A 144,179-nucleotide genomic window follows, 5' to 3' on the forward strand; every position below is an offset into this window, starting at 1 on the left:
GGATTGCCACACACACAGCAGGGGAACAGCTGACGTTACTGAACCCCAATAACAGAGGAGGGACTGTTGACTGTGCGTACAGCACTTCTGGACGGCAACTAGCGGTGTTGGAGCCCAGGAACAGGTGGAGGAGGAGGAGGTGGAGGAGGTAGGAGGGATTGCCACACACACAGCAGGGGAACAGCTGACGTTACTGAACCCCAATAACAGAGGAGGGACTGTTGACTGTGCGTACAGCACTACTGGACGGCAACTAGCGGTGTTGGAGCCCAGGGACAGGTGGAGGAGGAGGAGGTGGAGGAGGTAGGAGGGATTGCCACACACACAGCAGGGGAACAGCTGACGTTACTGAACCCCAATAACAGAGGAGGGACTGTTGACTGTGCGTACAGCACTTCTGGATGGCAACTAGCGGTGTTGGAGCCCAGGGACGGGTGGAGGAGGAGGAGGTGGAGGAGGTAGGAGGGATTGCCACACACACAGCTGGGGAACAGCTGACGTTACTGAACCCCAATAACAGAGGAGCGACTGTTGGGACTGTGCGGACAGCACTTCTGGACGGCAACTAGCGGTGTTGGAGCCCAGGGACAGGTGGAAAAGCAGAGGAACACAATGTAGGCCGAAGCCTGAGAAAGTCGAAAGGGAACCTTTAACCCCCCCCAAGGCGTTTGTAGCTGAAAGAGCCAGCTTGTGCAGCACAAAAGATGCAAAAGGAAAAGGTGGCTCTTTTCATCATGCTCCTTGCAAACACAGAACTAGACACTTATAAAATGTGTCCCCTGAAACCGTGAAACCGTCCCGGAGGTGGGACTTTCCTTCGTAATATGACGCAGCACAGCCGTCATTCCTACCCCCCCGGCGCCGTGCCCCGGCTCCTCAGCGTTGTTTGATTCCGTCCCGGAGCCTGCGCTGTTATGTTATCCCGTGGCCAGGCACGCTTAGCGCTGCCCATCTTCTGACATCATTTGGTGTCAGGCTGGCTGCGCCTGTGCGGCCGCGCTGGCCGAGAGCCCGCCTCGCAGTGTCTTCTGATTTAATCCCACTGGGGGCCTGGGATCCATGGCCATGCGCAGTGCATATCCTCGCCTCTCACTCCCCTCCCTACGGCTTCTTAAGACTGTGCGGTGTCACGGCCGTGGCATGCTATTAGGGACCAGCTGACACCGAACAGTCTGAAGAAGCCATAGGGAGATGAGTGAGAGGTGGAGGTTCAGATATGCACTGCGCATGTCCATGGATCCCAGGCCCCCGGTGGGATTAAATCAGAAGACACTGCGAGGCGGGCTCTCGGCCAGCGCGGCCGCACAGGCGCAGCCAGCCTGACACCATAGGATGCCAGAAGACGGGCAGCGCTAAGTGTGCCTGACCACGGAATAACATAACAGCGCAGGCTCCGGGACGGAATCAAACAACGCTGAGGAGCCGGGGCACGGCGCCGGGGGGGTAGGAATGACGGCTGTGCTGCGTCATATTACGAAGGAAAGTACCACCTCCGGGACGGTTTTACGTTATCAGTGGACACATTTTATAAGTGTTAAGTTCTGCGTCTGCAAGGAGCTAAACAAAAATAGCTACCTTTTCCTTGTGCAGCATTACTGCTGCACAAGGTGGCTCTTTCAGTAACAAACGCCTTGGGGGGGGACAGATTCCCTTACATTTCAGTTGTTGTGTCAGCGTGGCGGTCGCAGGACACATTGCCGGCTACACAGCTGGGGATCAGCTGACGTTACTGAAACCCAATAACACTGGGTCGTATGTTTTGACTGTGCAGACGGCACTTCTGAGCCTCAACTGGCGGTGTTGGAGCCCAGGAATTTAAGTTCAGGTGGTAGAAAGATGAACACAACAGGAGACCTGGATAACGTATACAGTGACCTAATTATTTAATCAGGAAGAGGAGTGGCAAATTCCTGCGAGATCCAGGCCTTGTTCATTTTCAGGAAAGTAAGCCGGTCAACGTTATCGGAGGATAGTCGCATGCGACGGTCAGTTAGTACACCACCTGCAGCACTAAAGACGCGTTCCGATAATACACTGGCCGCAGGGCAAGACAGCACCTCCAATGCATACTGGCTTAGCTCTGGCCATGTATCCAGCTTTGAGACCCAAAACTTGAAAGGGGAAGAGCCGTCTGGGAGTACAGCAAGAGGGCAAGACATGTAGTCTGTCACCATCTGACGGAACCGTTGCCTCCTGCTGACTGGAGCCGTCTGTGATGGTGTAGACTTTTGTGGGGGGCACAGAAAACTGTGCCACAGTTGGGCCATACTGGTCTTGCCTTGGGCAGAGGCACTGCTTCTGCTCCCTCTTTGTGCAGAGCCTCCACCACTGCCTGGACGCACTGAGCTGCTTTGGAATGCACTAGCAGCACTTCTCTCAGTTGGAATGGAGAAGATGATGGAATTGACCAGTGTGTCTTGGTACTCCCGCATTTTTCGCTCCCGGTTCAACGGTGTGATGAGGCTTTCTACGTTGTCCCGGTAGCAAGGATCGAGGAGGGTGAACACCCAATAATCAGACATGTTGAGAATGTGGGCGATGCGGCGGTCGTTTCTCAGGCACTGCAGCATGTAATCCACCATGTGCTGCAGACTGCCAACTGCCCAAGAAACTCTGTCCCCTGCTGGAGGCGTGATCTCTGCCCGCTCGTCATCACCCCACCCTCGCTGTACACACTGAGTACTGGACAATTGTGTAACTCCCTCCTCTGGACGGATGTCTTCCTCCTCCATTGACTCCTCCTCATCCTCCTCACAAACTGTCCCCTGCCTACGCGTTTGTGAGGAACCACGTGGCGCTGACTGTCCAGAAGATGATGGAAATGGTGAATCCTCATCCTCCACCTCTTCCACAACATCATCCCTTAGCGCTTGCAGTGATTTTTCAAGCAGGCAGATAAGGGGGACAGTCATGCTGACTAGTGCATCATCTGCACTCGCCATCCGCGTGGAATAATCAAAGGGATGCAAAACCTGGCAGATGTCATTCATAGTGGCCCACTCTGTGGTTGTGAAGTCTGTACGGCACTGACTGCGACTTCTTTGCGCCTGAAGCAGCTGGTACTCCATTACAGCTTGCTGCTGCTCACACAACCGCTCCAACATATGTAACGTGGAATTCCACCTGGTAGGTAGGTCACATATGATGCGATGTTCCGGCAGGCGGTGTCGGCGCTGCAGAGCCGCAATGCGCGCTTTTGCCATGCTGGAACGCCGCAAGTGAGCACACTCTAGGCGGACCTTGTGCAGCAGTGCATCAAGATCCGGATAGTCCCTCAAAAAGCTCTGCACGACCAAATTGAGCACATGTGCCAGACATGGGATGTGAGTGAGGTTGCCGAGGCCCAGAGCTGCCACCAGATTTCGGCCATTATCACACACTACCATGCCTGGCTGGAGATTCGCTGGCACAAACCACACATCACTCTCCTGCTTGATGGCATTCCAGAGCTCCTGCGCTGTGTGGCTACGATTCCCCAAAAAAATTAATTTCAAGACGGCCTGTTGACATTTGGCCACGGCTGTGCTCATGTCGGTCGTAATAGGTACACGTTCATCACGGGTCCATGTGGAGGTGGACTGTGACGGCTCCTGCAGCGATGATTCTGAGGAACTGGTGTAAGAGGAGGAGTCAATGCATACAGAATGGATTCCTGCAATCCTTGGAGTGGGCAGGACACGTCCTGCGCCACTCGCACGGTCTGTACCCAGCTCAACGACATTAACCCAATGGGCAGTGAGGGAAAGGTATCGCCCCTGTCCATGTTGACTGGTCCACGCATCGGTGGTGAGGTGAACCTTGCTACTGATGGCGTTCAGTAGCACGTGTTTTATGTGTCCCTCCACATGCTTGTGCAGGGCAGGGACGGCTTGCCTGCTGAAGTAAAAGCGGCTGGGCACATTGTACTGTGGGACTGCCAATGACATCAAGACATGGAAGCTGTCAGTCTCCACCAGCCTGAATGACAGCATTTCCAGTGACAGAAGTTTGGCAATGCCTGCAGTCAGAGCCTGTGCTCGTGGGTGGTTTGACGAGAAAGGCCGCCTTTTCTCCCATGCCTGTACTACCGATGGCTGTAGACTGGGCTGGGAGTGTGTGGATGACTGGGAAAGTGGTGCTGCGGGTGGAATTACAGCGGGTCTCTGGACAACAGGGCCAGAGGTTCTTCCACGGCGATCCTGGGAGGAAGCCGAACCAGCTGCGTGTGAGCTGGAGGAAGAGGCAACATGAGCTGAAGAGGTGGTAGCTGCCGCTGTTGGTTGGCCTAGCTCTTCAGTGTGTTTTTCTAACTCCGCCTGGTGCCTGGTGCGCACATGTTTCCACATGTTGGAGGTATTGAGGTTGCTGAGATTTTTCCCTCTTTTGACTTTTTGATGACACACCTTGCATCTGACATAGCAAATGTCATCTGCAACTGTGTCAAAAAAGGACCAGGCACTGCAAGTCTTGGGAGCGCCCTTTTTGGCTTTTGGAAGAGACATGCTCCTAACGGGTGCCAAAGCGGAGGCTGCAGGATCCGCAGTCTTCCCCCTCCCTCTCCCTCTTTGGGCCGTACGGGGAATCTCTTCCTCAGGGCTGCTCCCACCACCTTCCTGTCCCTCACGCCAAGATGGGTCAAGGACCTCATCATCTACACTACCCTCTGCCCCCAACTGCTCCTCCTGGGTAGTCTCAGCAGCAGAGCACGCACCAGTAAGTGGCACCTGAGTGTCATCATCAGCTGATGCGGCCTGCGATGTGGTGACCGGAGCCACTGGCCCACCCGCCTCTTCAGAGGAAGAGAGAAAAAGCTGTTGGGCATCACTGCACCCTGCCTCTTCTTCCATTTCTCCAATGCTGCTTGGCTGGCCCCCTGTTTCCAAGCCAAGAGATTCAGAGAACAGAAGTAGAGACGGCTCCTGTCCTGGGCTCTCTGTCTGCCTGGGCAATTTGGCAGGTGGTGAAGAGACAGATGGCTGCTCTCCAGTGCTCTGTGTCTGAGAGGATGTGGCACTAATTGAAGTTGATGCATTAGCTGCCATCCATCCGACAACGGCTTCAATTTGTTCTTCACGCAGCAGCGGTGTACGGCGCTCTGACACAAAGCTGCGCATGAATGACTGTTGCCTGGTGAAAGTGGGTGCTGATGATTCACCGGTGCCCGCAGCAGGCACAGATCCCCACGTCCCCTCCCTGCTCCGCACCCACGCCCACGCCCACGTGCCTTACTCACTGCCTTCTTCATCTTGGTTGACTGATAAAGATAAGCAGAAAAGTACTAACGGCTTTGTGTGCTTATTCCTGAACAACTCCTCCTAACAGGTATAAGAAACACTAATTTTCTAAAGTGTGGACTAGACTTTAATATGAGCTAATGTGGGCTACACAAATGTAAAGTGGTGTAACTGGTGTGTTTGGTGAACTTTATTATTTATTTATTTTTTGGGGGCTGAGCTGACAACAGATAGAGCTGCAGTCACACGGAGACCGTGCAGACAGCCGTAAACGGCGCTGCAAGGCCCAAAAACCCTCCTCTACGTTATCCTATGTAGTGTTTTTCCACAAGTTAGCTGGAGACGGGTGGAAAGACACTAATAGGAATTTTTTGAAAAAATGTGCAGCAGCCTGCACTACTTAAAACAAAATGAAAATTGATTTGGCGGTATGACGCAGTGAAGAACCCTGAGCTGGAGACAACCAGGCTATGGCTGCTCACAGACTACAGGGCGAGCTGCAGTCACACGGAGACCGTGCAGACAGCCGTAAACGGCGCTGCAAGGCCCAAAAACCCTCCTCTACGTTATCCTATGTAGTGTTTTTCCACAAATTAGCTGGAGACGGGTGGAAAGACACTAATAGGATTTTTTTGAATAAATTAGCAGCAGACTACACTACTTGGAAAAAAAAAAAAAAAAAGAACAGTATGAGGCAATGAACCACCCTCCCTGAACTGAATACAACCAGCTATGGATGGCCTATGTGGCTGCACTCAGACTAGAGAGTGGGCTGCACTCATACACACACACACACAGACCTTGCAGATCGCTGTGAAAACAGCGCTACAAGGCAAAAGCAAGGTGAATAGTAGGTGAACACAGCGGTTGCTAAATTAGCCTTTGGAAAGCACAAAGAAGCAAATCTCTATCTCTAAACTGGCCCTCAGTCAGCAAACAGCGTCCTGTCACTAACTGAATTCACAGCAGAGTGATCGCAAAATGGCGCCAGCGACTTTTAAACTGCATCATGACATCATTTCAGCAGCCAATCACAGCCTTGCCAGTAGTTTCATGCCCTCCATGCTAAACAGGATGTGCCCACACTTGGAATCATTCTCATTGGCTGAATTTGTGCATTTTGAATCTGGGAACTTCCGATTCCGGTATCCGATACGCGGCAAGTATCGGAATCCCGGTATCGGAATTCCGATACCGCAAGTATCGGCCGATACCCGATACTTGCGGTATCGGAATGCTCAACACTATTGGTGACTGAACTGCTGCAGGTGCAGCCTCAGTGACTAGTGGTGACGTCACTGAGGCTGTGTTCCCAGCCGGGCTGAACTGTCGTTACCTCAGTGAGATCCCCGCTACCACCTTGAGAAATTCGCTCTTGCTCTCACTGTTATTAGTGGCAGCAAGTGGCATCTGATGGGACCTGTAGTCCCATCAGCTGACACCAGTGACCGGAGGTAAGCTTTTTACATCAGATCACAGCTGCGTGCTCACGCTGTCTTCTGACAGCGTGGGAACCACGGCTCTCTAACCGGCGGGGATGAATTCATCGCTGATCAGAAGCGCTACACCTGTGTTCCCCACGCTGTCACACAGCTTGGGAAACACCGGCTTTTGTTATGTATATGTTGAGCTATATTCTGTGATTTAATCAACGATTAAATTGAATATTACAAATTCGGCGATCGTGAGCTGAACTGAACATTGAAATATTCACTCATCTCTGCTCCCAGACCGTCAGGCCTGCATTTACTTTCAGCCAACTACCTGTTCTACTATCCTTAAATCTTTCTAACACTAGTGGTCTACCAAGCTGATATTTGTGCCACCTGAGTGTGACTGAGCGAAAAAACAGTTTAAGCTATTGCATGAGGCATTAGGGCTCTCAACACAGCATGCTTTCACTGGTCCCTACATCCACCTTACCTTAATTTAAACTTAAATTCAAAGCTCTAAATGCTGGCTCAGACCCTGATACATGATGCATGGCCGAAGAGGTCATGACATTAGCCGAACTGAAACAATCTAATCCTTGAAAATTTTGCTCTTATCTAATTATAACAGCATGCGTTTGCAGGACAAGAATTCAGGTGACGAACTGGCCTCCTGCACTCCAGTCCTTAAAACAATAAAAAAACATTTAGCGCATTATGGAAATAAAAATCTGTCAATGATAATCCTGGATGGTTGAGCAGCTAGAATCTTACATTTAGAATGGGACAAAATTTCTCTTCCAAATCTCCAGCAATTGTTCTCCTCACTTACCAGACATGTTCAAACTGTTAAAACAAAAGGAGGGGATGCTATACATTGTTATTTATGGCGGTTTGCCAACTTCTTTGAGATGTGTTGCTGACATCAATTTCTAAATTAGTTAAATTTTTCAAATGAAATGTAAAAATTTCTAACTTTCAGCCTCTGATCTCTACTCTGTGTTCTGTTTTGTATCAAATATTGCTATGAGAAATTTCCAAATTAATGCATTATTGTTTTCTTTACATTTTTGACAGCATCCCAACATTTTTGGAATTGGTGTTGTAGATTTAGATAACTTTTCTGCATGATACATTTTCAGCTTAATGAAGACTTTTTAGGTGAGGAGTAGTGATGAGCGAGTATGCTCACTACTCGAGTTTTCCGAGCATGTTTGAGTGTTCTCCAAGTATTTTGAGCATGCTCGGAGATTTAGTTTGTGTCGCCGCAGCTGCATGATTTGCGGCTGCTAGGCAGCCTGAATACATGTGGGGATTTCCTAACAAACAGGCATTGTTTGGTCTTGTTTTATCAAGACCAAAGTCAGTGCAGCTGTCTATCAGGATATTTTAGAGCACTTTATGCTTCCCTCTGCTGACAAGCTTTTTGGAGGTGGATATTTCATTCTCCAGCAGGACTTGGCACCTGTCCACACTGCCAAAAGTACCAATTCTTGGTTTAAAAACAACAGTATCACTGTGCTTGATTGGCCAGCAAACTCGTCTGACCTTAACCCCATAGAGAATCTATATGGTATTGGCAAGAGGAAGATGAGTGACTCCAGACCCAACAATGCAGATGAGCTGAAGGCTGCTATCAAAGCAACCTGGGCTTCCATAACACCTCAGAAGTGCCACAGACTGATCGCCTCCATGCCACGCCGCATTGATGCAGTAATTGATGCAAAAGGAGCCCCGACCAAGTATTGAGTGCATTTACTGAACATACATTTCAGTACGCCAATATTTTGGATTTTAAAATCATTTTTTCAAGCTGATGTTATAAGTATTATAATTTACTGAGATAATGACTATTGGGTTTTTATTGGCTGTAAGCCATAATCATCAACATTAACAGAAATAACCACTTGAAATACATCACTCTGTTTGCAATGACTCTATCTAATATACGAGTTTCACATTTTGTATTGAAGAACTGAAATAAATTAACTTTTTGATGATATTCTAATTTTGTGAGATGCACCTGTATTTGCTTTCTATTTTTACTCTATTACACAGTGATGGGTACTGTTTGATTCTTATCTCAAAAAAATTTGAATGTTATGTTTTATTTTACTCGGTAGTGAACATACCATTGGTGAAACCACAGAGAGGCCCAATGAGGTATGGGGTCCCACAGCACAAATCTGGCCTTTATGGAAGAGTGGCAAGAAGAAAGCCATTTCTCAAAGATATCCATAAAAAGTGTGGTTTAAAGTTTGCAACAAGCCACCTGGGAGACACACCAAACATTTGGAAGAAGTTGCTCTGGTCAGATGAAACCAAAATCAAAATTTTTAGCAACAATTCCCAACGATATGTTTGCCGTAAAGGCAACACAGCTTATCAACCTGAACACACCATCCCCACTGTCAAACATGGTGGTGGCAGCATCATGGTTTGGGTGTCATGTCGGACGCTGTTCAGACCAGGTCGTTCGACAGACAGCGGTAATTCCGCTTTTGACCACTATGTGCTCATTGGCGTCGGCTAGATTTTATCTGGCTGGTCCGGTGTTAATTTACCTGATGCTCGGATTGGAAGCTGGGCCATGCCCATTGCCTTTAAATAGTTCTCCTGAACATTGGGCGTCACCGATTATAGCTTCTGTCTTGTGAGTTGTTATCTCGGTCTGGAGTGGTGAGCTAGTAGTTGGAGTATCGTTGCTGGTGGTGTATTTCCCTTTATCTTATTTACTCCTTCCTATATTTATATTTATTTTGCCCTGCGCATTTATAGTGTATTCCTGAGTGACTGCGGTGTGGTGTATATTTTCCGTTATCCTTGTCTGTGCTAACTGTGTGTATTGGTGTATGATCTTTTCACTGGGTGGTGGGCGGTGGTTTCAGCCTAGGGTTGAAACAGGAGACAGGGCGAGGGTCGAGGCCTAGACATGCACACCATCAGTGTAAACTCTAGGTATAGGGTCAATCAGGATTTCCCTAGTCTGAGGGAAATTGCGGGGGCCCGGGTTATTAGCTCTTGCCCACCTAGTCTCCCCGTGACATTATAATCGGCCTTTAAAACAAGAAAAAAAAGGGGGTTCCTTTTTTTGTTTTGTCATGGATCCCATGACTTCCATAACCCGCCAGTTGGAGGCGCTGTCCTTACAGGTCACTGAGTTGAGGGGGGCAGTGCAGCAACAGGGACTAGCAGTATCTAATGTGCAAGCTGGAGCGACAGGTAGAGTTGCTGAGCCTAAGTTTCCTTTGCCTGAAAATTTGCTGGGGAACGCAGTAAATTTGTTTCTTTTCGTGAAGCTTGCAAACTATATTTCCGTATGCGCCCGATCTCCTCAGGTAATGAGGCTCAGCGTGTGGGCCTGGTGTTGTCATTGTTAAGCGGGGATCCCCAAGCATGGGCATTTTCTTTGCCATCTGATTCTGCTGCATTTGACTCTGTGGAGAGTTTTTTTCCTTTCTTGGAAATATTTACGATGAGCCAGACAGAATGGCTCTAGCAGAATCTAAGATACGCACTATTCGCCAGGGGGAGCGAGTTGCAGAGGATTACTTTTCTGAATTTCATCGCTGGGCAATCGATACACAGTGGAATGATCCAGCGCTGCGGAGTCAGCTTATTCATGGGGTTTCTGGAAGGGTTAAAAAGCCCTTCTGATGTACGAGACTCCTACTTCTCTAGATTCCACTATGAGTCTGGTTGTCCACATTGATCGCCGTTTGCGTCAGGGGGAGCATGAGACACCACCTATGGGAGAGGGTTTAGGTTCATGTGTGGTTGCTGCAGGTGAGCCCACGGAGCCTATGCAAATCGCAGGGGTATCACATGTGAAGCGTCGAGCCCCTGAGCTCAGGAAGCAGAGAGCCTGTTTTTACTGCGGTAAGACTGGTCATTTTATTAACATCTGTCCTCTACTGTCTAAGAAAAATGCAACGGCGGAAAACTTCTAAGCTCAGAGGATGTGGAGGAGACCAATCTGAGCTTATGTATATCCTCCATGGTGGTTTCTCAATGCATGCTCCCTGCTAAGGTTATAATCGCTGGCAGTGAGCTGCCAATTACTGTTTTTGTGGATAGTGGTTCAGCCACAAATCTCATTGATGAGGAGTTTGCGCGCACAGCGGGTTTTAGGATTGAAAAACTGCCTCATCCTATCCGCGTGGTCACCATCAATGCTGCTCCTCTCTCACAGGGGGAGATTACTGAATTTGTGGCTGAGGTGAAACTCCACATTGGGGTTCTACATTCTGAGCAGGTTACATGTAAGGTGCTCAGGAATCTTCCTGCTCAGGTGGTTTGGGGTTCTCCATGGTTGTCTATACACAACCCGGTAATTGACTGGAAAACTCAGGACATAATTCAGTGGAGCGAATTCTGCCAGGAGAATTGCCTGGCCACATGTGTGTCTGCTGTGACTTCAAGCGTTCCGGAGTCACTTCTGGATTTTGTGGATGTGTTCTCTGAGAAGGGTTGTTCAGAATTTACGCCACATCGCCCCTATGACTGTACTATCAGGTTTAAACCAGGGGCCAAATTGCCTAAAGCAAGAATGTTTAACATCTCCGGTCCGGAGAGACAAGCATTAAAGGATTACATTGCTGAAAGTTTGAGCAAAGGGCACATCAGGCCTTCAACCTCGCCTGTGGCAGCAGGGTTCTTCTTCGTGAAGAAGAAAGATGGCGGATTACACCCGTGTTTGGATTTCAGGGAATTCAACCAGATTATGGTTCGTGATTAGTGTTGAGCATTCCGATACTGCAAGTATCGGGTATCAGCCGATATTTGCTGTATCGGAATTCCGATACCGAGATACTTTTGTGATATCGGGAATCGGTATCGGGATCGATATTAATGTGTAAAATAAAGAATAAAAAAAAAAATATTGATATACTCACCTCTCCGACGCAGCCTGGACCTTACCGATGTAACCGGCAGCTTCCGTTCCTAAGAATGAGCGCTTGAAAGACCTTAGATGACGTCGCGGCCTGTGATTGGTCGCGTGAGCGGTCACGTGACCGCCACGTGACCAATCACAAGCCGCGACGTCATCTAAGGTCTTTCAAGCGCTTGAAAGTCCTTAGATGACGTCGCGGCTTGTGATTGGTTGCTTGGCGGTCACGTGACCGCTCACGCGACCAATCACAGGCCGCGACGTCATCTAAGGTCTTTCAAGCGCTCATTCTTAGGAACGGAAGCTGCCAGTTACATCGGTAAGGTCCAGGCTGTGTCGGAGAGGTGAGTATATCAATATTTTTTATTTTTATTCTTTATTTTACACATTAATATGGATCCCAAAAACACTAAAGCGGATGCTCTGTCCAGGTGTTTCCCGGGGGGAGAACCTCGGGAAGATCCAGTACCCATCCTCCAAAAGGGTGTTGTGGTTTCGGCTCTCACTACCGAGGTTGAGGCTGAGATTGCCGAGGCTCAGGAGGAGGTACCATCTGAGCTTCCCATCAAGAAATCTTTTGTACCGCTTCATCTCCGCTTAAAGGTTTTGGCGGAGCATCATGATGCTGTCCTGGCTGGCCACCCAGGGGATAGAGGTACCTTGGAGTTGGTGTCACGTCGGTTTTGGTGGCCCAAGATCTGACAGGACGTGGTCTCATACGTGTCAGCTTGTACCACGTGCGCTAGGGCTAAGACGCCCTGCTCCTGTCCTGTTGGCACACTACTTCCTCTTGAGGTACCTAGTAAGCCATGGACAGAAATCTCCATGGATTTCATCACTGATTTGCCCTCCTCAGCTGGGAACACGGTCATCTTGGTGATTGTTGATCGGTTTTCAAAAATGTCGCACTTTGTGTCTTTGCCTTCGTTGCCTAACGCTAAGACTCTGGCTCAGGTATTTGTGCAGGAGGTGGTCAGACTTCATGGGGTTCTGCCTGACATCGTGTCTGATAGGGGTACTCAGTTTGTGGCAAAATTTTGGAAAGCATTTTGCTCACGGCTGGGGATCAAGTTGTCTCATTCTTCGGCGTTTCATCCTCAGTCAAATGGTCAGACTGAGCGTATGAACCAAAATTTGGAACAGTACTTACACTGCTTTGTCTCTGATAACCAGGAGGAGTGGTCTACCTTTCTTCCTTTGGCTGAGTTTGCCATCAATAATCACCGCCAGGAGTCGTCTGGGGATCTGGGGAGTCTCCTTTTTTTGTGTTTACGGGCTACATCCTCAATTTTGTACTTTGAGTCAGAGGGGCTCTTCCGGCGTTCCGGAGGAAGACCAGTTAGGAGCACAATTGTCATCAGTCTGGAGGAGAGCTAAACAGCGCCTGTTGAGTGTGGGTGCTAGGTACAAACATGTGGCTGACAGTAGGCGTGTGCCAGGTCCGGACCTGAGTGTGGATGACTGGGTGTGGTTATCCACAAAAAACATAAGACTCAAAATACCATCCCTTAAATTGGGTCCACGGTTTATTGGTCCATTTAGGGTCGCCGCTGTCATTAACCCAGTAGCGTACCGATTGGAGCTTCCTACGGTGTATAAGATACACAACGTGTTCCACAGGTCTCTTCTAAAGAAGGTGGTGGGTTCTGTGGACGCGGCGCCTATGCCATCTCCAGTCTTGGTAATGGTCTTGGATGGTAATTTGGAATTTGAAGTCTCCAAGGTGGTTGACTCTCGTGTAGTGCGCCGCACTTTACAGTACTTGGTACACTGGCGTGGTTATGGGCCTGATGAGAGGTCCTGGGTACCAGCCTCGGACATTCATGCGGATCGGCTGGTCAGGTTTTTTCACCGCCGCCATCTGGACAAGCCGAGTCCTATAAGCCGTGAGGGCCCTGGGGTCCCTCGTAGAAGGCGGGGTACTGTCATGTCGGATGCTGTTCCGACCAGGTCGTTCGACAGACAGCGGTAATTCCGCTTTTGACCACTATGTGCTCATTGGCGTCGGCTAGATTTTATCTAGCTGGTCTGGGGTTAATTTACCTGATGCTCGGATTGGAAGCTGGGCCATGCCCATTGCCTTTAAATAGTTCTCCTGAACATTGGGCATCACCGATTATAGCTTCTGTCTTGTGCGTTGTTATCTCGGTCTGGAGTGGTGAGCTAGTAGTTGGAGTATCGTTGCTGGTGGTGTATTTCCCTTTGTCTTATTTACTCCTTCCTATATTTGTATTTATTTTGCCCTGCGCATTTATAGTGTATTCCTGAGTGACTGCGGCGTGGTGTATATTTTCCGTTATCCTTGTCTGTGCTAACTGTGGGTATTGGTGTATGATCTTTTCACTGGGTGGTGGGCGGTGGTTTCAGCCTAGGGTTGAAACAGGAGACAGGGCGAGGGTCGAGGCCTAGACATCCACACCATCAGTGTAAACTCTAGGTAGAGGGTCAGTTAGGATTTCCCTTGTCTGAGGGAAATTGCAGGGGCCCGGGTTATTAGCTCTTGCCCACCTAGTCTCCCCATTACATTGGGCCTGCTTTTCTTCAGCAGGGACAGGGAAGATGGTTAAAATTGATGGGAAGATGGATGGAGCCAAATACAGGACCATTCTTGAAGAAAACCTGTTTGAGTCTGCAAAATACCTGAGACTGAGACGGAGATTTGTCTTCCAACAAGACAATGATCCCAAACATAAAGCAAAATCTGCAATAGAATGGCTCACAAATATAAATGTATCCAGATTTTAGAATGGCCAAGTCAAAGTTCAGACCTCAATCCAATCGACAATCTGTGGAAAGAGCTGAAAACTGCTCTTCACAAATGATCTCCATCAAACCTCACTGAGCTCGAGCTGTTGCCAAGGAAGAATAGGCAAGAATTTCAGTCTCTTGATGTACAAAACTGATAGACATAGCCCAAGCGACTTGCAGCTGTAATCGCAGCAAAAGGTGGCTCAACAAAGTATTAAGTTAAAGGGGCCGAATAATATTGCACTCCCCATTTTTCAGTTTTCGAATTTCCAAAAAAATTTAAAATAACCAATAAATTTTGTTCAAACGTTCAACTTCACAATTGTGTTCCACTTATTGTTGATTCTTCACCAAAAATTTACATTGGGTATCTTTACGTTTGAAGCATGATATGTGGGAAAAGGCTGTAAAGTTCCAGGGAGCTGAATACTTTCGCAGGGCACTGTATCTGACATGACACTTTATGAAGTAATTAGTGATGAACGAGTGTACTCATTGCTCGGGTTTTCCCGAGCATACTCTGGTGACCTCCAAGTATATGTTAGTGTTCGGAGATTTAGTTTTCATCGCGGCAGCTGAATGATTTACAGCTACAAGCCAGCTTGATTACATGTGGTAATTCCCTAGCAACCAGGCAACACCCACATATACTTAGCCTGGCTAATAGCTGTAAATCATTGTAAAGATTCAAAGAGGGAAAACAGAAAGTGGACCCTCTAGACCACGACGACGAACTCCCCACGGACGAGCTGACCAGAGAGACCGCCCCCCTATACAGGGAGAGTTAGGGGCAGGCCCGTGAGGGACTATAGCCACAGAAGCTGGAGGACCAGGACGGGAGAAGGCCAAGCCAAGAAGAGGCGGAGATAGTAGGACCACAGGATAGGAGAGTACTGCGGAGACACAGAACTGGCAGCTATAACGGGAACACTGCTGAAATGCAGACCATGCAGAAGCAATGCAGAGACACAGGGACTGATGGAGGTAAAGCAGCGGTATGGGGACTGATGGAGGTATAGCAGTGACACAGGGACTGACAAAGGTATAGCAGTGACACAGGGACTGACGGAGGTATAGCAGTGACACAAGGCCTGACGGAGGTATAGCAGTGACACAGGCACTGACGGGTAAACTACAGCAGTGCAGGGACTGGCAGAGGTACTGAGGGAACGCAGAGGCTGGCAGGGTACTGGAAAGACAGGATTAACTCTAAGTCAGAGGGAGATGAACTCACAGAAACCAAGGGCGGTCAGGAGCACCTGAAGGAACAAATGATAACCAGGAACAGAGGGCCAGCAGGAAGCAGTTTAAATACCTTAAGGCAGCGCAGCACTTCCGGGTACCAGTCCTCCAGAACCATAGAGGAGACGAAGAGGAGCGCCGACAGTAGATCAGAAGTGCGCGCGTGCAGCACTGAACCTGGTATGCGCGCGCACACGAGAAGCAGAGGCCGGGAGCGACCACGGAGGAAAGGACGCAGCAGAAGGAGAGGCACGCCGGGACGCCGAAGACAGGTAAGTATGACAGGGCATGGAAGGCGGCAGCAGCGGTATGATAATCATTCAGCTGAGGCGATCTAAACTTAATCTCCAAACACTAACAAATACTCGGAGGTCACCCGAGCGTGCTCGGGAAAACCCAAGCAACGAGTATATTCGCTCATCATTAGTATTAATACATTTGAAATGCTTCAACATATCCCATTGATTTTGAGATTGCTTTTCATGACACATTATACTTTATGAACATGATAAATTTAGGTTGATATGTTTTGCTTCAATTTTAAAAATAGCATTTTTTCAAATTTTAAATTTATTAATGATTATCCCTGTACTCCAGATAGTTATATCACACAAAAACATTAGTAAATAACATTTCCCTCATGTCTGCCTTACATAAGCACCATTTATAAAATGTTGCTTTATTTCTTTAGCATTTTAAAAGGTTTAAAAATGGAGCAGTAATTTTTAATTTTTCAAGGAAAATTACAAAAGGTATTTTTATAGTGAACTGTTCAGTTTTGAAGTGACTTTGGGGTCCTACATATTGGAAACCCCCAATTGTGATGCCATTTTAAAAACCACACCCAAAAAGGTATAAAAAAATTGCTTTAATGTAGTAAATTAACCTGTCAGATGCTTTTCAGGAATTTATGCGAGTGGCATGACAGGAATAAAAACATTTATGTTTACCTCCTAAATTTTGATAACTTCTGAACAGGCTTCTATAGCCAACAGATTCTAAGGACGTTATTTGGTCATGAACTGCCATGGCAAACATCAAGACCACAGGATCAAGATTTCAGGGTACCAATGGGAGAAAAGAAGATGCCCCTGCACTCTCTTAAACATTTATATGCCGTAGTCACTATTGATAGCAGCATTTAAGGGGTTAAACAGCCTTGTGGTCTATGCCCACACTGATCATTGCTGATTCAGCAAGTTGTCAGCTATAGTGTACACAGCTGTCAACTGCTGGATTGTCATGTGTATGGGGATGCTATTCTCTTAAATCCCAGGTCAGTATTGGTGGTCACTAAGGGGCTAGAGCATGTGTAACTGTGCATTATTATGATCTATTTGGCTGCAGAGGAACCATATATTGTTCTTGCATAGAGGCTGTAACAAATGGAAACGGAGGCGCAGGTGATGAAGTGCACATTTGTTTATTGAACTTATTTTGGAACCATGGGACCATTACCCGGGGGCGTGACTAAGCAAGCCCGGACTCTCATAGTAAGACCCCTCAAATAGGGCCAGAAAGGAAAGTTCGGGAAACACAAGGTGCTACCAGTTAGACCCCAGGCACGTGCAAGCTGAATCAGCTGGATTGGCGGGTAGGCAGGAACTGCAAGTAGCGGAGAACCAGACAGGAGACAGGCAGCTCAAACGGGTAGCAGGCAACAGCTGGCACAGAGAGAAGCAGGTAGTGCAGGCGTAGCTCCAGAAGGCAAGAGTAGCACAGAGGTTAAACTGAGGAGACAAACCAGAATTAGCATGATTCAAGCTGAGCATTACACACAAGAGCCAAGAACCTGAGAACTAGCAACAGGAAACACTTGTTGCTCAGACACCTCCCTAAGGGCAGAGGTGACTGAAATAGTACAAGACACTCAGCCATTGGCTGAGACCTATTTTAGAAAATGGCACGCTGTCTCTTTAGGAGACCGGGATTGTTTGAGCACCCTTAGACTACTTTCACACTAGTCCGTCGGTACGGGCCGTCGCAAACCGTCGGCCCGACGTACCAACAGACAGTGTTAATGTAGCTCAAAGTGGGCAGTTTTACAATGCATCCGCTGCCCATTGTGAGTTCCGGGTAGGAGGGGGCGGAGTTTCGGCCGCGCATGCGCGGTCGAAAATGGCGGACTTAAGACACAAAAAAAGTTACAGGGAACTTTTTTTGTGCCGACGGTCTGCCAAAACACGACGCATCCGTCGCACGATGGATGCGACGTGTGGCAATCCATCGCAATGCGTAGCTAATGAAAGTCTATGGAGAAAAAATGCATCCTGCGGGCAACTTTGCAGGATGTGTTTTTCCTCCAAAATGACGCATTGCGACGTGCGTGGAATGACGCTAGTGTGAAAGTAGCCTTAGTGGCATGCCAGCAGACCTGCGGGACGCACACAGCATCCAGGAAGCAGCAGCAGGAGCAGGCAGCACGGGATGTGGAACAGAAGCCCCAGGTGACCGACGTCGCCACCAGGCACAGCGCTGAAGCTGCAGCCCAAGGACACAGGGAGCAGAATGGGACAGCGGCGCTACAGAGGCCCTCTTCTGTCTATGTCTGCTCCTAATTTTACTTAATTAAACTTGCAATAATCTGTCTAATAAATTATAATTTCCTTTAAATGCAAAGTTCATGTGGATCGCTTATACAGTATTTTATACAATTACAGTGTAATAGACTTGGTTATCGCTATCTTTTTACATTCACTGACAATTTCTTTCATACAAGTGTGTAAATCTACACATGAGGATGAATTAGGATTTATATTTCAATTACTCCAGATGTCCAGTTAAATTAAAGCGTATGTCAGTGGTCATAGCCATGGATACCTAAGGTCCTGAAATGCCTGCACATGAGAAAAAATACAAAGAGGTTTCATAAAAGGAATGGTGGTTTATTCAACGTGTTTCAAAGTCTCAGTGACTTCTTCATCAGGAATTACCACACAAGTATAGAATCACAAAAGAGTCCTATCTCTTGTGATTCTATGCTTGTGTGGTAATTCCTGATGAAAAAGTCACTGAGACATTGAAGCGCATTGAATACACCACCATTCCTGTTGTAAATAGTGTTGAGCGATACCTTCCGATACTTGAAAGTATCGGTATCGGATAGTATCGGCCGATACCCGAAAAATATCGGATATCGCCGATACCGATACCCAATACCAATACAAGTCAATGGGACTCAAGTATCGGAAGGTATCCTGGATGGTTCCCAGGGTCTGAAGGAGAGGAAACTCTCCTTCAGGCCCTGGGATCCATATTCATGTAAAAAATAAAGAATTAAAATAAAAAATATGGATATACTCACCCGTCCGGGGGCCCCTGGACCTTACCGATTGTAAGCGGCAGCCTCCGTTCCTAAGAATGAGCAGTTTAAGACCTTCGATGACGTCGCGGCTTCTGATTGGTTGCGTGCCGCTCATGTGACCGCTCACGCGACCAATCACAGGCCGTGACATCATCGCAGGTCCTAAACTCCTCAATGAGGAGTTTAGGACCTGCGATGACGTTGCGGCCTGTGATTGGTCACGTGAGCGGTCACATGAGTGGCACGCGACCAATCAGAAGTCACAACGTCATCGAAGGCCCTTCACGCGCTCATTCTTAGGAATGGAGGCTGCCGGTTACAGCGGTAAGGTCCAGGGGCCGCCGGAGAGGTGAGTATATCCATATTTTTTATTTTAATTCTTTATTTTTTACATGAATATGGATCCGATTCCGATTTCCGATATCACAAAAGTATCGGAACTCGGTATCGGAATTCCGATACCGCAAGTATCGGCCGATACCCGATACTTGCAGTATCGGAATGCTCAACACTAGTTATGAAGCATCTTTGGATTTATCATCTATCTGCAGCATGGACCATATCCACATTAACCCTTTCATTCGTCTATAGCATGGTAATCAGCTGACCCATGGATCTGCTGCAGTGGATATTTGGACACGCTATAACAATAGCTTCAACTGGTGAGTACAATCCACTCATTTTGTCTCACTGTGAATTGGATAAGATCCCTATTTGCGCTGATCTCTCCAAGCAGTTTCTTCAGTGCACATCAGGAAAGAGACATAACGAATCAGAAAAACTATACTAAATTTCTAATTGGAGATATTTCCTATTATTATTATTACACGTACTATATATTGGGATAGAATCTTTGAGATGGGAATACCCCTTAAGAAGGAAGAAAGTTGTACAATACGTGAAAGTTGTTTTTAAGTGTCTCTAGAGCACATGTGTCAAACTCTGGCCCATGGGCCAAATCTGTCCAGTAAGGTGAGTTTATTTGGCCCACAATGCATGGCAGGTCCCCCAAGTATTTGGCCCACGATGCCAGTGGGTCCCCTGCCTGGAATCAGACTTTCACCCGTCATCGCACTTTCAACTACATCAGCATCCTGGATACCAAGCAATATATGAATAAGGTTCTACAGTTCAAGGGTGTATGTATGACCCTGCTTATAATATTTAGCAGGCTTTGCACTTAGTTAATAGCCTTTATGAGTCTAGGAGTACCATTACATGACAATTGAAACAGAATGTGTATAATGCACTAATTGCTTCCTTCATAAATTACATGGAAATTTCAATTTTTTTAAATTATTTCAATTTTGGCTTACTTTACTATTTTTTTTAAACTTTTTTTACATTTTGGCTTATATACAAGTCATTATGCAGGAAAAAAATGTTAACTTTTATGTTAACTTTTATTTCCTGTAAACTTCAATTTCTCTTTGATTTATTGTCACTGCTTAAAGTGGCATAGAAGTGTGACACCATTGATCTCAGTAGCAATCTGGGAGACAGAGATTATTACAGGGGTCTTCCCGATGCTGTTCTCCTTCCATTCACCACTTTTTCCATCCATTTCAACATTTTCACTGCCCCCAAACCTCCTTATAGCGTCTGCCAGAAAAATGCTCGGATTTCCCATTGACTCCCATTATACTCGATACTAAAAAAGAGTACCTGAGCATTAGTCATTGCTCTGTTCGAGTAGCGGTCATCCGAGCATTTGAGTGCTTTTTCATCACTACTTGTTAGTTTTGCGTTCAAAATGTGAGCACCTGTAACAGACTGCTGAATTCCACTGGCATGTAAGGGCCTGATATTGAACTACTGCAAGAAAGAAGTGTGAAGTAGACCATTGATTTTATATTTTAGATTCTGGAGATTCGTTATTTGTATTTAAAAAATAAATTATAATTATATTTTCCCTGCCTTTGATACACACTCTTAGGTTTCAGGATTCTTCTTTAGTAGCAAAATTGGGATGCAGGGTATTAAACTGACCTGGTTCAGATGAATGGATTCACACACAGTAACTATGCAGGTACGGCACTTCCCTTTCTAACTTCATTCTTTAGATTATTGTTTACAGAATGACATTCACTCCCATTTTCAATGTGCTTCAACACTAGTGCAGTAGTATGTTGAACCAAGGAGGAGAACAGCCGCACTCAACGAGACTTGTAGAATTGCAACAAAGAGTTTGTGTTTATTACATGTATAGGTAATGATCACCACAGTAAAAAAAAAAAAAGTGAAAACAAGGTAACATTTCGACCCTGTCCGGATCTTTGTCAAACCTCACTTAAGAGTTTGGGGAATCAAACACAATTTAGTCCAAGTAGAATGAAAACAGATCTTCCCTCTGGGACTCCTCCATGGTTTATGTGAAGTATGGGTGCCCTGTTGCCGTCTGTGGTATGTTAAACAACACAATCCAATTTTGGACTTTTTATGTCCCTTTTTGGAAAGAGCTGTGCACTCTGACCTGTATTCTTATACTGTAAAAGGAAAAATGGTGCTCTCTGGATGGCCATCATCTTTTTTTAGTTGCAGTGTTAATACCTCCACACCCTCTTCTGTTTAGCTGTGCTAAACTCTGTTATGTCATAGCTGCAAGAATAATATGAGGAAGCTCGTCTGGCCTGAAGTCATAACCCCAGTCTGTGAATCTTCAGGAGTGAGTGAAATGCAGCCTTGTACTTTTTTTTTCTTTTTCTTTCGCCTATCCACGCAAATCGAATTGCAAATTGTGGAGACCTGCGAATTTCAGTAAGTTCAAATTACTATAATTTTGTTTGGTTGCTTAACAGCTGTCAGTACTATGATACAAAGTGTGCAAAAACACAAATTAAATATGGCTAATATTTAGATCTATAACATAAATAATATAATTATTGAATACATCACACATTTTCTAATTTCATTTATTTTTACATAAAAAATCTAAGCCAAACGTTTGGATGGATCCATCATTTTATTCTAAACTTATAGATGCATTAGAATGTGTATTAAAGCATGAATACAATAAGAACACTCATTGCTATGATAAAACTCCCTCAGTTCATTCAATTTATGTCTTCTCATTGCATATGCTTAAAATCCTTAAACGGAAATTAAGTGCTAATGTCATTAGTGTAATCAAAAGCTTTCATTTTAATTTACAAACCCATAGCAAGAAGAAAAGTTCCCATGATGATTTTCAACATAATCCTTTTGTAAAAAAAATAGTCACCACTTATGAATAACATTGTGATAATGTTACCATTATAAATTCTGACAATGTTTGTATAACTATATGTTCAATGATTTATTTCAAATCTTGTGAGCAGAAGTAAATCAAAGAATACATAACATCTCTGTAGTGTTCTAATACTAAACCATAATTACATAATCAGAGCTTGAAAACAGAAGCACAACTTTTGTACATTTCTGTTTTTTATTTTACATAAGCAGATATTTCCATTACACAATAGTATTGAAGTCATGTCCAATATTTAATGAGGCTGATTTTATTACACCTTAGTAGAGAACACATATACCAATATGTATCGTAATAGGGACTATTTTCAAAACATATAGGCAGTCTTTGGACAGTTAATTATCATTTTTTATTACCTGTGGTCTTTTAGTAGAAAATATTTTTCAAATTAACTCATGTTTTGTTTAAAAAATAGAAAAAACAAAGATATCAAATTGAAAATAAAAATAAACCAACCAAAGGTGTAGCCTTAACAAAAAAATAAAATCAAAAGAATGGTGGCACTACAGAACAATGGTACAATAAAGAGATGGGCCCCAATAACTAGAGATGAGTGAATATTTCAATGTTCAGTTTGGACTACGATCGCCGAATTTGCAATATTCACCGATTTATTCGTAGAATACTCGCTGAACATAACTGAACACTAGTGTTGAGCGATACCTTCCGATATGCAAAGGTATCAGTATCGGATTGGATCGGCCGATACCCAAAAAGTATCGGATATCGCCGATACCCGATACCAATGCATATCAATGGGACACAAAATATCGGAATGGTTCCCAGGGTCTGAAGGAGAGGAAACTCTCCTTCAGGCCCTGGGATCCATATTCATGTATAAAATAAAGAATAAGAATAAAAAATATTGATATACTCACCCCTCTGACGGCCCCGGCTCTCACCGGTCCAAGCGTCTGCCTCAGTTCCCTAAGAATGCAGAGTGAAGGACCTTCGATGACGTCGCGGCTTGTGATTGGTCGCATGACCGCTCATGTGACTGCTCACTTGACCAATCACAAGCTGCGACGTCATCGCAGGCCCTACACTCACTCATTCTTAGGAACGGAGGCTGCCGGTTACATCGCTAAGGTCCAGGGTCCGCCGGAGGGGTGAGTATATCAATATTTTTTATTTTTATTATTTATTTTTTACATGAATATGGATCCCAGGGCCTGAAGGAGAGTCTCCTCTCCTCCAGACCCTGGGAACCATACGCACCGCACACTTCCGATTCCGATTTCCGATATCACAAAAATATGGGAACTCGGTATCGGAATTCCGATACAGCAAATATCGGCCGATACCCGATACTTGCAGTATCGGAATGCTCAACACTACTGAACACCATTCAAGTCAATAAGAGGTAAAAACAAACGCATGCACAACACTTTCACCCCAAAAGTTGTCAAAGCACATCAAATTGAGGGGAGACACCAGGGAAGTGGTCTCAATTTACCCACAGTATAAATTGTAGCATGGCACGGCAGCAATCAGTCATGCATGAGGTATCGGGGTCTGGCCCAGCATTTACAGCTTTCAATTGAACGTCAACGTAAGATGAAGTGGGTGAAGAATTGGTATAGGCCTGCTGTACTGAGAGCCCTGATACCACATGAAACAGATCAACCTGCTTTCATGCTCAGCAGCAATCAGGTGGCACAAATATCTGTTTTGAAGACTACTATTGTCACAAAAATATAAGGATAATAACACAGGTATTTGACTTCAAGGAAGTGGAAGCTTGACAGTATTGGAGGCCTACTGCTACAGGCAACCCGCATGAAACAGACCCAACCAGGAGTCTATTTATTTATATATGCATCAATTGCAATAGAGTAGAACTAGTATAGCGGGGACCGACACCTTTTCCACTACAGCCAACCCAGCAAATGTACACTATAACTTGCAAGGTGGTGGAACCACTATGCCATATATATCTGAAAGCCTGGAGGGGCGTAATACCGGGGCCTACCAAATCCCTACTCGGAGTGACAGCAGGCAAAAACTGCGACCCAGGAAAGGACAAGGAGGTGGCACCGGGTGCTACTCCATGGCTGTCCTACAGAAGGTGGCAGCTGACCACCTACAGTGGGTACGCTGCTGCAGCCCAAAGGAGGGATGAAGAATGCAGGCAGGCACTGTAGGGACTCTGGAACCATGGGTGCAAATGGGACCAGCTGAGAAACAGAAAAGCAGTGGCAGATGTGGGCTAGATAGGGTGTTAGATGGGCCCTGGCAGGTGCTATCTGGACTGGCTGATGGACAGAAGAGTACAGACAGGTAAGAGCAGATAGGTAAAAGGTAGACTAGCAGACGGGAAGACCTTGGAAATCTGACAACTTGCAAGCACGCAAAGCAAACTAACAATGCAGCTCAGGGACCTCTACACTGGAGGAGAAGCCATAAATAGAAGGTGTTGCCCAGCTATAGGCTGGGAATACCTAAGGTTGATGCGGTTGGTCCCTTTAAGAGAGAGGGAGCATGCGCATGCCCTAAGCATAATGCCCAGTCCTACAACTGAACCTTGGGAGACACCAACACATAGGGGGCTAGATGAGGAGGTGGTGTGTGAGTGGAAACACTGAATATTCTGTCTGTTAGGTACAAGGAGATCCAACAAAGGGCCAAGTCTGTAATATCCCCAGATCAGAAAGTCTGTAGTAAGATGGAATGGTCCACTGTGTCAAAGGCAGATGCCAGGTCCAGGAGAAGGAGGAGGACAAACTTGCATAGCTTTCATTTGGCAGTTAGTAGGTCATTGGTGACTTTAGTCAGGGCTGTTTCAGTAGAATGGTGCGGTCTGAAGCCAGGATGCAAGCGGTCAAAGAGGGAGCAAGAGGAGGGGTGGGAGGACAGTTCAAAATCGACGTGTTGTTTCAGTACTTACTTTGGAGTTATAGGGAGAAATTAAATGGGGTGATAGCTAAACGCAGAGGATGGGTCAAGGGTGGGCTTTTTGAAGCTGGGTGTAATAGAGTTATGTTTCAATCAGTAGAGAATACACCAGTTGTTATTGACAGGTTGAATAGGTGGGTTAATGGGATGAAGACAGTGGAAAGGTTTGGAATGAGGGAGGGCATTACTGTGTCAAGTTCACAGGTGTTGAGGCTAAGTCTTCAGCTCAGATGAAAGGAGAAGGAGAGGGAGCTAGTGGACGCAGGAGAGAATTGAAAGTACTGAATAGCTGTTTAGGGTTATGAGACAGGTATAATATGAGTAATGAGAAGTTGGTTTGTTTTGCTTCAGTGTGTAATTGTGCAGTATTTTTACAACTTCTGTTACTGGATGGGCTACTCCACTCCCATTCTTAGGCAGCCACAAAGTAGTATGCTTTGCAGATGAGGGCCAGAAAGAACATGTGCTCCAGTAGATGGCAAGCGCTGCATCAATTGTCCTCTGCTCCTTTTCCTCTACTTTATCATCACACAGAGTACAGTCCTCAGTGATGCCACCCCAATTACCGTTTTTTCCCCCCACATCACAACTTTCCATCCGCCCAACTGACTGGTGGGAACCACAGATGGCTGAGTCTGCAGATCTGTTCACACTTCGTATGCCATGGGCATTGGACAAGTACTCCAAAGATTCGCAGACTCAAGAGGAGGAAATCATCTGCGCTGATGGACAAAATTTTTTTCTCAGTTTGATCCATGGCCGGATGAAGATGGGCCTGAACATAATCCAAACCATTGCCAACAGACGTTAATCCCCTTGGGTGAAGGTTATGGTTAATTCGTGATGAGATTCAGATACTTGAGGCGCCCACAGACTGTACGTGCTGTCAGGGCAGGAAGAGGAGGAGGGTGACTCTCAGGGCAAAGAGTGGGAGAACAGAGAGAATGATGATGAGGTAGTAGATCACACAGATGGCGGTGGACTGCAGCATTCATGGTTCTGCAGTTGCCTAGCTTGTGTCTTTCTTTCAGACCACCAAAAATCTAAAAAAATCATTTTATCTGTCCACTTTTTTAAAAGAGACATAGTACAGTAAAAATGAAATAATTTCAGCACTACATGCATGAACTGGCACATGCGTGATCAACATGTGATAATCTGGGAATGTTACTGTGCTAAAATGCACCCCATTAAATACATCTTCTGATTCTTCCTCCTTCCTCTCTGTGGCAAGTGTTGTCACACAGATCCCCGGCCACAGAACCTCCACTTGTTTACCCCCTACAGTTGGGGTGACTGAGAGCCTATCAGCTGATATGCAAGTGGACAAGCCTGCTGATTTTGACTGATCATACATAACAAGCACACTCCACCTTCTCAATCCACCACAACATCTCCGCCTGCACCTCTCTAACAGTACAGCACCTTGTCGTGTTCACCCTACTCCACTCTGTGACAGCACAGCAGCGTGCCCTCATTTGGGCAGTTGTGCTCAAGTAATAGAATCTTTCACATGGCAAAGCTAACAGCTTGAACTTCACCATCTTCAATCTACTAATAATAATATACTTTATTTATAATTCACAAACATGTTCCGGCATAGCTTTACAAGTCAGCAGTTCATATAAAACAGTCAAAAGTTACCAAGTTTAAGATTAGCAACTAAAGCAAAAAAAGAAGACACTGTTCTTCAAAGCTTACAATCTATAATGAGGTGGGGGTGTAATAATTATAGGGGATAACTCAGGAGACTCTTTGCATGGAACAAGACAACTACAGAACACAGTTTTATAAGTGGTAAAGTCTATATTATCACACAGTGATTCAAACAGGTGCAGAGAGACACTCAAGTCCACAACACTTGGTGCAAATAATAAACGCAGCTTAGCAGTCTATAGGAAACTTCAGAGGAAAATGCAATCAAGCAGAAAGTCTATGAAGCACAGTTATTCTTGAGGATACTTAACACGAATAAATCCTTGTCTTAGTCCAGGCACAGATAGATATGCTTATTAGGCAGTTCAAATCATATCTTAGCTCAACCAGGGAGGCCTGGTTAATAGTCTCAGGTTATTGCAAAGCAGAAACAGCTTACATGTCCAGCAAGTGCAGATGAAAGTAAACACAAACAGCAGATGAAGGAGGATTACTGGAAACTTGTGTATGCAGCAGGAACTCAGAGCTGAGTAGCAGGATCACCACACAGGTTCACAGGAGCAGGTGTATAGCCAGGGAGTAATCAGAGGTCAGGAGCTGGATTCAAGGCAGAATACTCTAGCACAGACTGAAGGCTGGGGTGGAGTTTTATAGCAGGAAGACAAAGTGCACATGAGACCAAAGACACCATCTTGGAAAAGGGCAGTAATGCACAAAAGGTAAAAAATGTTCAGAGTCCTGACAACGGGTGACTTATGTACAATAATGGTACAACCATCTTGATGAAATGGGGTATTTCAAAATAGAGAGGGAAGGGACGGAAGCAACTGTCATCTAATATCAAACTTTATTGAATGTAATAAAAGACAAAACAGAATCAATTATGAATATTTAAAAACCATATATATAGAAAAATACATAAAATACATATACATTCCCCCGGACGAAGCTAGACGCGAAACGCGCGTTGGGGCTCAGGACCGCACAATCAGGTTATGTAGCACAGTCACTTTATATTTATTTGTGTTTACATTTGTCTAAATCTCTGCATATGCACGTATAATATATGGGGCCTAAGGACTGCTGACTAGGTGGATGCTCCATCAACTGCAGTTGCACCTTTAATAACTTGGATGCTATATGGTGGCAAATAGCTTGATGTATTGCACTATGCACTTTATTTCTTTATACTCAACCTTTATGCCTCCTAAGTAGTGGTGCATTACTACTAAAAATGCTGGGTTAGCTTTATTAAATTGATACTATACACCTCGAACAGTTATAGAGAAGCTAATCAGTGTAATAGGCACCCTGTGCACATATAGACAAACCTATGTATATTTAACTAGCTGCATGACTGGTTTTGTGCGGTCTTTTTTGCATATGGTCTCCATTTTTTATGTATTTTTCTATATATATGGTTTTTAAATATTCATAATTGATTCTGTTTTGTCTTTTATTACATTCAATAAAGTTTGATATTAGATGACAGTTGCTTCCGTCCCTTCCCTCTCTATTTTGAAATATGTTAATTTAATGGAAGTGTCATATACACAGGCCATCAGCTCTATTTTGTGATTTTGATGAAATGGGGGTAGATAAAGGCTGCATGAGCCTTTTGCGTGCGGTTGAGTTTGATGTTCAGAGAAGTAGAGAATTGGCCATATATATAAAAAGGACTTTAATTAAGAAACGTGATAGGCCGCCCTAAACAGATGTGTTTTTAGGGAGCGCCTAAAAATGTCTAAGTTGTGGTTATACTCCTAATTTCATGGGGGAAAGAGGGTAATAGCTGAGTTATCTAGGTAAGATATTGAACTCAGCCAGACAAAATCCAGATCAGGGGTGTTACTGTCTTTGTGTGCCTCAGAGTTTTAAAGTTGTAAGAGGCCACGAGAAGTGGCTAGATATAGAAGCTGGGTTGCAGTTGGGGAGGTGGGGCTGTTGAAGTCTCCCAGGATAATGATTGGCAATTCTGAGGACGTGAAGTATGGCAGCAACGCATAAAAGGTGTCAAGGAAGTGGGTGAGTGAGCCTGGGGCCCGATATATGACTTATAATCTGAGGGAGAGGGAATTTAACACCCTGATGGTGTGAACCTCTAAAGAAAAATGATGTCCAATCTGCCTGCATTTATTTGTTGTTTAAAAACAGGATTGTTGTTGGCATCGAGGAGTGTAGAGTTATCATGGAGTTACCAGTGATCGTATGGCAGGATATACACATATTCCATGTGTTGTAATCTGGAGGTGGATAAGCCGTGCAGTCACTAGAGTTGAGCGACTTGTACTTTTTTTGGATCGAGTCGGGTTTTGCGAAACCCGACTTTGTCAAAAGTTGGGTCGGGTGAAATCGGCCTATTATTGCGAAAAGTCGGGGGCCGACTGAAACACGAAACCCAATGCAAGTCAATGGGGAATCAAAATCGGCAGTGAGTGGAGGACAGGAAAACACCTACAGTGCCCATTTTATTGTCAAAACATCAATTCTTATTACTTAAGCTTGTCAATCTTAACTTACTTTATAATAATAGTTAGGCATTGAAAACTGGGGCTCATTTGGTTAAAGTTGTGGGGGGGGTAGGGCTGGCTCAAGATTTTCGTGGGCCCAGGAAATGCGGAATACGTCATGGCGGTGAAGCAGGGAGGCGTAAGTATTTCAATTTTGAAAGTGCTGTGATCATGAGCAAGCAGGGGGGGCCCACTCGTTTGCACTGGCACAGGGCCCCTCATAGCACAGCGGTGTGTTTGATTGCGGGTGGCACCTCCCACTGGCAGAGACACTTTTGCATACTATGAGGGGCCCTGTGCCAGTGACATCGCCAACGAGTATGCCCCCCCACCTGATGAGGGAACCTGCACTTTTATCTGCACCTTCCTCTTTGTCCCCATGTAAGGTGGTACAGTATGCGGGAAGGGGAACCTGACTTTCAGCAGGGTCAGATTTTGGCTGTGTAGAGTGCAAGGGGAATGTAGTGGTCTGGGTCAATGTACCAGCAGACTCATCTAGCAGTGGCTGGGCAATGGGCAGGATGAGGAGGAAACACAGATATAGGCCCAAAAAATAAAGTAGGCTAAATGCAGTTCAAATGTGGTAACAGGACTAAACAGGCGGCATTGCTTTGTTCAGTGGAGGAAAACTGTAATGAGTGGCAGACACAGTTAGTAGACCCAAATAATAAAGTAGGCTAAATGCAGTTCAAATGTGGTAACTGGACTAAACAGGCGGCATTGCTTTGTTCAGTGGAGGAAAACTGTAATGAGTGGCAGACACAGTTAGTTGGCCCAAATAATTAAGTGGGCTAAATGTCTGCCAAAAAATTGTTCATAAATAAACAGGCAACATTGCTTTGCTCAATGTCGGAAAATTATAATGATTAGTAGACTAAGTTAGTAGGCCCAAATAATAAAGTGGGCTAAATGTCTGCCAAAAAATTGTTCATAAAAAAACAGGTGGCATAGCTAGGTACAGGGGTGGGCTCCTCTGCTGAGTAGCAGACAGTGGTAGTAGGCGCCAAGTATTAACTGGTCTAAATGGAGGCCAGGGCCCCTGTATATTTTAACTATCATCTATCATTTCAACAAATTTGTATTGGCCGTGCCATTGAAGGATTTAACAGAACAGACTACACCGTGGTGGAGCAGGGAGAGGTAAGTATTGCAAGTGGTAGAGCACTGTTCGAGCTGGGGGGGAACACTCTCTCGTGGGTGGCGGTACTGGCACAGGGCCCCTCATATTACGACAGTGTGTCTGATGTTGGTTGTGCACCACCACCGTCAGAGACACTTCATTGTACTATGTGCCAGTGCCAGTGCCGTCGCCCAAGAGTGGGCCCACCCACCTGTCCAGGCAAACGGCACTCGCACGTGTGCTTGCGCCAGGTGGTGACCACGGCCCTGTCGGGGGAGTCAGCCCATTTAGGGAGGTATAAAAATGGCATATGGTGGACATTCAGCAGCTGCAAATGGAGGAATTGGAGAAGTCAGTAAGAGGAGGCCAAAAGCAAGACAATTTTCAGGCAAGCTACGTGTCAGCAGGGGAAGGTGGGACAAAATAATTTGAAATCCATGATTGGTTCATTTTAATGAAGGTTAGATCATCAACATTTTGGGTAGTCAGACGTGTCCTTTTTTCGGTCAGTATTGAACCAGCAGCACTGAAGACTCTTTCTGATGCACCACCATCACCATCAGTACCAGCTGGCAACCACCGCCCACGGGCTCTTCCACCAGACTTCCTCATTTTTTGGAAAATGTAACCACAATAACAACCGTTATATGGTACTGTAAAACAAGGTAGAAGGTGTATATAAACTTGTTGAGATTTTAAATCTCCCTTTTTTGGGGGGGAGACTGAACCAAAACTCAGGCCCTGTGCATAAAACAACACAGTGTAAGTGGCAGAAAGTGGCTGGCTGATATATGACAAACTAACAGGACTGAAGTATATCCACTTTGTGAGAATTTGAATCTCACTTTTTTGGGGGGAGACTGAACCAAAACTCAGGCCCAGTGTATATAACAATGCAATCTAAGTGGCAGAAAGTGGCTGGCTGTCATACGACAAACTAACAGGACTGAAGTATATCCACTTTGTGAGAATTTGAATCTCACTTTTTTTTTTGGAGACTGAACCAAAACTCAGGCCCAGTGTATAAAACAACACAATGTAAGTGGCAGAAAGTGGCTGGTAGATATATGAAAAAATACAAGGACTGTAGTATAATTTCAAGGAGAGGTGGTGATAGGACACTAATGTTGAAAACAAAAGAGATGAGGTGGATTTATGTGTTGGGGTCCCTGCAACCTAAGGGTTTAAACCTAGATTTTAACCTACACTCTTGTACCTGATGTGCTTTTGATTATGTGGTGCAGTTGTGTTTTATCAGTGTATGTTGCTTTTATACATGTGGGTTTATGTACATTGTATTTATGGTTTTAATTATTTTTATTTTTCAGGTTACTCTGTGACAGTCGGTGGCTGGATGGATGGGGTTAAGTTTGGAGTACTTATATTCCATGGTGACAATAAATGGATTTTTATATTTGATCTTTTTTCTCTCACGCCGGCCGACTGTCTCACGGTACTGTGGAAATATGTGTGTTTTTCCTATGATGTTGGGTAGTTATTTCATGCCTGATAGTATGTTTTCTGTATTTTAGCCCCCGGTTTGCCACATTAGATTAGGATAGTTACTCTGGATAGATGGATATAACCCCCATCCTGTGCTGTGTTGTGCCTGCGTGATTTGGCTCCCTTGATTGGCCCGGTTATTCGGGTCTGTCTTGGAGCCTTGGTGCGCGTGCGCTCCAGAGCAGTAGTTCCCTCTGCACCTTTGATGATGGTCTAGGCGCCTGCGCGGGTGGTGGGGGCGGGCCGGCATTGCGGTCATGTGGTGCGGCTCGGGCCGTGCGCTGTGCGCGTGCGCTCTCCTCCGGCGCCCTATTGGTGGGTGTCCGATGGTTGGCACTTGCGCTCGGTGACATGGTAACGGGCGGCCGCTCCGGTCATGTGATGTGGGCTCACTGCTTCCTCCTGCGCCGACGCGGCCTGATGATGTGGGTGGTGAGTCCCGGGTGACCCGGTGGTGGAACACAGGGATGGGGGCTCTCAATTGTGTTAGAATCCCTCTGATTGGTGTCTCTGTTTGGGGTGGGTTATATTGGACACATGTATTGGTTGCTGATTGTTTTGGCGCAATGAACCAGGATTGGACGATGTGATACACCATGAGACTATTGAGGGTTGGTCTGTCCCCATGGCAATGGTGTAAATAAATAATGACAGCTGACCGATCGGGTGTAAATACGTGAAGATCAACCTACGATCTTGATGAGGCATGATAAGTTGTATACACTGTATTGGTAATTTTTGCTATTATGTGTATGTATATACCACTGTTGTTTGTTGTTTTTACGATATTTGTTAATTGTATTAGATGGGCGGTACTGAGTGGTGATTGGTGCACAGTGTGGCATCCACACTACTTAAGACAGCCCTTTGTGATTTATTGTATGCTTGATAAAGACCATGTTGTGGTCGAAACGTCGCATTGAACCATGGCTTAAATAAAGTTCATCTTGAAGATTTTACACCTGGATTGAGCGCTGTTCATTATATATTTCTTGGTCTGCTGGAATCCAGGATGGTTCCCTGGATGTGGAACGAGCGCTCTATTGAACAGTGAGTGCTGTCAGTCTTTTTTGCTTTTTTGTGTAGTATAATTTCAATCTCCCTTCAATGATCTCAGGACAAGTATGGCAGCAATAAAAAGGACTGCTGCACACAAAAGTGTGGACAAATAAACAAGATAACTGTGCAGAAAGGAGCAACAGGATTTTTGCTTTTAAAAAAGCAGTGGTTTGCACAGCAGCGTGCAAACAGTGATGCAGCTATCAGGGAGCCTTATAAAGCAACCTAATAAGCTACAGAGCTGATGCACAAAAATATAGCCTCCACTGTCCCTGCAAAAAAAAGGTGGTGTTGGACAGTGGAAATCGCTACAGCACAAGCAGTTTGGGGGTTAATCTTCCCTCCCTAACTATTTTCCTTCTTCTGATGAAGCTGCAGCAACCTCTCCCTATGCTAAGATCGGCAGAAGTAAGATGGCGGTCGGCGTGCACGCCCCTTTATAGCCCCTGTGACGCCGCAGAAAGCAAGCCAATCACTGTCATGCCCTTCTCTAAGATGGTGGGGACCGAGACCTATGTCATCACAATGCCCACAGTCTGCATCCTCCTTCATTGGCTGAAAAATGGTGCTGAAAGCGTCATATGAAACGCGACTTTTGCGCGCAGATCGGCAACCTCATGGCCGATCCCACACTAGGATCGGGTCGGGTTTCATGAAACCCAACTTTGCCGAAAGTCGGCGATTTTTGAATTTGTCCAATCCGTTTCGCTCAACCCTAACAGTCACTATTACTTTTCTGAGAACAAATTATTGTGAACAGCCTGGGGCCTCCTTGGATGATCGTTGCCCAATCATCTCATTGGCTGGATGATGAGCCAACGGAGAGCTATTCACTACAAAGATCACAGCGCTTGTTTCTGCATGACTCCCGGCCTGTGATCTCTGTGATAATTGCATGGCAACTCCAATCTGATGGCTATGGAAATGCTGCCTTTCCAGCTTGTGGATACAGACAGTTACCATAATCTGGTGGCCATCACAGTCCCCCAGTACCAGTTGCCCAGTCACCAGTACTTTTCTAAGAAAGATGTGCCTCCACTACAGCAGCAAGTCGCAGACAACATCACCCATTCCTTGAAAAATTCTATGTCTGCCAGGGTGCATTTCAACACTGACACCTGGACAAGCAAGCATAGACAGGGGCATTACATGTCGATGACTGGGCACTGGATGACTCTGTTGGCTGTTGCGGCAGTCAGGTAAGTGGCTGCTCCACAAGTCTTGCAATTCTCAAGGCTTGCAGGGTGCTTGGGGATGGAGAGCTAAACCAGTACACACCATAAGATGGATAGCTAAACTGATAGACAACAGGGGTTGGAGAATTAAACTTCTAAACAGCTATGATTGCAGAAGAAAAAAACACCAAAAGAAAAAAACCTTCACTCTCAAGCCATAAAATAATATGAATATAATCTTTATTAAATACAATACACATACATGTTAAAATCAAATAATGGCGGGTGAAGCACTTAAGACACAGGACAGAAAAGTGGGTAACCCAGAGCAAAAAATTCCATAAGTAGTTTAAATAGTAAAGGAAAAATAAGCCAGCTGAATGCCACTGTGCAATTACTCATGTATGACACACATCACAGAAATAGGTAGTAGCATAAACAATATTACTACTATTAAAGGCAAGGTAAGCCGATAAAGTGCCAATGTGCAAAAACCTCATATATATCACATATCATGAAGGCAAACAGCAGCATATATATTTACCAGTAGGAGCGCTCCTGGGGACCCACCACACCCGACGCGCGTTTCGCACCGAAATGCTTCGTCTGGGGGTGGTTAGGTGTCTGCCAGCAATCTCTTTTATATCTAGATGGTCCAATAGGATTGGTACTGTCATTAGAGCTCAACATGGAACCGCTGCGTGCGCATGCGCAGTATAGCACCACATATATCCATGAAAAAACGGCGCAATCTAGCGCCAGAATATCAGCCAATGGAAGACGCGGATAAAAAACAGCAGACCGGATATAGACGTAACATCCGGCTCAGCGCTAGCGTAGCCAGCAACCGAGCCGAATACCTAGCAACCGGCGCCTAAGATGACGTATGTGAAGGGGCGTGGTATACCATGGCATTGCGAGATGCTTAGACGCAACATCCGGTTACACGCTATCCTAGACAACAACCAAGTCAGGTGACTGCCAAGCCGCGCTCGAGGTGACGTCTGCAAAGGGGCGTAACAGCCCGGCACGCCATGCAACGCCTCCGGAATCCAGCCTCTGTCACTATGGGAACAAGGTATCCCATCGCGTAAGTGATGATGATCGCCGTCGTATACTGTACATGAAAAGAATACTATGTAAAAAACATAGCATAATTGATCATATAAAATGCCCTGGATCATAAAAAAACCGTACCAGGCTAAATTCATAAGTTACTGCCTCTTATAGGCAGAACACAAAACGGCCAAAAAAAAGTGAAACAGTGCATAGTGAGAAAAAGTGCGCAGTGAAACTAATACCTGTTAGGAATAAAATCAATATTATGGGGTATTACATTATCTGCAAATACATATATAAATATATAAATACATATATGTGCATATAAATGTGATAACTGAGTGAAATAAAATATACACGCGGTAGGTATCAAAACGAATAAAATACATGAGTAAATGCACAGAATAGCACAAACAGCGTAGAGATGTAAAAAGTCCAATCCATATGTAAACGAGACATCCAAAGTCCAAATTCTTACAAGGATAGGCAGCAATCCTACAGAACCAAAAAGATAAATTGAAAAATAAAAATTAAAACAGAATACTACAAAAGACACCAATAAAACCAAAAAACAAAACAAAAACAAGGAAAGAACTGCACTAAGTATGAATGTATGTCATAAAATAGCCGCCGCATAAAACATATGACTAGACAAGATAACCCAATAAGCGTAAAAGCCCTGGATCTCCGGACATGGCGATATCATTTCGGTAGGAAGGGGGAGAAGCTATTATATTCATTGAGACCCAGAGGTGCAAGGGTGCTCAGCTTGTAAATCCACCGTACCTCCTTCTGGGCTAACATCTTTTTCCAATTGCCCCCCCTAAGTCCAATAAAGACCCTATCAATGCCTTTGACTTGTAACCCAGTTGGATCACACCCATGAAGGGCTTTAAAGTGACGCGGAATCGGTTTCAATTTAAGGGTGTCTGTCTCAGTGGCGGCGCCTTCAATATCCAACACGTGTTCACGTGCTCTCCTACGGAGTTCACGTGTGGTCATACCTATATAAATCAAGCCACATGGGCATGTGGCATGATAAATGACCGCCTTAGTGGTACAGGTGATGGTATGTGTAATACGGTACAACCTATCTCCTTTAGAGTTTACAAAATCCCGAGCTGTCACAATGTTGCAGCAAGCAACACATTTGCCACAACTGGAGCAGCCCCATGCAGGGCCCTTAGCTCCAAAGATGTATTTAGGGCCAGGTACTCCATGGTAACTATGTACCAGTTGATCCCTCAGATTCGGCGAGCGTCTATAGGTAATTGATGGATAAGGTCCAATACAGCCAGCAATTGTCTTATCCATCAAAAGTACTGGCCAATGTTTGATGATTGCCCTTCTGATCTCCTCACTCCTAGAATTAAAATCCAGGATGCAACGTACCTGATCCTGATCATTCACAATCCTTTGTTTTTGCAAAAGACTACTTCTTTGATTATGATACGCCCTCTGATACGACCGGCATATAGTCTTTTTGCCATACCCCCGATCTCTGAAACGTGTCCATAGATCTTGGGCCTGTTGTTCAAAAGATTCATCCTGAGAGCAAATCCTCCTGGCACGCAGGAATTGTCCTGTAGGAATGTTTCTGATCAGATGTCGTGGATGCTGTGAGGAGGAATGCAAGAGAGAATTAACGGAGGTGATTTTTCGGAACAAATCTGTGTGGATAGTCCCATCACCCCCAACTTTTATGGAGATATCCAAAAAATCAATCTGTTGAGTATCACATTTATATGTCAGTTTAATATTTCTAGTATTGGAATTCAATACATTGATATACTCATCTAGATCCTTTTTGGTCCCCTGCCACACCATCAGAATGTCATCGATGTATCTCCACCATGACACTACACCTTGACTCAAGGGGTGGGGATTCGTTTGAAAGATATCACGCTCCCATAATCCCAAAAATAGATTAGCATATGGGGGCGCACAAGACGCCCCCATTGCTGTACCCTGCATCTGAAGGAAAAACGAATCCCGGAATATGAAAAAATTGTGTGTTAATACAAAATCCAAGGCCTTGATCAAAAAAGAAGCCAAATCCTGGTCCAAACCACTACTGGATAGAAAAAAGGAAACTGCTTCAATGCCATCCTGGTGTCGAATCGAGGTAAATAATGAATCGACATCACAGGTGACCAGAGCCATATTTTCCTCGAGTTGTAACCCATCCAGTTTAAGCAGTTGTCTAGGATAGCGTGTAACCGGATGTTGCGTCTAAGCATCTCGCAATGCCATGGTATACCACGCCCCTTCACATACGTCATCTTAGGCGCCGGTTGCTAGGTATTCGGCTCGGTTGCTGGCTACGCTAGCGCTGAGCCGGATGTTACGTCTATATCCGGTCTGCTGTTTTTTATCCGCGTCTTCCATTGGCTGATATTCTGGCGCTAGATTGCGCCGTTTTTTCATGGATATATGTGGTGCTATACTGCGCATGCGCACGCAGCGGTTCCATGTTGAGCTCTAATGACAGTACCAATCCTATTGGACCATCTAGATATAAAAGAGATTGCTGGCAGACACCTAACCACCCCCAGACGAAGCATTTCGGTGCGAAACGCGCGTCGGGTGTGGTGGGTCCCCAGGAGCGCTCCTACTGGTAAATATATATGCTGCTGTTTGCCTTCATGATATGTGATATATATGAGGTTTTTGCACATTGGCACTTTATCGGCTTACCTTGCCTTTAATAGTAGTAATATTGTTTATGCTACTACCTATTTCTGTGATGTGTGTCATACATGAGTAATTGCACAGTGGCATTCAGCTGGCTTATTTTTCCTTTACTATTTAAACTACTTATGGAATTTTTTGCTCTGGGTTACCCACTTTTCTGTCCTGTGTCTTAAGTGCTTCACCCGCCATTATTTGATTTTAACATGTATGTGTATTGTATTTAATAAAGATTATATTCATATTATTTTATGGCTTGAGAGTGAAGGTTTTTTTCTTTTGGTGTTTTTGTATGCCTCCCTTCATGGCAATATACTGGGGATATTTATAGGAGTTGGTTTTGTCTTATGTCTTGATTTAGGACAACAATAGATCCCGATCTAATATGGATTTTAGAAGCAGAGATGCTTCTAGAACAATACAAGCGTCTAAAGTTTTTGGTGAGGGAAGTTCTCAGGCACAGGAACCGGTACAAAAGACTGCATTAAAAAGAATTTTTAAGAATTTATTAAACCGCCGCACCCGGATATGGTGGAACAAGATGTCTTTGGATAATTACATAGTCAGAAATATTATCCCGAGGGGTCTGAGAGTGCAAATATTTCCTTCTTTTCCTGTGAATGATGTGACCTTCAGAACACGGTGGGAAGAAGCATGTCACATATGTTCTGTGACATTTATGTCTATCCTGATAGACATTAATACGAAGTCTATCAATGAGCTGGGCCTGGAAATAGACGAGATCCATAAGAAACTCCAGAAGGAATGTACACAGGAGGAGTTGGATATTTTTAAAAAGGATATAGATACATCGTGTGAGGAATGGGAAAAGGTCATCGCGGCCAATAAGAACAAAAAATTCCTGAGGGATCTTCAGGATAAGAATGACAATAAAGTCTATAAATGGAGCCATATGACTGCTCAGGAGAAAAGTGGACCCACATCGGAAGGAGCTAGCACTTCCAGCACTGATGCATCAGCTTCATCTTCCAATGTGGGGGAACAAAGTCATATGAGGTTTAGCCAGAGGAGGAAGGATGACCGCTCCCGTAGATACAATACAAGAAGGAGACTCCAGGCTAATTCTGACGAAGGAGAGGGTGAAATACAAAGGAATCAGATGAAGGTGATTAATTTATCTGATGTTATGTTGACTGATGCTCAGATAAGGGTTCTGAGTAAGGGTACCATCACACATTGAAATTTTCATCGCTGCGACGGCACGATCCGTGACGTCGCAGCGATCGTATGATCATCGCTCCAGCGTCGTAGACTGCGGTCACACGTTGCAATCACGGCGCTGGAGCGATGCCGAAGTCCCCGGGTAACCAGGGTAAACATCGGGTAACTAAGCGCAGGGCCGCGCTTAGTAACCCGATGTTTACCCTGGTTACCAGCGTAAACGTAAAAAAACAAACAGTACATACTCACCCGTCAGTGTCCTTCAGGTCCCTTGCCGTCTGCTTCCTGCTCTGAGTGCAGCCGTACAGTGAGCAGAGCGCAGCACCGCTGTGATCTGCTCTCACTTTCCGGCCGGCACTCAGAGCAGGAAGCAGACTGCAAAGGGACCTGAAGGACACCGACGGGTGAGTATGTACGGTTTGTTTTTTTACGTTTACGCTGGTAACCACGGTAAACATCGGGTTACTAAGCGCGGCCCTGCGCTTAGTTACCCGATGTTTACCCTGGTTACAAGCGAAGACATCGCTGGATCGGTGTCACACACAACGATCCAGCGATGTCAGCGGGTGATCAAGCGACGAAAGAAAGTTCCAAACGATCTGCTACGACGTACGATTCTCAGCAGGATCCCTGATCGCTGCTGCGTGTCAGACACTGCGATATCGTAACGATATCGCTAGAACGTCACGAATCGTAACGTCGTAGCGATGGAAATTTCAATGTGTGACGGTACCCTAAGGGGCTTACTTTTGCCCCGTCCTCAGCACCAGATCACTTTTCAATACTTAAGGATCTACAACTCTTTATACGTAAGCTATACTTTAAGAGACTATATAACCAACCACCACATGTTGGATTTTCTCCTACAGAGACAGAAAAAGAAGTACTTCAGATCTTAGAAGATCTAGCTTTGGAGGCGGATAGTACTAAACAATACCCTAAATATCTTCTTCCAAAATCGAAGAAATTCCCACAGATTGGCACCATACCATCCATGGACCTCTTTATACAGCTGGTGATGAAGGAAGTTGAATTGATTCCTGAGACCATTAAGAGAGATAATCTCAGCTTTGAAGAAAGACGAGCTCTCAAGGATTTGAGAGATCTTAAAGAGGTAATCATTAAACCATCAGATAAAGGTGGGAATGTGGTGGTTTGGTCTAAGGTGGCTTACGAGAAAGAAATGATGAGACAATTAAAGGATCCATTGTGTTATAAAAGACTTACGTTTAATCCCCTATCCAAATTCAGGCATGAATTATCCGTTCTTCTGGATGAAGCAGTTGTGGCCGGTGTTCTATCACCTAAACAAAGGGATGGTCTCTGGAATGACGATCCAACGGTGGCGTGTATCTATCTTTTGCCCAAGATCCACAAAGATCCGGTTTCACCTCCAGGTAGGCCCATAGTGTCTGGATATACACCAATTAGAGAAAGATGGAAGCAAACGCCATATAAAATCTAAATTCTTTATTTATTACCATTTTATCATCAATACAAAAAATAAATTAAAATATGGAGATACTAGTGCACAATATATCAGCCCTACTGGGTAATACACCCCTAAAAAATCCTACATATCCCCGTTAGTTAACGCCCACTTGGCTAGATACCATATATTTATTTTAGAGGCAAAAAAAGGGGGAGGAAACTATTGTCCCTATATAAGGTGGCTTATACAAGCCTACATAGCCTTAAGGGAACACAAATTGGTCTCAGTACAAAGTCAAATAAATATGTAAATATTGCTGATGCTTCCTTATAAAGTGCTCAGTGCAACTGCATAGATTAATCAAATATTATATAAAAGAGGGTACACAACTACCTCAACAGAGCTTAAAGTGCAGTAATCTCAATATAATAAGCACATTTGTGAGGAGCATGGCTTCACTTCAAGGAGGTAGATGAAAACAATGAATAGTCAAAAGCAACAGCAAGAGTGGACGATAGGAGATTAGCCAAAATAGATAAAGGAAAAGAGGGTATACGACCTAGTTGAGCTGTATGAGTCCCCGACGCGCGTTTCGCGTTCCTGCTTCTTCCTGGGGTTTTTTTTCTTTATATGTGGGCTAGTTTCACGTGCTTTTATACACCCATGATTCATTGGTAGCAGTAGTTTTAGCGGCGCTTCCGCCCACATGTCGGGCATGACGTAAACCCCGTTCGGCGCCGCATGCCGCCGGCGCACACACCCCCATCTGACGCGTCAAGACAGAGGGGCGGAGCCAACGGCAATGCAGACGCGTCTCCAGGGCAACCCACACCCGGAAGTGAACAAGAGCGCTCGCCACTGCTAAAATGCTGCATCCTCGTGTAAGTGTTCTCTATCCTACAATCCGCAGCGAAATGTTCCTGTCTCTAACTCCTAGTTAAAACGTCAGTGATTAAAGAATACTGATATATGATTGCTCATATATCTTCTTATATTTAAACAGCCCCATAAAATCTACGATCCCTACGGTACCATAAAGTGCAAGATACAAATTAGAAATAAAAAAATAATAAAAATATATTAAAATGGAAAAGATTAACAATGCAACAATTAATAATTGTGTGCATTGGTATAAAAGGATTAGTTGCTATACTAACTTTATATATGAAAAGGCCACATCCATGTGACGAGTAAGTGACATAAGGTGACTAAACTAATTGTCAACCTAATATTATCCAATACGGAATGCATCCATTATGGTGCCACACAGTGTATTACATTACGAATTGTTATTTTATTTTGACGAATCTCCAAACGTGCATACCTTAGTGCTACATAATAAAAGAAAAAAGAAGAATGAAAAAAGAAAGACCACAGTGAATGAAGTAAATATATATATATATATAAGTATTATCTGTGTGAGTACATGTGAAAGAATTATTTAAAATATTGGACCTAAATTAGACATAAATATTTGGTCCAATATTTTATCACATTAATATTAGGTCCATAGTGTAACAAAAGGGATCAGCAGATTGTATAGGGACTTTGATTAAAAGAACATAGAGGCAATTCAATGTTATGCCAAAGCTTCAAATGGAGTACCAACCGGATAGTCGCTTGTTAGACAAAGTTACTCCCAGCTTGGTAAAAAGACGACATAGTAGCAATTCCATATTGATCCAATGTTTTACCTGGAATTTCATCCAGGCGAATACTTATAGGACAGATCAATCCCAGCCAGAACAAACACTTGACTTAAGCTACTCGTTGCAAAATATTCATCAGGGTGTATGAAAAAGTGCTGGCATCATCATGGGTTGGAGGCAAACGTACCCTGAATGAGAAGTACATTCTTTCAGCTTGGGTGTCCATCTGGACTGTAGCTTGTTTTAACAGGTCCTTTCCAGCTTGATGAAGAGGATATAGTAACTGCTCCATACTAGTCCTGTGTTTCGCGTAGGGTGTCACGTAAGATGTCATCTGGACAGTGGCTTACAAAACAAATTAAACCCAGCCAAAGCAAAACATACGCTTGAATGAATCATCCCGGTTGCTAGATGTTTCTCAGGACATATAGGAACACTGACGTCATCATGGGTTGAAGAAAAGCACAGCATAAGATGTAACTTGGATGAATGATCCCGGTTGCTAGATGTTTCTCAGGACAAATAGGAACACTGACGTCATCATGGGTTGAAGAAAAGCACAGCATAAGATGTACTAGAAAAGATTAAAACAATGTTACTTACTTAAAAAACATTAAAACACCAATTAAAACGGCACTATATCACAGAAGATACCACGTCATAGGAAAGGGGCAAAACTTAGGACTTCATTTAGACCCTTAGGTTGTACGGATTCAATTTTTGAAATCCATTTTGCCTCCAATTGGGCTAGATCTTTCCTCCAATTTCCACCTCTCTGGTCTATACGCACCTTATCAATCCCTATTATCTTTAGGAGTCTGCCGTCACAATTATGAGACTGTCTAAAATGTCTGGGTATTGGTTTCAGACTCGAGGTCAACCCAACATAGATTTTTTTGCAAGGGCAGACTGCATAGTAGACCACCCCTACACTGTTGCACGTAATATGTTGGGTAATTGTGAATGTCCTAGTTCCTTTGCTGGATTCAAACGTAAACGCTTTTACCATATTGGGGCATGCTATGCAATTATTGCATGGAAAAAATCCCCATTTCTGCCCCTTGGAACAGAACGATTTTTCTGGCGTTACTCCAACGTAATAACTATGGACCAATTGGTCCTTTAGATTGCTTGATCTCCTATAAGTGATTGAAGGTCGCTCATTAATGTATTTACCCAGAGTCCTATCAGTGGATAATAACGGCCAATACTTTTCAAGGGCCATTTTTACCTCAGACCATTTTTCATTATAGGTTGAGATAAATCTTACTTGGGATCCAGTTGATTCTTTGCCCTTTGATGTCAATAAGTCCTTTCGTTCCACTCTATGGGCTCTTTTTAGGCCCCTCTTGATACTCCGTCGTGAGTATCCCCTCTCCCTAAATCTAGATGTTAAAATTTCAGCCTGTTCGGAAAAGGCACCATCATTAGAGCATATTCTCCTGGCCCTAAGGAACTGACCTGTGGGGATTCCATTAATCAGCGGCTGTGGATGCGAGGAGGATCCATAGTGTCTGGAGTTGACAGCTTATGTGATTCTTTATCTAAACTTATAGATTTCCATTTGAAACCTATAGTGGAAACTTTACCTTCGTTCCTTAAGGACACTACGGATGTCCTGCTTAAACTGGATGGGTTACAACTTGAGGAAAATATGGCTCTGGTCACCTGTGATGTCGAATCATTATATACCTCGATTCGACACCAGGATGGCATTGAAGCAGTTTCCTTTTTTCTATCCAGTAGTGGTTTGGACCAGGATTTGGCTTCTTTTTTGATCAAGGCCTTGGATTTTGTATTAACACACAATTTTTTCATATTCCGGGATTCGTTTTTCCTTCAGATGCAGGGTACAGCAATGGGGGCGTCTTGTGCGCCCCCATATGCTAATCTATTTTTGGGATTATGGGAGCGTGATATCTTTCAAACGAATCCCCACCCCTTGAGTCAAGGTGTAGTGTCATGGTGGAGATACATCGATGACATTCTGATGGTGTGGCAGGGGACCAAAAAGGATCTAGATGAGTATATCAATGTATTGAATTCCAATACTAGAAATATTAAACTGACATATAAATGTGATACTCAACAGATTGATTTTTTGGATATCTCCATAAAAGTTGGGGGTGATGGGACTATCCACACAGATTTGTTCCGAAAAATCACCTCCGTTAATTCTCTCTTGCATTCCTCCTCACAGCATCCACGACATCTGATCAGAAACATTCCTACAGGACAATTCCTGCGTGCCAGGAGGATTTGCTCTCAGGATGAATCTTTTGAACAACAGGCCCAAGATCTATGGACACGTTTCAGAGATCGGGGGTATGGCAAAAAGACTATATGCCAGTCGTATCAGAGGGCGTATCATAATCAAAGAAGTAGTCTTTTGCAAAAACAAAGGATTGTGAATGATCAGGATCAGGTACGTTGCATCCTGGATTTTAATTCTAGGAGTGAGGAGATCAGAAGGGCAATCATCAAACATTGGCCAGTACTTTTGATGGATAAGACAATTGCTGGCTGTATTGGACCTTATCCATCAATTACCTATAGACGCTCGCCGAATCTGAGGGATCAACTGGTACATAGTTACCATGGAGTACCTGGCCCTAAATACATCTTTGGAGCTAAGGGCCCTGCATGGGGCTGCTCCAGTTGTGGCAAATGTGTTGCTTGCTGCAACATTGTGACAGCTCGGGATTTTGTAAACTCTAAAGGAGATAGGTTGTACCGTATTACACATACCATCACCTGTACCACTAAGGCGGTCATTTATCATGCCACATGCCCATGTGGCTTGATTTATATAGGTATGACCACACGTGAACTCCGTAGGAGAGTACGTGAACACGTGTTGGATATTGAAGGCGCCGCCACTGAGACAGACACCCTTAAATTGAAACCGATTCCGCGTCACTTTCAAGCCCTTCATGGGTGTGATCCAACTGGGTTACAAGTCAAAGGCATTGATAGGGTCTTTATTGGACTTAGGGGGGGGCAATTGGAAAAAGATGTTAGCCCAGAAGGAGGTACGGTGGATTTACAAGCTGAGCACCCTTGCACCTCTGGGTCTCAATGAATATAATAGCTTCTCCCCCTTCCTACCGAAATGATATCGCCATGTCCAGAGATCCAGGGCTTTTACGCTTATTGGGTTATCTTGTCTAGTCATATGTTTTATGCGGCGGCTATTTTATGACATACATTCATACTTAGTGCAGTTCTTTCCTTGTTTTTATTTTGTTTTTTGGTTTTATTGGTGTCTTTTGTAGTATTCTGTTTTAATTTTTATTTTTCAATTTATCTTTTTGGTTCTGTAGGATTGCTGCCTATCCTTGTAAGAATTTGGACTTTGGATGTCTCGTTTACATATGGATTGGACTTTTTACATCTCTACGCTGTTTGTGCTATTCTGTGCATTTACTCATGTATTTTATTCGTTTTGATACCTACCGCGTGTATATTTTATTTCACTCAGTTATCACATTTATATGCACATATATGTATTTATATATTTACTAGCTGTACTACCCGGCTTCGCCCGGGTTAATGACTGCTGTTAGCAAAATAGAATGTGTTAACAAAAATGTATTCTGCACACAAAAACCACAAAACAAATAGATAGAAATGTAATTATTAAAAGGCAAAAACTAAGCAAATAGAAGCATTTCACAACATATATTAGCTTTGTTATACTGAGAATGTCTTTGTTGCCTATATTAACCAATCAGAGCTCAGGTTAATTAACTGTAGCAAAATAGAAGCTGAGCTGTGATTGGTTGCTATTGGCAGCCTGATAAATCCCCAGCCAACAGGAAGCCCTCCCCCCTGGCAGTATATATTAGCTCACACATACACATAATAGACAGGTCATGTGACTGACAGCTGCCGTATTTCCTATATGGTACATTTGTTGCTCTTGTAGTTTGCTTATTAATCAGATTTTTATTTTTGAAGGACAATACCAGACTTGTGTGTGTTTTAGGGCGAGTTTTATGTGTCAAGTTGTGTGTGTTGAGTTGCGTGTGGCGACATGCATGTAGCGACTTTTGTGAGATGAGTTTTGTGTGGCGACATGCGTGTAGCAACATTTTGTGTGTTGAGTTGCATGTGACAGGTTAGTGTAGCAAGTTGTGTGCAGCAAGATTTGTGCATGGCGAGTTTTGCGCGTGGCGAGTTTTATGTGTGGTGCATTTTGAGTATGTGCAAGTTTTGTGTGAGGCAACTTTTGCATGTGGTGCAACTTTTGTACATGTGGCAATTTTTCTGTGTGTGCAAGTTTTGCATGAGGTGAGTTTTCCATGAGGTGAGTTTTGCACGTGTGGCGAGTTTTGCGTGAGCCTAGTTTTGCATATGGCGAGTTTTGCATGTAGCGAGTTTTGAGTGGTGACTTTTGTGTTTCGACTTTTATGTGGCGAGGTTGGTGTGTGTGTGTGGTGAAATGTGTGCTGAGGGTGGTATATGTGTTCAAGCACGTGGTAGTGTGTGGCGCATTTTGTGTTTGTGTTCATATCCCCGTGTGTGGTGAGTATCCCATGTCGGGGCCCCACCTTAGCAACTGTACGGTATATACTCTTTGTCGCCATCGCTCTCATTCTTTAAGTCCTCATTGTTCACATCTGGCAGCTGTCAATTTTCCTCCAACACTTTTCCCTTCACTTTTTCCCCATTATGTAGATAGGAGCAAAATTGTTTGGTGAATTGGAACGCGCGGGGTTAAAATTTCACCTCACAACATAGCCTATGACGCTCTCGGGGTCCAGACGTGTGACTGTGCAAAATTTTGTGGCTGTAGCTGCGACGGTACAGATGCCAATCCCGGACATACACACATACATACATACACACATTCAGCTTTATATATTAGATATACCTGTATGTAATCTCCTGTATATAGTATATACCTGTGTGTCATCTCACCTATATATAGTATATATCTGTGTGTCATCTCCTGTATATAGTATATACCTGTATGTCATCTCCTCCTATACATAGCATATACCTGTGTCATCTCCTCCTGTATATACTATATACCTGTAGGTAATCTGCTCCTGTATATAGTATATACCTGTGTGTCATCTCCTCCTGTATATAGTATATACCTGTATGTCATCTCCTCCTGTATGTAGTATGTACCTGTATGTCATCTCCTCCTCTATATAGTATATACCTGTGTGTCATCTCTCCTGTATATAGTATATATCTGTGTGTCATCTCCTCCTGTATATAGTATATACCTGTGTGTCATCTCCCCTGTAAATAGTATATACCTGTGTGTCATCTCCTGTATATAGTATATAGCTGTATGCCATCTCCTCCTGTATTAGCCCTCGTTCACACGTTATTTGGTCAGTATTTTTACCTCAGTATTTGTAAGCTAAAATGGCAGCCTGATAAATCCCCAGCCAACAGTAAGCCCACCCCCTGGCAGTATATATTAGCTCACACATACACATAATAGACTGGTCATGTGACTGACAGCTGCCGGATTCCTATATGGTACATTTGTTGCTCTTGTAGTTTGTCTGCTTATTAATCAGATTTTTATTTTTGAAGGATACCAGACTTGTGTGTGTTTTAGGGCGAGTTTCGTGTGTCAAGTTGTGTGTGTTGAGTTGCGTGTGGCGACATGCATGTAGGGACTTTTGTGAGATGAGTTTTGTGTGGCGACATGCGTGTAGCAACTTTTTGTGTGTCGAGTTGCATGTGACAGGTTAGTGTAGCAAGTTGTGTGCAGCAAGTTTTGCGCATGGCGAGTTTTGCGCGTGGCGAGTTTTATGTGTGGTGCCTTTTGAGTATGTGCAAGTTTTGTGTGAGGCAACTTTTGCATGTGTTGCAACTTTTGTGCATGTGGCAATTTTTCTGCGTGTGGCAATTTTTCTGCGTGTGCAAGTTTTGCGTGTGGCGAGTTTTGCACGTGTGGCGAGTTTTGCATGTGGAGAGTTTTGCGCGTGGCGAGTTTTGAGCGGCGACTTTTGTGTTTCTACTTTTATGTGGCGAGGTTGGTGTATGTGTGGTGAAATGTGCACTGAGGGTGGTATATGTGTTCGAGCACGTGGTAGTGTGTGGCGCATTTTGTGTGTGTGTTCATATCCCCGTGGTGGTGTGATTATCCCATGTTGGGGCCCCACCTTAGCAACTGTACAGTATATACTCTTTGGTGCCATCGCTGTCATTCTTTAAGTCCCCCTTGTTCACATCTGGCAGCTGTTAATTTGCCTCCAACACTTTTCCTTTCATTTTTTCCCCATTATGTAGATAGGGGCAAAATTGTTTGGTGACTTGGAAAGCGCGGGGTTAAAATTTCACCTCACAATATAGCTTTGACGCTCTCAGGGTCCAGACGTGTGACTGTGCAAAATTTTGTGCCTGTAGCTGCGACGCCTCCAACACTTTTCCTTTCACTTTTTCCCCATTATGTAGATAGGGGCAAAATTGTTTGGTGAATTGGAAAGCGCGGGGTTAAAATTTCACCTCACAACATAGCCTATGACGCTCTCGGGGTCCAGACGTGTGACTGTGCAAAATTTTGTGGCTGTAGCTGCTACGGTTCAGATGCCAATCCCGGACATACATACATACATACATACATACACACACACACACATTCAGCTTTATATATTAGATATATGTATTTGCAGATAATGTAATACCCCATAATATTGATTTTATTCCTAACAGGTATTAGTTTCACTGCGCACTTTTTCTCACTATGCACTGTTTCACTTTTTTTTGGCCGTTTTGTGTTCTGCCTATAAGAGGCAGTAACTTATGAATTTAGCCTGGTACGGTTTTTTTATGATCCAGGGCATTTTATATGATCAATTATGCTATGTTTTTTACATAGTATTCTTTTCATGTACGGTATACGACGGCGATCATCATCACTTACGCGATGGGATACCTTGTTCCCATAGTGACAGAGGCTGGATTCCGGAGGCGTTGCATGGCGTGCCGGGCTGTTACGCCCCTTTGCAGACGTCACCTCGAGCGCGGCTTGGCAGTCACCTGACTTGGTTGTGGTCTAGGATAGCGTGTAACCGGATGTTGCGTCTAAGCATCTCGCAATGCCATGGTATACCACGCCCCTTCACATACGTCATCTTAGGCGCCGGTTGCTAGGTATTCGGCTCGGTTGCTGGCTACGCTAGCGCTGAGCCGGATGTTACGTCTATATCCGGTCTGCTGTTTTTTATCCGCGTCTTCCATTGGCTGATATTCTGGCGCTAGATTGCGCCGTTTTTTCATGGATATATGTGGTGCTATACTGCGCATGCGCACGCAGCGGTTCCATGTTGAGCTCTAATGACAGTACCAATCCTATTGGACCATCTAGATATAAAAGAGATTGCTGGCAGACACCTAACCACCCCCAGACGAAGCATTTCGGTGCGAAACGCGCGTCGGGTGTGGTGGGTCCCCAGGAGCGCTCCTACTGGTAAATATATATGCTGCTGTTTGCCTTCATGATATGTGATATATATGAGGTTTTTGCACATTGGCACTTTATCGGCTTACCTTGCCTTTAATAGTAGTAATATTGTTTATGCTACTACCTATTTCTGTGATGTGTGTCATACATGAGTAATTGCACAGTGGCATTCAGCTGGCTTATTTTTCCTTTACTATTTAAACTACTTATGGAATTTTTTGCTCTGGGTTACCCACTTTTCTGTCCTGTGTCTTAAGTGCTTCACCCGCCATTATTTGATTTTAACATGTATGTGTATTGTATTTAATAAAGATTATATTCATATTATTTTATGGCTTGAGAGTGATGGTTTTTTTCTTTTGGTGTTTTTGTATGCCTCCCTTCATGGCAATATACTGGGGATATTTATAGGAGTTGGTTATGATTGCAGAAGGAAAGAAATACACACTAAAACTTGGAAAACGAAATTAATAGACAACAGGGGTTTCTGAACTAAACTACTAAATAACTTGTGTTGGAAAACTAAACTAGTACACTCTAGGGGATGGAGAACTAAAGCAGTAGACACCAAGGTATCACTAGACACCAAGTTTTTGATTCCCCAGGGTTTGCGGAACAAATCTCTGTTTGTAACAGTTCTTCCAGTGCTTCTGTCTCCTCCATATACTCTAGGGCCTCCACCTGCGCCCTCAACCTCTGCCTTAAAGAAACACACATTCCAACACTGCAGATAGAATCCCCCCACCTACGTACTGCACAGTCAGGCAGTGTTTACATTAATATGCCTTGTAGATCACAGTCATACAGATCAACAGTTGTGGACAGATAATCATGCTAAGTTTGAGCAATGACTGACTACACTCAACCTGGAGCCAGGGAATGCCTTGCGCGATAACGGTGCAAACCTAGTGGTGGCCCTACGCCGGGCCAACCTTACACTTGTACAATGCATGGCTCGCATCCTGAACCTGATGGCACAGCAATTCTTCTGTCACTGTCCCAGCCTGGATGCGCTGCTGAAGAAACCACTTGTCATGCTGTAATACTGAGGGTTAATGAAGAGTAACACAAACTCCAATAGATGGCAACAGAGTGGAGAGTGAGCTGAATATTTTGTTAAGAAGCAGACCTACAGTAATACAGCGTAGCTACCGCTAGGTGGCAGGGAAATAGTCAGAGAGTGCTAGTCGATACCAGAGGGTAGCGCAATACAGAAGGGGAAACCACGGTGCAGAGTCAGATGAGAGTAAAAGGTCAGTACCAGTCAGTAGCAGAAATACCAGAAGGGAGGGACAAAATCAGGTCAGAGCCAAGCCAAAGTCAAATTCCGGGGAATCCAAACACACAGGGAACTAAGGAGCAAGGGCAGGTAGATGAAAGGTCCATAGACACGGGTCGGGTAAGATGAACACAGCAGGACAGATCAGGAACTCACCAGAGCCAGCTAGCATGCCGAAAGCAAGCAATACAACTGGCACTGCACACAGGATGCAGCACAGAGATATAGCAGACCGGACACAGGAACAAGGCAGAAAAGGTTAACCCCTGACATGACCAGACTGGGAAAGGAGAGACAAGACCAAAACCCAGCCTGGATCATGACACCACTGTGATTGTGTGCTCACTTCCACCATTCCACTTCAGTTGGTATCAGGGCCGGACTGGACATTGGGCAATTCTGGCAAATGCCACAAGGGCTGGTGGCAGTAGTGGGCTGCTAACCAGCTCCAACTCCCCCCTCAGCGCTGACTCACCCTCTATGATGCCAGTACAGTTGAATGCAATGATGGAGGAGAGAGCATCATTCCCCGCTCTGCCTCTGACACTGCGGGTGTGTGATGACGTCATATCATCGCGTACCTGCTGTGTGTCGGGCGGGCAGACTGCAGCTGCTGATACCGGAGCTGGGAGCAGTGCGGGTGTAATAATTATAGGGGATAATTCAGGAGACTCTTTGCGTGGAACAAGACAACAGGACACAGTTTTATAGGTGGTAAAGTCTACATTATCGCACGGTGACTTAGTCCAGATACAGGTAGATATGCTATAAGGAGTTCAAATCATATCTTAGCTCAACCAGGGAGGCCTGGTTAATAGTCTCAGGTTTTGCAGAGCAGCAAACAGCTTACATGTCCAACAAATGCAGATGGAAGTAACACGAGCAGCAGATGAAGGAGGATTACTGAACACTGGTGTATGCAGCAGGAACTCAGAGCAGAGTGGCAGGGTCTCCAACACAGGTTCACAGGAGCAGGTGCAGGTGCAAGGCCAAGGAGTAATCAAGAGCTGGAGGCAAAGCAGAATAATCTAGCACAGACTGAAGGCTGGGGTGGAGTTTTATAGCAGGAAGACAAGTGCACATGAGACCAAAGACGCCATGTTGGAAAAGGGCAGTAATGCACAAAAGGTGAAAAATGTTCAGAGTCCTGACATTACTCCCTCTTTAGAAGCAACCTCAGGACGATCCTGGACCTGGTTTCTCAGGGAATCTCTGATGAAAACGAGAAATCTTCTGTTGGGCATTGATGTTTTCCACAGGTTCCCAAGAGTCTTCCTCAGGGGGATATCCCTGCCATCTTATCAGATATTGGAGCCGATTCTTGCGAATCCTGGAATCAATAATTTCCTCCACCACAAATTGTTCTTGAACATCAATCAACACAGGCTGCGGAGATGGCACAACACATCCCTGGAAGGTATTAGGTCCTAGGTAGCTTCAGCCGGCAGGCCACAGAGCTCACAATAACGTTGATCTTGAAAGGGCCAATGAATTTCTGTCCAAGTTTTTGTGAAGGAACGTTTAACTTCAGATTCTTAGTTGCTAACCACACGGAGTCTCCTACCTTGAACATGGGTGCAGGTTTACGGAATCTGTCAGCCGATCTCTTATAATGTTCTTGAGCCGTGGTCAGGGATTCCTTCAGAACCTCCAGATTTTGTCTCATCGCAGTCAGCCTTTCCTCCACTGAGAATTAATTGGAGACCTAGGTAAAATACACGGATGATAACCCAGATTGGCAAAGAAAGGTGTAAATTTAGTGGAGGCGCTCTGAGAATTATTATATGAAAAATTCGGCTAACGGCAACAACTCCAACCAATCATCCTGGAGATGGCTGACATAGCATCTTAGATATTGTTCCAGCGTCTGGTTGGTACGCTCAGTCTGACCATTTGTCTGGGGATGATAAGCAGAAGAGAGACAGACATTAATATTGAGTGCAGAGCAAAACCCCTTCCAGAATCTTGAAGTGAACTGTACTCCACGGTCAGAGATGATCTCATCCGGCACCCCATGCAACCGAAAGACATTCTGTATAACCAAGTTCACTGTATCTTTACACAAGTGGTGCCACCAAAAGAATTGGCTCAGGAACACTTGTGTCTTCTGTACCCCCCTGTGACCAGCCGACTTGGAGTCATGTACCTTAAGACAAAAACCACGGCACTCAAGGATCCTGTGTGGTGCACAAGTCAGGTTTCCAGCCCGTCACATCAATAATAATAAATCACTTGGCACTCAGAGGGTTTTTTTCAAGATGAAAGGTGAACATCCCATTTATTTGTGCATCCAGTTCAAAGATTTAAACGTTTTCGGTCAAATCACAAGACCTTCATCAGAAATATCCTTTACAAAACTGAAATACAGGCAAAAGACATCAAATACAGATTTAGAGACAATCCTTCATATGATGCACAAGGGAAAGAATGGTATTTGTAGTGACTTTATAAAAAAAAAATTCATCCATCATGTGATACAGACAAAGTGAACAACCGTGACGGTCAGAATTAATCCAGGATGGTGTTCCGTGAGTCGTGATGATCTCTGAATCAAAAGCTGACGCTGTGAATATTGGTAAGGAAAAAACGGCTAGCAAGAGACAAAACATAGTAACATGGAGTTTGAGCCCTGTAGAAGGACTCCAAATGTGAACGAGGTCGATAAGGCCTGAAGGATACTGGGTGCAATAATGATCCGGGTGCTGGAATACAGTGCAGTATACAGAGGTGCCTAATAGTGACCTAAAATGAAGATGTGATATGTAGGTTATTATATCCGTAGGTAACAGATTATGGAAAACATGTGTAAGCCCAGAGCGATGCAAAGAGCCATTGAGACAGAACACAGTTGCCTACACCCGATAATATTTATCATAAGTACTGCAGGATATACAAGTAAAAAAACAAGACAGGAGACAGGTGAAAATAGGGACTGGAGAGTAAACGGACTCAACCTGTTATAAGCTAAAAGAAAGCCGTATAGTAACCCCTCTAAATTCCTGATGTGATGCTACGGACTACACTGCTACAGCTGTAACCACAATAAGAGTAAAAACGAGAACCAAATGGAAAAATGAAAACTACAATAAAATGTTAAAATAACTACCTGGAAGCAATATAACAAGGGAGTATGTGAGCCTAGGTAGCCCGGGATGGAGAGTGCACCTGGAGCGTCTAAGAGGAGATATAAGTGTATTAAAACTAATAAGGCCCATAAGCTGGTGAGGCACTGGGTTCAGGCCAAACTATACCTCAGAGATCCTGGATCAATCAACTTGAGGGGAAGCGCTGAAGAAAAGGCGTATGTACGCCGATATGGATGGCGCTGAGGAGAGAAGCACACAAATAAAAGCTTCCATAAGTATCCTGTGTATGATTTACAGGCCAGGGTCAGGGCTGTGTGGTCCTCCCAATACCTTGAAATACCAGGTCCGTGGCGCCGTGTTGGGTGCTCCCAGGGGCTGCTGTATTGTGCCGGTGCTTCCGGGTATAAAAGTGTTATGATAGGGTCTCGTGACCCGTCGCGTCACCGTGGTCATGTGATCGCGGCGTCCTAAAGCCGCGCATGCGCACCAGAGCCCAGAAGAGCTCACTTGACTAAATCAAAAGGGGGAGATGTGTACAAGGAGCGCTCTATGTGCATAGCGCATACGGGGATGAACTGCTCATCCAGAGCGCAATGAGCTGAATTCATGGTCCAGCTGACCTTGGCTGAGGCTAATGTTAGAATTACAAACTATTAACCCCTGGATAGAAAATGGTATATCAGGGGAAAAGTGGATAAGCCCCGGAGGAAAGAAAGATTAAAAGAGAAAAAGTAAAATGATAACAAGGATGTAAGTGGAGAGACCAACCATACTAAAAGTCCTATAGCGGTGCCTATATACTGTACCATGAAAAAGTGCCATATAACGACCCCAGTGTCACATGCGTGCCGTGAAGCTAACGGTTCTATGAGAAAACAAAACACAATTAAAATTTGCGAGCATAACATATTCATACATGTAAACATAGCCTGTCTAACAATGCATATTAATAGAACATTTTACAAAAAAGCTGCTACGTCAAAATCCCTATTAAGTCCCTTAGGCTCAAGGGTCTGTAAGGTAAAAATCCAGAATGCTTCCCTTCTTTTAAGTGTTTTTATGCGATTCTGGCCTCTTCTTAGGGGGTCTATCTGCTCGAGTACCTGGAACCGAAGTTGGGAAATATTATGATTTTTTTCAATGAAGTGGTGGGGGAGAGGAAGATGAGTTTTTTTGCACCGAATGGTGGACTTATGTTGGGACACCCTGTCTCGAACAGCCTGCGTGGTTTCTCCCACATAGGCGAGGCCATATGGGCACTTACTGATATAAATCACAAACGTGGATTCGCAAGTGTAAAAGCCTTTAATTGGTAGAGCTTTGCCTGTTTGTGGGTGAAACACTGCAGAATCCTTTTGAACATTGTTGCACTGTAGGCAGTTTAAGCATGGGAAGGTACCCTGTCTCTGAGTTTGGAGGAAAGTTTGACGTGCGAGGGTTGTTTCTGGGCCTATATCCGCTTTTACCAGCCTGTCCTTCAGATTTTTGGCCCGTCTGAAGCATGCAAGAAATGGTGATTTGAATTCTGGAATGAGGGGATAGCTTTTTGTCAATAAGTTCCAATGTCTCCTGATGGTAGATTGTACCATACCAGAAAAGGGATGGAAGGTAGTAACAAAAGGAATTCTCTTACTACCTTTATTGGATTTACCCTGGGATATATTGAGTTTGGCTTTAGTAAGTACCCCCTGTGGGTAACCCCTATTAGAAAATTTACCCTCCATCTCTGATAATCCTATTTTCTTGAGGTTATCATTGGAGACAATCCGGTCCACCCTTTGAAATTGGGATTTAGGGATGGAATTTTTTGTTGAAGGGGGGTGACAACTGCTGAAATGAAGTAGACCATTACGGTCCGTGGGTTTAGTGAACAAATCTAAGGCAAGTGAACCCCCCTCCTGCTTATAGATCAGGGTGTCCAGAAAGCTAATGCGATTCGTGTCGTGCTGTATGGTGAATTTCAACTCAGGCCAGATGTTATTTATGTGACTATCAAATGTCAAAAGTGACTCGATGGGTCCATCCCAGATGCAAAAAATGTCATCAATGTATCTCCGCCAGATTTTGCAATGTTCCATGAACAGTGGATGGGAATAGACATAATCCTTTTCAAAGGCTGCCATGTAGGCCACCGCGAACGGGGGCGCTACATTCGAGCCCATAGCTGTGCCCTGCTGCTGGACATAGTAGGAATCCTGGAACATGAAGTAATTCTCTTTCAGTACCATATTAAGAAGGTCAGCACAAAAATGACGGATTTTAATATCAACCCCTGCTTCACTCAGAAGCCTATCCGTAGCCTGTAACCCCTTCTCATGCGTTATGGACGTATATAAACTGTTAACGTCCCAAGTGATCAACGTTAACAGTTTATATACGTCTATAACGCATGAGAAGGGGTTACAGGCTACGGATAGGCTTCTGAGTGAAGCAGGGGTTGATATCAAAATCCGTCATTTTTGTGCTGACCTTCCTAATATGGTACTGAAAGAGAATTACTTCATGTTCCAGGATTCCTACTATGTCCAGCAGCAGGGCACAGCTATGGGCTCGAATGTAGCGCCCCCCTTCGCGGTGGCCTACATGGCAGCCTTTGAAAAGGATTATGTCTATTCCCATCCACTGTTCATGGAACATTGCAAAATCTGGCGGAGATACATTGATGACATTTTTTGCATCTGGGATGGACCCATCGAGTCACTTTTGACATTTGATAGTCACATAAATAACATCTGGCCTGAGTTGAAATTCACCATACAGCACGACACGAATCGCATTAGCTTTCTGGACACCCTGATCTATAAGCAGGAGGGGGGTTCACTTGCCTTAGATTTGTTCACTAAACCCACGGACCGTAATGGTCTACTTCATTTCAGCAGTTGTCACCCCCCTTCAACAAAAAATTCCATCCCTAAATCCCAATTTCAAAGGGTGGACCGGATTGTCTCCAATGATAACCTCAAGAAAATAGGATTATCAGAGATGGAGGGTAAATTTTCTAATAGGGGTTACCCACAGGGGGTACTTACTAAAGCCAAACTCAATATATCCCAGGGTAAATCCAATAAAGGTAGTAAGAGAATTCCTTTTGTTACTACCTTCCATCCCTTTTCTGGTATGGTACAATCTACCATCAGGAGACATTGGAACTTATTGACAAAAAGCTATCCCCTCATTCCAGAATTCAAATCACCATTTCTTGCATGCTTCAGACGGGCCAAAAATCTGAAGGACAGGCTGGTAAAAGCGGATATAGGCCCAGAAACAACCCTCGCACGTCAAACTTTCCTCCAAACTCAGAGACAGGGTACCTTCCCATGCTTAAACTGCCTACAGTGCAACAATGTTCAAAAGGGTTCTGCAGTGTTTCACCCACAAACAGGCAAAGCTCTACCAATTAAAGGCTTTTACACTTGCGAATCCACGTTTGTGATTTATGTCAGTAAGTGCCCATATGGCCTCGCCTATGTGGGAGAAACCACGCAGGCTGTTCGAGACAGGGTGTCCCAACATAAGTCCACCATTCGGTGCAAAAAAACTCATCTTCCTCTCCCCCACCACTTCATTGAAAAAAATCATAATATTTCCCAACTTCGGTTCCAGGTACTCGAGCAGATAGACCCCCTAAGAAGAGGCCAGAATCGCATAAAAACACTTAAAAGAAGGGAAGCATTCTGGATTTTTACCTTACAGACCCTTGAGCCTAAGGGACTTAATAGGGATTTTGACGTAGCAGCTTTTTTGTAAAATGTTCTATTAATATGCATTGTTAGACAGGCTATGTTTACATGTATGAATATGTTATGCTCGCAAATTTTAATTGTGTTTTGTTTTCTCATAGAACCGTTAGCTTCACGGCACGCATGTGACACTGGGGTCGTTATATGGCACTTTTTCATGGTACAGTATATAGGCACCGCTATAGGACTTTTAGTATGGTTGGTCTCTCCACTTACATCCTTGTTATCATTTTACTTTTTCTCTTTTAATCTTTCTTTCCTCCGGGGCTTATCCACTTTTCCCCTGATATACCATTTTCTATCCAGGGGTTAATAGTTTGTAATTCTAACATTAGCCTCAGCCAAGGTCAGCTGGACCATGAATTCAGCTCATTGCGCTCTGGATGAGCAGTTCATCCCCGTATGCGCTATGCACATAGAGCGCTCCTTGTACACATCTCCCCCTTTTGATTTAGTCAAGTGAGCTCTTCTGGGCTCTGGTGCGCATGCGCGGCTTTAGGACGCCGCGATCACATGACCACGGTGACGCGACGGGTCACGAGACCCTATCATAACACTTTTATACCCGGAAGCACCGGCACAATTCAGCAGCCCCTGGGAGCACCCTACACGGCGCCACGGACCTGGTATTTCAAGGTATTGGGAGGACCACACAGCCCCGACCCTGGCCTTTAAATCATACACAGGATACTTATGGGAGCTTTTATTTGTGTGCTTCTCTCCTCAGCGCCATCCATATCGGCGTACATACGCCTCTTCTTCAGCGCTTCCCCTCAAGTTGATTGATCCAGGATCTCTGAGGTATAGTTTGGCCTGAACCCAGTGCCTCACCAGCTTATGGGCCTTATTAGTTTTAACACACTTATATCTCCTCTTAGACGCTCCAGGTGCACTCTCCATCCCGGGCTACCTAGGCTCACATACTCCCTTGTTATATTGCTTCCAGGTAGTTATTTTAACATTTTATTGTAGTTTTCATTTTTCCATTTGGTTCTCGTTTTTACTCTTATTGTGGTTACAGCTGTAGCAGTGTAGTCCGTAGCATCACATCAGGAATTTAGAGGGGTTAGTATATGGCTTTCTTTTGGCTTATAACAGGTTGAGTCCGTTTACTCTCCAGTCCCTATTTTCACCTGTCTCCTGTCTTGTTTTTTTACTTGTATATCCTGCAGTACTTATGATAAATATTATCGGGTGTAGGCAACTGTGTTCTGTCTCAATGGCTCTTTGCATCGCTCTGGGCTTACACATGTTTTCCATAATCTGTTACCTACGGATATAATAACCTACATATCACATCTTCATTTTAGGTCACTATTAGGCACCTCTGTATACTGCACTGTATTCCAGCACCCGGATCATTATTGCACCCAGTATCCTTCAGGCCTTATCGACCTCGTTCACATTTGGAGTCCTTCTACAGGGCTCAAACTCCATGTTACTATGTTTTGTCTCTTGCTAGCCGTTTTTTCCTTACCAATATTCACAGCGTCAGCTTTTGATTCAGATATCATCACGACTCACGGAACACCATCCTGGATTAATTCTGACTGTCACGGTTGTTCACTTTGTCTGTATCACATGATGGATGAATTTTTTTTTTATAAAGTCACTACAAATACCATTCTTTCCCTTGTGCATCATATGAAGGATTGTCTCTAAATCTGTATTTGATGTCTTTTGCCTGTATTTCAGTTTTGTAAAGGATATTTCTGATGAAGGTCTTGTGATTTGACCGAAAACGTTTAAATCTTTGAACTGGATGCACAAATAAATGGGATGTTCACCTTTCATCTTTAAAAAAAACCCTCTGAGTGCCAAGTGATTTATTACACTGGTCAACAGCATTTTTGGTGCCAAAGATATTTCATCGAATTTAGGGTATTTTTGGGGTGCTGATTCTGAATATGTCATCAGTTTTGCCAGATTGGCTCAAGTTTTTGAGATTTTTGGTATCTTATTTATAGCACTTGTTGGTAAATGCGACGCATCATCTCATTAATTTCTTTGGATTAGTACTTGAACTGAGCAGTTCTCAATATAGTTTTGTGTTAATTAGTGTTCTAAAAGTTTGTTCATAGCTTGATTTTTGCACTAACTTTATGTTGTTGTCTGTTTTCCAGTGAAAAGCATGAACTCATCAAGAAGAAGTTGTCTTAACGATCCAGACTCATTCTGTTACATTTGTGGTGAATACACACTGCCAAAACATAGAAGAAACATAACAGACTTCGTAAAAAAAAAGTGTATTTTGCCTATTTTGGGGTTATGCTTGGGGACCAAGACAAGTTTTGGGCACCACACATAGTGTGCAAAGCATGTATCGAATTATTACGAAAATGGAGCAAAGGACAAAGAAAAAGCTTCAAATTTGGTGTTCCAATGGTGTGGAGAGAGCCAAAAAATCATCATGATGACTGTTATTTATGGTAAACACAGGTACAGGCACATCTTCACAATGAGGGACAGGCCTTCTTGCAGATTCCATGTTACTCCCATTTTCGTTTCTTATGCTTATTGAATCCTTGCACTTGCACTGCACAGAAATAACAGTCATCATGATGATTTTTTGGCTCTCTCCACACCATTGGAACACCAAATTTGAAGCTTTTTCTTTGTCCTTTGCTCCATTTTCGTAATAATTCGATACATGCTTTGCACACTATGTGTGGTGCCCAAAACTTGTCTTGGTCCCCAAGCATAACCCCAAAATAGGCAAAATACACTTTTTTTACGAAGTCTGTTATGTTTCTTCTATGTTTTGGCAGTGTGTATTCACCACAAATGTAACAGAATGAGTCTGGATCGTTAAGACAACTTCTTTTTGATGAGTTCATGCTTTTCACTGGAAAACAGACAACAACATAAAGTTAGTGCAAAAATCAAGCTATGAACAAACTTTTAGAACACTAATTAACACAAAACTATATTGAGAACTGCTCAGTTCAAGTACTAATCCAAAGAAATTAATGAGATGATGCGTCGCATTTACCAACAAGTGCTATAAATAAGATACCAAAAATGTCAAAAACTTGAGCCAATCTGGCAAAACTGATAGCATATTCAGAATCAGCACCCCAAAAATACCCCAAATTCATTAAAATATTTTGGACACCAGAAAAAATTTTTTTTTTTGTTGACCTGTGTTATTATTGGAGTCATGTACCAACTTGAGGATCTGCAGACGGACGACTTCCGGGACGTAGATACGTCGATCTCTGAACCACATGCCACCCTTAAAGACAAGATTAATATCCACAGGTGGGTTGGCCAGAAATACATCACCTTCATAGGCCTCCCTGCACTCCTTCCACAAGTCCTGATCGTGGATAACTCTGATGGAATTGGCATCAGATAGAATGGTCTTGGACGGGGCTCCAGGTACGGAATCCGCAGCATGGATTCGGGATAAAGCATCAGCCTTCCCATTATGAGAACCTGGACGGTACGAGATAACAAAGTTAAATTGATTTAAGAATAAGTACCGAGCCTGACGAGGAGAAAGACATCTAGCGGATCTAAGGAACTCTAGATTGCGATGGTCAGTTAGCACTATGATCTGTTGTACAGCTCCTTGCAGATGATGCCTCCATTCTTTAAAAGCCGCAATAATAGCCAGCAATTCCTTGTCTCCCACATCATAATTCTTCTCTGCTTTGGTTAGTCTACCGGAAAAGAAAGCACAAGGATGTAGCAGACCCTTCTCTCCAGTTCTTTGGGAGAGAATAGCCCCCAAAGCATTATCAGAAGCATCCACCTCCACAATGAAAGGATGTGTTGGATCTGGGTGTATCAACAGCGGTGCTGATGTGAAACAGATCTTCAGCCGATCAAAAGCTTCTTGAGCCTGTGATGAGCACTTAAAGGGCTTTTCCTTCTTTGTCAAGGAAGTAATGGGATGGACAATATCAGAAAAATTTCGAATGAAGCGTCTGTAGAAATTTGCAAAACCAATAAAACGTTGGACCTCCTTAACGTTCTTGGGTGCCGGCCAGTCAAGGATAGCCTGAATCTTACCAGATTCCATGTTCAGCCCCTGGGAAGAGATGATATAACCCAAGAACTGTATCTCAGAACGATGGAACTCGCATTTCTCCGGCTTGATATACAGTTGGTTCTCTTTCAGACGTCTTAAAACAGTTTTGACATGTTCTTCATGTTCCTGTAGAGAGTCAGAAAAGATTAGTATATCGTCCAAATAGATCACCACAAACTGGTCCAACAAATCTCTGAAGATGTCATTAACTAGGTGTTGAAATGCTGCAGGGGCGTTACAAAGCCCGAAGGGCATCACAAGAGATTCAAAGTGTCCATACCAGCATCTGAATGCTGTCTTCCACTCATCCCCTGGACGAATATGCACCAAATTATAAGCCCCACAAAGATCCAGCTAGAGAAGACCTTAGCATGGCGGACTCTTTCCAGTAATTCGGGAATCAGAGGCAAAGGGTAACGGTTTCGTACGGTTACCTTATTGAGTTCCCGATAGTCAACAAAGGGTCTCAGGGTCCCATCCTTCTTCTTTACAAAAAAATGGGTGCCCCTGCTGGTGAGGAAGAAGGACGTATGAAGCCTTTGGCCAGATTTTCATCAATATACTCCTTTAGGGCTTGAAGCTCAGGTGCCGCCAAAGGGTATACGTGACCAAAAGGAATATCTTCCCCAGGAAGCAACTCAATGGATCAGTCATAATGCCTGTGTGGAGGAAGCTGATCTGCATTCTTCTTGTCACAGAGGTCAGAGAACTCTTTATATGCTGGAGGTAAAGAAAATACCTGTACATGTGGTTCCGTAGCCGTGGACTCAGGGACAGCTTCTGTTAACGCTGAGTTGCTCCTTGTTGGAAAGATAATCTCCTTTGTCTCCCAGTTGATAATTGGGTTCTGAGAACCCAGCCAAGGAATGCCTAAAATCACAGGAAAATGAGGAGAAGAAATTAGCAAGAAAGAAAGTTGCTCCTGTGTTATGATCCTAGTGGCAAGGATCGCAGGTCGGACTAGCTAAGTAACTGAACAGACTACTAGCTCTGGGGAAGTGGTAACTAGATTGACCGCAACCTGATCCTATCCGCAAACAACTATAGGCAGCCGTGGAACGTTACCTAAAAAATCCTAGACGTCTCGTCACGGCCTGAGAAACTGACTATTCCTGGAGGGAAAGTAAGTTCTCACTTGCCTCAGTGGAATGACCCCAAAGATATAGAATAGCCCCCCACAAATATTAACGGTGAGTTAAGGGGAAATCACAAACGCAGAGTTGAAATCAGATTTAGCAAATGAGGCCCGCTAATACTAGATAGCAGAAAATAGGAAGGGAACTGTGCGGTCAATAAAAAAACCCTATTCAAAATATCCACGCAGAGATTGCTCGAGCCCCCGCACCAACTAACGGTGCGGGGGAAGCAACTCCGTACCCCAGAGCTTACCAGCAAAAAGAAATCACATATTAGCAAGCTGGACTAGACTCATCATACACAGAAATCATATTGCAGGCAGATGAGCAAAAAATATTCAAACAGAACTTAGCTTATCCTGAAGAGGCAGAAAACGAGATAATCAGGAGTAATCAGAATAGCACTGAATACATTGACAGCCGGCAACAAGTGGAAGTGAAGCAGAGCTAAATAGGAGCCTCCCTGGTGAATAACGAGGCAGCTGATCCCGCAGACCCGCAGGATAATAAACCAAACCACCAGGGGGAGCCAAAAAACCAAAGTTACACAATACCATCTGTGACCACAAGAGGGAGCCTGAAAACGGAGTTCACAACACTCCTGATGATTAGGCTCCAACAAAATTTCAAGGGGTACGGTCTCCTGATCCATAGGCCCAGAGATTAAAGGTGACACATCCACTGTTTCCATGGTAATTGGAGAGGCTCTTTGCTGAATTTTAATACCATGTTCCTTGGCAAATGCGATATTCATCAAAATTGCCACCTGCACCAGAGTCAATCATAGCTGAACTGGTAATCCACTGTCCTGAACACAGGATCTTAATAGGGAGAGAACAGTGAGAGTTCTTTTCCTTCAGCTCCTTGGGGGGTGAAGTCATAGAAAGTGAATGGAATACAGCGTTTAAAGGCCAGCTACATTCAGATATGTCCGATTCATCATCACAGTTGTCATACTCCCCTATTGCTGCTAGCACCTTGTAAGGCCGTCTAGGACACTTAGGACAATTGATCAAGAAGTGGTCAGACTGGCCACAGTAGAAACATAGACTTTCACGAAGGCGATGCTCCCGGCGCTCATTGATCTCGCATCTCTGAACGGAATTGCAGCGCCCCAGAGTCCTGGTCGTTGCAGTACTGGAGCTCCGCCGCTAAGGGGGGCTATGTTACGTCTGATGGCACTGATGGAGTTAAGGAGTTCATCTGACCAGGTATCACAGACACCAATACATTTCACAGTCTGGCCTCCAGGGGGAGCTAAGGGCACTATGCATTAGGCCACTCCTCACAGTCTGGTAAAACTGGGGGTTAGATAGGAAGTTAGATCAGAAAGCTGACTGGGTTGGAACCAGGCAACACCTTGTGGCAGAGGGTGTTGTAGGGGGAAGATTCAGAGGGGTCCCTGTCAGGGGTGGGATCCTGACAGAGGCCTAGCAACCAGAGAGAACATTACGGGACCGCGCCTGCACTTGGTCGCGGCGGTACCCTAAGAAAGGACAAGAAGCGAGGTATATTGTGCTGAGTGAGAAATGAGATCAACGCAACAAGGAGAAATACCAGTAGGAGTCGTGCTGTAAGAACGAGGTAACATTCTACTGAGGCGCGTAGCCGGTGGCCGGAACGCCGAGGAAGTATCAGGCTCTAAGCAATACTTCAAACCTACGGCAGGACAGTCAGCTATAGGCGGGCTGTCTCACACCAATCACCTATGAAGACATGGGGGGCATACTAGGAGAAGGGCGACACTAGGGTCCAGGAAGAGCTCTGAGCCTACCCGTCATACGGGTGCGTCCTAGCCATATCATCTGGGGGACAAAGAAGAACATCAAAATACAGTTGTGAGGGAACATGAGAAACAGACACAACAGTTGTGGGGACTATCCCGTAAGCACAGCAGTGGAGGACCGCAACACACAAGCGCTAGAAGGTAGGCACAGATTTCCACCTGCAAAGGGAACGCTGGAGGTGCCATCGGACCGGCCGGACTTGCGCAGCCTGGTTAACCGTATTCCGGACTGAGGACCCTGAAGCCTTCAGTAAAGAGGTAAAGAGACTGCAACCTGGTGTCCTCGTTATTTACGGCGACCGGCACTGCACCGCACTACCACCACCATCCACACCTATTGTTTGGGCGCCCCTCAGCAGGGTCACGGACCGGGTCTAGCCACCGTGACAACCCCAGAACAGAGACTCAGAGGCCCGGTACCGGGTACCCCTCGGCCCTGCGACAGTGGGGGCGCTGCAAACTTGGCGTCACGAACAGGATCTACTTAAGCCTGAAGAATCAGGTCATGTGTGCCTTGGAACTGTGATTTATTGTACTTGGACTGTGACTTATTGCAAAGACTGTGCATTGCCATTTACCGCCAAAAACCGCCGCCATTACAGCGCTGAGGAGAGCGCAGGAGGAGAAGAGGGGCGTGGAAGTGGGCGTAAACCAGCTGAAGAGCGCGAAAGACGATGGCCGCCCAGTCTAGACATTTTTGCATCCTGAGGACGTGTCCGTCAACAGCCGAGGTCCGCCTTCTCATCCTCTTTGGAGGGTGGAGACCATGGAGACGGGGCCGCCCACGAAAGAGACCGCGGGAAGAAGACACTGGAGAGGAAGTAAAGATGGCGACGCCGGGAGCACCGCGTGGGGACGACCCGACCCAGCATGAGGCTGCACCACCCGACACAGCCCCAGATGCACCATCGTTGCAGGGACTGGCCCTTACAGAGCTACCAATGGGCAGACCCAACTGGCCGCCGTCTGATGAGTGTGTGGCCGCAGCCGAGGCCCGGCAGATAGCACGTCGCCTTGAGGCCGACGCACACGTGATCGCTCGACTGGGTCAGCCCACGGAGGTCTGCCTAACTCCGGTGTCCCCTGCTTCCTCCATCCCGGCCGCAGCAGAGTGTGAGCTGCAGGCACAGGGCCTGAGGATCCTGCCGGAGGTAGAACACCTGCGGTGCCTGATGACAGCCTGGAAGGACAGACCCCAGCCTGCGGCCCAGGTCGATCTGACGAGCGTCGAAGAGACCCCTCCGTCACACTGGGGTGTTGTGGTGTCCTTCAACTCCCGGAAAGGAAGGGGAGTTATCCAAGAGATCGGGGAGCCACTACAGGTCCGTGTTGATCGAGAAGAAGTGGAGCCCTGCGGGGGAAGGTACGATTGCGACCTGGAGCCTGGTGACGCAGTGACCTATACCCGGTGGAGGAGGGAAACTGGCGAAACTGGCTGGATAGCTCAAGGCGTCCAACGGTGCGTCGCACTCCAGGCTGCTGCCGGAACGTCGGAGGACGAGCCTCCTGCAGGGAAGGTGCCGGAGCCCGTCCCCACGGAACCCCAGGGAATCCAGGCCCACCATGTAGCTACGGGTCGTGCCCACCCACGAGCGAGGAGGGTGTCCCGACGAGGAATCCTGTCGTTGCTGAATCCAGGACCGGTCCTTGTCACGCCACCGCGACCCGTCGGCCTGGTGAGGCCCGGAAGGAGGCCGCCTCCTGCGCAGCCAGAAAACTGAGTAAGCAAGAATGCTTCATAATGTAAATAGTTAACTGTTTGTTTCCCTGCTCTTGCTGCTACAACCCGACCAGGGTTAACTCTTAAAGGGATCCCTTTGTTTACCCGGGATCCCTATTGCTTTTTACTTTTTTGTTTTCTACCTGTTTGCACAAGTTATAAAGAACTGCTGAATCATGAACAATGCATGATTACAAACTTTTTGTACATAGTTTGCACCTTCTTAAAGGTGCTCTCTACTGGTTTTACACAAGGAAAGGACTCTTTGCGAAGACACTGGTCTTAGAACCAGCACCGGAGTCCTTACTGCGACCAGACTTGCAGCTTGAGAAGTTGCACTACCTCTTAGAGACTTAGTCCCTTCTTAAAGGGGATGTTCCTCAAAAGCACTTAAAGAATGATGATGTTTTGAAAGAAAGTAATAACAATGCTGATATGTAAAAGTTAAATGTAACTAACTAGTTGATGGTGAGAAATGTTTAATGATGTTGATAAAAGAATGAGGACAGGAAGTGAACCCGTACGGGGTTAGTCAGTGAGTCCTCCTAGGAGCCATACAGAGATGGCTCAGTAATCCTGAACTGAAAGATGGATGATAAGTTCTATACCGTGTATAGTAGCAGAAAGGCAGTAGGCCCGGGCAGAAAGGGGCGGTCCTGTAACAGAAAGGAGAGGCAGTAGGCCTGGAGCAGGTAGGACAGGCGGTCCTGCAGATGTAAAGAAGGAGAATGTAGAAAAGTTGATTAGCCTTATAAAGTTTTATAAGAAGGTCTTTAGTGGATTCAGCGAGTACGTCCTTAAAAGCAAAGTTAAATTATTGTTCAAAAATTTTGCACTTAGTAGAATACCCGGTTGGGTAAGAAAAGTTATTTATAGTATGTTATTTAAAGTATTTAACCATGTTTGTAACGTTCAAGTGTCCTCACCTCCCATAAAGGGAAGCTCTGTTAAAAAGTTTACTTGTACTTGCATTTTCAAAATTGTATGTCTTTTTGCTGACATGTATTGTTGTTTTCTTCCCAGTCCAGGAGTACTGGATTTAACCGGGGGGGAGTGCAGCGCCCCAGAATCCTGGTCGTTGCAGTACTGGAGCTCCGCCGCTAAGGGGGGCTATGTTACATCTGATGGCACTGAAGGAGTTCATCTGACCAGGTATCACAGACACCAATACATTTCACAGTCTGGCCTCCAGGGGGAGCTAAGGGCACTATGCATTAGGCCACTCCTCACAGTCTGGTAAAACTGGGGGTTAGATAGGAAGTTAGATCAGAAAGCTGACTGGGTTGGAACCAGGCAACACCTTGTGGCAGAGGGTGTTGTAGGGGGAAGATTCAGAGGGGTCCCTGTCAGGGGTGGGATCCTGACAGAGGACTAGCAACCAGAGAGAACGTTACGGGACCGCGCCTGCACTTGGTCGCGGCGGTACCCTAAGAAAGGACAAGAAGCGAGGTATATTGTGCTGAGTGAGAAACGAGATCAACGCAACAAGGAGAAATACCAGTAGGAGTCGTGCTGTAAGAACGAGGCAACATTCTACTGAGGCGCATAGCCGGTGGCCGGAACGCCGAGGAAGTATCAGGCTCCAAGCAATACTTCAAACCTACGGCAGGAGAGTCAGCTATAGGCGGGCTGTCTCACACCAATCACCTATGAAGACATGGGGGGCATACTAGGAGAAGGGCGATACTAGGGTCCAGGAAGAGCTCCGAGCCTACCCGTCATACGGGTGCGTCCTAGCCATATCATCTGGGGGACGAAGAAGAACATCAAAATACAGTTGTGACGGAACACGAGAAACAGACACAACAGTTGTGGGGACTATCCCGTAAGCACAGCAGGGGAGGACCGCAACACACAAGCGCTAGAAGGTAGGCACAGATTTTCACCTGCAAAGGGAACGCTGGAGGTGCCATCGGACCGGCCGGACTTGCGCAGCCTGGTTAACCGTATTCCGGACTGAGGACCCTGAAGCCTTCAGTAAAGAGGTAAAGAGACTGCAACCTGGTGTCCTCGTTATTTACGGCGACCGGCACTGCACCGCACTACCACCACCATCCACACCTATTGTTTGGGCGCCCCTCAGCAGGGTCACGGACCGGGTCTAGCCACCGTGACAACCCCAGAACAGAGACTCAGAGGCCTGGTACCGGGTACCCCTCGGCCCTGCGACAGTGGGGGCGCTGCAGAATCAATTTGCATGGGCACCTCCTCCACTTCCCGAGATGTTTTACCTGCAGGCTCTCTGGAAGGAAGGGAAAAGTTAGAAATACGGTTATTTGCAGCAAATTTCTCCTGCCTACGCTCAGTAAGGCGAATGTCTATGCGGACACAATGCTGTATAAATGTCTCTAGTTCTGTTGTGAATTTACCTTTTTGGCTCCCTCTAGTGGTTACTAGTGATTTGACTCTGGGAATGTCTGCCATCCCTTGTATGCTCACCTGGGTCGTTAGGTCAGGGGTGTTGCTATATAAGCTCCCTGGACCTTCAGTTCTATGCCTGGCAACGTTGTAATCAGAGCTAATCTGTTGTGCTCTGGTCTACTGATCCTGGTTCCTGATAGATTAAGCTAAGTCTGTTTTCTTGCTTTTTGCTATTTGTTTTTGTTTGCATTTTTGTCCAGCTTGTACATAATCTGTATCCTAACCTTGCTGGAAGCTCTAGGGAGGCTGGAGTTCTCCCCCCGGGCCGTTAGACGGTTCGGGGGTTCTTGAATTTCCAGTGTGGATTTTTGATAGGGTTTTTGTTGACCATATAAGTTATCTTACTACATTCTGCTATTAGTAAGTGGGCCTCTCTTTGCTAAACCTAGTTCATCTCTGTGTTTGTCATTTCCTCTTACCTCACCGTTATTATTTGTGGGGGGCTTGTATCCAACTTTTGGGGTCTATTCTCTGGAGGCAAGAGAGGTCTTTGTTTTCCTCTTCTAGGGGTAGTTAGTCCTCCGGCTGGGCGAGACATCTAGCGACCAACGTAGGCATGTTCCCCGGCTACTTCTAGTGTTGGCGTTAGGAGTAGATATATGGTCAACCCAGTTACCACTGCCCTATGAGCTGGATTTTTGTACTTCGCAGACTTACTTGTTCCTCTGAGACCCTCGCCATTGGGGTCATAACAGTTTGCCAGGCCTACCAGCCTGAAATCTCTGCAACACACGTCGCAGATCTGGAGAAATAGCTGACAAGGTAAATTCACAACAGTACCCCCCCCTTAGTGAGGGGTCACCGAACCCTCACCAAGACCACCAGGGCGATCAGGATGAGCGGTGTGAAAGGCACGAACCAAATCGGCCGCATGCACATCAGAGGCGACCACCCAGGAATTATCCTCCTGACCATAGCCCTTCCACTTGACCAGGTACTGAAGCCTCCGCCTGGAGAGACGAGAATCTAAGATCTTCTCCACCACGTACTCCAACTCGCCCTCAACCAACACCGGAGCAGGAGGCTCAGCAGAAGGAACTTGTGGGTAAAGTCACTTGTGCAGCTTGTTTCTTTCTTTGAAATTTCGCTCCTCTGGAGACCCTGCTCAGCAGGTCAAGATTGTAATATCTTTCCTGCGGGGCGACCCTCAGAATTGGGCATTTGCATTGGCACCAGGGGATCCTGCATTGCTCAGTGTGGATGCGTTTTTTCTGGCACTGGGATTGCTCTATGAGGAACCTAACCTGGAGATTCAGGCTGAAAAGGCTTTATTAGCCCTCTCTCAGGGGCATGATGAAGCGGAAGTATATTGTCAAAAATTTCGGAAATGGTCGGTACTTACTCAGTGGAATGAGTGCGCACTGGCTGCAAACTTCAGAGATGGTCTTTCTGAGGCCATTAAGGATATTATGGTGGGGTTCCCTGCGCCTACAGGTCTGAATGAGTCTATGACTATGGCCATTCAGATTGATCGGCGTTTGCGGGAGCGCAAACCTGTGCACCAGTTGGCGGTGTCTTCTGAACAGGCACCTGAGACTATGCAATGTGATAGAATTCAGTCCAGAACTGAACGGCAAAATTATAGGCGGAAAAATGGATTGTGTTTTTATTGTGGTGATTCAGCTCATGTTATATCAGCATGCTCTAAACGCACAAAAAAGGTTGATAAATCTTTTGCCATTAGTACTCTGCAGTCTAAGTTCATTTTGTCTGTAACTCTGATTTGTTCACTGTCATCCATTTCCGTCGATACCTATGTGGATTCGGGCGCTGCCCTGAGTCTTATGGATTGGTCATTTGCCAAACGCTGCGGTTTTAGTCTGGAGCCTCTGGAAGTTCCTATTCCTTTGAAGGGAATTGACTCTACACCATTGGCTATGAATAAACCGCAGTACTGGACACATAAGTGACCATGCGCATGACTCCCGTTCATCAGGAGGTGATTCGCTTCCTTGTACTGTATAATTTACATGATGTACTAGTGCTTGGTCTGCCATGGTTACAAACTCATAATCCAGTCCTGGATTGGAAAACAATGTCTGTGTTAAGCTGGGGATGTCAGGGGGTTCATGATGATGCACCTCTGATTTCAATCGCTTCATCTACTCCTTCTGAGGTCCCTGCGTTTTTGTCTGACTATCGGGATGTTTTTGAGGAGCCTAAGCTCAATTCGCTCCCTCCTCATAGGGATTGTGACTGTGCTATAGAATTAATTCCTGGCAGTAAGTTCCCTAAGGGTCGTTTATTTAATCTGTCAGTGCCAGAGCATACTGCTATGCGGAATTATATTAAGGAGTCCTTGGAAAAGGGACATATTCGTCCATCTTTGTCCCCTCTGGGAGCAGGTTTTTTTTTCGTGGCTAAAAAAGATGGTTCCCTGAGGCCTTGTATAGATTATCGCCTTCTGAATAAGATTACAGTCAAATATCAGTATCCATTGCCATTATTGACTGATTTGTTTGCTCGCATTAAGGGGGCTAGGTGGTTCACTAAGATAGATCTTCGCGGTGCGTATAATCTTGTGCGGATAAAGCAGGGTGATGAGTGGAAAACCGCATTTAATACGCCTGAGGGCCATTTTGAGTATTTGGTAATGCCTTTTGGACTTTCTAATGCTCCTTCAGTCTTTCAGTCCTTTATGCACAATATTTTCCGTGAATATCTGGATAAGTTTATGATTGTGTATTTGGATGATATTTTGGTGTTTTCTGATGACTGGGAGTCTCATGTTCTACAGGTCAGGAAGGTGTTTCAAGTCCTGCGGGCCAATTCTCTGTTTGTGAAGGGCTCGAAATGTCTCTTCGGAGTCCAGAAGATTTCTTTTTTGGGGTACATTTTTTCTCCTTCTACTATTGAGATGGATCCCGTCAAGGTTCAGGCGATTTGTGACTGGACACAACCTACATCTGTTAAGAGTCTTCAGAGGTTCTTGGGTTTTGCTAATTTTTATTGTCGGTTCATTGCTAATTTTTCCAGTGTTGTTAAACCTTTGACTGATTTGACTAAAAAGGGTGCTGATGTTGCTAATTGGTCTCCTATGGCTGTGGAGGCCTTTCAGGAACTTAAGCGCCGGTTTTCTTCTGCTCCTGTGTTATGTCAACCAGATGTTTCACTTCCTTTTCAGGTTGAGGTTGATGCTTCTGAGATTGGAGCGGGGCGGTTTTGTCACAGAGAAGTTCCGATGGCTCGGTGATGAAGCCATGTGCGTTCTTGTCTAGAAAATTCTCGCCCGCTGAGCGCAATTATGATGTGGGTAATCGGGAGCTTTTGGCCATGAAGTGGGCATTTGAGGAGTGGCGTCATTGGCTTGAGGGTGCTGGACATCGTGTGGTGGTCTTGACTGATCACAAAAATCTGATTTACCTTGAGTCTGCCAGGCGTCTGAATCCTAGACAGGCTCGTTGGTCGTTGTTTTTTTCTCATTTCAATTTTGTGGTTTCATACCTGCCAGGTTCAAAGAATGTGAAGGCAGATGCTCTTTCCAGGAGTTTTGTGCCTGACTCTCCTGGAGACTCTGGGCCTACTGGTATCCTTAGGGATGGGGTAATATTGTCCGCTGTCTCCCCAGACTTGCGACGTGCATTGCAGGAGTTTCAGGCGGATAAACCTGATCGTTGTCCACCAGAAAGACTGTTTGTTCCGGATGATTGGACCAGTAGAGTCATCTCCGAGGTCCATTCTTCTGTGTTGGCTGGTCATCCGGGAATATTTGGTACTAGAGACTTGGTGGCCAGGTCTTTTTGGTGGCCTTCCTTGTCAAGGGATGTGTGTACCTTTGTGCAGTCTTGTGAAGTGTGTGCTCGGGCTAAGCCTTGCTGTTCTCGGGCCAGTGGGTTGTTGTTATCCTTGCCTATCCCGAAGAGGCCTTGGACGCACATTTCCATGGATTTTATTTCAGATCTCCCTGTCTCACAGAAAATGTCCGTTATCTGGGTTGTGTGTGACCGCTTTTCTAAGATGGTTCATTTGGTACCCTTGCCTAAGTTGCCTTCCTCCTCTGAGTTGGTCCCTTTATTTTTTCAGAACGTGGTTCGTTTGCATGGGATTCCAGAGAATATCGTTTCTGACAGGGGATCCCAGTTTGTGTCTAGATTTTGGCGGACGTTTTGTGCTAAGATGGGCATTAATTTGTCTTTCTCGTCTGCATTCCATCCTCAGACGAATGGCCAGATGGAGCGAACTAATCAGACCTTGGAAACTTATTTAAGGTGTTTTGTTTCTGCTGATCAAGATGACTGGGTTGCCTTTTTGCCACTGGCCAAATTTGCCCTTAATAATCGGGCTAGTTCTGCTACTTTGGTTTCTCCTTTCTTTTGTAATTCGGGGTTTCATCCTCGTTTTTCCTCTGGTCAGGTGGAGCCTTCGGATTGTCCTGGAGTGGACGTGGTGGTGGACAGGCTACATCAGATTTGGAATCAGGTGGTGGACAATTTGAAGTTGTCTCAGGAGAAGGCTCAGCAGTTTGCTAATCGCCGTCGCCGCGTGGGTCCCCGACTTCGTGTTGGGGACTTGGTGTGGTTGTCTTCTCGTTTTGTCCCTATGAAGGTCTCTTCTCCCAAGTTCAAGCCTCGGTTCATCGGTCCTTATAAGATCTTGGAGATTCTTAACCCTGTATCTTTTCGTTTGGATCTCCCAGCATCGTTTGCTATTCATAACGTGTTCCATCGGTCGTTATTGCGGAGGTATGAGGTGCCCGTTGTTCCTTCGGTTGAGCCTCCTGCTCCGGTGCTGGTGGAGGGAGAATTGGAGTATGTTGTTGAGAAGATCTTGGATTCTCGTGTTTCCAGACGTAAACTCCAGTATTTGGTTAAGTGGAAGGGTTATGGTCAGGAGGATAATTCCTGGGTGGTCGCCTCTGATGTTCATGCGACTGATTTGGTCCGCGCCTTCCATAGAGCTCATCCTGATCGCCCTGGGGGTTCTCGTGAGGGTTCGGTGACCCCTCCTTAAGGGGGGGGTACTGTTGTGGATTCTGTTTTTGGGCTCCCTCTGGTGGTTACAACTGGTACTGGGTGACTTTGGTGGGTTGTGGTTTCTGGTTTCCACCTGTCCATCAGAGGCTGGGTGTTTCCTATTTAACCTGGCTTCCCTGTCATTCCCTTGCCGGCTATCAATGTTCTCAGATGTTCTCAGTTTGGTTCTGACTACCTGCTTCCAGATCTCTCAGGATAAGCTAAGTTATGCTTTTCAGTTGTTTTGTTTTTTGTCCAGCTTGCTAAATATTACTCTATGCTAGTTGGAAGCTCTAGTGGGCTGAGGTGCTCCCCATGTGCCATGAGTTGGCACATGGGTGCTTGTAATCTCAGGATGGTTTTTGATTAGGGTTTTTTGCTGACCGCTCAGACCCCTTTTGTATCCTTCTGCTTTCTAGTTATAGCGGGCCTCGTTTTGCTAACTCTATTTTCATATCTATGTGCGTGCCTTCCTCTCATTTTCACCGTCAATACATGTGGGGGGCAACTATACCTTTGGGGTTTATTTCTCTGGAGGCAAGTTAGGTCTTTATTTTCTCTGCAGTGCTAGTTAGCTCTTAGGCTGGCGCGAGGCGTCTAAAATCAACGTAGGCACGCTCCCTGGCTATTTCTAGTTGTGTTTGTCAGGAGTAGGGCAGCGGTCAGCCCAGGTTCCATCACCCTAGAGCTCGTCCGTTATTTTAGTTATTTTTGCTTGTCCAGTGCGATCCCCTAGCCATTGGGATCCATAACATCCATATAGTATAATACACTACTCAGTCCTCCAAATAGTATACTATATTCCTCATAGTTCTCCATATAGTATAATGCCCGACATTGTCATCCATGTAGTACAATTCACTTCCCATAGTATAATGCACCCCATAGTTTTTCATATAGTATAATGTATTCCCCATAGTCCTAGATACAGTATAATGCAGCCCACATATAGTATAATGATGCCACCCCAGGGTATAATGCAGCCACCCCACAGAATATATTGTAGCCCCCTGAGTATAATGTAACCCCCCAGAGAATATAATGCAGCCCCCTGATATACTATAATGCAGCCCCTGCATATGTAATATATGGTAGCCCCCTCATAGAGCATAATGCAGCCCCCCATAGAATATAATGTAGCCCCTCTATAGAATATAATACAGCACCCCATAGAATGTAATGCAGCCAGCCCCAATAGAATGTAATGCAGCCAGCCCCCATAGAATGTAATGCAGCCAGCCCCCATAGAATGTAATGCAGCCAGCCCCCATAGAATGTAATACAGCACTTCCCCCATAGAATGTAATGCAGCCAGCCCCATAGAATGTAATACAGCCGGCCCCCATAGAATGTAATGCAGACTGCCCCCATAGAATGTAACACAGCACATCCACCATAGAATGTAGCACAGCACAGCCCCCCTAGAATGTAACACAGCACAGCCCCATAGATTGTAATGCAGCACAGCCCCATAGAATGTAAAGCAGCCAGCCCCCATAGAATATAATGCAGCCAGCCCCATAGAATGTAATGATGCCAGCCCCCATATAATGTAATGCGGCCAGCTCCCATAGAATGTAATGCAGCCAGCCCCCATAGAATATAATACAGCACAGCCCCCATAGAATGTAATGCAGCCAGCCCCCATAAAATGTAATGCAGCCAGCCCCCATAGAATGTAATGCAGCCAGCCCCCATAGAATGTAATGCAGCCAGCCCCCATAGAATGTAATAAATCCCCCCATAGAATGTAATACATCACAGCCCCATAAAATGTAATAATAGCCCCACAATCCAGTTATCATTCATTGATATATTTTTTTAAAAAAAAATCACTCTCCTCACCTCTCCTTGTACCCCGCGCTGCTCCCGGCTCTGGTCTCAGCAGCTGCAGTCTGCCCGCCCGACACACAGCAGGTACGCGATTATATGACGTCATCGCGCACCCGCAGTGTCAGAGGCAGAGCGGGGAATGACGCCAGTATAGTTGAATGCAGCGGCGCTGGCGAGGGGGTGAGTCGGCACTGAGGGGGGAGTTCGTGCCGGCTAGCGGCCCACTACTGCCACCGACCCTTCTGGCATTTGCCAGAATTGCCCGATGGCCAGTCCGGCCCTGCACACCTGACACTACCTAAGTAAACTATCTGAGTAAGAAGCAACCGCCTATCTGACTACCTAAAATCTAGCTGCTAACACTGGCAGCATCAGGAGCAGCCTTTCTGCACTGTTACACTGTCAAAATGGCTCTAAAACAAGATGTCTACTCTTTATATTGAGAGTGACATGTGATTTCAGCAGCCAATGACACAAGCTGCTGTGTCAGTGGAGCGCCCCCATGGGTCCGTGTGGTACTCGGTACCGGGTCTTTCGGTTCACGGGGGGATGTCACGGTGGCTGACCCTCTCCGTGGCCCTGGGACGTTTATGTAAAAGGGAAAGGTCTTTGAATGTTCGTGACACCACCTGTGGTATTCGGTCAGGGTGTCCGACGCTCCTTTAAGGGGTCCACTGGAGTGATGTTATGGCAGCTAGATGGTATACCTTCCCACAGGTGAAGTGTATCCCCAGGGCTTCCCAGTTTGTAGATGGTGGATGGTGAGAGGCGCAGTGAAGAACAAGGACACAAGGTTGCTGTCTCTTTACCTTTACTGAAGATTCCAGCATCCACAGTCCAGAGCACCAGATCACAGGCCAGACAGAGTCCAGCCGGTTTGGAGGCAAGTCCAGAGTTCCCTTGTCCAGGTAGAAATCAGTAACCTTCCTCTAGCGCTGTGGTGTTGTATTCCCTTACTGTTAAGATTCTCAGAAGGTCCTCACAGATGTTGTAGATGTTATGTCTCTCTCTCTCTCTCTGTCCCCCAGATGGATAGGACAAACCCGTATGACCGGTGGCTTGAGGCATTTTACAGGGACTCTATCATGCCCTATCCTCTGAGGGGGTGCCACCTTGCATCCTGGGTGTAGGGCGGACAGGTAACGTGAAATTAGCTGTCCTGCCGATCTCTGGAGCAAGGCATAAAGGATCATTGCTCCCTCGGTATTCCCGCTACCGGGATCCTGCGCCTCAGAAGGAGGAAGACTGTGTAAGGCTGATCCCCTCCTGGTATCCACTCCTTTGCTATGACTTCTTTCACCCTCTCTGCAATACAGTTCTCCTTCAGTGTCTCTTTCTAGAAGCTGCAGCTCTCAGGGCATGCACAGCTCCGTGTCCTTCTTCCTCGATCTCTGACAGGATCACACCCCTGCCAGGGACCAACTACCTGAGCGAAGCTCAGCCAGCAACTAACTAACTTTTCCTACAGGCAACCAGTTTTACCAATGTGAGGAGTGACCTAATAAATAGGAGCAGAGCTCCCCCTGGTGGCCTGGAGTGTGAAATGTGTTGCTTGTTTGTAATACCTGGATGCAGTTGTCCTTCTTTGCCGCTAAACGTAATATCACTCTCCCCTAGAGGAAAATGACATTACTGCAACGACCAGGACCCTGGGGCGCTGCATCAGGACATTGTGGATTTTAGTAGCTAGAAGCAATGTGCACACATAAAGTTAGGGGAAAAAAAGACTCTTTACAAGCACTCCGCGCTTCTGAGCTCTGCAAATCCCCTCTGCATGTGAGATGCAGGCCAGACCATGCAACCTGGTTAGTATATATAGTTGAAAATAGAAGATTACATACACTATATAAAAAAGACACATATGCATGTTTTTCTCAATATCTAACATGAATTCAGAATAAAGCTTTCCCGTTTTAGGTCAATTAGGATTACCATAATTATTAATATTTGCTAAATGCCAGAATAATGAGAGAGAGAGCATGTGTTAAGGCATTTTTATTACATACTGCAAATGCAAAAGTTTACATACACTAAGATTACTATGCCTTTAAACAATTCTGGGCTGCCCATATGATGATTTCATGTGTTTGGAAGCTTCTGATTTTTGGCAACATCTGAGTTAATTAGAGACATACCTGTAGATGTTTTGAATGCACACCTGAAGCGCACTGCTTCTTTGTATAGTATCATGGGAAAGTCTAAAGAAATCAGCCAAGATATCAGGAAGAGAATTCTGCACTTGCACAAGTCTGGCTCATCCTTTGGTAAAATTTCAAGAATCCTGAGGGTGTCTTGTTGATCTGTACAAACAATTATGCACAAGTACAAACAAGATGGGAATGTCCAGCCATCATACGCTCAGGAAGGAGATGGTTTCTGTGTCCCAGAGATGAACATGCTTTGGTCCATCATGTGCATATCAACCCAAAGACAAAAGCAAAAGACCTTGTGAAGACGATGGCATAAACTGGTAAGATTGTGTCAATATTCACAGTGAAATGACTACTGTATCAACATGGGCTTTCTAAAAGGTCACTCTGCCATGAAGAAGTCATTACTAGTGTTGAGCATTCCGATACCGCAAGTATCGGGTATCGGCCGATACTTGCGGTATCGGAATTCCGATACCGGTATTCCGATACTTGCCGCGTATCGGATACCGGAATCGGAAGTTCCAAGATTCAAAATTCAGAAATTCAGCCAATGAGAATGATTCCAAGTGTGGGCACATCCTGTTTAGCATGGAGGGCATGAAACTACTGGCAAGGCTGTGATTGGCTGCTGAAATGATGTCATGATGCAGTTTAAAAGTCGCTGGCGCCATTTTGCGATCACTCTGCTGTGAATTCAGTTAGTGACAGGACGCTGTTTGCTGACTGAGGGACAGTTTAGAGATAGCGATTTGCTTCTTTGTGCTTTCCAAAGGCTAATTTAGCAACCGCTGTGTTCACCTACTAGTCACCTTGCTTTTGCCTTGTAGCGCTGTTTTCACAGCGATCTGCAAGGTCTGTGTGTGTGTGTGTGTGAGTGCAGCCCACTCTCTAGTCTGAGTGCAGCCACATAGGCCATCCATAGCTGGTTGTATTCAGTTCAGGGAGGGTGGTTCATTGCCTCATACTGTTTTTTTTTTTTTTTTTTTTTTTCAAGTAGTGTAGTCTGCTGCTAATTTATTTAAAAAAATCCTATTAGTGTCTTTCCACCCATCTCCAGCTAATTTGTGGAAAAACACTACATAGGATAAAGTAGAGGAGGGTTTTTGGGCCTTGCAGCGCCGTTTACGGCTGTCTGCACGGTCTCCGTGTGACTGCAGCTCGCCCTGTAGTCTGTGAGCAGCCGTAGCCTGGTTGTCTGCAGCTCAGGGTTGTTCACTGCGTCATACCGCCAAATCAATTTTAATTTTTTTTCAAGTAGTGTAGTCTGCTGCTAATTAATTTAAAAAAATCCTATTAGTGTCCTTCCACCCGTCTCCAGCTAATTTGTGGAAAAACACTACATAGGATAAAGTAGAGGAGGGTTTTTGGGCCTTGCAGCGCCGTTTACGGCTGTCTGCACGGTCTCCGTGTGACTGCAGCTCGCCCTGTAGTCTGTGAGCAGCCGTAGCCTGGTTGTCTGCAGCTCAGGGTTGTTCACTGCGTCATACCGCCAAATCAATTTTAATTTTTTTTCAAGTAGTGTAGTCTGCTGCTAATTAATTTAAAAAAATCCTATTAGTGTCTTTCCACCCGTCTCCAGCTAATTTGTGGAAAAACACTACATAGGATAAAGTAGAGGAGGGTTTTTGGGCCTTGCAGCGCCGTTTACGGCTGTCTGCACGGTCTCCGTGTGACTGCAGCTCGCCCTGTAGTCTGTGAGCAGCCGTAGCCTGGTTGTCTGCAGCTCAGGGTTGTTCACTGCGTCATACCGCCAAATCAATTTTAATTTTTTTTCAAGTAGTGTAGTCTGCTGCTAATTAATTTAAAAAAATCCTATTAGTGTCTTTCCACCCGTCTCCAGCTAATTTGTGGAAAAACACTACATAGGATAAAGTAGAGGAGGGTTTTTGGGCCTTGCAGCGCCGTTTACGGCTGTCTGCACGGTCTCTGTGTGACTGCAGCTCTATCTGTTGTCAGTTCAGCCCCCAAAAAAGAAATAAATAATAAAGTTCACCAAACACACCAGTTACACCACTTTACATTTGTGTAGGCCACATTAGCTCATATTAAAGTCTAGTCCACACTTTAGAAAATTAGTGTTTCTTATACCTGTTAGGAGGAGTTGCTCAGGAATAAGCACACAAATCCGTTAGTACTTTTCTGCTTATCTTTATCAGTCAACCAAGATGAAGAAGGCAGTGAGTAAGGCACGTGGGCGTGGGCGCGGAGCAGGGAGGGGACGTGGGGATTCTGTGCCTGCTGCGGGCACCGGTGACTCATCAGCACCCACTTTCACCAGGCAACAGTCGTTCATGCGCAGCTTTGTGTCAGAGCGCCGTACACCGCTGCTGCGTGAAGACCAAATTGAAGCCGTTGTCGGATGGATGGCAGCTAATGCATCAACTTCCATTAGTGCCACATCCTCTCAGACACAGAGCACTGGAGAGCAGCCATCTGTCTCTTCACCACCTGCCAAATTGCCCAGGCAGACAGAGAGCCCAGGACAGGAGCCGTCTCTACTTCTGTTCTCTGAATCTCTTGGCTTGGAAACAGGGGGCCAGCCAAGCAGCATTGGAGAAATGGAAGAAGAGGCAGGGTGCAGTGATGCCCAACAGCTTTTTCTGTCTTCCTCTGAAGAGGCGGGTGGGCCAGTGGCTCCGGTCACCACATCGCAGGCCGCATCAGCTGATGATGACACTCAGGTGCCACTTACTGGTGCGTGCTCTGCTGCTGAGACTACCCAGGAGGAGCAGTTGGGGGCAGAGGGTAGTGTAGATGATGAGGTCCTCGACCCATCTTGGCGTGAGGGACAGGAAGGTGGTGGGAGCAGCTCTGAGGAAGAGATTCCCCATACGGCCCAAAGAGGGAGAGGGAGGGGGAAGACTGCGGATCCTGCAGCCTCCGCTTTGGCACCCGTTAGGAGCATGTCTCTTCCAAAAGCCAAAAAGGGCGCTCCCAAGACTTGCAGTGCCTGGTCCTTTTTTGACACAGTTGCAGATGACATTTGCTATGTCAGATGCAACGTGTGTCATCACAAAGTCAAAAGAGGTCGAAATGTCAGCAGCCTCAATACCTCCAACATGTGGAAACATGTGCGCACCAGGCACCCGGCGTTGTTAGAAAAACACACTGAAGAGGTAGGCCAACCAACAGCGGCAGCTACCACCTCTTCAGCTCGTGTTGCCTCTTCCTCTAGCTCACACGCAGCTGGTTCGGCTTCCTCCCAGGATCGCCGTGGAAGAACCTCTGGCCCTGTTGTCCAGAGACCCGCTGTAATTCCACCCGCAGCACCACTTTCCCAGTCATCCACACACTCCCAGCCCAGTCTACAGCCATCGGTAGTACAGGCATGGGAGAAAAGGCGGCCTTTCTCGTCAAACCACCCACGAGCACAGGCTCTGACTGCAGGCATTGCCAAACTTCTGTCACTGGAAATGCTGTCATTCAGGCTGGTGGAGACTGACAGCTTCCGTGACTTGATGTCATTGGCAGTCCCACAGTACAATGTGCCCAGCCGCTTTTACTTCAGCAGGCAAGCCGTCCCTGCCCTGCACAAGCATGTGGAGGGACACATAAAACACGCGCTACTGAACGCCGTCAGTAGCAAGGTCCACCTCACCACCGATGCGTGGACCAGTCAACATGGACAGGGGCGATACCTTTCCCTCACTGCCCATTGGGTTAATGTCATTGAGCCGGGTACAGACCGTGCGAGTGGCGCAGGACGTGTCCTGCCCACTCCAAGGATTGCAGGAATCCATTCTGTACGCATTGACTCCTCCTCTTACACCAGTTCCTCAGAATCATCGCTGCAGGAGCCGTCACAGTCCACCTCCACATGGACCCGTGATGAACGTGTACCTGTTACGACCGACATGAGCACAGCCGTGGCCAAACGTCAACAGGCCGTGTTGAAATTAATTTTTTTGGGGAATCGTAGCCACACAGCGCAGGAGCTCTGGAATGCCATCAAGCAGGAGAGCGATGTGTGGTTTGTGCCAGCGAATCTCCAGCCAGGCATGGTAGTGTGTGATAATGGCCGAAATCTGGTGGCAGCTCTGGGCCTCGGCAACCTCACTCACATCCCATGTCTGGCACATGTGCTCAATTTGGTCGTGCAGAGCTTTTTGAGGGACTATCCGGATCTTGATGCACTGCTGCACAAGGTCCGCCTAGAGTGTGCTCACTTGCGGCGTTCCAGCACGGCAAAAGCGCGCATTGCGGCTCTGCAGCGCCGACACCGCCTGCCGGAACATCGCATCATATGTGACCTACCTACCAGGTGGAATTCCACGTTACATATGTTGGAGCGGTTGTGTGAGCAGCAGCAAGCTGTAATGGAGTACCAGCTGCTTCAGGCGCAAAGAAGTCGCACTCAGCGCCGTACAGACTTCACAACCACAGAGTGGGCCACTATGAATGACGTCTGCCAGGTTTTGCGTCCCTTTGATTATTCCACGCGGATGGCGAGTGCAGATGATGCACTAGTCAGCATGACTGTCCCCCTTATCTGCCTGCTTGAAAAATCACTGCAAGCGCTAAGGGATGATGTTGTGGAAGAGGTGGAGGATGAGGATTCACCATTTCCATCATCTTCTGGACAGTCAGCGCCACGTGGTTCCTCACAAACGCGTAGGCAGGGGACAGTTTGTGAGGAGGATGAGGAGGAGTCAATGGAGGAGGAAGACATCCGTCCAGAGGAGGGAGTTACCGAATTGTCCAGTACTCAGTGTGTACAGCGAGGGTGGGGTGATGACGAGCGGGCAGATATCACGCCTCCAGCAGGGGACAGCGTTTCTTGGGCAGTTGGCAGTCTGCAGCACATGGTGGATTACATGCTGCAGTGCCTGAGAAACGACCGCCGCATCGCCCACATTCTCAACATGTCTGATTATTGGGTGTTCACCCTCCTCGATCCTCGCTACCGGGACAACGTAGAAAGCCTCATCACACCGTTGAACCATGAGCGAAAAATGCGGGAGTACCAAGACACACTGGTCAATTCCATCATCTTCTCCATTCCAACTGAGAGAAGTGCTGCTAGTGCATTCCAAAGCAGCTCAGTGCGTCCAGGCAGTGGTGGAGGCTCTGCACAAAGAGGGAGCAGAAGCAGTGCCTCTGCCCAAGGCAAGACCAGTATGGCCCAACTGTGGCACAGTTTTCTGTGCCCCCCACAAAAGTCTACACCATCACAGACAGCTCCAGTCAGCAGGAGGCAACGGTTCCGTCAGATGGTGACAGACTACATGTCTTGCCCTCTTGCTGTACTCCCAGACGGCTCTTCCCCTTTCAAGTTTTGGGTCTCAAAGCTGGATACATGGCCAGAGCTAAGCCAGTATGCATTGGAGGTGCTGTCTTGCCCTGCGGCCAGTGTATTATCGGAACGTGTCTTTAGTGCTGCAGGTGGTGTACTAACTGACCGTCGCATGCGACTATCCTCCGATAACGTTGACCGGCTTACTTTCCTGAAAATGAACAAGGCCTGGATCTCGCAGGAATTTGCCACTCCTCCTCCTGATTAAATAATTAGGTCACTGTATACGTTATCCAGGTCTCCTGTTGTGTTCATCTTTCTACCACCTGAACTTAAATTCCTGTGCTCCAACACCGCCAGTTGAGGCTCAGAAGTGCCGTCTGCACAGTCAAAACATACGACCCAGTGTTATTGGGTTTCAGTAACGTCAGCTGATCCCCAGCTGTGTAGCCGGCAATGTGTCATGCGACCGCCACGCTGACACAACAACTGAAATGTAAGGGAATCTGTCCCCCCCCCCCCAAGGCGTTTGTTACTGAAAGAGCCACCTTGTGCAGCAGTAATGCTGCACAAGGAAAAGGTAGCTATTTTTGTTTAGCTCCTTGCACACGCAGAACTTAACACTTATAAAATGTGTCCCCTGCAACCGTAAAACCGTCCCGGAGGTGGGACTTTCCTTCGTAATGTGACGCAGCACAGCCGTCATTCCTACCCCCCCGGCGCCGTGCACCGGCTCCTCAGCGTTGTTTTATTCCGTCCCGGAGCCTGCGCTGTTATGTTATCCCGTGGCCAGGCACACTTAGCGCTGCCCGTCTTCTGGCATCATTTGGTGTCAGGATGGCTGCGCCTGTGCGGCCGCGCTGGCTGAGAGCCCGCCTCACAGTGTCTTCTGATTTAATCCCACTGGGGGCCTGGGATCCATGTACATGCGCAGTGCATATCTGAACCTCCACCTCTCACTCATTTCCCTATGGCTTCTTCAGACTGTTCGGTGTCAGCTGGTCCCTAATAGCATGCCACGGCCGTGACACCGCACAGTCTTAAGAAGCCGTAGGGAGGGGAGTGAGAGGCGAGGATATGCACTGCGCATGTCCATGGATCCCAGGCCCCCAGTGGGATTAAATCAGAAGACACTGCGAGGCGGGCTCTCTGCCAGCGCGGCCGCACAGGCGCAGCCAGCCTGACACCAAATGATGTCAGAAGATGGGCAGCGCTAAGTGTGCCTGGCCATGGGATAACATAACAGCGCAGGCTCCGGGACGGAATAAAACAACGCTGAGGAGCCAGTGCGCGGCGCCGGGGGGGTAGGAATGACGGCTGTGCTGCGTCACATTACGAAGGAAAGTCCCACCTCCGGGACGGTTTTACGGTTGCAGGGGACACATTTTATAAGTGTTTAGTTCTGCGTGTGCAAGGAGCATGATGAAAAGAGCCACCTTTTCCTTTTGCATCTTTTGTGCTGCACAAGCTGGCTCTTTCAGCTACAAACGCCTTGGGGGGGGTTAAAGGTTCCCTTTCGACTTTCTCAGGCTTCGGCCTACATTGTGTTCCTCTGCTTTTCCACCTGTCCCTGGGCTCCAACACCGCCAGTTGCCGTCCAGAAGTGCTGTACGCACAGTCAACAGTCCCTCCTCTGTTATTGGGGTTCAGTAACGTCAGCTGTTCCCCTGCTGTGTGTGTGGCAATCCCTCCTACCTCCTCCAACCTCCTCCTCCTCCTCCACCTGTCCCTGGGCTCCAACACCGCCAGTTGCCGTCCAGAAGTGCTGTACGCACAGTCAACAGTCCCTCCTCTGTTATTGGGGTTCAGTAACGTCAGCTGTTCCCCTGCTGTGTGTGTGGCAATCCCTCCTACCTCCTCCAACCTCCTCCTCCTCCTCCACCTGTCCCTGGGCTCCAACACCGCCAGTTGCCGTCCAGAAGTGCTGTACGCACAGTCAACAGTCCCTCCTCTGTTATTGGGGTTCAGTAACGTCAGCTGTTCCCCTGCTGTGTGTGTGGCAATCCCTCCTACCTCCTCCAACCTCCTCCTCCTCCTCCACTTGTCCCTGGGCTCCAACACCGCCAGTTGCCGTCCAGAAGTGCTGTACGCACAGTCAACAGTCCCTCCTCTGTTATTGGGGTTCAGTAACGTCAGCTGTTCCCCTGCTGTGTGTGTGGCAATCCCTCCTACCTCCTCCAACCTCCTCCTCCTCCACCTGTCCCTGGGCTCCAACACCGCCAGTTGCCGTCCAGAAGTGCTGTACGCACAGTCAACAGTCCCTCCTCTGTTATTGGGGTTCAGTAACGTCAGCTGTTCCCCTGCTGTGTGTGTGGCAATCCCTCCTACCTCCTCCAACCTCCTCCTCCTCCTCCACCTGTCCCTGGGCTCCAACACCGCCAGTTGCCGTCCAGAAGTGCTGTACGCACAGTCAACAGTCCCTCCTCTGTTATTGGGGTTCAGTAACGTCAGCTGTTCCCCTGCTGTGTGTGTGGCAATCCCTCCTACCTCCTCCAACCTCCTCCAACCTCCTCCTCCTCCACCTGTCCCTGGGCTCCAACACCGCCAGTTGCCGTCCAGAAGTGCTGTACGCACAGAGCCAAACACCTCGCCAATGTGTTAGTGGGGTTCAGCACCGCCAGCTGTTCCCCTGCTGTGTATACGGCAACGTGTACTGCGACCGCCACGCAGTCACAACAAGTTTACTTTAAGGGAACCTGTCCCCCCCCCCCCCCCCAGGCGTTTGTTACTGAAGGAGCCACCTTGTGCAGCAGTAATGATGCAAAGGGAAAAAGTGCCTCTTTTCGTGGTGCTCCTTGCACATGCGGAACCTAACAGTTATGAAATGTGTCCCATCACAGCGTTAAACCGTCCGGTAGGTGGAACTTTCCTTTGTCGTGTGACGCAGCACAGCCATCATTTTTACCCCCTTGGCGCCGTGCGCCGCCTCCTCAGCATTGTTTGAATCTGTCCCGGAGCCTGCGCTGTTAGGTTAGCCCTTGGCCATGCACACATTTTGCGCTGCCCGTCTTCTGACATCATTTGGTGTCAGGCTGGCTGCGCCTGTGCGGGTGCGCTGGCCGAGATCCCGCCTCGCAGTGTCGTCTAATGTAATCCCACCGCGGGCCTGTGATCCGTGCCCGTGCGCAGTGCATATCCTCGCCTCTCACTCCCCTCCCTACGGCTTCTTCAGACTGTGCGATGTCAGCTGGTCCCTAATAGCATGCCACGGCCGTGACACCGCACAGTCTGAAAAAGCCGTAGGGAGGGGAGTGAGAGGCGAGGATATGCACTGCGCACGGGCACGGATCACAGGCCCGCGGTGGGATTACATTAGACGACACTGCGAGGTGGGATCTCGGCCAGCGCACCCGCACAGGCGCAGCCAGCCTGACACCAAATGATGTCAGAAGACGGGCAGCGCAAAATGTGTGCATGGCCAAGGGCTAACCTAACAGCGCAGGCTCCGGGACAAATTCAAACAACGCTGAGGAGGCGGCGCACGGCGCCAAGGGGGTAAAAATGATGGCTGTGCTGCGTCACACGACAAAGGAAAGTTCCACCTACCGGACGGTTTAACGCTGTGAGGGGACACATTTCATAACTGTTAGGTTCCGCATGTGCAAGGAGCACCACGAAAAGAGGCACTTTTTCCCTTTGCATCATTACTGCTGCACAAGGTGGCTCCTTCAGTTACAAACGCCTGGGGGGGGGGGGGGGGACAGGTTCCCTTAAAGTAAACTTGTTGTGACTGCGTGGCGGTCGCAGTACACGTTGCCGTATACACAGCAGGGGAACAGCTGGCGGTGCTGAACCCCACTAACACATTGGCGAGGTGTTTGGCTCTGTGCGTACAGCACTTCTGGACGGCAACTGGCGGTGTTGGAGCCCAGGGACAGGTGGAGGAGGAGGAGGTTGGAGGAGGTTGGAGGAGGTAGGAGGGATTGCCACACACACAGCAGGGGAACAGCTGACGTTACTGAACCCCAATAACAGAGGAGGGACTGTTGACACAACAGACCCAAAGCTGCCGCCAGTGCAGGCTTCGGCCTACACTCCCCTCCCCCTGCTCCTGCTCCTCCTCCTCCTGCTGACCCTGGGCTCTAACAAACCGCCAGTTGGGGCCCAGATGTGCTAGCTGCACAGAGAAAAACACCAGCCAATGTGTCAGTGGGGTCCAGCACCGCCAGCTGTTCCCCTGCTGTGCAGCCGGCAACGTGTCCTGCAAAAGCCACGCAGACACAAGAACTGAAATTGAAGGGAACCTGTCCCCCCTCCCCCAGGCGTTTTTACGTTATCCAGCCACCTTGTACAGCGGTAATGCTGCATGTGTGCAAGGTGGCTCAGAAACGTATTCTCCTCGCACATGTGGAACTGAAAACACGTCTGCAATGTGTCCTCTGTGTGACCATTTAACCGTCCCGGTGGTGTGACTTTCCTTTGTAATGACACGCTGCAACCCCCTTGGTAGCGCTGCCCGTCTTCTGGCATCATTGTTTGGCTGGCTGCGCCTCTGCGGCCGCCCTGACCCACACAACGCCCCTCGGTGTCTTATTTATTGGGACTGCGAGGGTGTGATTGATGGGCAGGATCAGTGCATCAGTTCGCCTGTCCCTCCTCTCCTTCCGCCTTCTTCGGACTGTGCGGCTTCATGGCCGTGGCATGCGATAAGGGATCAGATGACGCCGCACAGTCTGAAGCGGGTGTAAGGACCCGAGTGTGAGAGGCCAACATATGTGCTGCGCCAGGCCCTGAATCCCAGCCCCGCAGTGTTTTTACAATGTTAAGACACTGCGGGGCTGGGATTCATGGTCATCGCGAACCGCACCGGCCGACATTAAATGATGTCAGAAGATGGGCAGCGCTAACAGCGCTAGGCCAGGGGATAACACGACAGTGCAGACTCCTGTACAGCAAATAACAACGCTCAGGAGGCTGCACCCAGCACCAAGGTGGGATTCTTGACATCTGTGCTGCGTCTCATTACAAAGGGAACTCGCGCCTCCAACACAGTTTGACTGTATAAAGGGCTAAATGTTATACGTGTTTCATTCAGCGTGTGCAAGGAGCGAAATTAAAAGAGCAACCTTTGACTTGTGCAGCACTACTGCTGCATAAGCTGTGGCTCTTCTACTTTCTAACCCCTGAGGGGGGGTTAAAGGTTACCTTTGAAATTGGTTCAAGTAGGCTTCGGCCTACACTCTGCTCCCCCTGCAGAGCCCGGGCTCCAACACCGCTAGTTGCTGTCCGGAAGTGCTGGCTGCACAGAGCCAAACACCTCGCCAATGTGTCAGTGGGGTCCAGCACCGCCAGCTGATCCCCTGCTGTGTAGCCGGCAACGTGTCCTGCGACCGCCACGCAGACACAACAGACCCAAAGCTGCCGCCAGTGCAGGCTTCGGCCTACACTCCCCTCCCCCTGCTCCTGCTCCTCCTCCTCCTGCTGACCCTGGGCTCTAACAAACCGCCAGTTGGGGCCCAGATGTGCTAGCTGCACAGAGAAAAACACCAGCCAATGTGTCAGTGGGGTCCAGCACCGCCAGCTGTTCCCCTGCTGTGCAGCCGGCAACGTGTCCTGCAAAAGCCACGCAGACACAAGAACTGAAATTGAAGGGAACCTGTCCCCCCTCCCCCAGGCGTTTTTACGTTATCCAGCCACCTTGTACAGCGGTAATGCTGCATGTGTGCAAGGTGGCTCAGAAACGTATTCTCCTCGCACATGTGGAACTGAAAACACGTCTGCAATGTGTCCTCTGTGTGACCATTTAACCGTCCCGGTGGTGTGACTTTCCTTTGTAATGACACGCTGCAACCCCCTTGGTAGCGCTGCCCGTCTTCTGGCATCATTGTTTGGCTGGCTGCGCCTCTGCGGCCGCCCTGACCCACACAACGCCCCTCGGTGTCTTATTTATTGGGACTGCGAGGGTGTGATTGATGGGCAGGATCAGTGCATCAGTTCGCCTGTCCCTCCTCTCCTTCCGCCTTCTTCGGACTGTGCGGCTTCATGGCCGTGGCATGCGATAAGGGATCAGATGACGCCGCACAGTCTGAAGCGGGTGTAAGGACCCGAGTGTGAGAGGCCAACATATGTGCTGCGCCAGGCCCTGAATCCCAGCCCCGCAGTGTTTTTACAATGTTAAGACACTGCGGGGCTGGGATTCATGGTCATCGCGAACCGCACCGGCCGACATTAAATGATGTCAGAAGATGGGCAGCGCTAACAGCGCTAGGCCAGGGGATAACACGACAGTGCAGACTCCTGTACAGCAAATAACAACGCTCAGGAGGCTGCACCCAGCACCAAGGTGGGATTCTTGACATCTGTGCTGCGTCTCATTACAAAGGGAACTCGCGCCTCCAACACAGTTTGACTGTATAAAGGGCTAAATGTTATACGTGTTTCATTCAGCGTGTGCAAGGAGCGAAATTAAAAGAGCAACCTTTGACTTGTGCAGCACTACTGCTGCATAAGCTGTGGCTCTTCTACTTTCTAACCCCTGAGGGGGGGTTAAAGGTTACCTTTGAAATTGGTTCAAGTAGGCTTCGGCCTACACTCTGCTCCCCCTGCAGAGCCCGGGCTCCAACACCGCTAGTTGCTGTCCGGAAGTGCTGGCTGCACAGAGCCAAACACCTCGCCAATGTGTCAGTGGGGTCCAGCACCGCCAGCTGTTCCCCTGCTGTGTAGCCGGCAACGTGTCCTGCGACCGCCACGCAGACACAACAGACCCAAAGCTGCCGCCAGTGCAGGCTTCGGCCTACACTCCCCTCCCCCTGCTCCTGCTCCTCCTCCTCCTGCTGACCCTGGGCTCTAACAAACCGCCAGTTGGGGCCCAGATGTGCTAGCTGCACAGAGAAAAACACCAGCCAATGTGTCAGTGGGGTCCAGCACCGCCAGCTGTTCCCCTGCTGTGCAGCCGGCAACGTGTCCTGCAAAAGCCACGCAGACACAAGAACTGAAATTGAAGGGAACCTGTCCCCCCTCCCCCAGGCGTTTTTACGTTATCCAGCCACCTTGTACAGCGGTAATGCTGCATGTGTGCAAGGTGGCTCAGAAACGTATTCTCCTCGCACATGTGGAACTGAAAACACGTCTGCAATGTGTCCTCTGTGTGACCATTTAACCGTCCCGGTGGTGTGACTTTCCTTTGTAATGACACGCTGCAACCCCCTTGGTAGCGCTGCCCGTCTTCTGGCATCATTGTTTGGCTGGCTGCGCCTCTGCGGCCGCCCTGACCCACACAACGCCCCTCGGTGTCTTATTTATTGGGACTGCGAGGGTGTGATTGATGGGCAGGATCAGTGCATCAGTTCGCCTGTCCCTCCTCTCCTTCCGCCTTCTTCGGACTGTGCGGCTTCATGGCCGTGGCATGCGATAAGGGATCAGATGACGCCGCACAGTCTGAAGCGGGTGTAAGGACCCGAGTGTGAGAGGCCAACATATGTGCTGCGCCAGGCCCTGAATCCCAGCCCCGCAGTGTTTTTACAATGTTAAGACACTGCGGGGCTGGGATTCATGGTCATCGCGAACCGCACCGGCCGACATTAAATGATGTCAGAAGATGGGCAGCGCTAACAGCGCTAGGCCAGGGGATAACACGACAGCGCAGACTCCTGTACAGCAAATAACAACGCTCAGGAGGCTGCACCCAGCACCAAGGTGGGATTCTTGACATCTGTGCTGCGTCTCATTACAAAGGGAACTCGCGCCTCCAACACAGTTTGACTGTATAAAGGGCTAAATGTTATACGTGTTTCATTCAGCGTGTGCAAGGAGCGAAATTAAAAGAGCAACCTTTGACTTGTGCAGCACTACTGCTGCATAAGCTGTGGCTCTTCTACTTTCTAACCCCTGAGGGGGGGTTAAAGGTTACCTTTGAAATTGGTTCAAGTAGGCTTCGGCCTACACTCTGCTCCCCCTGCAGAGCCCGGGCTCCAACACCGCTAGTTGCTGTCCGGAAGTGCTGGCTGCACAGAGCCAAACACCTCGCCAATGTGTCAGTGGGGTCCAGCACCGCCAGCTGATCCCCTGCTGTGTAGCCGGCAACGTGTCCTGCGACCGCCACGCAGACACAACAGACCCAAAGCTGCCGCCAGTGCAGGCTTCGGCCTACACTCCCCTCCCCCTGCTCCTGCTCCTCCTCCTCCTGCTGACCCTGGGCTCTAACAAACCGCCAGTTGGGGCCCAGATGTGCTAGCTGCACAGAGAAAAACACCAGCCAATGTGTCAGTGGGGTCCAGCACCGCCAGCTGTTCCCCTGCTGTGCAGCCGGCAACGTGTCCTGCAAAAGCCACGCAGACACAAGAACTGAAATTGAAGGGAACCTGTCCCCCCTCCCCCAGGCGTTTTTACGTTATCCAGCCACCTTGTACAGCGGTAATGCTGCATGTGTGCAAGGTGGCTCAGAAACGTATTCTCCTCGCACATGTGGAACTGAAAACACGTCTGCAATGTGTCCTCTGTGTGACCATTTAACCGTCCCGGTGGTGTGACTTTCCTTTGTAATGACACGCTGCAACCCCCTTGGTAGCGCTGCCCGTCTTCTGGCATCATTGTTTGGCTGGCTGCGCCTCTGCGGCCGCCCTGACCCACACAACGCCCCTCGGTGTCTTATTTATTGGGACTGCGAGGGTGTGATTGATGGGCAGGATCAGTGCATCAGTTCGCCTGTCCCTCCTCTCCTTCCGCCTTCTTCGGACTGTGCGGCTTCATGGCCGTGGCATGCGATAAGGGATCAGATGACGCCGCACAGTCTGAAGCGGGTGTAAGGACCCGAGTGTGAGAGGCCAACATATGTGCTGCGCCAGGCCCTGAATCCCAGCCCCGCAGTGTTTTTACAATGTTAAGACACTGCGGGGCTGGGATTCATGGTCATCGCGAACCGCACCGGCCGACATTAAATGATGTCAGAAGATGGGCAGCGCTAACAGCGCTAGGCCAGGGGATAACACGACAGCGCAGACTCCTGTACAGCAAATAACAACGCTCAGGAGGCTGCACCCAGCACCAAGGTGGGATTCTTGACATCTGTGCTGCGTCTCATTACAAAGGGAACTCGCGCCTCCAACACAGTTTGACTGTATAAAGGGCTAAATGTTATACGTGTTTCATTCAGCGTGTGCAAGGAGCGAAATTAAAAGAGCAACCTTTGACTTGTGCAGCACTACTGCTGCATAAGCTGTGGCTCTTCTACTTTCTAACCCCTGAGGGGGGGTTAAAGGTTACCTTTGAAATTGGTTCAAGTAGGCTTCGGCCTACACTCTGCTCCCCCTGCAGAGCCCGGGCTCCAACACCGCTAGTTGCTGTCCGGAAGTGCTGGCTGCACAGAGCCAAACACCTCGCCAATGTGTCAGTGGGGTCCAGCACCGCCAGCTGATCCCCTGCTGTGTAGCCGGCAACGTGTCCTGCGACCGCCACGCAGACACAACAGACCCAAAGCTGCCGCCAGTGCAGGCTTCGGCCTACACTCCCCTCCCCCTGCTCCTGCTCCTCCTCCTCCTGCTGACCCTGGGCTCTAACAAACCGCCAGTTGGGGCCCAGATGTGCTAGCTGCACAGAGAAAAACACCAGCCAATGTGTCAGTGGGGTCCAGCACCGCCAGCTGTTCCCCTGCTGTGCAGCCGGCAACGTGTCCTGCAAAAGCCACGCAGACACAAGAACTGAAATTGAAGGGAACCTGTCCCCCCTCCCCCAGGCGTTTTTACGTTATCCAGCCACCTTGTACAGCGGTAATGCTGCATGTGTGCAAGGTGGCTCAGAAACGTATTCTCCTCGCACATGTGGAACTGAAAACACGTCTGCAATGTGTCCTCTGTGTGACCATTTAACCGTCCCGGTGGTGTGACTTTCCTTTGTAATGACACGCTGCAACCCCCTTGGTAGCGCTGCCCGTCTTCTGGCATCATTGTTTGGCTGGCTGCGCCTCTGCGGCCGCCCTGACCCACACAACGCCCCTCGGTGTCTTATTTATTGGGACTGCGAGGGTGTGATTGATGGGCAGGATCAGTGCATCAGTTCGCCTGTCCCTCCTCTCCTTCCGCCTTCTTCGGACTGTGCGGCTTCATGGCCGTGGCATGCGATAAGGGATCAGATGACGCCGCACAGTCTGAAGCGGGTGTAAGGACCCGAGTGTGAGAGGCCAACATATGTGCTGCGCCAGGCCCTGAATCCCAGCCCCGCAGTGTTTTTACAATGTTAAGACACTGCGGGGCTGGGATTCATGGTCATCGCGAACCGCACCGGCCGACATTAAATGATGTCAGAAGATGGGCAGCGCTAACAGCGCTAGGCCAGGGGATAACACGACAGCGCAGACTCCTGTACAGCAAATAACAACGCTCAGGAGGCTGCACCCAGCACCAAGGTGGGATTCTTGACATCTGTGCTGCGTCTCATTACAAAGGGAACTCGCGCCTCCAACACAGTTTGACTGTATAAAGGGCTAAATGTTATACGTGTTTCATTCAGCGTGTGCAAGGAGCGAAATTAAAAGAGCAACCTTTGACTTGTGCAGCACTACTGCTGCATAAGCTGTGGCTCTTCTACTTTCTAACCCCTGAGGGGGGGTTAAAGGTTACCTTTGAAATTGGTTCAAGTAGGCTTCGGCCTACACTCTGCTCCCCCTGCAGAGCCCGGGCTCCAACACCGCTAGTTGCTGTCCGGAAGTGCTGGCTGCACAGAGCCAAACACCTCGCCAATGTGTCAGTGGGGTCCAGCACCGCCAGCTGTTCCCCTGCTGTGTAGCCGGCAATGTGTCCTGCGACCACCACGCAGACACAACAGACCCAAAGCTGCCGCCAGTGCAGGCTTCGGCCTACACTCCCCTCCCCCTGCTCCTGCTCCTCCTCCTCCTGCTGACCCTGGGCTCTAACAAACCGCCAGTTGGGGCCCAGATGTGCTAGCTGCACAGAGAAAAACACCAGCCAATGTGTCAGTGGGGTCCAGCACCGCCAGCTGTTCCCCTGCTGTGCAGCCGGCAACGTGTCCTGCAAAAGCCACGCAGACACAAGAACTGAAATTGAAGGGAACCTGTCCCCCCTCCCCCAGGCGTTTTTACGTTATCCAGCCACCTTGTACAGCGGTAATGCTGCATGTGTGCAAGGTGGCTCAGAAACGTATTCTCCTCGCACATGTGGAACTGAAAACACGTCTGCAATGTGTCCTCTGTGTGACCATTTAACCGTCCCGGTGGTGTGACTTTCCTTTGTAATGACACGCTGCAACCCCCTTGGTAGCGCTGCCCGTCTTCTGGCATCATTGTTTGGCTGGCTGCGCCTCTGCGGCCGCCCTGACCCACACAACGCCCCTCGGTGTCTTATTTATTGGGACTGCGAGGGTGTGATTGATGGGCAGGATCAGTGCATCAGTTCGCCTGTCCCTCCTCTCCTTCCGCCTTCTTCGGACTGTGCGGCTTCATGGCCGTGGCATGCGATAAGGGATCAGATGACGCCGCACAGTCTGAAGCGGGTGTAAGGACCCGAGTGTGAGAGGCCAACATATGTGCTGCGCCAGGCCCTGAATCCCAGCCCCGCAGTGTTTTTACAATGTTAAGACACTGCGGGGCTGGGATTCATGGTCATCGCGAACCGCACCGGCCGACATTAAATGATGTCAGAAGATGGGCAGCGCTAACAGCGCTAGGCCAGGGGATAACACGACAGCGCAGACTCCTGTACAGCAAATAACAACGCTCAGGAGGCTGCACCCAGCACCAAGGTGGGATTCTTGACATCTGTGCTGCGTCTCATTACAAAGGGAACTCGCGCCTCCAACACAGTTTGACTGTATAAAGGGCTAAATGTTATACGTGTTTCATTCAGCGTGTGCAAGGAGCGAAATTAAAAGAGCAACCTTTGACTTGTGCAGCACTACTGCTGCATAAGCTGTGGCTCTTCTACTTTCTAACCCCTGAGGGGGGGTTAAAGGTTACCTTTGAAATTGGTTCAAGTAGGCTTCGGCCTACACTCTGCTCCCCCTGCAGAGCCCGGGCTCCAACACCGCTAGTTGCTGTCCGGAAGTGCTGGCTGCACAGAGCCAAACACCTCGCCAATGTGTCAGTGGGGTCCAGCACCGCCAGCTGTTCCCCTGCTGTGTAGCCGGCAACGTGTCCTGCGACCGCCACGCAGACACAACAGACCCAAAGCTGCCGCCAGTGCAGGCTTCGGCCTACACTCCCCTCCCCCTGCTCCTGCTCCTCCTCCTCCTGCTGACCCTGGGCTCTAACAAACCGCCAGTTGGGGCCCAGATGTGCTAGCTGCACAGAGAAAAACACCAGCCAATGTGTCAGTGGGGTCCAGCACCGCCAGCTGTTCCCCTGCTGTGCAGCCGGCAACGTGTCCTGCAAAAGCCACGCAGACACAAGAACTGAAATTGAAGGGAACCTGTCCCCCCTCCCCCAGGCGTTTTTACGTTATCCAGCCACCTTGTACAGCGGTAATGCTGCATGTGTGCAAGGTGGCTCAGAAACGTATTCTCCTCGCACATGTGGAACTGAAAACACGTCTGCAATGTGTCCTCTGTGTGACCATTTAACCGTCCCGGTGGTGTGACTTTCCTTTGTAATGACACGCTGCAACCCCCTTGGTAGCGCTGCCCGTCTTCTGGCATCATTGTTTGGCTGGCTGCGCCTCTGCGGCCGCCCTGACCCACACAACGCCCCTCGGTGTCTTATTTATTGGGACTGCGAGGGTGTGATTGATGGGCAGGATCAGTGCATCAGTTCGCCTGTCCCTCCTCTCCTTCCGCCTTCTTCGGACTGTGCGGCTTCATGGCCGTGGCATGCGATAAGGGATCAGATGACGCCGCACAGTCTGAAGCGGGTGTAAGGACCCGAGTGTGAGAGGCCAACATATGTGCTGCGCCAGGCCCTGAATCCCAGCCCCGCAGTGTTTTTACAATGTTAAGACACTGCGGGGCTGGGATTCATGGTCATCGCGAACCGCACCGGCTGACATTAAATGATGTCAGAAGATGGGCAGCGCTAACAGCGCTAGGCCAGGGGATAACACGACAGCGCAGACTCCTGTACAGCAAATAACAACGCTCAGGAGGCTGCACCCAGCACCAAGGTGGGATTCTTGACATCTGTGCTGCGTCTCATTACAAAGGGAACTCGCGCCTCCAACACAGTTTGACTGTATAAAGGGCTAAATGTTATACGTGTTTCATTCAGCGTGTGCAAGGAGCGAAATTAAAAGAGCAACCTTTGACTTGTGCAGCACTACTGCTGCATAAGCTGTGGCTCTTCTACTTTCTAACCCCTGAGGGGGGGTTAAAGGTTACCTTTGAAATTGGTTCAAGTAGGCTTCGGCCTACACTCTGCTCCCCCTGCAGAGCCCGGGCTCCAACACCGCTAGTTGCTGTCCGGAAGTGCTGGCTGCACAGAGCCAAACACCTCGCCAATGTGTCAGTGGGGTCCAGCACCGCCAGCTGTTCCCCTGCTGTGTAGCCGGCAACGTGTCCTGCGACCGCCACGCAGACACAACAGACCCAAAGCTGCCGCCAGTGCAGGCTTCGGCCTACACTCCCCTCCCCCTGCTCCTGCTCCTCCTCCTCCTGCTGACCCTGGGCTCTAACAAACCGCCAGTTGGGGCCCAGATGTGCTAGCTGCACAGAGAAAAACACCAGCCAATGTGTCAGTGGGGTCCAGCACCGCCAGCTGTTCCCCTGCTGTGCAGCCGGCAACGTGTCCTGCAAAAGCCACGCAGACACAAGAACTGAAATTGAAGGGAACCTGTCCCCCCTCCCCCAGGCGTTTTTACGTTATCCAGCCACCTTGTACAGCGGTAATGCTGCATGTGTGCAAGGTGGCTCAGAAACGTATTCTCCTCGCACATGTGGAACTGAAAACACGTCTGCAATGTGTCCTCTGTGTGACCATTTAACCGTCCCGGTGGTGTGACTTTCCTTTGTAATGACACGCTGCAACCCCCTTGGTAGCGCTGCCCGTCTTCTGGCATCATTGTTTGGCTGGCTGCGCCTCTGCGGCCGCCCTGACCCACACAACGCCCCTCGGTGTCTTATTTATTGGGACTGCGAGGGTGTGATTGATGGGCAGGATCAGTGCATCAGTTCGCCTGTCCCTCCTCTCCTTCCGCCTTCTTCGGACTGTGCGGCTTCATGGCCGTGGCATGCGATAAGGGATCAGATGACGCCGCACAGTCTGAAGCGGGTGTAAGGACCCGAGTGTGAGAGGCCAACATATGTGCTGCGCCAGGCCCTGAATCCCAGCCCCGCAGTGTTTTTACAATGTTAAGACACTGCGGGGCTGGGATTCATGGTCATCGCGAACCGCACCGGCCGACATTAAATGATGTCAGAAGATGGGCAGCGCTAACAGCGCTAGGCCAGGGGATAACACGACAGCGCAGACTCCTGTACAGCAAATAACAATGCTCAGGAGGCTGCACCCAGCACCAAGGTGGGATTCTTGACATCTGTGCTGCGTCTCATTACAAAGGGAACTCGCGCCTCCAACACAGTTTGACTGTATAAAGGGCTAAATGTTATACGTGTTTCATTCAGCGTGTGCAAGGAGCGAAATTAAAAGAGCAACCTTTGACTTGTGCAGCACTACTGCTGCATAAGCTGTGGCTCTTCTACTTTCTAACCCCTGAGGGGGGGTTAAAGGTTACCTTTGAAATTGGTTCAAGTAGGCTTCGGCCTACACTCTGCTCCCCCTGCAGAGCCCGGGCTCCAACACCGCTAGTTGCTGTCCGGAAGTGCTGGCTGCACAGAGCCAAACACCTCGCCAATGTGTCAGTGGGGTCCAGCACTGCCAGCTGTTCCCCTGCTGTGTAGCCGGCAACGTGTCCTGCGACCGCCACGCAGACACAACAGACCCAAAGCTGCCGCCAGTGCAGGCTTCGGCCTACACTCCCCTCCCCCTGCTCCTGCTCCTCCTCCTCCTGCTGACCCTGGGCTCTAACAAACCGCCAGTTGGGGCCCAGATGTGCTAGCTGCACAGAGAAAAACACCAGCCAATGTGTCAGTGGGGTCCAGCACCGCCAGCTGTTCCCCTGCTGTGCAGCCGGCAACGTGTCCTGCAAAAGCCACGCAGACACAAGAACTGAAATTGAAGGGAACCTGTCCCCCCTCCCCCAGGCGTTTTTACGTTATCCAGCCACCTTGTACAGCGGTAATGCTGCATGTGTGCAAGGTGGCTCAGAAACGTATTCTCCTCGCACATGTGGAACTGAAAACACGTCTGCAATGTGTCCTCTGTGTGACCATTTAACCGTCCCGGTGGTGTGACTTTCCTTTGTAATGACACGCTGCAACCCCCTTGGTAGCGCTGCCCGTCTTCTGGCATCATTGTTTGGCTGGCTGCGCCTCTGCGGCCGCCCTGACCCACACAACGCCCCTCGGTGTCTTATTTATTGGGACTGCGAGGGTGTGATTGATGGGCAGGATCAGTGCATCAGTTCGCCTGTCCCTCCTCTCCTTCCGCCTTCTTCGGACTGTGCGGCTTCATGGCCGTGGCATGCGATAAGGGATCAGATGACGCCGCACAGTCTGAAGCGGGTGTAAGGACCCGAGTGTGAGAGGCCAACATATGTGCTGCGCCAGGCCCTGAATCCCAGCCCCGCAGTGTTTTTACAATGTTAAGACACTGCGGGGCTGGGATTCATGGTCATCGCGAACCGCACCGGCCGACATTAAATGATGTCAGAAGATGGGCAGCGCTAACAGCGCTAGGCCAGGGGATAACACGACAGCGCAGACTCCTGTACAGCAAATAACAACGCTCAGGAGGCTGCACCCAGCACCAAGGTGGGATTCTTGACATCTGTGCTGCGTCTCATTACAAAGGGAACTCGCGCCTCCAACACAGTTTGACTGTATAAAGGGCTAAATGTTATACGTGTTTCATTCAGCGTGTGCAAGGAGCGAAATTAAAAGAGCAACCTTTGACTTGTGCAGCACTACTGCTGCATAAGCTGTGGCTCTTCTACTTTCTAACCCCTGAGGGGGGGTTAAAGGTTACCTTTGAAATTGGTTCAAGTAGGCTTCGGCCTACACTCTGCTCCCCCTGCAGAGCCCGGGCTCCAACACCGCTAGTTGCTGTCCGGAAGTGCTGGCTGCACAGAGCCAAACACCTCGCCAATGTGTCAGTGGGGTCCAGCACCGCCAGCTGTTCCCCTGCTGTGTAGCCGGCAACGTGTCCTGCGACCGCCACGCAGACACAACAGACCCAAAGCTGCCGCCAGTGCAGGCTTCGGCCTACACTCCCCTCCCCCTGCTCCTGCTCCTCCTCCTCCTGCTGACCGTGGGCTCTAACAAACCGCCAGTTGGGGCCCAGATGTGCTAGCTGCACAGAGAAAAACACCAGCCAATGTGTCAGTGGGGTCCAGCACCGCCAGCTGTTCCCCTGCTGTGCAGCCGGCAACGTGTCCTGCAAAAGCCACGCAGACACAAGAACTGAAATTGAAGGGAACCTGTCCCCCCTCCCCCAGGCGTTTTTACGTTATCCAGCCACCTTGTACAGCGGTAATGCTGCATGTGTGCAAGGTGGCTCAGAAACGTATTCTCCTCGCACATGTGGAACTGAAAACACGTCTGCAATGTGTCCTCTGTGTGACCATTTAACCGTCCCGGTGGTGTGACTTTCCTTTGTAATGACACGCTGCAACCCCCTTGGTAGCGCTGCCCGTCTTCTGGCATCATTGTTTGGCTGGCTGCGCCTCTGCGGCCGCCCTGACCCACACAACGCCCCTCGGTGTCTTATTTATTGGGACTGCGAGGGTGTGATTGATGGGCAGGATCAGTGCATCAGTTCGCCTGTCCCTCCTCTCCTTCCGCCTTCTTCGGACTGTGCGGCTTCATGGCCGTGGCATGCGATAAGGGATCAGATGACGCCGCACAGTCTGAAGCGGGTGTAAGGACCCGAGTGTGAGAGGCCAACATATGTGCTGCGCCAGGCCCTGAATCCCAGCCCCGCAGTGTTTTTACAATGTTAAGACACTGCGGGGCTGGGATTCATGGTCATCGCGAACCGCACCGGCCGACATTAAATGATGTCAGAAGATGGGCAGCGCTAACAGCGCTAGGCCAGGGGATAACACGACAGCGCAGACTCCTGTACAGCAAATAACAACGCTCAGGAGGCTGCACCCAGCACCAAGGTGGGATTCTTGACATCTGTGCTGCGTCTCATTACAAAGGGAACTCGCGCCTCCAACACAGTTTGACTGTATAAAGGGCTAAATGTTATACGTGTTTCATTCAGCGTGTGCAAGGAGCGAAATTAAAAGAGCAACCTTTGACTTGTGCAGCACTACTGCTGCATAAGCTGTGGCTCTTCTACTTTCTAACCCCTGAGGGGGGGTTAAAGGTTACCTTTGAAATTGGTTCAAGTAGGCTTCGGCCTACACTCTGCTCCCACTGCAGAGCCCGGGCTCCAACACCGCTAGTTGCTGTCCGGAAGTGCTGGCTGCACAGAGCCAAACACCTCGCCAATGTGTCAGTGGGGTCCAGCACCGCCAGCTGTTCCCCTGCTGTGTAGCCGGCAACGTGTCCTGCGACCGCCACGCAGACACAACAGACCCAAAGCTGCCGCCAGTGCAGGCTTCGGCCTACACTCCCCTCCCCCTGCTCCTCCTCCTCCTGCTGACCCTGGGCTCTAACAAACCGCCAGTTGGGGCCCAGATGTGCTAGCTGCACAGAGAAAAACACCAGCCAATGTGTCAGTGGGGTCCAGCACCGCCAGCTGTTCCCCTGCTGTGCAGCCGGCAACGTGTCCTGCAAAAGCCACGCAGACACAAGAACTGAAATTGAAGGGAACCTGTCCCCCCTCCCCCAGGCGTTTTTACGTTATCCAGCCACCTTGTACAGCGGTAATGCTGCATGTGTGCAAGGTGGCTCAGAAACGTATTCTCCTCGCACATGTGGAACTGAAAACACGTCTGCAATGTGTCCTCTGTGTGACCATTTAACCGTCCCGGTGGTGTGACTTTCCTTTGTAATGACACGCTGCAACCCCCTTGGTAGCGCTGCCCGTCTTCTGGCATCATTGTTTGGCTGGCTGCGCCTCTGCGGCCGCCCTGACCCACACAACGCCCCTCGGTGTCTTATTTATTGGGACTGCGAGGGTGTGATTGATGGGCAGGATCAGTGCATCAGTTCGCCTGTCCCTCCTCTCCTTCCGCCTTCTTCGGACTGTGCGGCTTCATGGCCGTGGCATGCGATAAGGGATCAGATGACGCCGCACAGTCTGAAGCGGGTGTAAGGACCCGAGTGTGAGAGGCCAACATATGTGCTGCGCCAGGCCCTGAATCCCAGCCCCGCAGTGTTTTTACAATGTTAAGACACTGCGGGGCTGGGATTCATGGTCATCGCGAACCGCACCGGCCGACATTAAATGATGTCAGAAGATGGGCAGCGCTAACAGCGCTAGGCCAGGGGATAACACGACAGCGCAGACTCCTGTACAGCAAATAACAACGCTCAGGAGGCTGCACCCAGCACCAAGGTGGGATTCTTGACATCTGTGCTGCGTCTCATTACAAAGGGAACTCGCGCCTCCAACACAGTTTGACTGTATAAAGGGCTAAATGTTATACGTGTTTCATTCAGCGTGTGCAAGGAGCGAAATTAAAAGAGCAACCTTTGGCTTGTGCAGCACTACTGCTGCATAAGCTGTGGCTCTTCTACTTTCTAACCCCTGAGGGGGGGTTAAAGGTTACCTTTGAAATTGGTTCAAGTAGGCTTCGGCCTACACTCTGCTCCCCCTGCAGAGCCCGGGCTCCAACACCGCTAGTTGCTGTCCGGAAGTGCTGGCTGCACAGAGCCAAACACCTCGCCAATGTGTCAGTGGGGTCCAGCACCGCCAGCTGTTCCCCTGCTGTGTAGCCGGCAACGTGTCCTGTGACCGCCACGCAGACACAACAGACCCAAAGCTGCCGCCAGTGCGGGCTTCGGCCTACACTCCCCTCCCCCTGCTCCTGCTCCTCCTCCTCCTGCTGACCCTGGGCTCTAACAAACCGCCAGTTGGGGCCCAGATGTGCTAGCTGCACAGAGAAAAACACCAGCCAATGTGTCAGTGGGGTCCAGCACCGCCAGCTGTTCCCCTGCTGTGCAGCCGGCAACGTGTCCTGCAAAAGCCACGCAGACACAAGAACTGAAATTGAAGGGAACCTGTCCCCCCTCCCCCAGGCGTTTTTACGTTATCCAGCCACCTTGTACAGCGGTAATGCTGCATGTGTGCAAGGTGGCTCAGAAACGTATTCTCCTCGCACATGTGGAACTGAAAACACGTCTGCAATGTGTCCTCTGTGTGACCATTTAACCGTCCCGGTGGTGTGACTTTCCTTTGTAATGACACGCTGCAACCCCCTTGGTAGCGCTGCCCGTCTTCTGGCATCATTGTTTGGCTGGCTGCGCCTCTGCGGCCGCCCTGACCCACACAACGCCCCTCGGTGTCTTATTTATTGGGACTGCGAGGGTGTGATTGATGGGCAGGATCAGTGCATCAGTTCGCCTGTCCCTCCTCTCCTTCCGCCTTCTTCGGACTGTGCGGCTTCATGGCCGTGGCATGCGATAAGGGATCAGATGACGCCGCACAGTCTGAAGCGGGTGTAAGGACCCGAGTGTGAGAGGCCAACATATGTGCTGCGCCAGGCCCTGAATCCCAGCCCCGCAGTGTTTTTACAATGTTAAGACACTGCGGGGCTGGGATTCATGGTCATCGCGAACCGCACCGGCCGACATTAAATGATGTCAGAAGATGGGCAGCGCTAACAGCGCTAGGCCAGGGGATAACACGACAGCGCAGACTCCTGTACAGCAAATAACAACGCTCAGGAGGCTGCACCCAGCACCAAGGTGGGATTCTTGACATCTGTGCTGCGTCTCATTACAAAGGGAACTCGCGCCTCCAACACAGTTTGACTGTATAAAGGGCTAAATGTTATACGTGTTTCATTCAGCGTGTGCAAGGAGCGAAATTAAAAGAGCAACCTTTGACTTGTGCAGCACTACTGCTGCATAAGCTGTGGCTCTTCTACTTTCTAACCCCTGAGGGGGGGTTAAAGGTTACCTTTGAAATTGGTTCAAGTAGGCTTCGGCCTACACTCTGCTCCCCCTGCAGAGCCCGGGCTCCAACACCGCTAGTTGCTGTCCGGAAGTGCTGGCTGCACAGAGCCAAACACCTCGCCAATGTGTCAGTGGGGTCCAGCACCGCCAGCTGTTCCCCTGCTGTGTAGCCGGCAACGTGTCCTGTGACCGCCACGCAGACACAACAGACCCAAAGCTGCCGCCAGTGCGGGCTTCGGCCTACACTCCCCTCCCCCTGCTCCTGCTCCTCCTCCTCCTGCTGACCCTGGGCTCTAACAAACCGCCAGTTGGGGCCCAGATGTGCTAGCTGCACAGAGAAAAACACCAGCCAATGTGTCAGTGGGGTCCAGCACCGCCAGCTGTTCCCCTGCTGTGCAGCCGGCAACGTGTCCTGCAAAAGCCACGCAGACACAAGAACTGAAATTGAAGGGAACCTGTCCCCCCTCCCCCAGGCGTTTTTACGTTATCCAGCCACCTTGTACAGCGGTAATGCTGCATGTGTGCAAGGTGGCTCAGAAACGTATTCTCCTCGCACATGTGGAACTGAAAACACGTCTGCAATGTGTCCTCTGTGTGACCATTTAACCGTCCCGGTGGTGTGACTTTCCTTTGTAATGACACGCTGCAACCCCCTTGGTAGCGCTGCCCGTCTTCTGGCATCATTGTTTGGCTGGCTGCGCCTCTGCGGCCGCCCTGACCCACACAACGCCCCTCGGTGTCTTATTTATTGGGACTGCGAGGGTGTGATTGATGGGCAGGATCAGTGCATCAGTTCGCCTGTCCCTCCTCTCCTTCCGCCTTCTTCGGACTGTGTGGCTTCATGGCCGTGGCATGCGATAAGGGATCAGATGACGCCGCACAGTCTGAAGCGGGTGTAAGGACCCGAGTGTGAGAGGCCAACATATGTGCTGCGCCAGGCCCTGAATCCCAGCCCCGCAGTGTTTTTACAATGTTAAGACACTGCGGGGCTGGGATTCATGGTCATCGCGAACCGCACCGGCCGACATTAAATGATGTCAGAAGATGGGCAGCGCTAACAGCGCTAGGCCAGGGGATAACACGACAGCGCAGACTCCTGTACAGCAAATAACAACGCTCAGGAGGCTGCACCCAGCACCAAGGTGGGATTCTTGACATCTGTGCTGCGTCTCATTACAAAGGGAACTCGCGCCTCCAACACAGTTTGACTGTATAAAGGGCTAAATGTTATACGTGTTTCATTCAGCGTGTGCAAGGAGCGAAATTAAAAGAGCAACCTTTGACTTGTGCAGCACTACTGCTGCATAAGCTGTGGCTCTTCTACTTTCTAACCCCTGAGGGGGGGTTAAAGGTTACCTTTGAAATTGGTTCAAGTAGGCTTCGGCCTACACTCTGCTCCCCCTGCAGAGCCCGGGCTCCAACACCGCTAGTTGCTGTCCGGAAGTGCTGGCTGCACAGAGCCAAACACCTCGCCAATGTGTCAGTGGGGTCCAGCACCGCCAGCTGTTCCCCTGCTGTGTAGCCGGCAACGTGTCCTGCGACCGCCACGCAGACACAACAGACCCAAAGCTGCCGCCAGTGCAGGCTTCGGCCTACACTCCCCTCCCCCTGCTCCTGCTCCTCCTCCTCCTGCTGACCCTGGGCTCTAACAAACCGCCAGTTGGGGCCCAGATGTGCTAGCTGCACAGAGAAAAACACCAGCCAATGTGTCAGTGGGGTCCAGCACCGCCAGCTGTTCCCCTGCTGTGCAGCCGGCAACGTGTCCTGCAAAAGCCACGCAGACACAAGAACTGAAATTGAAGGGAACCTGTCCCCCCTCCCCCAGGCGTTTTTACGTTATCCAGCCACCTTGTACAGCGGTAATGCTGCATGTGTGCAAGGTGGCTCAGAAACGTATTCTCCTCGCACATGTGGAACTGAAAACACGTCTGCAATGTGTCCTCTGTGTGACCATTTAACCGTCCCGGTGGTGTGACTTTCCTTTGTAATGACACGCTGCAACCCCCTTGGTAGCGCTGCCCGTCTTCTGGCATCATTGTTTGGCTGGCTGCGCCTCTGCGGCCGCCCTGACCCACACAACGCCCCTCGGTGTCTTATTTATTGGGACTGCGAGGGTGTGATTGATGGGCAGGATCAGTGCATCAGTTCGCCTGTCCCTCCTCTCCTTCCGCCTTCTTCGGACTGTGCGGCTTCATGGCCGTGGCATGCGATAAGGGATCAGATGACGCCGCACAGTCTGAAGCGGGTGTAAGGACCCGAGTGTGAGAGGCCAACATATGTGCTGCGCCAGGCCCTGAATCCCAGCCCCGCAGTGTTTTTACAATGTTAAGACACTGCGGGGCTGGGATTCATGGTCATCGCGAACCGCACCGGCCGACATTAAATGATGTCAGAAGATGGGCAGCGCTAACAGCGCTAGGCCAGGGGATAACACGACAGCGCAGACTCCTGTACAGCAAATAACAACGCTCAGGAGGCTGCACCCAGCACCAAGGTGGGATTCTTGACATCTGTGCTGCGTCTCATTACAAAGGGAACTCGCGCCTCCAACACAGTTTGACTGTATAAAGGGCTAAATGTTATACGTGTTTCATTCAGCGTGTGCAAGGAGCGAAATTAAAAGAGCAACCTTTGACTTGTGCAGCACTACTGCTGCATAAGCTGTGGCTCTTCTACTTTCTAACCCCTGAGGGGGGGTTAAAGGTTACCTTTGAAATTGGTTCAAGTAGGCTTCGGCCTACACTCTGCTCCCCCTGCAGAGCCCGGGCTCCAACACCGCTAGTTGCTGTCCGGAAGTGCTGGCTGCACAGAGCCAAACACCTCGCCAATGTGTCAGTGGGGTCCAGCACCGCCAGCTGTTCCCCTGCTGTGTAGCCGGCAACGTGTCCTGCGACCGCCACGCAGACACAACAGACCCAAAGCTGCCGCCAGTGCAGGCTTCGGCCTACACTCCCCTCCCCCTGCTCCTGCTCCTCCTCCTCCTGCTGACCCTGGGCTCTAACAAACCGCCAGTTGGGGCCCAGATGTGCTAGCTGCACAGAGAAAAACACCAGCCAATGTGTCAGTGGGGTCCAGCACCGCCAGCTGTTCCCCTGCTGTGCAGCCGGCAACGTGTCCTGCAAAAGCCACGCAGACACAAGAACTGAAATTGAAGGGAACCTGTCCCCCCTCCCCCAGGCGTTTTTACGTTATCCAGCCACCTTGTACAGCGGTAATGCTGCATGTGTGCAAGGTGGCTCAGAAACGTATTCTCCTCGCACATGTGGAACTGAAAACACGTCTGCAATGTGTCCTCTGTGTGACCATTTAACCGTCCCGGTGGTGTGACTTTCCTTTGTAATGACACGCTGCAACCCCCTTGGTAGCGCTGCCCGTCTTCTGGCATCATTGTTTGGCTGGCTGCGCCTCTGCGGCCGCCCTGACCCACACAACGCCCCTCGGTGTCTTATTTATTGGGACTGCGAGGGTGTGATTGATGGGCAGGATCAGTGCATCAGTTCGCCTGTCCCTCCTCTCCTTCCGCCTTCTTCGGACTGTGCGGCTTCATGGCCGTGGCATGCGATAAGGGATCAGATGACGCCGCACAGTCTGAAGCGGGTGTAAGGACCCGAGTGTGAGAGGCCAACATATGTGCTGCGCCAGGCCCTGAATCCCAGCCCCGCAGTGTTTTTACAATGTTAAGACACTGCGGGGCTGGGATTCATGGTCATCGCGAACCGCACCGGCCGACATTAAATGATGTCAGAAGATGGGCAGCGCTAACAGCGCTAGGCCAGGGGATAACACGACAGCGCAGACTCCTGTACAGCAAATAACAACGCTCAGGAGGCTGCACCCAGCACCAAGGTGGGATTCTTGACATCTGTGCTGCGTCTCATTACAAAGGGAACTCGCGCCTCCAACACAGTTTGACTGTATAAAGGGCTAAATGTTATACGTGTTTCATTCAGCGTGTGCAAGGAGCGAAATTAAAAGAGCAACCTTTGACTTGTGCAGCACTACTGCTGCATAAGCTGTGGCTCTTCTACTTTCTAACCCCTGAGGGGGGGTTAAAGGTTACCTTTGAAATTGGTTCAAGTAGGCTTCGGCCTACACTCTGCTCCCCCTGCAGAGCCCGGGCTCCAACACCGCTAGTTGCTGTCCGGAAGTGCTGGCTGCACAGAGCCAAACACCTCGCCAATGTGTCAGTGGGGTCCAGCACCGCCAGCTGTTCCCCTGCTGTGTAGCCGGCAACGTGTCCTGCGACCGCCACGCAGACACAACAGACCCAAAGCTGCCGCCAGTGCAGGCTTCGGCCTACACTCCCCTCCCCCTGCTCCTGCTCCTCCTCCTCCTGCTGACCCTGGGCTCTAACAAACCGCCAGTTGGGGCCCAGATGTGCTAGCTGCACAGAGAAAAACACCAGCCAATGTGTCAGTGGGGTCCAGCACCGCCAGCTGTTCCCCTGCTGTGCAGCCGGCAACGTGTCCTGCAAAAGCCACGCAGACACAAGAACTGAAATTGAAGGGAACCTGTCCCCCCTCCCCCAGGCGTTTTTACGTTATCCAGCCACCTTGTACAGCGGTAATGCTGCATGTGTGCAAGGTGGCTCAGAAACGTATTCTCCTCGCACATGTGGAACTGAAAACACGTCTGCAATGTGTCCTCTGTGTGACCATTTAACCGTCCCGGTGGTGTGACTTTCCTTTGTAATGACACGCTGCAACCCCCTTGGTAGCGCTGCCCGTCTTCTGGCATCATTGTTTGGCTGGCTGCGCCTCTGCGGCCGCCCTGACCCACACAACGCCCCTCGGTGTCTTATTTATTGGGACTGCGAGGGTGTGATTGATGGGCAGGATCAGTGCATCAGTTCGCCTGTCCCTCCTCTCCTTCCGCCTTCTTCGGACTGTGCGGCTTCATGGCCGTGGCATGCGATAAGGGATCAGATGACGCCGCACAGTCTGAAGCGGGTGTAAGGACCCGAGTGTGAGAGGCCAACATATGTGCTGCGCCAGGCCCTGAATCCCAGCCCCGCAGTGTTTTTACAATGTTAAGACACTGCGGGGCTGGGATTCATGGTCATCGCGAACCGCACCGGCCGACATTAAATGATGTCAGAAGATGGGCAGCGCTAACAGCGCTAGGCCAGGGGATAACACGACAGCGCAGACTCCTGTACAGCAAATAACAACGCTCAGGAGGCTGCACCCAGCACCAAGGTGGGATTCTTGACATCTGTGCTGCGTCTCATTACAAAGGGAACTCGCGCCTCCAACACAGTTTGACTGTATAAAGGGCTAAATGTTATACGTGTTTCATTCAGCGTGTGCAAGGAGCGAAATTAAAAGAGCAACCTTTGACTTGTGCAGCACTACTGCTGCATAAGCTGTGGCTCTTCTACTTTCTAACCCCTGAGGGGGGGTTAAAGGTTACCTTTGAAATTGGTTCAAGTAGGCTTCGGCCTACACTCTGCTCCCCCTGCAGAGCCCGGGCTCCAACACCGCTAGTTGCTGTCCGGAAGTGCTGGCTGCACAGAGCCAAACACCTCGCCAATGTGTCAGTGGGGTCCAGCACCGCCAGCTGTTCCCCTGCTGTGTAGCCGGCAACGTGTCCTGCGACCGCCACGCAGACACAACAGACCCAAAGCTGCCGCCAGTGCAGGCTTCGGCCTACACTCCCCTCCCCCTGCTCCTCCTCCTCCTGCTGACCCTGGGCTCTAACAAACCGCCAGTTGGGGCCCAGATGTGCTAGCTGCACAGAGAAAAACACCAGCCAATGTGTCAGTGGGGTCCAGCACCGCCAGCTGTTCCCCTGCTGTGCAGCCGGCAACGTGTCCTGCAAAAGCCACGCAGACACAAGAACTGAAATTGAAGGGAACCTGTCCCCCCTCCCCCAGGCGTTTTTACGTTATCCAGCCACCTTGTACAGCGGTAATGCTGCATGTGTGCAAGGTGGCTCAGAAACGTATTCTCCTCGCACATGTGGAACTGAAAACACGTCTGCAATGTGTCCTCTGTGTGACCATTTAACCGTCCCGGTGGTGTGACTTTCCTTTGTAATGACACGCTGCAACCCCCTTGGTAGCGCTGCCCGTCTTCTGGCATCATTGTTTGGCTGGCTGCGCCTCTGCGGCCGCCCTGACCCACACAACGCCCCTCGGTGTCTTATTTATTGGGACTGCGAGGGTGTGATTGATGGGCAGGATCAGTGCATCAGTTCGCCTGTCCCTCCTCTCCTTCCGCCTTCTTCGGACTGTGCGGCTTCATGGCCGTGGCATGCGATAAGGGATCAGATGACGCCGCACAGTCTGAAGCGGGTGTAAGGACCCGAGTGTGAGAGGCCAACATATGTGCTGCGCCAGGCCCTGAATCCCAGCCCCGCAGTGTTTTTACAATGTTAAGACACTGCGGGGCTGGGATTCATGGTCATCGCGAACCGCACCGGCCGACATTAAATGATGTCAGAAGATGGGCAGCGCTAACAGCGCTAGGCCAGGGGATAACACGACAGCGCAGACTCCTGTACAGCAAATAACAACGCTCAGGAGGCTGCACCCAGCACCAAGGTGGGATTCTTGACATCTGTGCTGCGTCTCATTACAAAGGGAACTCGCGCCTCCAACACAGTTTGACTGTATAAAGGGCTAAATGTTATACGTGTTTCATTCAGCGTGTGCAAGGAGCGAAATTAAAAGAGCAACCTTTGACTTGTGCAGCACTACTGCTGCATAAGCTGTGGCTCTTCTACTTTCTAACCCCTGAGGGGGGGTTAAAGGTTACCTTTGAAATTGGTTCAAGTAGGCTTCGGCCTACACTCTGCTCCCCCTGCAGAGCCCGGGCTCCAACACCGCTAGTTGCTGTCCGGAAGTGCTGGCTGCACAGAGCCAAACACCTCGCCAATGTGTCAGTGGGGTCCAGCACCGCCAGCTGTTCCCCTGCTGTGTAGCCGGCAACATGTCCTGTGACCGCCACGCAGACACAACAGACCCAAAGCTGCCGCCAGTGCGGGCTTCGGCCTACACTCCCCTCCCCCTGCTCCTGCTCCTCCTCCTCCTGCTGACCCTGGGCTCTAACAAACTGCCAGTTGGGGCCCAGATGTGCTAGCTGCACAGAGAAAAACACCAGCCAATGTGTCAGTGGGGTCCAGCACCGCCAGCTGTTCCCCTGCTGTGCAGCCGGCAACGTGTCCTGCAAAAGCCACGCAGACACAAGAACTGAAATTGAAGGGAACCTGTCCCCCCTCCCCCAGGCGTTTTTACGTTATCCAGCCACCTTGTACAGCGGTAATGCTGCATGTGTGCAAGGTGGCTCAGAAACGTATTCTCCTCGCACATGTGGAACTGAAAACACGTCTGCAATGTGTCCTCTGTGTGACCATTTAACCGTCCCGGTGGTGTGACTTTCCTTTGTAATGACACGCTGCAACCCCCTTGGTAGCGCTGCCCGTCTTCTGGCATCATTGTTTGGCTGGCTGCGCCTCTGCGGCCGCCCTGACCCACACAACGCCCCTCGGTGTCTTATTTATTGGGACTGCGAGGGTGTGATTGATGGGCAGGATCAGTGCATCAGTTCGCCTGTCCCTCCTCTCCTTCCGCCTTCTTCGGACTGTGCGGCTTCATGGCCGTGGCATGCGATAAGGGATCAGATGACGCCGCACAGTCTGAAGCGGGTGTAAGGACCCGAGTGTGAGAGGCCAACATATGTGCTGCGCCAGGCCCTGAATCCCAGCCCCGCAGTGTTTTTACAATGTTAAGACACTGCGGGGCTGGGATTCATGGTCATCGCGAACCGCACCGGCCGACATTAAATGATGTCAGAAGATGGGCAGCGCTAACAGCGCTAGGCCAGGGGATAACACGACAGCGCAGACTCCTGTACAGCAAATAACAACGCTCAGGAGGCTGCACCCAGCACCAAGGTGGGATTCTTGACATCTGTGCTGCGTCTCATTACAAAGGGAACTCGCGCCTCCAACACAGTTTGACTGTATAAAGGGCTAAATGTTATACGTGTTTCATTCAGCGTGTGCAAGGAGCGAAATTAAAAGAGCAACCTTTGACTTGTGCAGCACTACTGCTGCATAAGCTGTGGCTCTTCTACTTTCTAACCCCTGAGGGGGGGTTAAAGGTTACCTTTGAAATTGGTTCAAGTAGGCTTCGGCCTACACTCTGCTCCCCCTGCAGAGCCCGGGCTCCAACACCGCTAGTTGCTGTCCGGAAGTGCTGGCTGCACAGAGCCAAACACCTCGCCAATGTGTCAGTGGGGTCCAGCACCGCCAGCTGTTCCCCTGCTGTGTAGCCGGCAACGTGTCCTGCGACCGCCACGCAGACACAACAGACCCAAAGCTGCCGCCAGTGCAGGCTTCGGCCTACACTCCCCTCCCCCTGCTCCTGCTCCTCCTCCTCCTGCTGACCCTGGGCTCTAACAAACCGCCAGTTGGGGCCCAGATGTGCTAGCTGCACAGAGAAAAACACCAGCCAATGTGTCAGTGGGGTCCAGCACCGCCAGCTGTTCCCCTGCTGTGCAGCCGGCAACGTGTCCTGCAAAAGCCACGCAGACACAAGAACTGAAATTGAAGGGAACCTGTCCCCCCTCCCCCAGGCGTTTTTACGTTATCCAGCCACCTTGTACAGCGGTAATGCTGCATGTGTGCAAGGTGGCTCAGAAACGTATTCTCCTCGCACATGTGGAACTGAAAACACGTCTGCAATGTGTCCTCTGTGTGACCATTTAACCGTCCCGGTGGTGTGACTTTCCTTTGTAATGACACGCTGCAACCCCCTTGGTAGCGCTGCCCGTCTTCTGGCATCATTGTTTGGCTGGCTGCGCCTCTGCGGCCGCCCTGACCCACACAACGCCCCTCGGTGTCTTATTTATTGGGACTGCGAGGGTGTGATTGATGGGCAGGATCAGTGCATCAGTTCGCCTGTCCCTCCTCTCCTTCCGCCTTCTTCGGACTGTGCGGCTTCATGGCCGTGGCATGCGATAAGGGATCAGATGACGCCGCACAGTCTGAAGCGGGTGTAAGGACCCGAGTGTGAGAGGCCAACATATGTGCTGCGCCAGGCCCTGAATCCCAGCCCCGCAGTGTTTTTACAATGTTAAGACACTGCGGGGCTGGGATTCATGGTCATCGCGAACCGCACCGGCCGACATTAAATGATGTCAGAAGATGGGCAGCGCTAACAGCGCTAGGCCAGGGGATAACACGACAGCGCAGACTCCTGTACAGCAAATAACGCTCAGGAGGCTGCACCCAGCACCAAGGTGGGATTCTTGACATCTGTGCTGCGTCTCATTACAAAGGGAACTCGCGCCTCCAACACAGTTTGACTGTATAAAGGGCTAAATGTTATACGTGTTTCATTCAGCGTGTGCAAGGAGCGAAATTAAAAGAGCAACCTTTGACTTGTGCAGCACTACTGCTGCATAAGCTGTGGCTCTTCTACTTTCTAACCCCTGAGGGGGGGTTAAAGGTTACCTTTGAAATTGGTTCAAGTAGGCTTCGGCCTACACTCTGCTCCCCCTGCAGAGCCCGGGCTCCAACACCGCTAGTTGCTGTCCGGAAGTGCTGGCTGCACAGAGCCAAACACCTCGCCAATGTGTCAGTGGGGTCCAGCACCGCCAGCTGTTCCCCTGCTGTGTAGCCGGCAACGTGTCCTGCGACCGCCACGCAGACACAACAGACCCAAAGCTGCCGCCAGTGCAGGCTTCGGCCTACACTCCCCTCCCCCTGCTCCTGCTCCTCCTCCTCCTGCTGACCCTGGGCTCTAACAAACCGCCAGTTGGGGCCCAGATGTGCTAGCTGCACAGAGAAAAACACCAGCCAATGTGTCAGTGGGGTCCAGCACCGCCAGCTGTTCCCCTGCTGTGCAGCCGGCAACGTGTCCTGCAAAAGCCACGCAGACACAAGAACTGAAATTGAAGGGAACCTGTCCCCCCTCCCCCAGGCGTTTTTACGTTATCCAGCCACCTTGTACAGCGGTAATGCTGCATGTGTGCAAGGTGGCTCAGAAACGTATTCTCCTCGCACATGTGGAACTGAAAACACGTCTGCAATGTGTCCTCTGTGTGACCATTTAACCGTCCCGGTGGTGTGACTTTCCTTTGTAATGACACGCTGCAACCCCCTTGGTAGCGCTGCCCGTCTTCTGGCATCATTGTTTGGCTGGCTGCGCCTCTGCGGCCGCCCTGACCCACACAACGCCCCTCGGTGTCTTATTTATTGGGACTGCGAGGGTGTGATTGATGGGCAGGATCAGTGCATCAGTTCGCCTGTCCCTCCTCTCCTTCCGCCTTCTTCGGACTGTGCGGCTTCATGGCCGTGGCATGCGATAAGGGATCAGATGACGCCGCACAGTCTGAAGCGGGTGTAAGGACCCGAGTGTGAGAGGCCAACATATGTGCTGCGCCAGGCCCTGAATCCCAGCCCCGCAGTGTTTTTACAATGTTAAGACACTGCGGGGCTGGGATTCATGGTCATCGCGAACCGCACCGGCCGACATTAAATGATGTCAGAAGATGGGCAGCGCTAACAGCGCTAGGCCAGGGGATAACACGACAGCGCAGACTCCTGTACAGCAAATAACAACGCTCAGGAGGCTGCACCCAGCACCAAGGTGGGATTCTTGACATCTGTGCTGCGTCTCATTACAAAGGGAACTCGCGCCTCCAACACAGTTTGACTGTATAAAGGGCTAAATGTTATACGTGTTTCATTCAGCGTGTGCAAGGAGCGAAATTAAAAGAGCAACCTTTGACTTGTGCAGCACTACTGCTGCATAAGCTGTGGCTCTTCTACTTTCTAACCCCTGAGGGGGGGTTAAAGGTTACCTTTGAAATTGGTTCAAGTAGGCTTCGGCCTACACTCTGCTCCCCCTGCAGAGCCCGGGCTCCAACACCGCTAGTTGCTGTCCGGAAGTGCTGGCTGCACAGAGCCAAACACCTCGCCAATGTGTCAGTGGGGTCCAGCACCGCCAGCTGTTCCCCTGCTGTGTAGCCGGCAACGTGTCCTGCGACCGCCACGCAGACACAACAGACCCAAAGCTGCCGCCAGTGCAGGCTTCGGCCTACACTCCCCTCCCCCTGCTCCTGCTCCTCCTCCTCCTGCTGACCCTGGGCTCTAACAAACCGCCAGTTGGGGCCCAGATGTGCTAGCTGCACAGAGAAAAACACCAGCCAATGTGTCAGTGGGGTCCAGCACCGCCAGCTGTTCCCCTGCTGTGCAGCCGGCAACGTGTCCTGCAAAAGCCACGCAGACACAAGAACTGAAATTGAAGGGAACCTGTCCCCCCTCCCCCAGGCGTTTTTACGTTATCCAGCCACCTTGTACAGCGGTAATGCTGCATGTGTGCAAGGTGGCTCAGAAACGTATTCTCCTCGCACATGTGGAACTGAAAACACGTCTGCAATGTGTCCTCTGTGTGACCATTTAACCGTCCCGGTGGTGTGACTTTCCTTTGTAATGACACGCTGCAACCCCCTTGGTAGCGCTGCCCGTCTTCTGGCATCATTGTTTGGCTGGCTGCGCCTCTGCGGCCGCCCTGACCCACACAACGCCCCTCGGTGTCTTATTTATTGGGACTGCGAGGGTGTGATTGATGGGCAGGATCAGTGCATCAGTTCGCCTGTCCCTCCTCTCCTTCCGCCTTCTTCGGACTGTGCGGCTTCATGGCCGTGGCATGCGATAAGGGATCAGATGACGCCGCACAGTCTGAAGCGGGTGTAAGGACCCGAGTGTGAGAGGCCAACATATGTGCTGCGCCAGGCCCTGAATCCCAGCCCCGCAGTGTTTTTACAATGTTAAGACACTGCGGGGCTGGGATTCATGGTCATCGCGAACCGCACCGGCCGACATTAAATGATGTCAGAAGATGGGCAGCGCTAACAGCGCTAGGCCAGGGGATAACACGACAGCGCAGACTCCTGTACAGCAAATAACAACGCTCAGGAGGCTGCACCCAGCACCAAGGTGGGATTCTTGACATCTGTGCTGCGTCTCATTACAAAGGGAACTCGCGCCTCCAACACAGTTTGACTGTATAAAGGGCTAAATGTTATACGTGTTTCATTCAGCGTGTGCAAGGAGCGAAATTAAAAGAGCAACCTTTGACTTGTGCAGCACTATTGCTGCATAAGCTGTGGCTCTTCTACTTTCTAACCCCTGAGGGGGGGTTAAAGGTTACCTTTGAAATTGGTTCAAGTAGGCTTCGGCCTACACTCTGCTCCCCCTGCAGAGCCCGGGCTCCAACACCGCTAGTTGCTGTCCGGAAGTGCTGGCTGCACAGAGCCAAACACCTCGCCAATGTGTCAGTGGGGTCCAGCACCGCCAGCTGTTCCCCTGCTGTGTAGCCGGCAACGTGTCCTGCGACCGCCACGCAGACACAACAGACCCAAAGCTGCCGCCAGTGCAGGCTTCGGCCTACACTCCCCTCCCCCTGCTCCTGCTCCTCCTCCTCCTGCTGACCCTGGGCTCTAACAAACCGCCAGTTGGGGCCCAGATGTGCTAGCTGCACAGAGAAAAACACCAGCCAATGTGTCAGTGGGGTCCAGCACCGCCAGCTGTTCCCCTGCTGTGCAGCCGGCAACGTGTCCTGCAAAAGCCACGCAGACACTTGCTCTTGGACCTTCTGCTCCCCATCCTGGTTCCAGTACCGTCAGCTGGTTCCGGGCAGAGCCTTTGGCTTAGGTGCCTCCCTTTGGTATCCGAGTTCCACCAACGTCAGGTGGTCCTTGGTAGTGCTTTCAGGCACGGGTACCTCCTGCTTAGTAACCGGGTTCCAGTAACGTCAGCTGGTCCTCGGTAGTTCCATTGGCTCTTGGACCTTCGGCTACCCATCCGGGTTCCAGCACCGTCAGCTGGTTCTCGGCAGTGTCTTTTGCTCTTGTACCTTCTGCTCCCCATCCTGGTTCCAGTACCGTCAGCTGGTTCCGGGCAGAGCCTTTGGCTTAGGTGCCTCCCTCTGGGTATCTGAGTTCCACCAACGTCAGGTGGTCCTTGGTAGTGCTTTCAGCACAGGTACCTCCTGCTTAGTAACCGGGTTCCAGTAACGTCAGCTGGTCCTCGGTCGTTCCATTGGCTCTTGGACCTTCGGGTAGCCATCCGAGTTCCAGTTCCATCAGCTGGTTCTCGGCATTTTCTCAGCCTTCTTGTACCTTCTGCTACATTTCCAAGTTCAAGAGACTAAACACGATGACCCGGAAGACCACCCCTAAGATGACGACGACACCAGAGACGACAACCACCGTGATGACGACGACCCTGGAGACGATGACCCTGAAGACCACCCCGATGACGACGACCCCGGAGACCACCCCGATGACGACGACCCCGGAGACGACGACCCTGGAGACGACGACGACCTGGAAGACCGAGAAGCAGAAGAACAAGAGGCTGCAGAACAAAGAGCAGAAGGACATTAAGCATAACACAAAATATCAGAGCAAAAAATATTATGTAAATTATAAGCAGAAGAAGACTAAGCAGTGTATGGGGGTGAGTCCGTTCCTCCTCGTGGTGCCCCTGGATAAAGCCTGATGCTGCAGGCCAAACTGAACGCGGACAAATGTAACTGTTTTGTGACAGGCAGAACGGAAGGTGTAATCTTCAAACTTTTATAGATAACAACTACGGGAATGCCTGTCACAAATAAGAATATGATGAAGAAGTAGAATATGATGAAGATAATAGTAAACTAAAAACAATATGAACAATGTAACCCAAAAAATAATAGGTAGAAGATGAAGAAGAAGATGAATAAGGTGAAGAAGTTGATGTCAAAGAAGCTGATGATGAGGATAATTAAGAAGAAAGCGTGGGAGAAGTAAAAAAAAAGGTGAAGGGCGTGGAAGCAGTGAAACATCAATATCTGACATTAAAAAAAAAATTAACATAGTCAAATTCTTTCTAACGCCGAACGTCATAAAAAAAAACGCAAAATCCTGCTATTCTATTACATTGGGCTAAACCTCTGTGCCTTTAATATCTCCGCCACGTCCCCCAATACATCCTACATTATTCTTAGTTGTTTTCCTTCATGTAGAATGAACCTACAAGTGTATAAAGGGTTTATTTTAATTCCGATATTTTCGTCCCATTGACTTGCATTGGGATCGGGTATCGGTATCGGATTAGATCCGATACTTTGACGGTATCGGCCGATACTTTCCGATACCGATACTTTCCGATATCGGAAGGTATCGCTCAACACTAGTCATTACTCCAAAAGAAGCATAAAAAGCCAGATTAATGTTTGCAAATGCACACATGAACAAATACCTTAATATTTAGAGATATGTCCTTTGGTCTTATGCAATTAAAATTGAACTTTTTGGGCATAATAACCATTGTTATGTTTGGGGGAAAAATGGAGAAGCTTGGAAGCCTAAGACCACCATCCCAAATGTTAAACACAGAGTGGCAGGATCATATTGTGGGATTGCTTTGCTGCAGGAGGGACTGGGGCACTTCACAAAATAAATGGCATCATGAGAAAAGAAAATTATGTGGCAATACCGAAGCAACATTTCAAGAAATCAGCCAGGAAGTTAAGCCCTTTACCCCCGAAGGTGGTTTGCACATTAATGTCAAATGCCAATGTTTACAATTCTGACCACTGTAACTTTATGAGGCAATAATTCTGGAATGCTTCAACAGATCCCAGTGATTCTGAGATTGTTTTTTTCAATGTATATTGTACTTCATGAAAATGGTAAATTTCTTTCATATGACTTGTGTTTATTTTTGGGAAAAAGCAGAAATTTGGCAAAATATTCTCAAAACTTTGCAATTTTCCAACTTTGAATTTTCATGCCCTTAAATCTCAAAGATATGTCACATAAAATACTGTACTTATCAAGTAACATTTCCCACATGTCTACTTTACATCAGCACAATTTTGGAACAATTTTTTTTAACCCTTCAGGTGCTTCATGGGAATTTTTCGAATGTGGGAAAAAAATAAACATTTAACTTTTCTTTCAGAAAAAATAACTTCAGATGCAATTTTTTTTATTTTGGCAAAGGTATCAGGAAAAAATGTTGCGTAATTTCTCCTGAGCATGCCAATATTCCATAGGAGGGAGAAAACCACTGTTCGGGCGCACGGCAGAGCTCAGAAGGGAAGGAGCGCCATTTGACTTTTTGAATGTAAAATTTCCTGGAACAATTGGCGGATGCCACGTCGCATTTGGAGAGCCTCTGATGTGCCTAAACAGTGAAAATCCCCCACAAGTGACAACATTTTGGAAACTAGACCCCTCAGGGAACTGATCTAAATGTATGGTGAGCACATTGAACCTTCAGGTGCTCAACAGAAGTTTATAACATTGAACCATAAAAAAAACAAATTTTCACCACAAATGTTTTTTAGCACAAAATATTGCATTTTTCATAAGGGTAACAGGAGATATTGCACTATACAATGTGTTTTGCAATTTCTCCTGAGTACACCTATACCCAATATGAGGGAGAAAATTACTGTGTGGGCGCACGGCAGGGCTCGAAAGGGAAGGATTGTCATTTGACTTTTTGAATGTAAAATTTCCTGGAATCATTAGCGGACGTCATGTTCCATTCGGAGAGCTCTTGATGTGCCTAAACAGTGGTAACCCCCACAAGTGACAACATTTTGGAAACGAGACCCCTCAAGTAATGTATTTAGATGCATGGTCAGCACCTTAAATACCCAGGTGCTTCGCAGAAGTTTATAACGTTGAGCCGTGAAAATAAAAAAAAATCATATTTTTCCCACAAAAATGTTATTTTAGCCCCAAATTTTGCATTTTCATAAGGGTAACAGGAAGAATTTGCAAGACAATTTGTTGCGCAATTTCTTCTGAGTTCACCGATACCTCATATGTGGGGGAATACTACTTTTGAGGTACAGAGCAAAGCTCAGAAGGGAAGAGGTGCCATATGTGAGTTTAGATTTTGCTGAATGGTTTGAGGGTGCCATGTCACATTGACACAGCCTCTGAGGTGCCAGAAAAACAGAAACCCCTATATGTGAATTCATTTTTATAAACTACACTTCCCAATATATTCATGTAGTGCCACTTGTTCATCACATAGTTTTATACCACTGAGCGGTGAAGAAAGATTAACCCCTTCATGACCGTGGGATTTTCCATTTTCCGTTTTCATTTTTCACTCCCCTCCTTCCCAGAGCCATAACTTTTTTATTTTTCCGTCAATTTGGCCATGTGATGGCTTATTTTTTGCAGGACGAGTTGTACTTTTGAACGACATCATTGGTTTTACCATGTCGTGTACTAGAAAAAAAAATTCCATTATGATTCTCCAGGTCATTACGAGTTCATAGACACCTAACATGTCTAGGTTATTTTTTACCTAAGTGGTGAAAAAAAATTCAAAACTTTGCTAAAAAAAAAAAAAAATTGCGCCATTTTCCGATACTCGTAGCGTCTCCATTTTTCATGATCTGAGGTCGGTTGAGGGCTTATTTTTTGCGTGCCGAGCTGGCGTTTTTAATGATAGCATTTTGGTGCAGATACGTTCTTTTGATCGCCCATTATTGCATTTTAATGCAATGTCGCGGCGACCAAAAAAACGTAATTCTGGCGTTTCGATTTTTTTTCTCGTTACGCCGTTTAGCGATCAGGTTAATGCTTTTTTTTATTGATAGATCGGGCGATTCTGAACGTGGTGATACCAAATATGTGTAGGTTTAATTTTTTTTTATTGATTTATTTTGATTGGGGCGAAAGGGGGGTGATTTAAACTTTTATGTTTTTTTTATTTTTTTCACATTTTTTTAACTTTTTTTTTTTCACTTTTGCCATGCTTCAATAGCCTCCATGGGAGGCTAGAAGCTGGCACAGCGCGATCGGCTCTGCTATGTAGCAGCGATCATAAGATCGCTGCTACACAGCAGAAATGCAGGTGTGCTGTGAGCGCCGACCACAGGGTGGCGCTCACAGCTGCCGAGGATCAGTAACCATAGAGGTCTCAAGGACCTCTATGGTTACCATTCAGAAGCATCGCCGACCTCCGATCATGTGACGGGGGTCGGCGATGACGTCATATCCGGACGCCCGGCCGGATGCGGTAGTTAAATGCCGCTGTCTGCGTTTGACAGCGGCATTTAACTAGTTAATAGGCGCGGGCAGATCGCGATTCTGCCCGCGCCTATTGCGGGCACATGTCAGCTGTTCAAAACAGCTGACATGTCCCGGCTTTGATGCGGGCTCACCGCGGAGCCCTGCATCAAAGCAGGGGACCTGACGTCGGACGTACTATCCCATCCGACGTCAGGAAGGGGTTAAGTTACATTTTTACCTCTAAAATGTTGCTTTAGCCCCAAATTGCGCCAATATGCTACATGTAATCAGGAAATATTTTTCAAGCACAGTGCAAAGCTCAGAAGGCAAGGAGCGCCAGATTTTACTGTTATGATTTGCAGGTGCCATGACCCACTGGGAGAGGCCATGAGGTGCCAGAACATCAGAACCCCCCATAAGCGACTCCAACTACACCTCTTAATGAATTCATCTAGGCATGTAGTGATCAAAATGACACTAGGTGTGTGTCACAGAATTTTATACCATTATGGAGTGAAGAAAAAATAACTATATTTTCAACAACAAACTTTAGTTTTAGCCCAAGATTTTACATTTTCACACAAGAAGTGGGTAAAAATGGCACCAAAATTGTCCCACAATTTCTACTGAACATGGCAATACCCCATATGTGGCTGTACAATACTACTTAGCCATACGGATACTCGGGAGGAATGGATCGCTATTTGTCTCCTGGAGCGCAGATGTTCCTTGAACAGTTTGAGGACTCCCTATACAGAGCCCTAATTGCTAGAAGAGAAGAATCCCCCTCAAGTGACCCCATTTTGGAAACTATACCCCTTGGGGAATTTATCTACAGGTGTATTGACGATTTTGACTCCATAGGTATTTTCCAGAAACAAGCAGCATTGAATATTGCCATGTGAAAATTGCAAACTGCCGTTGTAGTGACCAGTATGCTGTATTGACCAGTACTCTGTAGTTACCAGTACATTATGCCCGGTCTGTGCTTCTGGAGGCATGCATCCATTAGTTAGGAGTGCTCTCAGCACTTCAGAAATGCCAATCGTTGAAGAAATATGCTGTTTAGGTACAATGTGGGGCCAAGAAGAAAGAGGGCATTTGGATTTGAGAAAGGAGAATTTGCTTAATTTTTTGGGGTTGGTGAGAATCCATTTTGCATTTCCAGAGCCATTGTGCTACCAGTAACGTGGAATCCCCCTATATTTTCATTAACAGATGACAGACTTGACTGAGGGCCTACTTTTTTGTGGACTGAGTTGAAGCTTTTATTGGGAACATTTTACATAATGTTTGGGATCACATTTATCTGGCCCGCTACGTTGAGCACTTGCTTTGGGGTTTCCACCTAAATCTCTGAGTGACATGATTCAGATGAATTCCTCGAGGGATCTATTCACTATAATGAGACAGTAGAGTTACTCTGGACAAAGTCTGTTCTCTGTTCAGCGGTGTCCTTTTCAGAAGTGCACAAAACTGTGGCCATTGGCACATTTATGCAATCCTAAAAAGACGGACACCGCCGGATCACAGGTCAGAAGGCATCCACAGTGTATCTATCTGCCTCATTATGAGCTGCCTGACAGAAGCTATGTCACTTATGCATGTTATGTAAATAAAAGCTTATAACCTGACATTAAATTCCTCCATTAGTTGTATAAATTATTCTTTTGAAAGCTGAAACCCTCCGAAATGTGGGTTAAGATAAGAAAATAAATTGGCATCAGTGCAGAAATATTGATCAGTTAATGGACACAGAATGGTCAGATTTTGGCAAGACAAAAGTTGTGTTGCCCACAGAAAGTAATGTGATATTCAAACAAATAACTTAAAATACAAATATATGTTGCATAACATTGGTGAATGAAGTTGTTGTGCTATTAGAGTCATATTTAATATTTTGTGTTACTTCCTTGAGCTTGTAGGACTGCATCCATGCGGTTCAACAATGATTCATACAATTTATTAATGAAGTAATCAGGAATAGCAAAGAATGCAGTCTTACATGCCTTCCAGAGTTCATCTAGATTCTTTGGTTTTGTCTTCCAAGCTTCCTCTTTCATCCTACCCCAAACATGCTCAATGATGTTCATGTCTGATGACTGGGCTGGCCAGTCCTTGAGCACCTTGATCTTTTTTGCCTGGAGGAACTTTGTTGTAGAGATGGATGTATGAGATGGAGCACCATCCTGCTGCAGAAATTGACCCCTTTTATGATTTGGAGTATAACAGGTAGCTAATAATTCTTGATATTTTAGGCTATTGATATTGCCTTCCACCTTGCAAATGTTTTGCACACCCCCATACTGAATGTAACCCCAGACCATGATCTTTCCACCACCAAACGTAACTGTTTTCTGGGTGTATTTTGGATCCATACGAGCTCCAGTAGGTCTCCTGCAGTATTTGCGGCAGCTGTGATGTAATTCTACTGAAGATTAATCAGAGAAATCCACCTTCTGCCACTTTTCCAGCGTCCATCTGTTTAGAAGGCTTTGGGACTTTGCAAATGTCACACATTTTTTTATTTGCCTTTTGTTTAGTGTTGGCTTCTGGGCACTGATTCGACCATGGATGCCATTTCGAGACAGAATCCTACAAACTGTTCTGGTTGATACAGGGACTTGAGGTGACCAGGCCTGTTGGACCACTGCTGCAGTGGAAGAGGGGCTTACTTTGGATTTTCTAACCAACAAACATTCCTCCTGACCAAATGTCTTGCAGGGTCTGCCAGACCTGGGCTTGTCAAACACATCTCCAGTCTCTTCAAATCTTTTTTTAATCCTTTGTACTTGAGGCTGAGACACATTAAAGGTTCCAGCCTCCTCTACCATGGATCTGGTCTTCAGCCTCTTGATAATCCAGGCTTTGGTCACAGGGTGGATTTTTGGCATGTTGTCAGAGCTCAAGTTGCAGTTCAAGTGAAGGTCTGGGGTGCTGGATTTCCTTTTATACACACACTAATTAACTGATCATTTACTGAGCACAGGTGAGGATTTAAACTAGGATTGGGAGCATTATATGTCCAGGTGACAAAATCTGACTATTCTGTGTCCATTAACTGATCAATATTTCTGCACTGATGCCAATTTTTTTCTTAACCTAAACCACATTTCGGAGGGTTTCAGCTTTCAAAAGAATAATTTATTCAACCAATGTATGAATTTAAAGGGAATCTGTCACCCCAAAAATCGTATATGAGATAAGCCCCCGATGTAACCTGAAAGGTAAGAAAAACAGGTTATATTATACTCGCCCAGGGACAGTCCTGCTGCAGTCCAGATCTAATGGGCATCGAGGTCCAGGTCCAGGGCCTCGTATCTTCATACAATGACATCCTCTTCTTGTCTTCCTGCCGCAGCTTCGGCGCAGGCGCACTTTGTCTGCCCTGTTGAGGGCAGAGCAAAGTACTGCAGTGCACGGACGCCAGGCCTCTCTGACCTTTCCCGGCACCTGTGCACTGCAGTACTTTGCTCTGCCCTCAACAGGGCAGACAAAGTATGCCTGCACTGGAGCCGCGGCAGGAAGACAAGAAGAGGACGTCATCGTATGAAGATAAGAGGCGCCGGACCCGGACCGCGACGCCCATCGGACCTGGACCGCAGCGGTACCATCCCTGGGTGAGTATAATATAACCTGTTTTTCTTACCTTTCAGGTTACATCGGGGCTTATCTACAGCATTACAGAATTCTGAACTTGACCATACCAAATATGTGTATGTTTGATTTTATTTTTATTGTTTTATTTTGAATGGGGCAAAAGGAGGGTGATTTGAATTTTTATATATTTTTTTTTTTAAACTTTTTTTTTACTTTCAGCATGCTTCAATAGTCTCCATGGGAGACTAGAAGCTGCCACAACCTGATCGCCTTAGCTACATAGAGGCAATGATTAGATCACCTCTATATAGCAGATGTACTCACTTGCTATGAGCGTCGACCACTGGGTGGCACTTACAGCAAGCCGGCACTGACAACCATAAAGGTCTCCAGGAGACCTCCGGTTGTCATGCCAACCCACCAGTGAATCGCGATCACGTGACGCAGGTCACCGGGAAGCGTATTTCCGGATTGCCAGAACCTCTTGTTAAATGCCGCTGTCAGAGCTTGACAGCGGCATTTAACGGGTTAATAGCCGTGGGTGGATAGCAATTCCACCCGCGGCTATTCTGGTATTCTGGGCACATGTCAGCTATTCAAAACAGCTGATATGTGCAGGGAAATATATGGACTCACCACCGGAGCCCACATCAAAGGGAGGGAGTGTGACATCAGCATAAATGTACGAGGGTGTCGTTAAGGGGTTAATTCATTACTTAAGTATAACATGTAAACTTAACAAAATAAAATATGTTAAAACTGTATCAAATTCACAAAGATAAACACTGAGAAAGGAGACAAAACTCAATGGGGCACCTGTGAAGTAAAAAAAGACTATAATCTGAAAGCTACTAACAGAAAAAAATGCTCATTAAAATCCAGCTATAGAATTCGAACCAAGCAGATAATAGAACAAGAAACTGCTCCCAGAGCACCAGGGACTCACCGCTCTCAGTGTGAAAGAGAGATCTTTTTTTGTCAATCGTGAATAGGGAGTGTGGTTTGTTGTTGATGGGTTTAAGTTTGTGCAAATGGGGTGGAATAAGAGTCCTGTTTGACTACCATATTCTCTCATCTTGTAGGATGATCTGAATTAATATCCAAAGTTATTCATATTATGAGCACTCTAACACATTGTATGTCATTGGAGTCACATTAAGACCTTTTGTATACACTCCTCAACATTGAAATTGAACCACCTAGAAGGAAATGCAGGGCCCCAGAGTCCTGGTCGTTGCAGTATTGTCGCTCCGCCGCTTAGGGGAGTGATGGTACGTCTGATGGCACTAAAGGAGTTCACCTGACCAGGTATCACAGTCACACATTACACTTCACACTCTGGCCACCAGGGGGAGCAAAAGGTTCTATGTATTAGGCCACTCCTCACACTCCGGTAAAACTGGGGGTTGGATAGGAAGTTAGAGAGAAGCTGACTGGGTTTTGGTAACATCTAATGAGAGAAGAGGTTGCTTGGAAAGACACAGGGAGGTCCCTGTCAGGGGTGGGATCCTGACAGTGGCCTAGCACAGGACAGATCGTTACGGAGCCGTGCCTGCACCTCATTGCGGCGGCATCTTAAGAAAGGACATGAAGCAAAGTATATTGTGGAGAAGTGAGAAACGAGATCACAGCACAAAGGCGATAGAACCAGAAGGAGTCGTGCCCTGAGAACGGCAACATCCTTCTGAGGCGCGTAGCCCGAGGCCGGAACTCCGAGGAAGTAATAGACTCTACGCATTACTTTGAACTACGGCAGGGCAGTTAACTCTATGTTGGCTGTCTCACCTTTTCACCTAATGAAGACAACGGAGGCAATTGTGGGAGAGGGGCATCTCTGGGGGCCCGATAAAATAACTCCAGGCCTACCCCATCATACGGGTGCGTCCTATCCATATCATCTGGGGGAAGGAGAGAAAGAACAGAAACATACACGACAGTTGTGAGGACTATCCCGTGGTGCTCAGCAGGGAAGTACTACAACACCCAGTAGGCTACTGATTTCCACCTGCAAAGGGAACTCTGGATGTGTCTTTGGACCAGCCGGACTCAGCCAGCCCTATTAGCAGTGCTCTGGATTGCGGATGCCGAAGCCTTCAGTAAAAAGGTAAAGAGACTGCAACCCTGTGTCCTTGTTATTTACTGCATCCTACACCGTCACCTACATCTTTAATTGGGCGCCCCTTAGCAGGGCCACGGACTGGGTCAGGCCACCGTGACATCCCCAGAACCGAGAGACCCGGTACCGAGTACCCTGCTGCCCTGCGTTTGGGGGCCGCTCCAACTTTGCGTCACGAACAGGATCTACTTAAGCCTGAGGAATCAGGTCATGTGTGCCTTGGAACTGTGACTGAATTGTGCTTGAATCATGATTTATTGTAAAGACTGTGTATTGCTATTTGCTGCCAAAACTGCCGCCATTACAGCGCAACAAGGAGCGCAGGAGAAGAAGAAGGGCATGGATTTGTGGGCGTGAACAAACTGAGAGGCGCAAAAAGCAATGGCCGCCCAGTCTAAGTATTTCTGTACCTTGAGGACGTGTCTGTCAGCAGCCGAGATCCGCCTCCTGATCCTCAATGGAGGGCAGAGACAAAGAAAGCGAAACCGCCCACGAAGGAGAGAGTGGGAAAAGGACCAGGAAGCGAGCCACGTGGAGAATGCCATGGCCAGCCGCTCAGAACCAGAGTGTGGGGTTGAAGTGGAGGACTCCCCCAGCTACTCGGAAGAGCACAGCAGCCAGATCTCCACGGTCGGCACCGATCTCCTGCAGGTTGAGATGGAAGAATTAATCAATCAGCTCTTGCAATTACGGGTGAAGGCCAAGGACCCGTACCAGGTGGCGCCGGCGGAGGGCCCCCCGACATCGGTCCTTGTACCGCTACCAGAGCTGCTGCCAATATTTCCATCTATGCCACCGCCAGCAGAGCCAGCCCCTAAGGAGAACGCCGCGCCGGCCGGTAAGCCCGCCGACCCTGCCCCGCTAGTGGAGGACCTGCTGATAGGCCCCGTTGCAGCACCACCTTCCCCTGGGACCCACAGATTCCAGCGCCTTGCACCCTGGGACCAGGCCACGGGTATGGAGCAGTTCCTAAAGGCCCCGATGTCACCAACCACCTTACCAGGTGAGGTCTATGCAGAGCGGACTGTGTGCCGCTGGGTGAACCCAGGGTCAGACTTTATGGGGTTCTCCGGGGTGACGACAGATGAGGGGGAGATGGTGGAAGCCCTTAGCTGGGAGGAATACCAGACCCAGCTTAACCAACAGTGGAATGAGGCGGATGAGAAATACCAGGCCGGACGCGAGGCCCATCACCAGTGGGATCTAGCAGTCAAGGCCCAAGCCCGAAAGGACCACGCCACCCACTAGGCCCCGCATAGGCAAGGCACCGTCATAGCCTTTAGACTCTGCGGGGGTTGGGGCTTCATTAAAGAGCCAGGCCTGTATGCCGAGGTCTTCATTAATCGGAGAGATGTGGAGTCCCACCTCAGAGAAGGCCACCCAGATCAAGATCTTTACCCGGGGGACACAGTCACCTATACCAGGCACTTCGGAGAAAGGGGCAGGTTTGCCCTGGACGTGCACAAAAAGCAAGACTCTGCAGCACCTCCATTTAAAGTGCCAGTAAAATTGTCTCCCGTGGCAGTGGTGCCACTTCGTGGCCAGGCTACTGTTACTACAAAGACTACCGTTGTTACTCCGACGTGTACTATCATCAAAACCACGACCTCTACCGTCGCCACCACTACCACTGTCATGGCTAAGGAATTGACCTCAGTGATGGCTAGTGCCCCCGCCATCTCAGGACAGAAAACTGTGGGTACCCAGACCCCTGTCTGGAGTGAGGGAGCTCCTTGTATGGCATCTGGTAGCCGCAGGTATCCGGGCGGATGGCCGCGCCCATTGCTGCCTGTGGAGCTATTTAGTCTCCAGAACAAGAATAAACCTTGAGGCCCTGAAAAACTGTAAATAGTTAACTGTTTGTTTTCATGCTGTTTTGCTGCTAAAACCCGAACAGGGTTAGTCCTTAAAGGGATCCCTTCGTTTACCCGGGATCCCTATTGTTTTATGTTTTTGCACAAGTTTTTCACATTCTTCTAAAAGACTGCCAAATCATGGACGGTGAATGATTCACAAACTGTTGCTGTATATAGTATGCACCTTCTTAAAGGTGCCCCCTACTGGTTTTACAAAAAGAAGAGCTTTTTGAAGAGACTGTTCCTGATTACAGCGCAGAAGTTCTTGCATCAAACAGACTTGCAAATTGAGAGTTTGCACTACCTCAGAAGAAACTTGGTGTCCCTCTTAAATGGAATGTTTAGTTGTTGCACTTAGCTTAAACCTTAATGTGCCTTTAGTAGTTAGACTGTAATAATGTTTTACATAGTAGTAGTATGTAGTTAGAAAGATAGTGATAAGAAATAGGAATGTTGATAATGTTATTTGAATAAAACTGAAGTTAAAGTGATTGCCAGAACTGATGATAGAGAGAGGTCTAGTGCAGAATCTTCATCGCTGCTCCCATTGTTTGTTATTGTCTGCAGCACTGAAGTCATGTTGATACCGCTGGAGTCAATAAAGGAGCTGAATCTGCCTGAGTTCACTGATTGACTGCAGCACTGACAACTAGACTTTAGCATTGTAGACAATAACAGAGCAGCAGTAGAGACCCAGCACTAGACTTGAAGAGGCTGAGTAAATCTTAGTTTGCTTTTTAAACCCTTCAGGTCATGCACCATACATGTACGGAACAAGCTGAAAGCAAGTATATGGAATGTGTTACAGCCAGGACCTGCTTATAACAATCGCACGTGGAGAAGAAGCACATCATTCCATGTGCCCATAGGCACGCTTGTGATGTGAATGTGGCACCCCAGGAGTCCGGTTGCCACAGTGGCATTGCCTCCCTCACAGAGGGGTGATGACATGCCTGGAACGAAGAGAGTTTCACTGACTAGATAACACTTACATCCAACACCTTTCCTACTCCAGACCAGAAGGGGGAGCTCTAACACCTGATATGAGGGGAGCTTCCCTATAAGTTCTGGTCTGGAGGAGGAGTCAGTCAGTCAGTGTCTGAAAGAGAGAGAGAGACAGAGTCTGAGTAAACAGAGGAGAGAGGAGAAAAGTAAAAGAGAACCTGGGAAGTGGAGCTGTGACCAAGCTCACCCCAGAGTACAGCGCTAGAAGCCGGATGTCGGAGTCTGTGGCTGATGGGTACAATAGTCCCAGCAGCTAAGTCTGGAGGGCAGGGGCTTGCAGGTCTCCTGGCCCAGCAAACACCTGAAGGCACAGCAGCAGACCAGAGCCCTGAGCCGCCATAAAGGAGCGACACCTGCAATTGGCTCAAAATGCATGCCATAGTGGCAAGTACTTCAGAACAATAAGGAACAGAGAACTGAGCATAGCTTTAGGCAGCAAGGACCTCAGAGGACAGCGCAGTAAGGAGGCCTCAAAACCCATCTGGCTTAGTGAATCCCAAGTTGCGTCAAGGCTCCCCGGACCTCCATTGTCATCTGTAACTGGTGCCTCGGCCTGCACATCAAACCGTGAGTAAAAAGTGTGGAAACTGCACCCTGCTGTGTCCTTGGAGTTATTTACTGCGCCAATCATCCTGCACTATATCCATCATCACCAACTTTAACAATATAAATGCCCTGGGACTAAGCTCTAACTGTGGAGATCTGTAACAACTCTGCTGCATCACTATCAGCCCCAGTGGTCTCTTTAAGCAGCCGAGTACCACAGGTGGCGTCACAAACAATTCCCCTATAAACTTTATTTCCCCTTTAATGATCATTTTTCATTGCACACCCAGGGCCACGGACCGGGTCACTGCTGCCGTGACACATCCCTTTAAGAACTGGCCGGGTACCGAGTATCCCCCCGGCCCTGGCAGGCGCTCCATGAACATGGGTGGCCAATTGTTGCCATGACAGCTGTGGGTCTGTTGAAGACCTTTGTGCTTGTCATTACAGAGCTCCTTTGAAACCCTGCCTGTGTCAAAGAAGACTGTGATTTTTTTATATACAAGCAATCAAACGATCTCAGCTTTAAGTCCCCTAAGGGGACTATTAACAAAAGTGAAAACAAATGTCTTAAAAAATATGAAACAAATTAAAAGAAATACAATATTACCCCCTTTTCCCCATTAGGAAAATAGCAAAAAAAAATACACATATGTGGTATTGCCACATTCAGAAAAGTCTAATCTATCAAAATATAAAAAAATTTACCTATTCGGTAAACACTGTAAACAAAATATATTCAAGAATGACAAAAAAAAATTTTGGCTACTGCAATTCCACAAAAAAATGCTGTTAAAAGCAATCAAAACTTCATATTCATCCCCAAATGGTATCAATAAAAATATAATCTTGTCCCACAAAAAATAAGCCATCACACAGCTCCATCAACCAAAAAATAAAACATTACAGGTCTTGAAAAATAGCGACACAACCCCCAAATTTTTTTTTTGCAAACTTCTGTAAAACAATTCCCAAAAAACAATGTCAGAATTGTGGATTTTTTTTCACAATTTCTCCCCACTTTGATTTTTTTTCCCATTTTTCAGTACAATATGTGGTAAAATGAATGGTGCCATTCAAAAGTACTACTCATTCCGCAAAAACCAAGCCCTCATATGTCTATGTGCACAGAAAAATAAAAAAAAAAGTTTGGGCTCTGGGAAGAATGTGAGAAAAAAATGAAAATGTAAATGTGCAAATTGGTCATTTCGAGATTGCGTTAATAAAATAAAATAGCAGCCTGGAGTCAGAGGTTTTCCGAAACTGTAATCCCTTCGACTCTACTGATGGTGCTTGCTGCATCTGAACTGATGCAAACTACTGACCATAATATGTTAAAAGAGAAGTGTCACCTTAATCTTTCTTTTACGTAACACTGGGCATTTCAGTCAGAATCCAAATTTACAGAAAGCTGCAGCCTTTTTATTGTGTTTGCAGAAAAACACTAATCTGCACTAACGTGGAGTTAATTTATTGTGCACCATGTATAAGCTACAAATTCAGTTTTGCTCCTGCTGTTTTACTACTGACATAATTATTCTGTAATGGTTTTGTTCACAAATATTGCACAATCTGCAGTATTTATGTGGAGTTTCGCTAAATTATAATAGAAAATCATCTTTTTTTCTTCTATTTTTCCATTTTCAAAGTTTCAAATAAATGTTTAATTAAAATCAGAAAAATGTGCTTTGGACATGAAGGTAGCCTGACTAAAGCCCCTGAATAAGTAAATTAATATGAATTTTAGTTTTATGCAACAAGCCATTTCTATCAAAGACTGCAATGGCAGAAACTTGACTTATACAAATTTCCCAAATCTGATTTCTTATCAAATGGAAACTATAGTACTAATTAAACTATAAGGTTATGCTTAATATATGCAAAAATTAAACTAATCACTTATCTAATTAGCTTAATCCATCAGAATGACCCATACAAATGGATGTTTGCCTGATACTATATGTGTGCTATGAGATATAATGAAAATTTTAATTATGAACTTCTATTAATTGAAGTATTTTTCAAAATAAAACATGTATTCCTGTATTGTGAGAAATATATAGCACTTATAGTATTCATAAAATTCAAATATAATTAAACATGTAATAGGATGAAAATATAAATATTGTAATAACATGCAAGAAGCTCTTTATTTGGCCATATTCACACATCCATGTGTCGCCTTCCAAGCACAGGTCATAATTCACAAAGTGGCTGTGGATCTCCTGACCCGAACTTATCAGCCTGATAGGAATTTTCTCCAGTAATGAAGAATTTATTTGCATGTAGTTTTGATACTCTGGATAAGGATTCAAATATTTTCAGATTTTCCCCATGATCATTTCACATTAGTTCATGGTTAATTAATAATCATTAGTTGCGACCAAGCAATAAAAGGTGAACTGAACAATGCATAAACTTATAAATTTTATATTAGTCAGTATCTAATTACACAGGCCAACAAAAAACAACTTTTTTTATGTTTCTTTGATGAAAATAGGCAAATATTACTAATTTTGGGTCGAGAAACTCAAATATACCCACAGAATTGTTTAATTAGCTCTCGTTTTTTAGATACACGCCATGGATGTATGTGCTGTAGGTAGCGAGAAGCATTCATTACAAGAGTATAAATTGCACACAAATGTCATGTTCAAACTTGAAATATTGTTTAAAATATGATTAAAATAGCAAGAACACAATACATTAACTGAACACAACAGTTCAGACAAGACCTATTCACGAGAACGCTTTATTTTTGCTTGTCTATTGAAGTTTTCTTCTGGTACATCTCTGATTAATGTCCAACAGTAGTCTGCAAGCATGGAAGCATTGCACTTGCCCTGATATCTTTGTTCCATATTTAAAATATCTTGGTGGAATCGCTCACCATGCTCATCGCTTACTGCACCACAATTGTCCGGGAAGAAATCCAGATGAGAGTCCAGAAAGTGTATTTTTAATGACATGTTGCAGCCTAATTTATGATACTTCGTAAGAAGGTTATTCACAATATCAACATAGTTATCAACTCGTCTGTTTCCCAAGAAGCCACGTACAACATCTCTGAAGGCTTGCCATGCCGCCTTCTCATTGCCTTGTAGGATCTCGTCAAAATTTCCATCCCTAAGTAGGTCACGAATTTGAGGACCAATGAAGACACCTTCTTTCACTTTAGCATCACTGAGTTGTGGAAACTTCCCTCTGAGGTACTTAAAAGCATTTCCTTCTTGGTTCATTCCCTTAACAAAATTTTTCATAAGACCAAGTTTAATGTGTAGCGCCGGCAGAATGATTTTACTGCGTTCAACAAGTGGACAGTGTTGAACATTCTTAATTCCAGGACACATTTTGTCCCTTGTAGGCCACACTTTTATATTGTAGTGAGAAGATCTAGCACGGCTGTCCCACTCACATAGGAAACAGCAATATTTTGTGTATCCCAACTGCATGCCTAACAATATTGCAACCACTTTCAAGTCTGCACAGATCTGCCATTGGTGGTCACTGTATTTTATTGCGTCCAGAAGCAGTTTCATATTGTTGTAGGTTTCTTTCATGCAAACAGCATGGCCTACAGGAACGGAAGGAAGAACATTTCCATTGTGCAATAGTACAGCTTTTAAACTAACCTTTGAACCGTCGATGAAAAGTCTCCAATCTAGTGGGTTGTACTGAACATTCATAGCGGACATTAAACCATCAACACTGGTGCAGAAAACGAGATTGTCTTGCTTTTTAAAATAAACATGTAAATCTCTTTGTCGATGCCTATAGGCAGTCACTTTAACATTGTACAGTAGAAAGTTCCATTGTTTTAATCTTGAAGCCAGAAGCTCTGCCTTTTCTTTCGACAGGTCCAGGTCGCGTATCAGATCATTGAGTTCACCCTGAGAAAGCAAATGTGGTTCATTTGATGCAGACTGTGAATCATATTCAAGATCTTGTGATGAACTTCCGGGCGATTCTTCCTCCTGATCTGATTCCAGTACATATTCCTTTGGAGGGCGAGGAACGGGAAGATCTTTCCCATGTGGGACTGGTCTTATAGCCGAGGGGATGTTAGGGTACTCAATAGTCCCCTTCTTTTTTCTTGACATGCCATGCTGAAGAGGAGCAACCATGCAGAAATAGCAGTCGTCTACATGATTTCTTGGCTCCCTCCAAATCATTGGCACACCAAAACGCATAGAACGTCCTTTATTCTTCAACCATGCAACCAGATTTACTGAACAACTATTGCAGCAAATGTGTGGAGCCCAGGGCTTCTCCTGATCACCAACCTTTACACCAAAGTAATGATGGTAAGCAGTCTTCACAAGTGGAGTAATTGGTCTTCTTTGGTTGGCAAATGTCACATAACCACACACGTAACAAAAATTGTTAACAATATTTGCACATTTACGAGGCATTTTCAAAGTGTAAATTCTCTCCACAAAATTACTGCAACAAGAGAAAGAGACTTCAATTAGTACAAACTATGCAGACACAATGAATAAAATGGCTGACATTGGTTCAACAGGTCTGTAATCAGGTTTACCAATACACATTTGTTGAAAATTCAAAATTTCCCTATTTTCCTGCATAATAATCTTAACCCCTTCCCGACATGTGACGGTATAGTATGTCACATGTCGGGACCCCCGCTTTGATGTGCGCTCCGGCGGTGAGCGCACATCAAAGTCGCGACATGTCAGCTGTTTTTTACAGCTGACATGTGCGCGCAATAGCGGCGGGTGAAATCGCGATCACCCGCCGCTATTAACTAGTTAAATGCCGCTGTCAAACACAGACAGCGGCATTTAACTACCGCATCCGGCCGTGCGGCCGGATATGAGCGCATCGCCGACCCCCGTCACATGATCGGGGGTCGGCGATGCATCAGGAAGGTAACCATAGAGGTCCTGGAGACCTCTATGGTTACTGATTGCCGGTGGCTGTGAGCGCCCCCCTGTGGTCGGCGCTCACAGCACACCTGCAATTCTGCTGTGTAACAGCGATCTTATGATCGCTGCTGCATAGCAGAGCCGATCGGGCTGTGCCTGCTTCTAGCCTCCCATGGAGGCTATAGAAGCATGGCAAAAGTAAAAAAAAAAAGTTTTTAAAAATGTGAAAAAAATAAAAAAAACATAAAAGTTTAAATCACCCCCCTTTCGCCCCAATCAAAATAAATCAATAAAAAAAACCCCCAACCTACACATATTTGGTATCGCCGCGTTCAGAATCGCCCGATCTAGCAATAAAAAAAAAGCATTAACCTTATCGCAAAACGGCGTAACGAGAAAAAAAATCGGAACGCCAGAATTACGTTTTTTTGGTCGCCACGACATTGCATTAAAATGCAATAACGGGCGATCAAAAGAACGTATCTGCACCAAAATGCTATCATTAAAAACGCCAGCTCGGCACGCAAAAAATAAACCCTCACCCGACCCCAGATCACGAAAAATGGAGACGCTACGGGTATCGGAAAATGGCGCAATTTTGTTTTGTTTTGTTTTTTGCAAAGTTTGGAATTTTTTTTCACCACTTAGGTGAAAAATAACCTAGTCATGTTAGGTGTCTATGAACTCGTAATGACCTGGAGAATCATAATGGCAGGTCAGTTTTAGCATTTAGTGAACCTAGCAAAATAGGCAAGCAAAAAACAAGTGTGGGATTGCACTTTTTTTGCAATTTCACTGCACTTGGAATTTTTTTCCCGTTTTCTAGTACACGACATGGTAAAACCAATGATGTCGTTCAAAAGTACAACTCGTCCCGCAAAAAATAAGCCCTCACATGGCCAAATTGACGGAAAAATAAAAAAGTTATGGCTCTGGGAAGGAGGGGAGCGAAAAACGAAAGCGGAAAAACGGAAAAAGCTCCGGGGGTGAAGGGATGACATGTATCTCAGCAACAAGAGCTAATAATGATTTTTAAGTAACATATTCGTTTTTAGGATGCTAAAATTATTACAAACCAGCTATTTTCATTTCAGACACATTTTCACTGTTGGCCAGTGTTATATAAAAAATAACTATTTTGTACAGATTTAAAGTTAATGTTTGCTTAATCTGTACAGTATTTATTATCCAATCTTAGTAATGTACTCAGGGCCATATTTGCCACTAGGCACTTGAGGGCATGTGCCTAGGGGCGCCAGGATGCAGGGGGCGGCACCTGAGCAAGGATTTTGTTTTTGTTTTTTTAAGTCCTTTTCAGCCCACCCACCCACCAACAATCATTACTGAACTTTGCAGCCTGACCCCCGGAAACATCCCACTCCTTCCCTGCCCATGTTCCCCAGCCGACAGCTGCTCCACGCCTCTGTGAGCACTGCAGCTTCTTACATGTCCCTGACCGGTAAGTTGAAGTTCTTCCCTTCCACTACCAGAATGAAGAGGGAGCTCCGTTTGGCCATGACAGTGAGTGCAGAGAGTTCAGCAGCCAGCTACCGTCCTCGGCACCCTCCACATTAGTCCTCCAGGCTTCAGTTAGCAGGTACTGCTGGCTGCAAGGAGCAGCCAGTGGCAGAGGAGGAAGGGGGGCCGGGGGGCTGCTCACCAGCAGGACCTAGTCTCTACCGTTCTCCTGGGAGCTGCTGGAGTTCTGTGACAGGGTCGTGACCTAGGGTCAGCCTGCAGAGTGAATAGAAGGAGCGCTCACTGCGGGCTTCTGGCTGCAGAGTCTTATGGCCTTTTATAAGTGAAAGAGCTGATGTCCCTCAGTGTAAATGCACATGAGGAAATCACAAGCTGCGCACTTCAGACTAAAGAACTGGTCAATTCTGCTACCTCTACAGGTTTCATTTGTTACTGTTTGTATGGAATATGGAGTGCACAAGTCAGTATCCACCCAGCTTTCCCCCATACAAGTCAGTATCCACCCAGCTTTTCCCCATACAAGTCAGTATCCACCCAGCTTTCCCCCATACAAGTCAGTATCCACCCAGCTTTCCTCCATACAAATCAGTATCCACCCAGCTTTCCCCCCTACAAGTCAGTATCCACCCAGCTTCCCCCATACAAGTCAGTATCCACTGAGCTTTCCCCCATACAAGTCAGTATCCACCCAGCTTTCCCCCATACAAGTCAGTATCCACCCAGCTTTCTCCCATACAAGTCAGTATCCCCCCAGCTTTCTCCCATACAAATCAGTATTCACTCAGTTTTCCACATACAAATCACTATTCACCCAGCTTTCCCCCATACAATACAGCATCCACCCAGCTTTCCCCCATACAAATCACTATTCACCCAGCTTTCCCCATACAAATCACTATTCACCCAGCTTTCCCCATACAAAACAGTATCCACCCAGCTTTCCCCCATACAAAACAGTATCCACCCAGCTTTCTCCCATACACATCAGTATCCACCCAGTCTTCCCCCATACAAATTGGTATCCACCCAGCTTTCCCCTATACAAAACGGTATCCACCCAGCTTTCCCCCATACACATCAGTATCCACCCAGCTTTCCCCCATACAAATTGGTATCCACTAAGCTTTCCTCCATACAAATTCACCCAGCTTTCCCCATACAAAACAGTATCCACCCAGCTTTCCCCCATACAAATTGGTATCCACTCAGCTTTCCCCCATACAAAACAGTATCCACCCAGCTTTCCCCCATACACATCAGTATCCACCCAGATTTCCCCCATACAAATTGGTATCCACTAAGCTTTCCTCCATACAAATTCACCCAGCTTTCCCCATACAAAACAGTATCCACCCAGCTTTCCTCCATACAAATCAGTATCCACCCAGCTTTACCCCATACAAATCAGTATCTACCCCACTCCCCCTCATACAAATCACTATTCACTCAGTTTTCCCCTATACAGATCATTATATACCTCCAAATACCGCCACACCATAACCAGACCACATATTGCCACCACATAGTGACTCAATATTACAATACCGTAAGGAGAGAATGGAGACCCAGAGACTGCCCGTCCCAGTCTACGCTGTAGCCTGGAGCCCTCATTATCATAGGAATATGTCAGATAATACATTGTTTTTCTAAAGCTTTATAGTGTAGTTTTAGGTCAGGGAGGGATGGTTAGGGATGAGCTAGCAAGGTGCAGGGACAGGTAGTGATGGCTACTTGCGGACATGTGCGACACTTGCGGTTTTGCACTTGCGGTGAGATAAAAAAACACTGCTAGCAGCGTTTTTTTTCCATTGTACCGCATTTGCCGGATTGCGGCAATACCGCAAGTGCCGCACATGTCCGCAAGTCCCATAGGGAATGAATGAGGCCGAACGCAGTGTTGCCGTAAGTGATCCTTTACCACACAGCAGATGCAGAAAAACTGCCGGATCTGCCGCGAATGGCAAAAATCGCTAATGTGAAAGTAGCCTAAGTCACTGCCGACAGTGTCTGCATTAGTCATACTAACCGATGGGGGAGGCAGCACTAAAAGTGCCTAGGGCAGCAGAAACTCTAAATACGGCCCTGAATGTACTCGTAGGTGTAGACTACTATTATTATTGAAGACAATTACAGCTTCTAAGAAATTTAATTTTACTTTTATCTTTAGTAATCTCCAAGAGGTGGCTACTAGTGTTGAGCGATACCTTCCGATATCGGAAAGTATCGGTATCGGAAAGTATCGGCCGATACCGGCAAAATATCGGATCTCGCCGATACCAATACAAGATAAAAATGCAAGTCAATGGGACGAAAATATCGGAATTAAAATAAACCCTTTCTTTCCTTGTAGGTTCATTCTACATGAAGGAAAACAACTAAGAATAATGTAGGATGTATTGGGGGAGGTGGCGGAGACATTAAAGGCATAGAGGTTTAGCCCAATCAAATAGAATAGCAGGAATTTTAATTTTTTTTTAAGACGTTCGGAGTTACAAAGATATTGGCTATGTTAAGATTTTTTTTATTTTGTCAGATATTGATGTTTCACTACTTCCACGCCCTTCACCCTCTTTTTTACTTCTCCCACACTTTCTTCTTCATCATCATCAGCATCTTTGACATCAAGTTCTTCTTCACCTTATTCATCTTCTTCTTCATCTTCTACCTATAATTTTTTTTTGTTACATTGTTCAAATTCTTTTTATTTAACTATTATTCTTCTTCATATTCAAGTTCTTCATCATATTCTTATTTGTGACAGGCATTCCCGTAGTTGTTATCTATAAAAGTTTGAAGATTACACCTTCCGTTCTGCCTGTCACAAAAGAGTTACATTTGTCCGCGTTCAGTTTGGCCTGCAGCTTCAGGCTTTATCCTGGGGCACCACGAGGAGGAACGGACTCACCCGCATACACTGCTTAGTCTTCTTCTGCTTATAATTTAGATAATATCTTTTGCTCTGATATTTAGTGTTATGCTTAATGTTCTTCTGCTCTTTGTTCTGCAGCCTCTTGTTCTTCTGCTTCTCGGTCTCCCATGTCGTCGTCGTCTCCAGGGTCGTCGTCATCTCAGTGGTTGTCGTCTCTGGTGTCGTCGTCATCTTAGGGGTGGTCTTCCGGGTCATCGTCTTTAGGGTCTTGAACTTGGAAATGTAGCAGAAGGTACAAGAAGGCTGAGAAAATGCCGAGAACCAGCTGACGGTACTGGAACCCGGATGGGTAGCCGAAGGTCCAAGAGCCAATGGAACTACCGAGGACCAGCTGACGTTACTGGAACCCGGATACTAAGCAGGAGGTACCCGTGCCTGAAAGCACTACCAAGGACCACCTGACGTTGGTGGAACTCGGATACCCAGAGGGAGGCACCTAAGCCAAAGGCTCTGCCCGGAACCAGCTGACGGTACTGGAACCAGGATGGGGAGCAGAAGGTACAAGAGCAAAAGACACTGCTGAGAACCAGCTGACGGTACTGGAACCCGGATGGGTAGCCGAAGGTCCAAGAGCCAATGGAACTACCGAGGACCAGCTGACGTTACTGGAACCCGGTTACTAAGCAGGAGGTACCCGTGCCTGAAAGCACTACCAAGGACCACCTGACGTTGGTGGAACTCGGATACCCAGAGGGAGGCACCTAAGCCAAAGGCTCTGCCCGGAACCAGCTGACGGTACTGGAACCAGGATGGGGAGCAGAAGGTACAAGAGCAAAAGACACTGCCGAGGACCAGCTGACGGTACTGGAACCCGGATGGGTAGCCGAAGGTCCAAGAGCCAATGGAACTACCGAGGACCAGCTGACGTTACTGGAACCCGGTTACTAAGCAGGAGGTACCTGTGCCTGAAAGCACTACCAAGGACCACCTGACGTTGGTGGAACTCGGATACCCAGAGGGAGGCACCTTAGCCAAAGGCTCTGCCCGGAACCAGCTGACGGTACTGGAACCAGGATGGGGACCTATTCAAGCTTGTCTTCTTAGAGCCCCAACTAGTGGGGTTGGAGCAAAGGGTCAGCAGGGGGAGCAGAGTGTAGGCCGAAGCCTACACTGGAGGCATTTGGAGGTCTGTTGTGTCTGCGTGGCATTTGCAGGACACAATGCTGGCTACACAGCAGGGGAACAGCTGGCGTTGCTGAACCCCACTGACACCTTGGCGGGTGTTTTTCTCTGTGCAGCTAGCACTTCCGGGCGCCAACTGGCGGTGTTAGAGCCCAGGGACAGCAGGAGGAGAGGGAGCAGAGTGTAGGCCGAAGCCTAATTGAACCAATTTTAAAGGTAACCTTTAACCCCCCCTCAGGTGTTACAAACTAGAAGAGCCACACCTTGTGCAGCTGTAATGCTGCACAAGTCAAAGGTTGCTCTTTAAGTTTTGAATCTTGCAGACGCTGAATGAAACACGTATAACATTTAGCCCCTTATACAGTCAAACTGTCTTGGAGGCGTGACTTTCCTTCTTAATGAGATGCAGCACAGCTGTCAAAAATCCCACACTGGTGCTGGGCGCAGTCTCCTGAGCGTCATTATTAGCTGTACAGGAGTCTGCGCTGTTGTGTTATCCCTTGGCCATGCGCTGTTAGTGCTGCCCGTCTTGTGACATCATTTCATGTCGGCTGGTGCGGTTCGCGATACCCATGAATCCCAGCCCCGCAGTGTCTCTTCATTAATTCACACTGCGGGGCTGGGATTCATGGCCTTGCGCAGTCAATATGTTCGCCTCTCACTCGTGTCCTTACACCTGCTACAGACTGTGCGGCGTCAGCTGATCCCTTATCGCATGCCACGGCCATGAAGCCGTACAGTCTGAAGAAGGCGGAAGGAGATGAGTGACAGGCGAAGATATGCAGTGCTCATGCCCTTCAATCACACCCTCGCAGTCAAAATAAATAAGACAACGAGGGGCGTTGTGTCGGGCAGGGCGGCCGCAGAGGCGCAGCCAGCCAACCAATGATGTCAGAAGATGGGCAGCGCTACCAAGGGGGTTGCAGCGTGCCATTACAAAGGAAAGTCACACCTCAGGGACGGTTTAATGGTCTCAGGAGACACATTTTAGACGTGTTGCGTTCGGCGTGTGCAAGGAGAGTAACTTACATCGCCGACCCCCGTCACATGATCGGGGTTCGGCGATGCATCAGGAAGGTAACTATAGAGGTCCTTGAGACCTCTATGGTTACTGATCACTGGTAGCTGTGAGCGCCCCCCTGTGGTCGGCGCTCACAGCACACCTGCATTTGAGCTACATAACAGCGATCTGATGATCGCTGTTATGTAGCAGAGCCGATCAGACTGTGTCTGCTTCTAGCCTCCCATGGAGGCTATTGAAGCATGGCAAAAGTGAAAAAAATAAGTTTTTAAAAATGTGAAAAAAATATTAAAAATATAAAAGTTTAAATCACCCCCCTTTCGCCCCATCCTAAATAAAACAATAATAAAAAAAAAAAACCTACACATATTTGGTATCGCCGCGTTCAGAATCGCCCAATCTATCAAATAAAAGAAAGCATTAACCTGATCGCTAAAGAGCGTAGCGAGAAAAAAATCCGAAACGCCAGAATTACGTTTTTTTGGTCGCCGCGACATTGCGTTAAAATGCAATAACGGGCGATCAAAAGAATGCACCTGCGCCAAAATTGGATCATTAAAAACATCAGCTCGGCACGTAAAAAATAAGCCCTCACCCGACCCCAGATCACAAAAAATGGAGACGCTACGAGTATCGGAAAACGGCACTTTTTTTTTTTTTTTTAAGCAAAGTTTGGAATTTTTTTTCACCACTTCTATAAAAAATAACCTAGTCATGTTAGGTGTCTATGAACTCGTAATGACCTAGAGAATCATAATGGCAGGTTAGTTTTAGCATTTAGTGAACCTAGCAAAGAAGCCAAAAAAAAAACAAGTGTGGGATTGCACTTTTTTTGCAATTTCACCGCACTTGGAATTTTTTTCCCATTTTCTAGTACACGACATGGTAAAACCAATGATGTCGTTCAAAAGTACAACTCGTCCCGCAAAAAATACGCCCTCACATGGCCATATTGACGGAAAAATAAAAAAGTTATGGCTCTGGGAAGGAGGGGAGCGAAAAACGAAAACACAAAAACGAAAAAGGGCCGCGGCATGAAGGGGTTAATGAGACGCAGCACAGCTGTCAAAAAAACTACCTTGGTGCTTGGCGCGGACTCCTGAGCGTCACATTTTGCTGTACAGGAGTCTGCGCTGTTGTGTTATCCCTTGGCCCTGCGCTGTTAGCGCTGCCCGTCTTCTGACATCATTTCATGTCGGCCGGTGCAGTTCGCGATGCCCATGAATCCCAGCCCCGCAGTGTCTTTTCCTTAATTCACACTGTGGGGCTGGGATTCATGGCCTTGCTCAGTACATATGTTCGCCTCTCGCTCGGGTCCTTACACCTGCTTCAGACTGTGCGGCGTCAGCTGATCCCTTATCGCATGCCACGGCCATGAAGCCGCACAGTCTGAAGAAGGCGGAAGAGATGAGTGACAGGCGAACATATGCACTGCTCATGCCCATCAATCACACCCTCGCAGTCAAAATAAATAAGACACCGAGGGGCGTTGTGTCAGGCAGGGAGGCCGCAGAGGCGCAGCCAGCCAACCAATGATGTCAGAAGACGGGCAGCGCTACCAAGGGGGCTGCTGCGTGTCATTACAAAGGAAAGTCACACCTCAGGGACGGTTTAATGGTCTCAGAGGACACATTTTATACGTGTTGAGTTCGACGTGTGCAAGGACAATAACTGAATGAGCCACCTTGTACAAATGCAGCATTGCTGCTACAAGGATCTCGGCCAGCGCGGCTGCACAGGCGCAGCCAGCCTGACACCAAATGATGTCAGGAGATGGGCAGCGCAAAGTGTGCCTGGCCAAGGGATAACATAACAGCGCAGGCTCCAGGACAGAATCAAACAACGCTGAGGAGGCGGCTCACGGCGCCAAGGGGGTAGGAATGACGGCTGTGCTGCATCACATTACAAAGGAAAGTCCCACCTCTGGGACGGTTTAACGGTGTGAGGGGACACATTTCATAAGTGTGTAGTTCAGCCTTTGAAAGGAGCATAATTAAAATTAAAATTACTGCTGCACAAGGTGGCTCTTTCAGTAACAAACGCCTGGGGGGGGCAGGTTACCTTAAGTTTTAGTTGTGCCAGCGTGGCGGTCGCACGACACGTTGCCGGATACACAGCAGGGGAGCAGCTGACGTTACTGAACCCCACTAACACATTGGCGAGGTGTTTGGCTCTGTGCAAACAGCACTTCCGGGCAGCAACCAGCAGTGTTGGAGCCCAGGGACAGCAGGAGGATCAGATAGGAGGTATTGCAGCACACACAGCAGGGGAGCAGCTGACGTTACTGAACCCCAATAACAGAGGAGCGACTGTTGACTGTGTGGACAGCACTTCCAGGCACCAACTAGCGGTGTTAGAGCCCAGGGACAGCAGGAGGATCAGATAGGAGGTATTGCAGCACACACAGCAGGGGAGCAGCTGACTTTACTGAACCCCATTAACAGAGGAGCGACTGTTGACTGTGCGGACAGCACTTCCAGGCACCAACTAGCGGTGTTAGAGCCCAGTGACAGCAGGAGGATCAGATAGGAGGTATTGCAGCACACACAGCAGGGGAGCAGCTGACGTTACTGAACCCCAATAACAGAGGAGCGACTGTTGACTGTGCGGACAGCACTTCCAGGCACCAACTAGCGGTGTTAGAGCCCAGGGACAGCAGGAAGATCAGATAGGAGGTATTGCAGCACACACAGCAGGGGAGCAGCTGACATTACTGAACCCAAATAACAGAGGAGCGACTGTTGACTGTGCGGACAGCACTTCCAGGCACCAACTAGCGGTGTTAGAGCCCAGGGACAGCAGGAGGATCAGATAGGAGGTATTGCAGCACACACAGCAGGGGAGCAGCTGACGTTACTGAACCCCATTAACAGAGGAGCGACTGTTGACTGTGTGGACAGCACTTCCAGGCACCAACTAGCGGTGTTGGAGCCCAGGGACAGCAGGAGGATCCGATAGGAGGTATTGCAGCACACACAGCAGGGGAGCAGCTGACGTTACTGAACCCCAATAACAGAGGAGCGACTGTTGACTGTGCATCCAGCACTTCCAGGCACCAACTAGTGGTGTTAGAGCCCAGGGACAGCAGGAGGATCAGATAGGAGGTATTGCAGCACACACAGCAGGGGAGCAGCTGACGTTACTGAACCCCAATAACAGAGGAGCGACTGTTGACTGTGCGGACAGCACTTCCAGGCACCAACTAGCGGTGTTGGAGCCCAGGGACAGCAGGAGGAGCAGAGGAACACCGTTTAGGCCGAAGCCTGATTGGAGCAAGTCGAAAGGGAACCTTTAACCCCCCCAAAAGGCGTTTGTAGCTGAAAGGTGGCTCTTTTCATTATGCTCCTTGCAAACACAGAACTAAACACTTATAAAATGTGTCCCCTCACACCGTTAAACCGTCCCGGAGGTGGGACTTTCCTTTGTAATGTGACGCAGCACAGCCGTCATTCCTACCCCCTTGGCGCCGTGCACCACCTCCTCAGCGTTGTTTGATTCTGTCCCGGAGCCTGCGCTGTTATGTTATCCCTTGGCCAGGCACACTTAGCGCTGCCCATCTTCTGACATCATTTGGTGTCAGGCTGGCTGTGCCTGTGCGGCCGCGCTGGCCTAGATCCCGCCTTGCAGTGTCGTCTAATGTAATCCCACCGCGGGCCTGGGATCCGTGGCCATGCGCAGTGCATATCCTCGCCTCTCACTCCCCTCCCTCCGGCTTCTTCAGACTGTGCGGTGTCACGGCCGTGGCATGCTATTAGGG

The sequence above is a fragment of the Ranitomeya variabilis genome, chromosome 5 (genome assembly GCF_051348905.1).
Source record: "Ranitomeya variabilis isolate aRanVar5 chromosome 5, aRanVar5.hap1, whole genome shotgun sequence".
Taxonomy (NCBI): Eukaryota; Metazoa; Chordata; class Amphibia; order Anura; family Dendrobatidae; genus Ranitomeya; species Ranitomeya variabilis.